Genomic DNA, 129563 nt, shown 5'->3' with positions numbered 1-129563 from the left:
CAGTGTCTGCTGGCCAGGAGCCAGAAAGAGCCCAGGACACTCCCTCTCCCCTGCCCGAACTCCATGCAGGCCCAGGAATGACCAGAAACATTGTCAAAGCCACAGTTGAACTCAGAAGGGAGCTGTACGCAAGTGATGTTCACGTGGAAGAGATGAGAAAGAAGGCACCATTCACAACAGCTGAGTGCACACGTGTGTGTCACGGGTATGTGGGAAACTCTGAAAGCCTGGAGGACAGAGCCCACCTGAGGAAGGGCACATCTGCCTGAGACAGGAGGGCCCAGCCTCACAAAGATGTTGTTTCATCTTGAGCTCAACTAAGTGTCACCAATCACAAGCACCAAAGAATTACTCTATCACTCGGTAAGTCGCTTAGAAGGTTAATATTGAAAAACAAACAGGAACAGCTAAAATTCTGGAGTGCCTGGCCTGTGGTGGTGCAGTGCATAGAGTGTTGACCTGGAATGCTGAAGTCACCAGTTTGAAGCCCTGGGCTTGCCCAGTCAAGTCACATGTAAGAAGCAATCAATGAACAACTAAAGTGAAACAGATATGAGTTGATACTTCTCTCTCTCCTATCCCTCTCTTTCTGTAAAATCAATAAATAAAATCAAAAGAGAAGAAAGGAAAGGAGAAAGGGAGGGAAAGGTGGAGAAAGAGAAAGAAGAGAATCAATGAATGAATTCTGAGTAAAAGAACAGCAATGGAACCATGGGGACCAGATGTGACCAGATTGTTGGGCCACAGCCAGCAGCACTGTGTGGTGCTGATATAGGAATGGACAGGTCGCTGTCCAGAGTCGAGTCGAGTCAAATACACAAGGAGCCAGGTTCAGGAGAGGGGATACCTGCACTCAGTGGGAAGCAGGTGAACACTTGAATGGTGTCAGGACACCTTCTCAGGTTCCCACCCTACAGTGCGTGTCTTCAAGCTGGGTTGAGGTCATGGGACTGTTTTGGTCAAGGACAGGAGCAGAAGTCACATTTGTCACCTCCAGGCTGAGGCAATTAAAAAACCAACAGCCACCTGACCGGTGGTGGCACAGTAGGTAGAGTGTTGACCTGAGATGCTGAGGTCCCAGGTTTGAAACCCCAAGGTCACTGGCTTGAACGTGGGATCATTGACATGATCCCATGGTCACTAGATTGAACCTAAAGGTCACTGGCTTGAGCCCAAAGGTCACTGGCATGAAGCCCAAGGTCGATGGCTTAAAAAAGGGTCATTGGCCCCACTGGTGCCCCCTGGTCAAGGCACCTATGAGAAGCAATCCATGAACTAAAATGACACAATTATGAATTTATGCTTCTCATCTCTCCTTCCTGTCTTTCTCTCTCTAACTTAAAACAAACAATAAGACCCCAACATGCTGAAGACCTCACAACTCAACAATAAAAAGTTAAACAACTGAATTAAATGGGCAGACATTTCTCCAAAGAGGACACACATGGCCAACAGACTCAGTGTCATCAGGGAGATGCCAATCAAATGAGCTAGTATTTCATACCCACCTGGAGGGCCAAAATCAAGAACCAGGTGATAACAGGTGCTGGGGAGGTTATGGACAGAGCCCTCTCGCTCGGCTATTGTGGGGTACGTTGGGCAGACTTCAGAATGATACACAGTGTTCCCATACCCTGAGAATCGAGAGCATGTGTCCACACAAACACCGGCACACACAGGCTCACAGGAGCAGCATTCACAGTAGCCTAAAGGTGGACATAGCCCAACCGTCCTCAGCGGACCTACACAACAGAACACTACTCAGCCACAAAAAGGAATCAAGTGCCAACACGTGTATGAACATGAACAAACCTGGAAACCAGACACAGAGCCCATATATTACGTGGTTCCACTGTATAAAATGTCCTCTGCCCTTCGAGAATGGGCACCTCCTCCTATCCTCCCTGAAGGCATTCTGGGCATGCACATCGCCCTGATGACTGAGCACAGGCATGGCCCATTGGAGGACCCCACACTGCCCAGAGCTCTGGAGACTTGGGAGGGCCATGCAGGGGACACGCTGAGCAGAAAAGGGCTGGCTCCACACTGCAGGCAGGAGGTGAGTGGAGCAGAGAGCAAGCCCCCGCCCTGTAGAGCAGAGCACATTCCATCCCAAAACACCCAGTGGGGAGCCAGGGAAGCCTTGCTCGTCCCAGCTTGAGCTGGTGCTGCCCCTTGCCCTGTGAGAGGGCCCCACCATTTGTCCACTGGCCATACCCCAAATGGGTGGGACCGAGGGAACAGGGCACTCAGTCATAGCCGGATGTGGAAGGGTGGGGGTGCCCAGGGAAGGTGCATCCACGTGGGCCCCTGGGCAGACCTCACCAGGGTAGCAGGGTCAGGACACAGGACTCAAGCACAAAAGGTACAGCCCCAGGCTTGTGCAGAAGAAAATCAAAGATGAGGCAGATGGATGGGAAATCCCCCGTGGGGCTGGGCCAGGCCACACAGGAGAGTCTGAACCATCCACAACATTCTAGCCTGTAGACTGTGACTGGTGGGATCCTGCAGAGAGCTAGGATACTCTTGGCCAGTGGTCTGGAGGCGGCATCCATCCCCCTGGACTTAGGTACCCAAGACTACTCAGCAAGGGCACAGGGCTGTCCCCTGCCCTGGGAGCTGAGGGTCCTCAACACAGTGACCACCAGCTGGTGATGTCTACGCAGAAGAGGATGTGGCACCAGCCTCTGCCTGCTCCCTGGCCCTGTCTACCCTCCCACAGGCCTGATCTCTGCAGCTGGTCTAGGACAGGGGTGATGCTGGGATGGTGACCACACCTGGCCTGCAGTTGTGCAACCTCGGCTTTCTGCTGGAAAACACGGGGCAGCCAGAGCCAGGCTGGTGAGCGTGGCCCTGATGGGGAACATCTGTCAACCACTGGCAGACAGCAGAAACCACGTTCTCTAAGCAGTGAGCTCACAGTGGACACATTCTTGGCAGACTGAGTATGTCACAGGGGCTGAACGCCTCCTTGGTGCCCAGACAGTACCCACCCAGAACCTCCTCTTCGGGCTGCACTCCCTCTCCCCTCTGGCGGTGGCCCTCACCTGGGAAGGGTCCTCAGCTCCTCACCTGGCCCTCCCAACACCTCTGCCTCAGCTCGGCCCGTTCCTGAAGGACCTCCTCACTCCACCCTCCAAGTGTCATCTTCATGTCTGAGTCAAACCACCTTTTCCCCTGGTTTCTCATTCATTCTGGAATCTATCCTGGGGTGGGTACTGGACAATTTACCTTCTGTGTCAACCTTGCACAGGTTGGATCTGCAAACAGAACTACTAACGTGTGCTGACACTTGCTCGTAGCTCACCAGGTGCCAGCTGCTGCTGCAGGCACTTCTCACATTTTCACTTGCTCACCCACACAACTACCCACATTTGACAGACATGGAAACTGAGGCACAGGGAGGCTCAGTCAGCGCTACAGCCATGCAGCTGGCCATGAGCAGAGCTGGGTCTGGAGAGGCCCCTGCCCCCTTCTTTCCTCTCATGCACCAGGCTGTTCCTCCACTGGAATCCGAAGGCTGCTACATCCAATTTGAAAAGTTGGGACTCTGCCCTGGCCCGCTGGCTTAGCGGTAGAGTGTCAGCCGGTGTGTGGAAGTCCTGGATTCAATTTCCGGTCAGAGCACACAGGAGAAGTAACCATCTGCTTTTGCACACACACCCCTCTCTCCTTTCTCCTCTCCTCCTACAGCCATGGCTCAGTTTGAGCAAGTTGGTCCTGGGCACTGTGGATGACTCCATGGCCCCTGCCTCAGGCACTAAAATAGCTCATTTACTGAGCAATGGAGCAGTGGCCTCAGACAGGCAGAGCATTGCCTAGGAGGGGGCTTGCTGTGTGGATCTCAGGAGTCTGTCTCTGCCTCCCTGCCTCTCACTGAAGTAAAAAAAAAAAGTTGGGACTAACAGGAAATGCAGGCACCTATGACCCCAGAGGCTGGTGGAGCCTTAACATGGGCTAGCACGTCCTGTTTTCTTCTTCTCATGCCCATCCTCCCTCTTTCTTGTCAAAGGTTTTATAGTCTAGTTGAGAAGACCGTTGCTCACCACACTTGGTCCCTTCTACAACAATGGTGTCCTATCCGCGCACACAACAAGACTGACAGCCAGCTTGCAATCTGAGTGACAGCACTAAGCTCTCAGGTAGGTCACATGTCCCAAGTAGCCTCGTGTGCCAGATAGCACTTGTGTCCCAGAGAGCTTCAGGCCAGAGGCATAGGCCAGGGCCTGAGGAAGAGCCTCGGTCAGCTGGTCTTGAAGTTGCCCTTCACTCCACAGAAACTAGTCCATACACCTCAGGGTTGAGAGCTCTACCCTGAGGGGAAAGTAGCCCAGTGGGTCCATTCCACTTAGGATGCCTGTCACCAGTGGACACTGGGAGAATGGAAAGGCACCAGAGGTTATCTGAACTGTGTGTCTGCAGCCTCTCTGAAACCCATCCCACGGAGCTGGGTTCTTAGACCAGCTCCAACTCCACAGTGACAGCCTGGGGGGCACTGAGTGTCCCCACAAGGGCACAGTGTGGGACAGTGAGGCTGTGCACAGACTGCCCAGAGGGGCACCAACACCACCGCTGCACAGGCCTCCCCAGCACATGTTCTGATGGCGCTGGGATGAGGGTGGATGGGGGGCTGCAGGGGCTTCCCGGCACAGCCAGCCCCTTTCCTCCTGGGTCTCCAGCCTTGCAGGTACCTTTCCAGGTGCTTTCTGGGCTCTTATGGGGCAAAGATGCTCAGGGGCTGCGGGGACCCCTCACCTCCTCCTCAGCAGCAAGGCCGGAAAGAGGAGCCCTGAGCCAGACTCAGGCCAAGGGTCCCACGCAGGCCCTCCCACAGCTCCCACAAGCGTCCCCTACCCTGCATGTCCACGCCCTTGACGCTTGTTTCTCCCTGTGCAGAGTGTGGGGTGGACCGGGCTCACCAGATGGCCCTCGGCTCCCCCGTCCCCCACATGCTTCAGTGTAGAGATAATCCCTTCCCACATGACCCACAGGCAGCCAAGCAGCTTTGCCGCAAGGGCTGCCCCATCCAAGCTCTGAGTCAGCCGGCAGCCTTGGCAGCCCTCACTGGCCAGCAGGGCTGATGGTGGATCCTGGGATAGGGACCAGGACTGGGGGACTTATGCTTTAATTTTCACACTCCCTTCTTCCCAGTGGATTTTCTCTTGTTCTCCACCATGCTACGTTCTGATAAGCACTAGGGCAGGAGCTAAGTTCCTACAGGAAAAGCATCTTTTGAAGGACATGTGGCAGCTGGAAGCACCAGCTTTGGTAAGAGTGAGCAGAGGGGCACACGCAAGAGGGTGGGCCAGCTCCCAGACAGAGCCAGGGTGAGCCAGCACCCCCAGGAGGACCAGGAAGAGGCCTTCCTTCCCTCTCAGGACCCACTTCTGAGCCTGGAAAGTCTGAGCAGGTGCTGGCGGCCCACAGCCTTGTGGCCGGACGGCCTGGCTCTAGCCTTGCACTGGCCTACTTTGTGCTGGCGCAGTGGAAATGTGGGTCAGCATTTGCTCACTTGGCCCAAGACCAGAGCCAGTGAGAGGAAGCATGCTGAGCTGGGTCTGCCTGGGGGGCCCCAGCTCCACAGGGGCCAACCTACCTCAGTGGAGCCCCTGCCCCAGCCATCACTTCCTGGCTGTTCAGCCAAAGGGTGGGACCCCTCATTCACTCCTTCTGCTGTGACTCCACTGGACACTAGTACCTGGCTTGTCACCAAAGGCAAGCACCATACTCTCCCCAGTCCCGTAAGCTGTACCCAGCTGGGCTGAACTGGAGGGCCCCTCACTCACAGCACTCGGGCCTAGTGCCTTCACCCCACCCAAGTGTCTGCACCCTGAGATGCCTGGGCACCCTGATGCTCCCGACTTCCAGGGGCTCCACTCTTGAAATGCTGTGTGTCTTGACTTCAGGAGGGCGCCCTGGAGTTGTGTCTACTGCCAACTCTGGAAAGCGGAGCCTGGGGTGCACAGAGCTGGACACCTGCAGGTGGTAGGCGCTGTCTGGCTGCCCTTTGTGAAGTGCCCACTTCCCTTCCTTCTAGGAATCCCCACAGGTTGTCTTAAAGCAAAGGAAACAGGTCTTGTTCTAAGGGATTTAAGTAAAGGATCAGCTGTCTGCCAATCACCTAAAAGTGACGGAGGAATGAGGAAGCCCCCAGCACTGTCTCATCTGGCTGGTGAAGCCAGTCGGGCAGGGCCATGGAGCTCACCTCAGAGTCCTGTGTCAGGAGCGAGGGCAGGAGTGTGGGGCATCCAACCTCTGGTGACCAGGCAAGCCCAGTGTCCTCTGGGCAGAACCAGGGGCTGGACTGGGGGGAACTGGAGACAGAGCTCCCTCAAGCAGATCACAAACACCTTATCTCCCATCAATTCTACTGTCTAAACACTTAAAAAAACCTGTTTCTGAAATAATCTCAGACTTACAGAGAAGTTGCAGGAGTGGCAGCGTTGCCCTGTCCCCTGTCTGGCTTCCTCTGATGTTTATGTTTTATCCCCAGCAGTCAAAGCCAGCACATTTACTATCATGCCTGTTGCTACCAGCTGCAGACCTCGTCCAAATTTCAGTGGCCTTCCTGCTTGTGTCCTTCCATTGTGGGACCCCCCCCTCCAGGGCCCCAAGCCACACTGAGGCTCAGTCCCACATGTGCTGTCCAAGGGTACAGCCCCCCCCTCGGGAAGCAGGGCTGAGACGGGGGACACACCTGGTTCAAGCAGGGGTTGGCAGGGCTGCCCTCCACTCCTGTCACTAAGGCACAAGTGTCACCTGTGCTATGGTGACCTGAAAGGTTTATTCTCAGTATCTGGGGTCATGCCGGTGTCCTCTTTATTTAAGAGATTGATGGAGGCCGAGGCTCCCACCCTACAGTTTAGCCAGCATCCACCCCAACACACCCTCTGCCTTCTCAACTCTAGACTCTGAAGCCCCACTGGAAGGGAGCGTGGTGCCTCACGAGGGCTAGAGTGGAGCTGTCCAGGGAAGGAGATAGCCTTCTCTGACTGGGTGCACACTCACAGGCGGCCACATGCTCTGGGGAGAGAGGCCAGGAAATTTTAGCTCCCAACTCACCGGATGTGTGACCTCAAGAAGTTGCGTGGCCTCTCTGGGCCTCCGCCTCTCCTCATTACAGCATAGGATCTGACAGCCAGTCTCTCAAAGAACGTCTGGGCTCTGTCTCACTTCTCATGTCTGCCTTGTACCATGACACTGGTCACGGGCTAATGCACATGAAAGTGCGTGGCTGCGTCCGAGGGAGGGCTGAAGGAGGCGAGGCCGTGAGTGCTGGCAGAGGGCCCACAGGAGCTGCTGTCGTGATCAGAGCCATTGTGGCCCACGCCCTCACAACATGGGCCTGTGCTCTATTCTCACCGCACCCTCACAAAGCCACGAGCGCGCCAGGGTGCACAGGGCACCCAGGCCAGGGAAAAGCTACATTCCTGCTGACAGAAAGAGCATGTTACTTCACAAGAGAAAACACGAACAAGGCCTGGAGTTCCCATCAGCAACCCTGGACAGAGGACAGTGCAGTGTCATCCAGAAGTCACTCAGGAAGAAGGACTCTGCCCCAGGCATCCCAGCCCAGCCCAGCACAGCAGCAGCCGCTGTGAGCACAGAAGAATCCGTGCATGTGTCATCCATATACCCCATGCAAAGGGAATGCCAGAAAGAGACCAGCAAACTGACCATAAATCAGAACAGAGGCTTCACAACTGTTATCAACATGAGACCAGCGGAGAGGAAACGGGACGGACAAGGGGCCTGTGTGCATTAGCACCAGTATGTGCTAATCTGTGCGTTAAATAAGCGCATGACTGAGAGGTAGGTCATGAACATCTATGTGCCAAACAACACAGGTGCTAAACGCAGAAAGCCAAAGTGAAAGGTAAACCAGGACTGATGAAAACAGATGCAGGAACTCTCCCTGGATCACCTCAGAATCAGGCGCCAGGGACTGAAAAAAATAAACGATACAGATGTCGATAATGACCTTCACATTCCTCAGACAGAAACCAGAGTTATTTTCTAGAAGGCCACCATGTTCTGTACTTGGCCAAAAAAAAAGTATATTAATGAATATGACCTTAGTATAAGCCAATAAATTTTAAAATAAATAACAAAACATGTCACATACATAAGCCCAATATTAACAGTCAGAAAAACTAAGGAACACATTCCTACGTAACCCTTAGATAAAAACAGGAAATCAAATCTGAACACGCAAGCCTTCCAGAAAGCCACAAAAATGTAAACACATCTCAGCAGAGAGCCAAGGGCTTAACTGACACAGAACTCAGATGCTCCTGGAAAAAGAGTAACAGTGGGGGCTGTGCGTTCATCTCAGGAAATCAGAGTGAGGACAATAAAACACATTTCAAAAAGAAGAAAAGGGATAATGAAGATAAAACCAGAAATTAAGTGGAAAACAAGTAAAAATGATGCTGTTTTTCCTAAAAACAAATAAAATACACACCCTTTGCCCTGCTGAAGACTGATTAAGAAATGATGGTCTCGCCTGATCAGGCAGTGGCGCAGTGGATAGAGCGTCGGACTGGGATGCAGAGGATCCAGGTTCAAGACCCCAAGGTCGCCAGTTTGAGCGCGGGCTCATCTGGTTTGAGCAAAAGCCCACCAGCCTGAACCCAAGGTCACTGGCTCCAGCAAGAGGTTACTCGGTCTGCTGAAGGCCCACGGTCAAGGCACATATGAGAAAGCAATCAATGAACAACTAAGGTGTTGCAACGTGCAATGGAAACTAATGATTGATGCTTCTCATCTCTCTCCGTTCCTGTCTGTCCCTGTCTATCCCTCTCTCTGACTCACTCCCTGTCTCTGTAAAAAATAAATAAATAAAATTAAAAAAAAAAAAAAAAGAAATGATGGTCTCTACAGTGTGTTTGTAAAGTCATGGTGCACTTTTGACCGGTCACAAGAAAGCAACAAAAGACGATAGAAATGTGAAATCTGCACCAGATAAAAGGAAAACCCTCCCAGTTTCTGTAGGATGATGTGGCAGCATGTGCGCATGCGCAGACGATGACGTAACACCGTATATACAGTGGAGCAGCCCACAGCCATGCCAGTCGAGATGTGGACGGTACAGAGGAAAGTTCAGTGTGTTCTGTGGCTCGCTAAATTCGAATCCGTGACCAAAGTGCAACGTGAATATCGGTGCATTTATAACGAAGCGCCACCACATAGGAATAACATTACTCGGTGGGATAAGCAGTTGAAGGAAATCGGCAGTTTGGTGGAGAAACCCCATTCTGGTAGGCCATCAGTCAGTGACGAGTCTGTAGAGGCTATACGGGATAGCTACCTAAGGAGCCCTAAAAAACCTGTGCGTGAGCCCACATTGAACTGCACTGAATAGGTATGAAACTGGGAGAGTTTTCCTTTTATTTGGTGCAGATTTCACATTTCTATCATCTTTTGTTGCTTTCCTGTGACTGGTCAAAAGTGCACTATGACTTGACGGACACACTGTATTTAGAATCTGCATGTGTTGGAGTTTAGAGACCCACATGTGATTAGGAATGACAAAAACCCAGGGAGAGGAAGGGCTGAGAGACTGCTTCAGTGCCACAATTTGCAAATCTGGTGCAAACAGGTAATTTTCTAGTGAATGTAAATTAGCAAAATAACTTAAAATAAGGGAAAACAGGCCCTGGCCAGTTGGCTAAGTGAATAGAGAGTCAGCCAGCATGAGGACATCCCAGGTTCAATCCCCGGTCAGGGCACAAGGAGAAGCAACCATCTGATTCTCTTTTCCTCCCTCTCCCTGTCCCCTTCTCTCTCTCTTCTCCTCTTGCAGCCAGTGGCTCAGCTGGTCCTAGCATCAGCCTCAGGCGCTGAGGATAGCTCAGTTGATTCAAGCATCAGCCCCAGATGGGGGTTGCCAGGTAGGTCCCAGTCAGGGCACATGCAGGAGTCTATCTCCCCTCCTCTCACTTAAAAAAAAAAAAAAAAAAAAAAAAAAAACCAACCAGGAGAAAACATAAGTAGGCTAATACAAGAAACTGGAAAGGTGATTAAAGATCACCTTTAATCCAACAAACAAAGGAAAGCTCCGGGAACAAGTACAGCCGAGGATGATCTCACCTTAACTTGGAAGAGAAGTTATTCCAGTGTTACTTGAACTTTTCCAAGACAAATAAAAAGATGAAAGATGCTGTAATTCATCTCATGAAGCCAGTATAATCTAATACAAAAACCTGATGTAGTACAAAAACAAAAAAACTATAGACAAATATCACTTATAAAAGAAGATGAGAAAAAAATTTAAGTAAGAGATGAGCAAAGAGAACCCAGGAAGAAGTCCTGTCCATCAGGACTCAGCAAGTCTGCACAGGCTCACGGGTGGCCCAGTGATGGGCTGGCATAATGTCATGAACAATGTCATGAACAATGAGCACAGAAAATTCAGAGAACCAAATCAGTAAGTACTGACAAGAAATGTGACAAAATTCAGCAATCATTATTAATAACACCAATTAAAACAAAAATAAATCAAAGGCTCTGTACACACAGAGGCCAACATCATTCCACACTGAAACACAAAACTGTTCCAAAAACCTGCAGAAGCCATTGGTGGTGCTGGCCGCTGCCATGATTACTCAGAGTTTTCTTGGAGGGTCTAGCAAATGCAGTAAGATAAGAAAATAAAATAAATGATATAAACATTAAGAAAAATAGGTAAAATTACTTGTGCTGATGATGTGACTGTAAACCGAGATAGACTTCCCTTTACCTTAGTCTAAAAAATTAAAAACCAATAAAAATATTTGATACAAGATGACTATACAAAAGCGAGTAATTTTTCACTTCTCTAGCAATAAGCACCAGAAGTACAAGCAGTGGAGACATCTATTCACAGCAGTGACAGAAAAGGTGCTGTGACCAGCAGCCCCAACAATAAGGTGACCAAACAGTTAAAGGCATTCATTGTTCCTGCACCTAATGGCCACTCTGCTCCCACAGCTCAGGGACAGTGCCCTCCAACTCCAGGGGTCCAGAAACCCCACCCAGTGTCCAGCATGCAGGAGGGTGAAGAGCAGAAGGAAGTGGCTCACACTCCATTTGTGTTCTCTTAGGAAAAAGCTTTCTTACTGGGTGAGCTCTCAGTTAAGTCAAATAAAGGCAGCATGCAAGTGGGGTCTTCCCAGAAACCACGAGACATGTCAGAAAATGACAAGTTTCTGAGAATGCTTCTTTGACAGAGTCCCAGCCAGTATTCTATCCATCCAGGGACTGACAGGCTACTGGTTTCACCACAAATGTGGGTTATTAACTGAAGGCTACTGCAGAGCTGGACAGTGGGAATAAGCTTGGATAAATTCAAACACCTCACAGCTGGAGAGGATGTGGAACCACTGAAACTGGATCCCTGAACATGTCGGCAGGAATATAAAGTGTTACAATCACTGTGGAAAACAGTATGGAGTATCCTCAAAAAAATCAAAGTACAACACAGATATCTGCATACTCACCATATTCACAACAGCATTATTCACAATAGACAAAATATGGAAGGTCCTGGCTGGTTAGCTTAGTCAGTCAAGAGCATCATCCCCGGGCTCTGGCTGGTTGGCTCAGTGGTAGAGAATTGGCCCGGCATGTGGGAGTCCCAGGTTCAATTCCCAGTCAGGGCATATAGGAGAAGCGACCATCTGCTTCTCTCCTCCCCTTCTCTCTCTCTCTTTTCTCTCTCTCCCCAGGCACTGAGGATGGTTTCATGGCCTCACCTCAGGTGCTAAAAAATAGTTTGGTTGCTGAGCAATGGAGCAATGGCCCCAGAAGGGCAGAGCATTGCCCCCTTGTGGGCTTGCTAGGTAGATCTTGGTTGGGGTGCATGTGGGAGTCTGTCTCTGCCTCCCCTCCTCTCACTGAAAAAAGGAGAAAGAGAGAGAAAATTAATCCCTGGCCAGATAGCTTGGTTTGTTGGAGTGTTGTCCTAAAACGTGGAGGTTGCTGGCTCAATTTCCTGGTAAGGACACATTACAGGAGCAGCTCAATGTTCCTGTCTCTCTCAAAAAACAAAACAAAACAAAAAAACATTGAAGCCACCCAAGTGTCATGGATAAATGAATAGATAAACAAAATGTGGTCCATCCATATAATGTAATATTATCCAGACTTGGAAAGGAAGGGAATTCTGGCATAGGTTACAACAGTGGTAGTCAACCTGGTCCCTACCACCCACTAGTGGGAGTTTCAGCTTTCATGGTGGGCGGTAGTGGAGCAACCAAAGTATAAATAAAAAGATAGATTTAACTATAGTAAGTTGTTTTATAAAGATTTATTCTGCCAAACTTAGCGAAAATCCGACATAAAGTACTTGGTAAGTAATTATTATTATATGATTTAACTTGCTGTAACTCTGCTTCATAAATTTTATAAAGTAAAGTTACTTCTCTACTTTATAAATCACCATGACTGTGGAACCAGTGGGAGCTTAGAAAATTTTACTACTAACAGAGATACAAAAGTGGGCGGTTGGTATAAAAAGGTTGACTACCCCTGGGTTACAATATAGTGAACCTTGAAGACATTACTCTAAATCTTCAAGTCACAAAGAACAAAGACTGTCATGATTCCAATTACATGAGATCTCTAGCGTGGTCAGATTCATAGAAAGTAGAATAGTGGTTTCCAAGAGCTGGGGAAAGTGGGGGGAGAAGAAGTGTTTAATGGGGACAGCTTCAGTTTTACAAGATGAAGAGTTCTGGGGATGGGTGGTGACGACCATGCAACAACATGAATGTATCTAATACCACTGAGCTGTGCACTCAGACATGGTTAAGATGGTGAAGACAAATAAAAATACAGTGCCTCAGAACTTACTGTTCTGCTCTTAACAATATTCAGCCAATATTCTTTCCTTTTATTTTTCTTCTTCTTTTCCAAGTGAGAGGAGGGGAGATAGAGAGACAGACTCCCACATGCGCCCTAACCAGGATCTACCTGGCAACTCCCCTCTGGGGCTGATGCTCTGCCCATCTTGGGCCATGCTCACAACCCAGCTAATTTTAACGCCTGAGGCAGAAACTCCACCACAGAGCCCTCCTCAGCACCTGGGGCCAATGCACTTGAACCAATTGAACCATAGTTGTGGGAGAACGGGGGGGGGGGGGGGGGAGAGAGAGAGAGAGAGAGAGAGAGAAGGGAGGGGTGGAGAAGCAACTATCTGCTTCTCCAGTGTGCCCTGATCAGGAATCGAACCCAGGACATCTATAGGCCCAGGCTGACCCTCTATCACTGAACCAACCAGCCAGGGCACCAATTTTCTTGATAAAAACCAAAATACACCTCCAAAAACTGTTGCAAGCCTTTGGTTAATATCCATATACAACTAGTCCCGCATCAAGGTTGGTTGGTAAAAGTTGTTTTGTTATAAGGTTGATGAGATGTCTCAGGAACTTCACCTTTGTTTATATCAATTAGCATTGGGGTATAAGTTGTTTTGTTTTATGCCCTTTGGCTTAAGATTGCAGACTTTGAGGACTCACTGTACTGAAAAAGTTAGTTCAACCTTTTTTGTCTCTTTTCTCTTTTATGAAGGACATCATTTTCAAAAGTCCCTACTTGGCCATGTTTGCTGAAGTCCTGGCTTCTCATTTGGATGGAGATGCTGTGGTGAGTGCAAGCGAGCACTAATGTTCCTGAGAGGCTGTTGTACAGAGGCGGACAAATCTGTGCTCATGCCCTGAGAGGCACTCCACCCAGATGTGCGGCTCTGCAGTGTGCCCTGGGCTCCTCGGAAAAGTGGAGCTGGGGGTCACAGCCATGCTTGCCCCAAGGCTTGGGTTCTCTGATCCCCTTCAAGGTCGGAGGGGTCACAGTTACAGAACAATCCTGCAGGCAAGTCCTCCTCCACTGGGCATTTGCTCTGGAGCAAGAGGAGAGGGGCTATGAGGTTTCTTTTCTTAGCACCTCCCTGATCCTGGACTGCAGAGGCTGCAAAGTTCTGCCCAGGGCCCAGGATTCCCGATGGGTAAGGGCTCAGAGAAACCTGAGTTCAGGGGAGCTGAGCTGCAGGGAGGTGGGAAGGTTTCTGGCAGTGGGGGTCAGCAGCAGTGGTAGCTTTGGAAGCTCATCCCAGCCTGCCCCGCCCTAACAGCTCTGTAAGTGGCTCATACCTGAGGTAGACCCCTCTGCTTACACTAGTCGGGCTCCTGGCCATGGCTCCTCTGGCCAAGAGCTCAGGAGGTGAACCCTGAGACCTGTGAGGGAGAACCCAGTAGAAGACTCCTTTGAGTGAGGAAGCCAGGAGTGCCCTGGCCTGGACGGGCACAGGAAAAAGTGCTGAGATGGGCAAAGTGGGTGGGGCCAAGGCTGGGCACGCTCAGCCTGCAGGACTGGGGCAACACTGGGAAACCTGTGTGCAGTCTGTGGTAAGTGTCTGCCAAGTGGGTGAGTGAGCGACAAATGTTTGCCTATGTGATTGGCAGGGTCCCCTTGAGGAGCCAGACAGCAGGCCTGTCTTCCCACTCAAGTCAGGCCTGTGCCACGCCCAGGGAGGGCCCTGAAAGAGCCCTTTTTACACCAGGCCTAGAGGGCCCATCGGCCAGAATCCAAATGGAGAGGTAACCAAGGTCATTCCGGTCCAGCTGGAAGCGGAATACTGCTGGGGGCATCCTGGGCTCTGTGCTCCGTGGCAGGGCTACAGCCAGGGACAGAGGATGACGACACAGAATCTATCTAGTGCTCCCTGTATGCCAGGCCTGTCCTCAGCAACTACAAACTTGGGCTCCTGGAAACCGCACACCCGGGACCAGTCTGAGTAGTCAGGAAGGATCACAGCTGCCAAAGTCCACCATTAGCAAGACCCTTAGGTTAAAGACACCTTTAAAAACTACAATGTCCTTTGAGGTGGGGACACAGTGCTCATCCCATGCTGACACTAGTCGAAGCTATCGCAGGCACTTAGGTCAGGGATCGGGGGATGCCCACTACAGCCATTAGAGTCACAGGGAAGGGGAACAGACAGGGAGAGTAGGGGTGCAGAGTCCTGGCCTGTAGCCACACTCCTGAGCCTTATTCCCCTCAGACTACTTCAGGGGTGACTGAGCACAGAGTGACTTACAGGAAGGGACCCTAGTATCAGTGTCAACAAGTTAATCAGGCAGTCCCTGAATAAGAGTAATAATAATAATTATTATTATAATTATTATTATTTTTAGAGAGAGAGAAGAGTGGGGGAAGGGAGCAGTGGGAAGGACCAACTCGTAGTAGTTACTTCTCCTATGTGCCCTGATCAGGCAAGCCTAGGGTTTCAAACTGGCGACATCAACATTCCAAGTCGATGCTTTATCCACTGTGCCACCACAGGTCAGAAATAACAGAATTCAATCTACGAAATGTATTTTGTCCATCCTCAGTCCTTCCTCCTGAAGCCTTGGGGAGCAAAGCTTTTGTCTACTGAGGTCATTTCTGGTCCCTGCTACTGAGATGCAGAAGGTGCTCAACACTCCTCCTCAGTAGGAGGCAGAATGCAGAATCCTAGTTTGCAGAAGAAGGAGGAGCCTGAGAGAGTGGTCTGTAGCAGAGTCCAGGACTCACAGTGTAAGCCTACTCCCTACTAGCTGGGGTCCCCACTTGAGGACCAGCCCGGCCAAGGGGCCAAATCACCTGTCCTTGGGTTTCTCTTTGTGCCCCTCTCTGATCGTGGCAAATAATCGGGGCCCCTTCCCTGTCCCACTGGGTCCCAAAAACCCCTTTAGGCATGATCTCAAGGAGAGGCTTTCACCACCAAGGGAAGTGTCCCCCTGGCCACCCCCTCCCAGGCCTCCTACCTGGACCAGGCCCCGACCCTGCCTTCAGCCTTTGGTACCCACTGGCAACAGATGCCAGGTGGGGCCCCGCAGAGTTGCAGAGCCCTTCTGCATGGTCTGGAAGGTTGGGAGAGCAGCCTCCTGATGACATGGGCTGCCTCTCAGCTGTCCTGGGCCTTCTGTAAGATGGGGTGAGACCAGAGGCCACCGGCAGCCACTGAACAGTAGGTGAAAACTGGATTGTGCCTGAGCACACCATGAGAGTGGACAAGGTGTCCGAAGCATGTCCCACCTCCATCCTCAAACCCAACGTTGCCATTTCTCCAAGGAGAAGACATAAGAGCTGGAAGATGTCATTTACTGTTTGCTCACGTTCCCTCGAGTGTGTGGGGTTTCCCGGGGCTAGTGGCACAACCCCATGGATCCACCGAGGCCACAAGCACACGGCCCTTTTCCAGCAAGGGCCGTGCAGATGGCAACCAACACGACACACTCGTCCAACTGGCGCAGGAGTCAAAGGAAAGACGGGTATGAACACAAAGCCAGGCCACTTTCCTCGTAAAAGATTTCTTTTTAAAAATGTGGTTGTTTTTATAAAACATTGTGCTATTTCTGTTAACGTGTAGTAGGTTTAATTTTGTTATTTTTAAGTGTTCTGAACGGCTCTGCATAACCCACACAAACAAAAGCTCTTTGGGTTTGAGGGTCCTGAGCTCAAGTCTGAGCCACTGAGTCAGACTGTCTTTGGGCCAAGGACCTGTAGCCTCAATATAGTGCTCATAGCTACTTATTTGAAATCCAGGTGACATCACCTATTTTTGTTTGCATTCTATTCTTGTTGATTCTATTTATTTATTTTTCTTTCTCTGAATATAAGAAACCTTAACATGGCTCCAAAAGTCAGAATGCTGTTTAAGCATAAAACCTCCTGGGCGATTCTGAGAAACAAGACCATCCTCTGTCCTCCCCCCAGCTCCCGGACCTCATGACTTGGGTTTTAGAAACATTTCCTGACAGTGAGCAGTGACAAACTTCAGAATCTGTCAACGTTGTCCTGTGTGTAAAACAGCCTTGACACCCTGGCCCTCAGAGGGAAGTGGGTCGGGGACCTACTGCCCAGAGGGGGTCCAGCAGTCTTTCAGGAGGGTGCTGGGTGGGACGTTTGTGAGCACTGGCCCCGGGGTTCTGACTCCCTCTGGAGGGGCAGCAGCGAAGGCCCTGGCCAGCAGTGTGGCAGCATGGCTCTATGCAGCTCTGATGTAAAGGAGGTGGCTGTGTTTGTAGCAACCAGAGCCCTGAGGCCCCACTTCCCACCCCGGCTCCAACACTCGCACCACCGTAAGGCTGTGGCTGTGGCTGTAACACGCTGGCTTTGGCACCACTTCCAGGGAGACACTAGGAAGGCCTGATGGGAAATCAGAGAGCAGGAGGGAGAGGAGAGGGCGGGGAGGGTGGGAGGGAGGGAAAGACAAAGAAAGGGGTGCGGCGACTGGCAGGCACTCCACCAGGGAGGAGTGACCTCAGCGCTGGAGAAGCCTCTGCTCAGCCTCAGAGCCAGGGCGGCCAGGGCAGCTCCAGGGCACTGAAGTTCCTTTCTCTCCCCCACGTCCTATCATCCGCTCTCTGCTGGCTGCTGTGGAGGGCCTGGGGCCTCATTGGCCAGACGGGTGCCATCCTCAGCATAAATTGGAGCTCTGGGCTCTCCTGCTGGGACCGTCCCAGGCCACAGTCTAGCTGCCTGCCTTCCTGCTGCTCCTGTAGGGTGAGTAACCGTGTATGCCTGTCCCCAACCCCAAGTTGCCCAGGCCTCCTGGTGCTGCCCCTGCCCAGAAACCTGCAGCACCCCAGAGGGAGGCCCAAATTAGCCATGTAGTGCTGGGCACAGCGAACCCAAAGTTTACGCTCCAGATTCCGGGTTCCCTTGGACGGCAGCACCAGAGGTAATTGGGTATGCCGCACCCGGGCACCAGGGCTCTAAACCTGCCAGGCACCCTGGGTTTCTAGAACCAGCAAATCCATTTACAACCTGACTGGCTTCACTTTCTGGAATGGGAGATTAAGCCAAGTCTGAGCCTGGAGGCAGATCAGGGAAGGGATGTTTAGGGGCTGTCATCTAGGTCCCTGTCAGGGCAGGCACACTGCAGGGTGTCTGGGGACCACTGGTGCCAGCATGTGGCGCTTTCCCCCCCTCTTCTAGGTGATGGAAACCCCGACCCTGGCTGCCACCCAGGGCAGGGCCCTCTGGGCTCTACTCCTAGCCACACTTGGCTCTGCAGCCAGCCAGCCACTGGGGGTAGACTCCATGTGTACGGCCCGGCCCCTGGCCAAGTACAGCATCACCTTCATGGGCAAATGGAGCCAGATGGCTTTTCCCAAGCAGTACCCGCTGTTCCGGCCGCCTGCGCAGTGGTCTTCCTTGCTCGGTAAGTTCAGTCCCTGCCACCTGCTTTTGGTGTGTCCACCCAGGAGGGAACAGTCTCCTGACAGCTGCGCCACACTTCACAGTCTGAAGGGCACTCTTATCCAGCTCACTTAAGTGCAAAAAGTATTTGCTGGATGCCAGCTGGTGGTGACCTGGGCTGTGGGGATGTGTTTTGGAGGGAGAATGGCCAGTGTCATGGAGAGGGCCACCGAACGCTGGTCACACCAGCAAGGTGCCCGGGCAGCATAAGGCTACAGGACATCTGCACACAATGGGTGGGAAGGAGGGGTGCATCCACCTGGGACAGCTGCTCATGTGGCGATGGGCCCACAGGGGCAGCGCACAGCTCTGACTACAGCATGTGGCGGGAGAACCAGTATGCCAGCAATGGGCTGAGGGACTTTGCAGAGCGGGGCGAGGCCTGGGCCCTGATGAAGGAGATCGAGGCCGCTGGAGAGAAGCTGCAGAGTGTGCACGAGGTGTTCTCAGCGCCCGCCGTGCCCAGTGGCACCGGGCAGACATCCACGGAGTTCGAGGCCGACGCCAGGCACTCACTTGTGAGTGAAAGATGGTGGAAGGGAGGACAGGGTTATGGGCCATGGTGGCCACCTTGCTGAACACACAACGCCCCCCTCCCAGGTGTCCTTTGTGGTCCGAATCATCCCCAGCCCTGACTGGTTTGTGGGCATCGACAGTGTGGACCTGTGTGACGGGAACCGCTGGAGGGAGCAGGTCACCATGGACCTTTACCCACATGATGCAGGAACAGACAGCGGCTTCACCTTCTCCTCCCCCAACTTTGAGACCATCCCGCAGGACATGGTGACGGAGGTGAGGGGACAACAGAAGAGTTTTACAGCACTGGCCACTTGGGGCAGCTGCCATTGCCCAGCTTTGTCCCTTGTTTGGATGGCAACCTTGTCTGCTGGGTCCCAGTGAGCAGAGGTAGAGCCCTGCCAGGAGGGAGCTGGCTGAGCTACAGGAGGGGTACAGGTGGGGTCCTAGAAGAGGCCAGGCCTTCCTGATCCCTTGCCCAGGCCGTGGGCCAGGTGCCCCAATCAGCCACAAACTCCCAGGGGGTGTCCTACAGTCCCTCTGGACTCAGCTGGCTCCTGCTTGGGCCAGACGCACAGCAGGTGCAGGTGGGCTCCGGGCTCCCAGCCTACGCTGACACTCTTCCCATCCTCCCCCAGATAACATCTACCTCTCCCAGCCACCCAGCGAACTCCTTCTACTACCCACGGCTGAAAGCCCTGCCCCCCATCGCCAGGGTGACCCTGGTGCGGCTCAGGCAGAGCCCCAGGGCCTTCGTTCCACCTGCCATAGACCTGGCAGGCAGGGGCAACGAGATCATGGACAGCCTCTCAGGTAAGTGGTCCCACTCCACTGCCACGTTCCCTGCCTTCCACAGCTGTGTTCCTGGGTCAAGCGCCCAGGCTCGCGGGCGCCGCCACGTCTATCACTGGCACGTGGGGAGCAGAGCACCACTCAGCTTCATGTGTCATATAGGCATATGCTCAGCCTTCTTGCAACAGGCAGCTACCAACCCCAGTCCCTGGACCATCTCTTACCTCTCGCCCCTAGAATAACCCTGAAAGTGTGTGTCCCAAGAGGGACCATCTGTGAAGTGTCAGTAATGACACCCAAGATCTGCCCCTCCGAGAGGCAGTTGCCCACATGTGACCCTACAGGAGGGATGGTTCAGGGACCAGGTCACGTCATTCACCCCAAAGTGCTCCCCTGCAGCAGGTGTAACTTGCAAGTGAGGTCACCTAGTTCTAAACCTGGCCCACCACCTGGCTGCACAAAACCACCAGGGACACCAGAGTATCAGGAGAGGATCAAACCAGGAAGAGTCCACTGGTGCTCAGACAGCCCAGGGCACTGTGCTCTTAGGGTCACACAAACCTGTACCTCTGAGCTTGGTACAAGGCCTCGGCAGTTCTGGGGATTCACAGCATGTGTTACAAGATGACGGGAGTTCTGGGGTTCTGAGAATTCTGTGAGGACAACTAGAGTCCTGGGAGATTTGCTAGTTGGTTGATTCAAACTCTAAACTAAAGATTAAACTCTTGGCCAACATTGTAAGTGAAAGACTTTTACACACTACAGCCCAGGAGAGGTGAAGGAGGTCCCAGCCCCATCACGGGTGTGCCACATGGGTTGTGTCATAGCTGACAAGAAGGACTTCATTAAGTGGACCCCTCTGTTCCCTCCATGGCAAAGGGGACAGTGAGGGGTGTCAGTGGAGGTGGCACTGCCCACCAGGGGTGGGGACCCTGTGTGTCAGGTGCTGGGCGAGCATGGGGGCTGTGCTCCCACCGTGGTCAGCTCCTAAACGTGTCAGCGAGATTGGATTTGCAGCAGGAAGTGGAGGCCTTCAGTGTGCCTCACTGCAGCATGTTTCACACAGGAGGGCTCCCCTCTGTCCCCTGGAAATGTGAACATGGCTAAGAGTCCCCCGGGGACTTCCATCAACACAACGCCAGTGTCGGTCCCCAAAGCCCTGCACAGTGGAAACTTGAGCACAGGATCAGGCTCTTAGCATAGAAATATTAACTCAGGTCATTTTAGTGGTTTCTTAGGAGATGGGTTTGGTAGCATCTGCTTGTAGCTGACTCTGAACTATGCCGAGAAATGCAAGCATTTCATCTCCACTCTGAAATCTGGAGCTGGTCTCACAGGATAAACACACACTGGGGTCTCCCTCAGTCACCAGCTCCTCCTCTGCCCAGCTAATGGGTCTCTTCTGTGCTTGGTCCAGTTCCAGAAACGCCACTCGACTGTGAGGTCTCCCTTTGGTCATCCTGGGGGCTGTGTGGAGGTCCGTGTGGGAAGCTGGGAGCCAAGATCAGGACTCGGTACGTCCGTGTGCAACCCGCCAACCATGGGGCATCCTGCCCTGCGCTGGAAGAGGAGGCGGAGTGCACCCCTGACAACTGTGTGTGAGCTCCACGCCCCTCAGTCCCTTGACCCATGGTTGGCTGGGCCCAGTCTTTGGGTTAGGGCCACACCGTGAGCTGGCCACACCAGCAGCTTCATCACTTCTGAGCTCCACTGCTGACTAACCCCTCTGTAGAGACGTGCCCGTGGGCCAGAGGGGACTCCTTTCTGCCAGTTCTTCCTCACGGCCCCCACGTCTTAGGGTCCACCCTCATGGAGACATACAAGTCTGCACTAAGGCATACCCGGTGTAGGCACCATCATACCGGCCACAGGTATGTGCACAGAGGACACGCACGCAGCTCCACGCCGGGTGCCCCTGCAGGACAGCCACGCACCCCAGGCCCAGGAGCCCCAGCCCCACAGGCTGTCTGTGAAATACCTCGGTCCTGGTGCCCAGGCAGCCACTGGCACAGGAGCCCTGCACCCACACCTGCTCCTCAGAGCAAGACTGCCACCAGGCGCCTGCTGCTCCTGATGCCATGGGAGACAAGGGAGGCAGGCTGGGACACCTCACCTGGCATTGTCACGTACTGATCTGTGCACTTGAATAAAGACGAGGTTTCCTGACATCAGTGGCCGCCGTCTCGCATTCCCTGAACAGGTACTAGGCGAGGGCAGAGTGAGCAGACACAGGGCCACCCACTAGCCCCTGAAGTAGGGTCTTCCCCCAGACTTCACAAAGGAGCATATGGCAACTGTCAGGACAGCATAAAAATGGTGTTCAGACCCACTGCACACACCCAGCACACCTGGCGGATGCTGATAAAAGACAGTATCAGGGAGTACAGAGGATCAGGGATGTGTCCCCGCCCCATGTCATGGAGCACCAAGGGCCTGACCTCAGATGGCCCTGAGGGCTCACTGCTTACCTGCCCTGGCTCTTGTCTGAGGTCAGGGGTTTACTACCTCATGTTACCATCAAGGACCCTCAGGGGCTCCCGAATGAGCCGAGGGCAGGCCAGGCTGTGCTGGGCCCTCAGAAGATGGTAGGGGATGGGGACACTTTCAGACCATTCTTCCTCCTGCACGGACTGCTGCAGAATCAGGTCCCACTGCCCTCACTCCCCTGAAGGACAGGTCCCACTCCTTTACCCATCCGGCAGCAATGTGCCTGGAAAGGGCTCCACACATCCTGTCTCTAGCCTCTGCCCTCCCACTCTGTGCTGTCGAGGACCCAAGGCGCCCCACGTCACTGTGCCAGGGGCAGCGCGCCTTACCCACCTTCCTAGCCCTCTCAGAAACAGGGAGTTCAGCTCCCTCCTCGACATATCAAGTTCCTTTGGCCCACAGGCCCCCACCCCATGCCCCCACTGGCCAGGTGATGCCCCTTCTTCTCCCTGACATGCCTCCCCAAAACATCAACCTCAGACCCCCTCTATCCTCTACTGACACTCACCTCCTTGGCCTCAGCTCTCTCTCCAGAACAGATTTAGGTCCCCATTGGTCACCCTGACCCTAAAGAGGAAGTAGTGAGAGCAGTCGCCTGTGCCCATTTTCCCCAGTGGGCAGCCGGAGGCCTAGTGAGTGCCTTAAGCATGCACTGATGCCTGACGTGCTGTTCAACTTCACAGCAGCCCTCTTCAGTGAGAAAGAGCCCCTGCACTCCAGTGAGACACCACGCTGGGTCTGTCTGCTCACGGAGAACCCTGCCCCTAGAAGCTGGCTTTGCAGGCTCCCAGCGAGTGGCCTTGGGGTCGCTGCACACATGGTGAGAGCCGCAGAGCACAGCCCAGGCACGTGGCAGACACAGCAAATACTTGCCCAATGAGCAAGGAACTCGGCTTTCTTCATCTGTTTTGCAGGAGTTCTAACACTAGGCACTTAAGATATCAGACAAAATGAGAGACCTTTTTTAAAAATAAATAAATAAATAAATGTTTCATGGAGTGCTAGAAAGTAGGATATTTCTCTAAGGCCAAAACAACCAGCAGCCGCTGGGTAAGTGGCAGGTACAATAGGCAGACACCGCCTTGGATGCCCGGCTGACCCGGGTGTCTAAGGCCCTCAACCCATGGGCTCCACCACCAGTGAGGAGCCACCACACAGCTGGCCCTACAAAGGTATGGCCTCTCTTACACTTGGCTCTACAGAGAAGAAAAACCCTGATTGTAAGCCCATGCTTAAATGGGCATGAGATCTGAAAACACCTAGTTAAAAGTTTTATTTGAAAACTCCTGGGCGAGTGACCCCTGAGCACCTGGAAAAAATGAGCCAAGTCCTCCCTGAAGACAACCCCCCACACACTGTGGATTCAGAGCTCAAAGAATTCCCCCTGTAACATGAACTCACAATCAAAACCCACCAACACACGAGGAAACCAGCAGGACACCCCTAAATCAGAGGAAACAGCAGACTACAAAGTCAGACCCACAAAGCCGCAGTTGCTGGGATCATGTACAGGACATGCGTGAGCATGTGACAGTGCTATCCAGCCTGACTGTACCACAGAACCAAGCAGAGAGCAAAGCCACAAATCCAACCTGAACACACAGACCACACACTCTAATAAAACGTCAAAGACCGGCAGGCTGAACTCACAAGACTATGTACTATTTACAAAAAGTGTACAATCCCATAAGAACACTACAAGTCTGGGGACAGGCACTGTGGTGCAGATCCCTGTGGACACCTGGTCCACCTTCCCCTCTTTCCTGGGGCAAGGGCTAGGTGGGGAAGTGGGCAGGAGAGAACTAACAAGTATTAGGGGTCAGAACATTTACTGCTCATGTGAGATACTCCAGACCCCAAGACACATGTTAAACTGCCTTCACAGAAGCCACTTGTGGCTTAGGACACCCACCCTGGTGAGGAATTAGGACCTGCAACCACCCTAGAAGCAATGTTTGTGGTGTTAAGGCACTGAGATTTGAGAGACGATGATGGAAGTAACCTGTAAAAGAATCTCGTGTTAGATACTGCTCAGGCTCTGGAGAAGAGCAAGCAGAAAATACCGGCGGTAGTAAAGACGGTCCTAGTGGTTCTGGTAATGGTCCTGGTGGATGGTGGTGGTGATGATGGTAATGGTGCTGCTAGTGGTGGTGCAGGGTGCTCTTTCAGAAGCTGGCTGGGGACACCCCTGAGCAGAGCTGTGAAGGAAAAGAGGGGGAGGTCTCTATCTGGTGATGAGCATCCCAGGCAGGGAAACAGACAGAAACAAAGGCCCCCCTCTGTGGGTGACAGCCAGAAGGCCTATGTGGCCAGTACAGAGAGGGAGGGCAGGTTGGCAGGAGCCCTGATCAGATGGGGTGTGAGCTTCTGCTCCTAGTGAGGTGAGAAGAAGGGTGGGATGTCATGGCAGGGCTTTGAGTGAGAAATAACAACTCATGAGTGTATAATGTAAAGAGTCATCTGGTCATTTTGAGAGCTGAGTGTAGTGGCAGAGGCCGGAAAAGGAAGCAAATCAGAGGCCAGTGCACTAACACGTAGAAGAGGGAGGCTGGCCCCAGAGATACGAGGAGAGTGGCAGAAGTGAATGAATTCCAGGTTTATGTTGACAGACTGGCATCTAACATGACTCCAGACAAGTCTAGTCAACTCTGTTCACAGTATTCAGTTCAGGAAGATTTTGGCCATCTGGGTCAGCCCAGGGGGTACGAGGGAAGGAGGACAGGTTCACTCCTGAGGCTACTGTGGATTCTGGGGTGCTATCATATACTGAATAGATGAGGGCACTGGGTCACACAAGGCTGTCCCAGCAGCTACACTGAGACCTGCAGGCCTCTCACACAGGCTAGAAACGTGTACAGCACCAGGTTGCAAGGGGCCGCGAGTGTGCCCAGTAGGTGGGAGGACCCAGAGCCAGCATGTAGAGGAGGAGGCAGAAATGATCTGCAGTGCCAAATGCTGGAGGAGGGAGGAGGGGAGCACAGGAATGACCCACTGTGCTCAGCAACACCAAGCATGTGACTGGGGGGCAGGGCTGAGCAGTTGGTGGCATTGGGGGGGAAAAGGCTGGGGCTAAGACACTGAAAAGTGATGGGAGGGGCCTCCTGACAAATGGTGGACTGAACACTCACATCTAACCCCACTTATGCCCAAACTCCACTAAAACTATAGAAAAGGATGTTTAGATGGCATAACCCAGATGACTGCCTTGGGCATTAGGCCTGCCCAGGTGCTCTGAGGGAACATTTTCTCTCCTCACTCATCTGAGGTGCTGCCATTTCCATAAGAGGTAGGGGAGAACTCTTACTTCCTCCTCTCACATTCCAAAAATATTGAACTGGGGCTGCAGCAAAGAGGAGCTGGTGTGAGGCCAAACTGTGTGAGCAACGGGGAAAGGCAGGGCTTCCTGGGGTTTGCTGCTGAGCGTGAGCCAGCAGCAAAGTCCAGGAGACAAGTCTGGTGCTCCCATGCTGCGTGGGCCCTCAGGACAGTAGTGTCCCTTGATACGAGGGAAAGCAGGTGCAGTTCTCTCTGAGGAAGCTTCCCCAGCTCTCAGTGTAGGTCTCAGGCCTCCCACCAATCAAAATCAAGCAATAAGTGCAAAAGTCACCAGTTAAACAAAAAAACAAGTCACTATAATTGATTGAAAGTCAGCAGAAAAAAACAATAGATTCAAAGACCCAAGGTAATAAAATTGTCAGAAAAAGAACATAGAACAGGTACAATAAAAATGGCCCATCAACAGGGATGGTTAGAAATAAACAGATACATTTGGAAAGAAAAGACTGTGTAGAGGGACAGACTTCAGTCAGTAGGTTAAAGAGCTGATCCAGGCACAGCTGGAGGAAGAGTTAGTGATCTGGAAGATGTCACTGAAGATAACACCCAGAATGCCACAGAGAGAGACAAAGAAGAGGAAAACATCAAGAAGATATGGAGGCCCTGGCCGGTTAGCTCAGTGGTAGAGCATTGGTCTGTCATGTGGATGTCCCAGGTTCAATTCCTGGCCAGGGCACACAGGAGAAGCGCCCATCTGCTTCTCCACCCCTCCCCCTCTCCTTTCTCTCTGTCTCTCTCTTCCCCTCCCGCAGCCAAGGCTCCATTGGAGCAAAGTTTGCCCGGGCACTGAGGACAGCTCTGTCTGTGGATTCTGCCTCAGGCGCTAGAATGGCTCCAGTTGCAACAGAGCAACGCCCCAGATGGGCAGAGCATCGCCCCCTGGTGGGCATGCCAGGTGGATCCCGGTCGGGCGCATGCGGGAGTCTGTCTGACTGCCTCCCCATTTCCAACCTCAGAAAAATACCAAAAGAGAAGATATGGAAGATAAAATGAGAAGTGTTAAAATGTTTTTTGGGTTTTTTTGTTTTTTAATATTTTATTTATTGATTTTTAGAGAGAGGAGGGGGGGGAGAAGGGGGAGGAGCAAGAAGCATCAACTCCCATATGTGCCTTGACCAGGCAAGCCCAAGGTTTCGAACCAGCAACCTCAGTGTTCCAGGTCGACGCTTTATCCCACTGTGCCACCACAGGTCAGGCAAAATGTTTTAAATCCAACATTCCAAGGATATAATGGAGATAAAGGGATATATATATAATTTTTTTTTGTATTTTTCTGAAGTGAGAAGCAGGGTGGCAGAGAGACAGATTCTAGCATGCACCTGACCGGGATCCACACAGCATGCCCAACAGGGGGCGATGCTCTGCCCATCTGGGGCGTTGCTCTGTTGCAACTGGAGCCATTCTAGCGCCTGAGGTGGAGGCCATGGAGCCATCCTCAGCACCCAGGGTCAACTTTGCTACAGTGGAGCCTTGGCTGTGGGAAGGGAAGAGAGAGACAGAGAGAAAGGAGAGGGGGAGGGGTGGAGAAGCAAATGGGCGCTTCTCCTGTGTGCCCTGGCTGGGAATCGAACCCAGGACTTCCACACTCCGGGCTAATGCTCTACCACTAAGCTAGCCAGCCAGAGTGAGATAAAGGGATATTTAATTTAAAGAGAAAACAGTGCAAAATTAAAGAACTGGCTAAAATACTAAGGTATCTTCAGAACCAAAAAGCATAATATATCCCAAACAAGACAGGTAAAAGCCACCCATGCCCATGCATATGACATAAAACTGCTGAACACCAACACAATGAAACCTTGAAAGGGCCCAGAGGAAGGAGCACCTATTGGCATGACAGTCATTTCTCAACAGCAGCCAAGGGAGTCAGAAGTCAAATAATACTTTTAACATGTTGAAAGAAACCCAAAGTTGCAAACTCAACACCATCTTTCAAGGATGAAGGTTTTTTACCCATTTTCAGAGTAACAAAAACTGAGTTTAACACCAAGATGACTGCAAAAGAAACTTTTAGAGGTTGTGCCTCAGTACAAAAGTGTCTCCTCTCTGTCCTCTGGAAAAAGTTAAAAGCAAAGGCAGCGCAGTGGGAGAACACCCTTTAAATTTACACCGTGCTTTTACGTCAATGGAGCCAAAAGGAGCAGACGGTGGCGCAGGAAGCACCTGTGTCTACCTGGGCAGCTATCAGAATCTGTCCAATGGGACCGTTTTGGAACTGTGGAGTCTGTGGAAGGCTTGCAACGTCCAAGGAAAGGTTTGGATGGTAAACTGTGGCTGATTTTGGTCAATTTCAGCTCTTGGCACAGAAGCAGTACCTGTCCCTCACTCCAGCCCAGGGGCAGGCCACCGTGCATGTACTCCTGGAGCAGCCTGTGTGCAGCTTTCAGGAACCACAGTGTACAACAGGACCTTCCTCGTCTTCCAAATATCAGGGACCTGTGAGTTGATAACTGATAGGTGTATCTGATCACAGAGATGCAGACAAAGAGAGAATCAGCTGTTGTTGCAAGACCCCCCCTTTCCAGCTGAAGTGACTTGGAAGACATTTAAAAAGCTGGTACCCTTTTCTCTGCCCTTCCACTTAGTTTTTCACTTTTTTCCCCTTTCAGAGCCAAACATCGAGGATAAGGTATTTAAAAACAATTTGCACATACAAGGCAAATTAGAAGTGACTGTGCTGCCCAAGGAACATCTCAGGAAAGACCTGAAAGACCTCAGGTGATTCTCGACACAGAGACCATCTACACCAATGGAACAACACAAAACAGCAAACCCCAGAAAAGGGAGGGAATGTGATTTCCAGAGGTACCACAGCATTAGATCCAAATGTCCAGTGTTCAACAGATAATCACAGGCTACAAAGAAACAGGAAAGTATGGACAACCCAAAAGAAAAGAATAAGCCTGACCAGGTGGTGGCACAGTGGATAGAGTGTCGGACTGGGAAGTGGAGGACCCAGGTTCGAGGCCCCGAGGTCGCCAGCTTGAGTGCGGGCTCATCTGGTTTGAGCAAAGCTCACCGGCTTGGACCCAAGGTCGCTGGCTCGAGCAAGGGGTTACTCAGTCTGCTGAAGGCCCGCGGTCAAGGCACATATGAGAAAGCAATCAATGCAACTAAGGTGTCGCAACAAAAAACTGATGATTGATGCTTCTCATCTCTCTCCGTTCCTGTCTGTCTGTCCCTATCTATCCCTCTCTCTGTCTCTGTAAGAAAAAAAAAGCCAACAAAGCTGTCCCTGAAAAGTATCTAATGGCAGATCTAATAGACAAAGACCTTTTTTAAAGATGCTCAGAGAAACAGTGAAATGTCCAATTTCAATTCCACAGTGCACTTATGTGGTCCCTTAGTTATGTGAAATGTCACCACTGGGTGGAGCTGCATGACGGGCATTTGGGAGCTCTAAACTTTTCTGCAACTCTGTGAATCTATAAATATTTTAAAATAAAAACTTTAATAAAAAAAAAAAATACATTGGATGCCAGAACTGAAAGGATCTAATGGATCACACTGAGTGATTTTAATTCCTTTTTTTATGAGGAAACTGAGACTCAAAGAGTCTTGATCAGGGCGAGGCCTCAGCTAAACTCAGGCTGTCACCACCTCCGATTCCAGTGTGTCCCATCTCAGCAACTTCTTGTTCCTGCAACCACACTTCCACACCTGTTTCTTCTCCCCACACCCATTTTCCACCTCTGCATGCCCCTGCTCTCATTTCTTAACCCCAGGACACAGTCTTCATTCACTTCCTCCCCGCCCCACGTCCTGCTAAGCAGTGGAGACCACCAGAAAATGGCCGTGTGGGTTTGGTTACCCGGCATCAGCTGGGCTTGGCACTCTCTGGTTTCCTCCAGGCCCGCACTGCATTTCATTCCACTAGAACTTCAAAATCCTTTAAAAATAACAGATCAGAAGGCATTCTGATGTCATCATGCTTGGAAATGCCCCAAGGTTCAGATGTCCTGTTCACTGGGACTTGCTGCAACACCTGCTTAAGGGTAGCCACCATATGTCACTTCTCACACAAATCAATTTACAAACGTTTCCACTGAAATACAAGCACTCAAAAAGCAGCATCACTTGCAACTGACCCACTTTAAAGCAAGCACTACCGAAGTGTCTACCGGGAGTGGTGATAGACATGCAAATGCTAATGTTTCTTTTAAGTTTCTATTTTTCACTTGCAACTGCTTTTTATTTCCATGTGGGGGAACGAGAGGAGAAATGCATCATAGAGGACATTCCAAGTGACACTCTGATCACAGGTAGGTGAGATGTGCTCTGTCGAACGTTGAGATCAGGATGCTACGCTGTGGCCTCATGACCACGGCTGTATACATTGTTTAGCAGTCAGTATCATACTGTGGTTTCTCTTGAGAAAGTTTATGAAGTCATGCAAACCCAACATGAAAACAGCCTTTTAGAGTAAACTGCATAATTCATAAACAGGAAACCCAGATGCAACACCGCAGAATCCAGACTTGATTTGTTTTTCCGGTTGTCAGGTTTCCCTCAGTGAAAGATTCTGATGCCATTAATTCTGCTAAGTCTGGTTGAATTCTCCAAAAGTATGTGAGGGCTCTAGATAAGTCCAGTAAAACAGGCAAAACAGCAGACACTAACGTGTCCTCTGACTGTCCGTGTTCCACAGGGTAAGGCACTAAGGGGCCACGCTTTTGCAGGCCTGACACTGGTGCCACGCTGGCTGCCCATGAAACCTGCCCTGTCGTGGGACTCCTGCTCATTCCCACTATCACCCAGTCCCCCACCCGGTGAGCTCCACTGGCCTGCTGAGGAAGAAGCAAGTGCCAGGGTCTCAGAATTGCATAGAAACTCTAGTATGTTCAACACTCAAATCAGAAACAACATCAGGTGCCCTGATTTTCATCCCAAAAGAAAAAAAGAGCAGTATGTATATGCACCTTTTTCTGTCAGTGTTGATTATGGATTCGTATGTCCAGTTCAACTGTGTCAAGTTCTTCTCTGTTTATCTTGGCCGCCACATTGCAAAGTGATATGTTCTATTGCAAAGACTAATAGAACATATCTTGCAGAGCTGAATAATGCACCGCATGTGGAGGTAAAGGAAGAGACTGCAAAGTGAGACAGCTTCATGGGCAGCCAGCGTGGCACCAGTGTCAGGCCTGCAAAAGCATAGCCCCTTAGTGCCTTACCCTGTGGAACACGGACAGTCAGAGGACACGTTAGTGTCTGCTGTTTTGCCTGTTTTACTGGACTTATCTAGAGCCCTCACATACTTTTGGAGAATTCAACCATACTTAGCAGAAGTAGACTGCAAAGAAAACATACAGAGAAGCACTGGGTGGAGTCAGAGCCTCGCTGCTGGCATGGTCACTGTGGGAAGAGGCTGAGTTTGGGACAGTGAGTGTGAATAAGAGCACCCAGATTCAGGTCCCAGGTCTGCCATCTAATAACTCTGTGCCTTGGGCAAGGGACTTAACTTCTCTGCTTCATTTGTAAAACAGGATGAAATAATAACGATGCCTATTTCTTTCTATTGTGATGATGACTGAATTGATATTGGTAGAGCTCATAGGACCCAGCCAGACACACAGAATATACTGTTTGTGTTCCCAGACCCCAACTTTTTCATTGCAGGGATGTTCCAACTCCTGGGTGAATAGCAGGTGGCCATTTTCCCAGTAACCTGTGACTTTTTCAGCCTGCATTTGAAAGGATGGCAAAGAGTAAGAAAAAGGAGTAGTAGTCCTCCCCTGTCTGCTGCCTTGAGGCCCACCAGCTGAATGGACTTGGCCTGGGACAAACACATTGGCAGTGAGCCAGAGAATCACCTGATCCACTAGACGGTCTGAGGCATAAGGCAAATGTGGTGCAACAGTGTTCAGCAGCTGCAAGGACAGGTCTCAGTCTGCCTGGCCTCTCATTCCAAATCAGGAACCTCTTTTAGTCCTTGTCTCTCAGACATTTAGCCTACCCACTTCCTTGTCCTGCTCTGGTCTTCCCTACCTCCACTGGCCCCTCCCCTGCCTTCTCAAGCCTCCACCTCTGTTCTCCCCACTCTGTTGTCTCTGTAGCCATGACCCCGTGCAATTCTTTAGGTTCAGAACTCAGCTTCTAAAGACTACTGTACTTACTGGGACAATATGGAAACAAGTCAGGTCACTTGTTTAAATTTCTCTTTAAAAGAGAATGAGGGGCCTGACCTGTGATGGCGCAGTGGATAAAGCGTCAACCTGGAATGCTGAGGTCACCGGTTCAAAACCCTGGGCTTGCTTGGTCAAGGCACATATGGGAGTTGATGCTTCCTGCTCCTCCCTTCTCTCTCTCTCTCTCCTCTCTCCTGTCTAAAATGAATAAATAAAGTCTTTAAAAGAAAAAAAATCAAAAATTAAAAATAAATAAAAGAGAATGAGGTTTTAAAGTTCCAGAATGTTTAATATGCTAACAGAAAGAAATGGAAAAAGGTAAGAAGGAATGACCAGGACACATGGAAAACAAACAGCAAGACAGCAGCTTAACCCAACTACATTATATTACACTAAAGTGCAAATGGGCAAAGCTCCAATGAAAAGACAAGGATGACTGGATTTAAAAACAAAACAATTACACGCTGTTTCTAAACGAAACACCTTTAATATAGGGAAAGGATTAATGTAAAAGAATGGAAAGACATACACATAAATATGAACTGAAGGAAAGTGAGTATAAAATAGACTTTAAGAAAATCAGTACCCCTGGAGTTAAAGGGGCACAGAAACCAATGATGTGGGGTTTAATAACAGAAAGATGTCTAGACGTGTTTCCTACTTCACTCTTACAAACTTCTTTTAAAGGAATTTGAGCACACAGACCATCAATTAAGTCTCCACTCATTGTTATTTTCCCTGAACTGTAATCATGTCCTAAATCATCAGCCCCTTACTTAGGTGTGCTAAGTAACATAACAGTGTACCCCAAGATACAAGTCTTACACATTCCTTTTAAAAATTCCTTTTATGAAAAAATTTCATTTCATATTTACTGTATGCTCTGTTCACTGTACGTTGCAAGCCCCTAGATCTGAAGCGAGGACCCTGGCCAGTTCACCTGCTTGCAGTGTGGACACACTTCTGACTGCTGTGGGCCAGGAGCACAGCCTACCTGTGCTGCAGGAAATGGCTCTAAGTTCCTCCCTGGTCTCACCCAGCCATCGCAAAACTGCCACTTCCTGTGAAATCTGACTTGATCGTGAACTCACGTGTCAAATATACTTGGTTAGAGAGTGCTGATCCAGAACATGCTCACATTCAATTTTCAGGTCACCACTAAAATGAAAACAGACTTTAAGTTTTTCTAGCATCTGTGGGGACCTGAGACCATGTCTGATATCCCTCATTCAGGAAGAGCACAGCCAGCTACTCATTTCTCTCTTCACAGCTCTGAGGGTCCAATGGTGTCCAACGAAATACACCCATCTAGAAAGTTCCAGAGAGACCTCAGAGCCAGGTATCAAAATCTACCTGAAAGTGTGATTTTGCTCTTTGGGACTAAAAATAGACACAAGGAATTCAAGGACTTAGCTTTCCACCTCCCTCGATGAAGGCAGCTCAGAGCACCACAGGGGAATAGACTTGATTTAGGAATCAACAAGGTGTGCTTTGCAGCTGCCTTTGTTGCCCAATAGCTGGTGACTTTGAGCTGTTTCCTTATCTGTAAGTTAAGGCTACACCTGCCCCAGAGCAACACCTGGCATGGTAGTGACTGGATGCAGGTGATTGCCAATGTTGGTTCCCACCCTCTTGGACTCTGTCTCCAACCTTGTCACTTGACCTTCCAGTGTCAGCCCTAAGCTACTAGCAAAGCAGGTGTGGCTGCAACTCTAGCTAACACTTCCTCCACTACCCAAAGGAAGAAAATGTCCTGAGAAGAAGAGAAAAGGCTGCATTCCCTTCCTGGGACTGAGAAGATGATGACAAAATCAAACCTGTGCACCTGGGAACGCATCAGCCTAGGGTGCCACGGCTAAATGTAGAGTAAGAATCTTGCTTGTGATTGCTTAGAAGCTTCAAAGTCAAACAAATGCTGCATTATTTTTTTTTTAGGTAAGAGGAGGGGAGACAGTGAGGCAGACTCCCACATGCGCCCTGACCAGTATCCACCTGGCAAACCCATCTGGAACTGATGCTCAAGTACAAAGCTATTTTCAGTGCCTGAGGCTGTTGCACTCTGACAGAGCTATCCTCAGTGCCTAGGGCCACGCTCAAACCAATCAAGCCACTGGGAAAAGGGAGAGAAGGGAGAAAAGGGAGAGGTGGGGGGGGAGAAGCAGACAGTCACTTCTGTGTGTCCTGACTGGAAATCGAACCCGGGACATCCATATGCCAAGTCAAAGATCTATCCACTGAGCCACTGGCCAGGGGCAAATTCTGTATTTTTATGGTGTTTCTCTTAGCTCTCTTAGTAATACTGTTCTTTAATAATAGATTCCAGATTGTCTTAAGTGAAAAAAGAGGAGAGAGGTCTTTCAGGCAGAGAGGAGGAGCAGAGAGGGACCTCTGAGGGGCTGTGGTGTAAGTCCCAGCTGATGGCCTGATGACAGCAAGTGATGACACTTGCTAATCTTTGTGACATTTTTTGAAAACCAAGGCTGTTAGTCCCTTATAAAAGGCAAGCACTGCCTGACCAGCGGTGGCACAGTGGATAGAGCATTAACCCAGAACACGGAGGTTCCTCGTTCAAAACCTGAGGTTGGGCTCACCAGCTTGAGCGCAGGGTTGCTGGTTTGAGCAAGGGTTACTAGCTTGGCTTGAGCCCCTGGTCAAGGCGTGTACAAGAAGCAATCAATGAACAACTAAAGTGAAGCAACTACAAGTTAATGCTACTCCCTCTCTCCCTTCCTGTTTCTCTCTCAAATCAATAAAAAATAAAACAAAAAAACAGGCAAGCACTGAGAGAAATGAAAAGTGCCATGGAGCAGCACATCATTAAAGAGAAAATAATTAGAATTCTGAACCAATGAGTTAGCTCCTGGTTGCTCCCTTTTGAAGGTCCCAGATATGACTGCACTTGCCACATACCAAGTTTGCTGTGTTTTTCTTCAGAGCAAAACTTATCAGGAACTAGGAGACAGGAGACGTTAAATAAGTGTTATTATTTATGACTCCCATTCATGTCTTCCCAGAAGACCACGCCACACCTGGGGGTGTCTGAGGTTGGGTGCTCTCTGGAGCAATTCTAAGACAAGGATTCAAGTGCAAGTGATTCATTAAGGAGATGCTCCCAGGAACCAGAGGAAAAGAAGCCAGGAGAGATGAGATTTCAGGCAAAACCCAGACTCAGATTGAGCCCAGGGGCCTCAGGAACAGAAGAAAATAATGCGGATTTGACGACCCAACACTTCTGCTCTGAGTAAGTGCACAAAAGAAGTAAAAGCAAGGACTCAGACACCCGTTCACAGCAGCATCATTCACAACAACCAAAAGGTGGAAGCAACCCAAGAGTCCACCAACAGATAAGTGGATAAACAAAGCATGATGCAATATTATTCAGCCTTAACAAGGAAGGAATTCCACCCTGGCCAGATGGCTCAGAGGAGACCCTAGTAGCTGGGACGTAGACGAAAAGGGGCTAGGCTTTGTTAGTCATCAGGGAAACACGGAGCAAAGCCCACTGAGATGCACACACCAGTGAATGCAAAATGAAAAAAGCAGAAAGCGTCAAGTGTGCAAGCCCACGGGCAACCCTTGCACTCTCAGGCTCTGGACTTCCACTGCATGGCATTTACAGGAGTTGAACACAGACACATCTGTGACCCCAACAAACACATACATTAGCTCACATGCACGAGACTCTTCATAGTGGCACCATTTGTAATGGCTGATAACCAGATCCTGCCCAAAGTCCATCAGGAGACAGATGGAAAATAAAATAGTCACCTATGGAGAGTGAAATAGTAAGCAGCAGACAGGCCTCACAAACACAGGTTGACTGGAGGCCAACACAAGCATGCACATCCTTATGTAAGGTTCAGAGACAGCAATAACCTGTCTTTAGAAGTAGGAATGGAGGTTGCCTTAGGGAGGGGAGAGGTGTTAGTGAGTGGCAGGGCATTTGGGATGCTGACCATGTTTTGACCAGGGTGATCCGGTTGTGATAACTGGCTGAGTTTCACACTGATAAAGCATGTGTGATGTGTGAAGTGTGTATGCACCAGTTGTCTGGTTGACCCCGGTATGACCTGGGCATGGAAAGCAATTGCTTTCACGTATTATGAACCCAGAGTAATCCCTTCTAGAATGCTCAAGGTTCCCTGAGGACCCTTGGTTTTTCCTACAACTGTGAACTTTTTTGAGATTCCAGGTAGGAGGGTAGCAGTGAGGTGCTGTGTGGCTGAGAGGTGGTGCATGTACTTATAGAAAAAAAGTCTGGAAGGATCATACTGAATACAGAGAACTCCAAGAGAGGATTTTTACTTCCTAAAATTCCTACAAGAAATACATTTTATTTTTCTAATATCAACTCAACTGGCTACGGTTCTGGCCTCAGGGACCCACGGTCAGGAGCAGAAAGGACAAGCACAGCAGGGTCACAGAGCAGAGTGCCTGAACAGCCTGTGCGATGGATCCGGGGAGACCAGGAGAGGCACCTATAAGTGACTGGGAGAGGGTGTCTGCACGGCGGTGGCGACTGGCCTGCACACAGTCAGCTCGCAGCCAGTGTCCACTGAATGCACACCCCAGAGGAAGGGTGTCTGGGCACTGAGGCTGGTCTGCAAGCTATGTAGGAGCCACACTGGTTGGAAGCACTCAGAGTCCCCAGGTGGGGGGTGTACTTTGTGGTGAGAGCAAGGCCCTCTGTTAGTGAACTGAGCTAAGTTTTTATCCTGTTCACCCTTTTATTGTCTGGATGGTTCCAGAGAAGTCACTTAGTCCTCAGACAACTCCTCTGCGACAGTGGGGATTACTATACCAGCTTTACAGGATTGGGGGACTCGATGCGAACTGACAGAAAACAATGCATATTGAAAGCCCATAATAATGTCCAAAATCACTTACCAAGTGCTTGTATGGTGCTCACAATGTGCCAAGTTCTGTGGTAAGCAGCTTACAAATACTAATTTATTCTTCATACCCTAACAGATATGCCTTTACCATCCTGGTTTTACCAATGGGGAAACTGAGGCATGCAGTTCAATGTTTTGCTCGAGTGTCTGTTTCTAGCCAGAAACCCATACCATTGTGCCATCATGTGGTGAGAAGCACAACGGAACAGCCTGTCCCTGCTCTGTACATGTGCTGTCACCTGGGCTGTTCCATCCACACCGGAAGGCTGGCTCTCCCAGACTGTGCCCGAGCAGTGCTTCTCTCCTGCCATCTGGTGGTAGCCTAGGGGCATAACACCTGCCCTACGCTCCCTTCCTACTGAGGGGTTCAGGTTAGGGGGCGCACAGGGCTGGGGGATGATGGTGAAGGCAAACAAAAACTACCTCACTCGTTGAGGACTCAGGCAGTGTGCCAAGGACACTGGTGTTTTAACAATGACTCCACTGACATTCATTCAAAACACTTTACTGAACATGTACTGGAGGGCATTTCTACTAATCCCACAAATCCTTATGGAGCCTCTACTATGGAGACAAACACTGCTCTTGGCTTACTGCCAGGCCCCAGCCGCACAAGGAAGAGGATACAGTATGTCCCTTGCACTCCAGAACCTTACAGAGTGCAGGCACAGGATGACAACCAGAACAGCTGGCACCGCTGACAAGAGCCCAGTGTGGGCAAGTCTGAAAGAGTGACAAGAGCCAAGTCCCAAAGAAGTGGGAGGGTGGCCACTCTCAGAGAAGGGACACCCCAACCACTCCCACCAGAGGCAGGCAGACAGGGAGTGAGCATACTTGGTGGTAAGAACCATCTCAGAGGTGGGGCTGGACTGCAGGAAGAGCACAGCAGCAGGAACCAGCTGGAGAATGGGAAAACACAACAGAGGCATCCATGTGGTCATATATTTGGGAAGCCACCAGTCAGCATGGCTATGTGCTTTTCTTCAGGAGATTCAACTGCCTCAGCAAAGGTGCCGACCAGGGTGAGTCAGTGAGAGTGCTCCAAGTATTCCGCTGTTGTTGGGGGATGTTCTACAAATGTCAGGTTGGTCCTGCTAGTCAACAATGCTCCTTGTTCTTCTGTTTCCTTGCAGACACTGTCTAGCATTTCTATCAGTTACTGGGGTCTATTTCTCCTTTCCGTAGTTTTACTTCATGTGCTTTGAATCTCTCTTTAATGCATTTAGGATGATGACATCATCCTAGTGAATTGACCCCTGTATCATTATATAATTATAATTATTACCTTTGTCATTGGTAATTTTCTTTGCTCTTAAATCTTTATCTGATCATTGTAAAGCCACTCAAGCTTTCTTATGACATATGTTAGAATGGTGTGTCTTTTTTGTAATTTTAATTTTAACCTGCCTGTAGCATTACATCCAAAATGACTTTCTTGTAGACCGCATAATATTGGGTCATTAAAAACATTCATCCTACCATCTTTGTCACATTTCTGTGTAGACCAGTTACATGTAATATAATTACTACTTTTTGAGTTTGTTGATTTTAGAAAAAGGAGAGAAACATTGATTTGTTGTTCCATTTATTTATGCATTCATTGTTTGATTCTTTTTTTTTTTTTCTGAAGTTGGAAATGGGGAGGCAGTCAAGACTCCCGCATGAGCCCGACCTGGATCCACCTGGCATGCCCACCAGGGGGCGATGGTCTGCCCATCTGGGGCGTCACTCCGCTGCAACCAGAGCCATTCTAGCACCTGAGGAGGAGGCCATGGAGCCATCCTCAGCGCCCGGGCCAACTTTGCTCCAATAGAGCCTTGGCTGCGAGAGGGGAAGAGAGAGAGAGGAAGGAGAGGGGAGGGGTAGAGAAGCAGATGGGCACTTCTCCTGTGTGCCCTGGCCAGGAATAGAACCCGGGACTCCTGCACGCCAGGCCAACACTCTACCACTGAGCCAACCGGCCAGGGCCTCATTGTTTGATTCTTATATGTGTGCTGATTTGGGATCGTACTCACAACTTTGGTATATCAGGACAACGCTCTAACCAACTGAGCTACCTGACCTAAGTATATGTAATGTAATTATTGATATGCCAGAATTTAGGTCTGATTTTTGTTCCCATTTTCCACTCCTTTTGTTCCTGTGGGCCACTTGAACATTTTGTAATATCGCATTTTGCATCATCTGTAGTATATTTCACTCTGTTTGTATAGTTGTTATTGGTGGTTGCTCTTGGGATTACAATACACATATCTGACTTATCAGTGTAGGAGAATCAATATTTTACCATTTCAAGCAGAATGTAGAACTTCACTATCACGTAAGTCCCTTTGCCCTCCCACCCTTTGCAATGTAGCTGTCTTAAATATTACATCTATATACTTTGAGAATCATCAGATTTTCTTTCTTGCTTTCAACTATCAAACATTTAAAAACTGTCTTTTGAAAAAAAAATCTATTACAGTTTCCCAAGATAGTCACCCTTTTCATTGTTCTCTCCATTCCTTTTTTTTTTTTTTTTTTTTTTTTTTTTTTTTTTTTTTTGGTGGGCCATCATCTTTAATCCTAGCTTGTATCCAGCGGGCAAGAAATACACACAGTGGGCTCCAAAACCCACTCATTCAGTGCTCACAAAGCTACTGACTTATCCGAGTTTCCTAGAATCAAAGGTGTCTTCCTCACCAGACTTATTCACCTCTGTTCCCCATCTCCTTCTCTCTGTACAAACTGGCTTCTCCCTCAGCACTCCACCCGCTTGGCTGCTTCTCCTGGCCTCCTCCACGTGGCCTTTCTCTGCTCTCCTCTCTAATGCTAATCTCAGGAAACGAGCTCTCCATTCTGATATTCCAAGTTTCCTTATCATTTTTTTTTCTGTTTGAAGAACTTTGTTTAGCCATTATTTCAAAGCAGGTATTCTTAGTTTCCCTTGAGCTAAGAATATTTTGCCTTTGTTCTGAAGGATATGCTTGGTGAATATAAATTTGACGATTCTTTCAACACTTGAAAAATGTGCCATTTCTTTCTAACTTCCATATTTCTGATTAGAAATCTACTGTCATTCAAATTGTTCTACCAGTAATGCATTGTTTGCTCTATTTCCACATATATTTTTTGTCTTTAATTTTGAAAAATTTGATCATGGTGTCTCCAGTGAAGGCTTTGGGGAAACTTATCCTGCTTGGTGTTCACTCAGCTTCTTGATTCTGTAGGCTTTTTTCTTTCAACATGTCTGGGAAGTTTTCAGCCATCATTTCTTCCAATGTTTATTCAGTCCTGTATAGGCACATTCACTTTATTGAGCTTTGCTTTTGGTGCTTGGAGATGTTGCATTTTTACAAATTGAAGGTACAACTCTCCATCAGCAAAAAAGGCTACAACTTCCTGAAGGCTCAAATGATATCAGCATTTTTAGCAATAAAGTTTTGGGTTTTTTTGTATTTTTCTGAAGCTGGAAACGGGGAGAGACAGTCAGACAGACTCCTGCATGCGCCCGACCGGGATCCACCCAGCACGCCCACCAGGGGCGACTCTCTACCAGGGGGTGATGCTCTGCCTCTCCAGGGCATCGCTCTGTTGCGACCAGAGCTACTCTAGCGCCTGGGGCAGAGGCCAAGGAGCCATCCCCAGCGCCCGGGCCATCTTTGCTCCAATGGTGCCTTGGCTGCGGGAGGGGAAGAGAGAGACAGAGAGGAAGGAGGGGGGGTGTGGAGAAGCAAATAGGCGCTTCTCCTATGTGCCCTGGCCGGGAATCGAACCCGGGTCCCCCGCACGCCAGGCCGACGCTCTACCACTGAGCCAACCGGCCAGGGCCTAGCAATAAAGTATTTTTAATTAAATTATGCATGCTGTTTTTTAGACATAATGCTATTACACACTTAGACTACAGTATAGTGTACACATAACTTTCACAAGCACTAGAACATCAAAAACTTCACATGACTCACTTTATGGCAATATATGTTTTATTGAAGTGGTCTGGATTGACCTGCAACATCTGAGGCATGATTGTACTCTTCTCTGGGATTTGTAAACTAAAACCTTTGAGTACTGTCCCACAGGTTCATGAAGCTCTTTTTTTTTCAATCTATTTTCTTTCCATTGAATAGATTTGATTATTTCTATTGATCTAATTTCAAGTTCACTGACTCTTTTCTATCCTCTCCACTCTTTTACTGTGTCTATTAAGTTTTCAATTTCAAATATTGTATTTTTCCTGTTCTAATGTGTCCATTTTTTCTTTTATACATTTCTACTCTTTTTTTTTTTTTTTGTATTTTTCTGAAGTTGGAAACGGGGAAGCAGTCAGACTGACTCCCGCATGCGCCCAACCGGGATCCACCCGGCATGCCCACCAGGGGGCAATGCTCTGCCCATCTGGGGTGTCGCTCTGTTGCAACCAGAGCTATTCTAGCGCCTGAGGCAGAGGCCATAGAGCCATCCCCAGCGCTGGAGCCAACTTTGCTCCAATGGAGCCTTGGCTGCAGGAGGAGAAGAGAGAGACAGAGAGGAAGGAAAGGGGGAGGGGTAGAGAAGCAGATGGGTGCTTCTCCTTTGTGCCATTTCTCTTTCGTTGAGACTTCCTATTTTCCCATTCTTTTAAGGGTGTCCCAACTTCTAGTTGATTTACTTTATGATGGCTATTTAAAATTCTTGTCAGATAATTCCAACATCCATGTCAGTGTACTGTTGGTGTTTATTAAATGTCTTTTCTCATTCAAGTTCAGATTTTCCTGATTCTTGGTATGCTGAGTAATTCTGTAATGTATCCTGGGCATTTTGAGTATTATGTATGACTATGAATCCTATTTAATTACTGTTTCAGCAGGCTGTCAACCCATTTCAATTCAGAATACACCCTCATGTTAACTTAGTTTTCTGAGATTTTGCACTGCTGTTCTGGTCTACCCTGCCTGTGTGCTGCATGTTGGCCAACTTGAGACCTGGGCAGTATTCCACACCACAGGGAGAGTCTCAAAGTTTTTGCTATGTTAATTCTGGTTGGTTACATGTACAGGGTGCTCAGAAGTGTGCTGCATAACTTCAGATATAGTCTAAAAGATCCCTTTCTCCAGGTCCCTCCTCTCTGTGATCCTCCCTCAGCTCTCCAGGGTTGAAGACGGGTGCTGCCTCTTTGCTGTCCTTAATGCAGGGCAGGCATCCTGACAGGCTCTACATGTGAAGTGTCCAGTGGAGATGGGTCCAATTTCTTTCTTTTGGAACAGAATAGGTATACTTTGACAGGTTACAATCCACAGGATCACCCTATTCCAGATCCTCTGGCTAGAGAGGTTTCTTCAGTGGACTTTCTCAGTTTTTCCTCTCTCAATTTTGTCGGTTGCACATTGCTCTAGCTCCTAGGTGTAGAAGTATAGGTGTGGAGGAAACAAACTCAATGTACTGCTGAGTCACGCTCTGAGTCACGAGGTCCTTAGCCAGTGAGCTTGTTTCTCTACCTTTCAGAGTCTTCTGACAGTTTCCCAGTGCTTTCAGCTGTAACGAGCAGGAGGAACAGGGTAGAAAGCAATTGCTGTCTTTTCCAGAATCAATGATACTTTTAAAAGAACTTCTTGAAGTAGACCATTCTAAAAAGTATAGAGCATACATTATATATAGTAGCAAAATTCTGAAGGGAAGAGGCTAGGTCTATTCAAAAGATGTTTAAGGCTGCAATCACTCAGCGCAGGCAAGCTTCAAACTGAAGCCTTCTGTCCCAGGAAATGTACTCTCTCAATTGTTCTCCACTCTCTCACTTTCCAAGGCTGTCCCCTGCAGTCAGCACGAGGGTGAAGCTCCCATCTCAGGTCCCTGTGGAGGCTGTCCTCTTGCCTCCCAGGAAGGCAATGTGCACTGGAAGTAGTTCTGGGCTTTGGAGGCAAATAACTTCACTGGTAATTCTGCCTCTACAACTTATTATTACTAGATGATTCTGGGCTGTGACTTTATCTCTGAGACTCAGTTTCCAACTTGTAAAATAGGAATAGTAACACAGAATGCAACACTTTTTACAGCCTCCACCACTAGTACCTGGTCCACGCCACCTAGTTTATGATGATAGCCTTCCACCTTTCCACTCTTCACGCTTCTACATTCTTTTCTCACACAAAAATTTCAAAATGAAAATCACATAATTTCACTCCTTCAACCAACTGCTTCCCCAAATCCTTACAATAGACCAGTAGGCCTTCCGTGGTCGGGCCCCTGCTACACCTTCAACCTTATCTACCATTCTCTCCCTGCTAACCTTCCTCCAGCCACTCTGCTGTTCTTTAAACATCTAGGCATGCTCCTGCACAGAAGGACCTTTCCCAAGGTGGAGACAGCATTGCCTGGTGCTGAGAGAAAAGGCACACACTGCTTGGCTCTGAACCCTGACTCTGCCACATGCTAGGTGTGTGCCCTTGGCAAACTACTTTTTCTATGCTTCAGTTTCATCATGTGTAAAATCATCATAAAAGCAGTATCTACCTACATAATGTTATTAAAATTCAGAAAATATCTGTAAGTTCCTTAGAATCCAAACTGTAGCAGAAGCCTCTGGAAATGGTGAAAGGATCTGACATGAACACACCAAAGCTTCAAGAAGAAATTATGCGGGAAGTGTTCAGGATAAGTCACAGGAGGGAGAAACTGAAGGCAGGGGAACTACTGAGGAGGTGTGGGAGGAGGTCTCAGCCTGACCCTCACAAAGTTACATTCTAGGTAGAAAGTTTTCATAGGCTTATCTTCTTTACAGTCCTCACAGCTGTGACACCTGAGAGGAATACGAACTGTCCCCTCTTCTCTGCCATGAAAACTGAGGCTCAGAGCGGTGAAGTAACTTGTAGAGAAGAGTGAGATGGGACCAGGAGCTCAAATCTTCCTATATATTCCAGTTTCCCAACTCTGCTATGTGACCTAATCACCAAGGTGCAAACTGTTCAATAGTGAGATTTTGTGTGGTGGCACAGTGGATAAAGCGTCGACCTGGAAATGCTGAGGTCGCCAGTTCGAAACCCTGGGCTTGCCTGGTCAAGGCACATATGGGAGTTGATGCTTCCAGCTCCTCCCCCCCTTCTCTCTCTCTGTCTCTCCCTCTCCTCTCTAAAATGAATAAAAAAAAAAGTGAGATTTTGTGATTGGGTACACTGAAATATACAAGTTAATTTATAAGTAAACATATATAACTATTCCTTACACTTATTTTATAAAGTGTCTTATCTTATATTTTTGAAACAGGGTCTTTCAAGATACAGCAATGGGACATGGTCAGACATGATTTCCTTGAATCTGCTCCTGGTTTGGGGCTGTTTGTGACTGTTACAACTTACAGTGAGGAGGTAAAATATTTTTTTATGTTGCGTTATTAAAATTTTTCATTTTCTAAAATTCACATGTCGTGTATCTCACAAACTCTTTAAATCTCTGCATAAGCACTCATTAAGTAGCATTTACTAATGTGTAGACCTCCAAACAAAGACACTGCACAAAGATGGAGAGGGTGCCTGCTCCAGCAAGCCTCGTCTAGCTGATGCCTGCAGAAAGTTTAAAAACCATACAAACTGAGGTTTGCTGGACTTGCTGGGCAGAAAGACCCACAGCCAAGGAGTCCGAATGGTTCTGGCAGGGGCCGCACCTCCTCCCAGCCCCCACACCTAGCATGAGGGTCAGATAGGCCACTTCCCCATCCTGTTCTGGCAGGGGCTTTCTCTAGTACTCAGCAGCCTCCAGGTTGGTCTGGTCTCTCTGGGAATTAGTAAAGGAGTAGGAGAGGCACCATGAGCAAGTGGAAAGCACATGGGTTTTGGAGTCAGCCAAGTTAACCTGTAGACCGTCTTCTACAAGCTGAATCCTGTGCAGGTTCTTTTCCTGCTTTGATTCTCCATTTTCCCATCTGTACAATGAATATAACAGATGTCCACACCTGATCATGCCAGTTCAAGATACTCTGTACTGCTCAGTCCAATAACTCAAATACGGTTGCAAGAACTACTTCCCTGTGGACTTGGAGTTGTTCCGGGATGCGCTCATCGGGTGAGGGTGGTGGTGGCGCATAGCCTTGTAGAACAGGCATCTCCTCTGGTGTGAAGAGGGCACTTGATGTAGACAGGACAATGTTCTTATTCTCCTGAAAACTGGGTGATACATGGGCCTGAGCTCAGGGCAGACATGACACCCCTACTCATGTGGAGACTGGAGCTGGCTTACTGGAGACTCCATTCCACCTAGACTACTTGATTCCTGCCTGTTGTAGCAGTCGTCTCTTGGTGCACCTGGCACTTCCTGACAACAGTTCCACTGGGACCCACTGCCCAACTCCAGTCACTTGCATGCCACCTCCTGTGTTTCTTGTCCAGTGATACCAAAGCCTAGGTCTCCTGTCCTTTTCCAGGAGTCTTTCATAAGCAATCTGTAAATGTCCCCATGGTTTATTAAACCCAGAACCCAAATCTTAGTTGTGCTAAAAACCGTCACAGAGGCCCTGGCCAGTTGGCTCAGTGGTAGAGCGTCGGCCTGGCGTGCAGAAGTCCCAGGTTCGATTCCCGACCAGGGCACACAGGAGAGGTGCCCATCTGCTTCTCCATCCCTCCCCCTCTCCTTCCTCTCTGTCTCTCTCTTCCCCTCCCACAGCGAGGCTCCATTGGAGTAAAGATGGCCCGGGCGCTGGGGATGGCTCCTTGGCCTCTGCCCCAGGCACTAGAGTGGCTCTGGTCGAGGCAGAGCGACGCCCCAGAGGGGCAGAGCATTGCCCCCTGGTGGGCAGAGTGTCGCCCCTGGTGGGCGTGCCAGGTGGATCCCGGTCGGGCGCATGCGGGAGTCTGTCTGACTGTCTCTCCCTGTTTCCAGCTTCAGAAAAATACAAAAAAAAAAAAAACCTGTCACAAAAAAACCTGTTCACTGTTATTAAGATAGAAAAGGTTTGTTCTTCAAAAACACAACTGCCTGAAACAATACCTCCTTCTAGGAGAAATATTTTCATTCATTCTGCAAACATTCAACAAATTTTATCATTGGCTTATTATATGCCCAACCCCCCTCTTGGCCTACGAGAGACAACACTCTCACCCACAAGCCTTATTTTCAGGAAGGCCCTCTGTTTGCAAGATAACAAACAGCTCTACTTTCAGCATTTCTTACAAGCTAAGATCCCCTCTTAAGAGCCCTGTCATTGCCCTGCAAGGACTCTGTTCCTACTTGGGCCAGTGTGTCTGAGGCATGGGTTGCCCCTGATCACGTGTTCATCCCCATGCATGTGTTTGACAGCTCAAGAAAACAAGCCAGTAGGATAGGCAGGGCAGACCAATCAATGATACATATGTACCACACAAACATGCATTTTGTGCTCCATTTTTCATTACCATATTCCATGTCCAATATGCCTAATTCATTTTGTAGAAGAAAACTGTGGTTCTGAAATGTTAAATGACAGACAAGATCTCATTGTCAGTACGTGGCAACACCAAAATTTTAACTCAAGTATGTTTTTTCCCAATACATCAAACTAGTAGGCATTCAAAACGTGTGCTGACTTGACTACCCACTGAAAGTAGACTAGTTTAGTTTCCTTGATAGAAAACTAAAATTCAGAAACTAAATTTAATAGTCACTGAATAGTTTTTCAGAGAAGAGTTGTTATTCGTTTAAAGTTAGAAATCAATTGTATAATCTGACCCTTGAATGAAATCTAATTTAATAAAATTTCCCAATCAACAGCTTGTTAAAGGGAATTAAGTATATGACATGATACTTTAATTTCCTGCAAATCAAAATTTAAAAACTTAAAAAAAGGAAGAATATTTACTAAATTTCTCTATTTGTAATATATACCTGAGTTTCAATGATTTAATAGACTATTTTTTTAGCAGTTTTAGGTTCACAGCAAAATTCGGCAGAAAGTACAGTTTCCACATGCCCTTTGTCCCCAAAAACAGAGTCACCCCCACTATCAGCACTGATGGTGCATCTGTTACAGTTAGTGAACCTACATTGACACATTATCATCACTTGAAGTCCATGGTTTACATCAAAGTTCAGTAATACTGTTGTGCATTCTATGGGTTTCCATTATAGTATCACAGAGTAGTTTCATTCCCCTAAAAACCCTGTGCTTCCACTATTCACCTCTCTCCTCCCTAACCTTTGACAACCACTGATCTTTCCATCGTCTCCATAGTTCTGCCTTTTCCAGAATGTCACATAGCTGAAGTCGGTGTGCAGCCTTCCAGGTTGGCTTCTTTCATTTAGCGACAAGCCCTTAAGTTTCCTCCATGTCTTTTCATGGCTTGATAGCTCATTTCCTTTTAGTGCTGAACAGTATTTCATTGTCTGGATGGACCATCTAGTGAGGGACACCTTGGTTGCTTCTGAATTTTGGCAATTATAAATAAAGTTCCTATAAACATTTATGTGCAGATCTTTTGTGTCGATACAAGTTTCCATCTCAGTTGGGTAAATAAATAGCATATTTGCTGGACTGTAAGTTTAGTTTTGGAAGAAATGGCCAAAGTGTCTTCGGAAGTCACAGTACCATTTTGCATACCCACCAACACTGGATGAGAATTCCTGTTGCTTTACATCCTTGTCAGCACTTGGTGTCAGTGTTTCATATTTCTGCTGTTCTCCCAGGTATTGATATATTGTTTTTAATTTGCAGTTCTCTAATGAGATATGGCAGGAGAATCTCTTCATATGCTTATTTTCCTTCTGTATGTCTTCTTTAATGAGGTGTCTATTCAGATCTTTTGCCCATTTTTAAACTGATTTGTACATTTTCTTATTGTGGTTTTCAGAGTTCTTTGTTTATTTTTGGATAACAGTCTTTTATCGAAGTGTCTTTCACAAATATTTCCTCTCTGTGGCCTGCCTTCTTACCCTCTTGACATTGTATTTTGCAGAGCATAAGTTTTAAATTTTAATAAAGTCCAGTTTCTCATTTTCTTCCTGGATCATGCCTTTGGTGTTGTATGTAAGAAGCCATAACCAAACACAAGGTTATCTAGATTTTCTATGTTATCTTCTAGGAGTTTTATAGTTCTGTGTTGTACATTTATATCCATGAAGCATTTTGAGTTAATTTTTGTAAAAGGGGTAAAAAGGTGTGCTTACATTCATTTCTTTGAAGGTCAAAGTCTACTTGCTTCAGCACCCTTAAAGACAGTTAACAAGGGCTGTCTTTGTAACTGTTGTCTAAACAGGGAGACATATTCCTGGTGTTTTCTATCCTATTGTCTTCTCAGAATCCTCTCTTACTTCAAAACATTTTAAAACCTCTCTTATGATTTATTCCTTGACTAATGTGCTATTATTTAGAAGTGTACTTTCAATAGCTAAGTATTTTGGGATTTTCCAGCTACCTTTCTGTTACTGAGTCCAACTTTAATTCCATTGTGTTCTTAGAGAAGACACTACATTTTTATTATTTTCAATGTGTTAAGGTATACTTTATATCCCAGTGTGGTCCATCTTTATGAATGTTTCATGTGAGGTTGGAAAGAATGAGTAACCTGCTGTTGTAGGATAAAGCAGTCTGTAGATGTCACTTATATACAGTTGGGTGATGGTACCATTGAGTTCAACCGTGTCCTCACAGACCTTCTGTTTGCTGAATCTGTCCATTTTGACAGAGAAGTGTGGGCATTTCCAACCATCATAGTAAAATCTTGTTTCTCCTTGCAGTTTTTTTTTTTTTTACAGGGACAGAGAGACAGAGTCAGAGAGAGGGATAGATAGGGACAGACAGACAGGAAGGAGAGAGATGAGAAGCATCAATCATCAGTTTTTCGTTGTGACACTTTAGTTGTTCATTGATTGCTTTCTCATATGTGCCTTGACCATGGGCCTTCAGCAGACCGAGTAATCCCTTGCTGGAGCCAGCAACCTTGGGTCCAAGCTGGTGAGCTTTTTGCTCAAGCCAAATGAGCCCGTGCTCAAGCTGGCAACCTCGGGGTCTCGAACCTGGGTCCTCAGCATCCCAGTCCGATGCTCTATCCACTGCACCACCGCCTGGTCAGGCACTCCTTGCAGTTTTATCAATTTGTACTAACAAGGTTTGATGTTCTGTAGTAAATACATAGGATTGTTTTATCTCCTTGGAAAATGGACCTCTTCATCACAATACAATGAATGCTCTGTGACTCCATTACCCCTGATGGTTTCCCTTTTTCAGAAGTCAATAAAGCTACTCCAGCTTCCTTCTGACTGTGGTAAGCTTAAAGTTAGCATGCATATTTTTGTCCATCCCTTAACTTGTCATCTGTATGTCTTTATGTTTAAAGTGAGTTTCTTATAGACAATATATAGTTGGGTCTTGTTTGTTTGTTTGTTTTGTTTTTTTCCTTTATTTTTCTGAAGCTGGAAATGGGGAGAGACAGTCAGACAGACTCCCGCATGCGCCCGACCGGGATCCACTGGCACGCCACCAGGGGCGACGCTCTGCCCACCAGGGGGCATCGCTCTGCCACGACCAGAGCCACTCTAGCACCTGGGGCAGAGGCCAAGGAGCCATCCCCAGCGCCCGGGCCATCTTTGCTCCAATGGAGCCTCGGCTGCGGGAGGGGAAGAGAGAGACAGAGAGGAAGGAGGGAGGAGTGGAGAAGCAAATGGGCGCTTCTCCTGTGTGCCCTGGCTGGGAATCGAACCCGGGTCCCCCGCATGCCAGGCCGACGCTCTACCGCTGAGCCAACCATCCAGGGCCTGGGTCTTGTTTTTTGATCCATTCTGACAGTCTATCTTTTAATTAGTGCATTTAGATCACTCATAGTCAAAGCAATTACCAGTGCAGTTGAGTTAACATTTACCATATGTGTCAGTTCTCTAATCACGGCCCTTGTTCTTTGTTCCTGTTACTGTCTTCCCCTCTTTTTCTATCTTTTGTAGTTTGAACCGAAACCTGTGATTCTATTTTATCTCCTTTCTTAGCATATCAGTTATACTTTATTTTTTAAAACATTTTTTGTGGCTGCCCTATTGTTTGCAATATATATTTACAACTAATCCAAGTCCATTTTCAAACAATATTCTACCACTTCATAAGTACAGCAAATGCCTTATAATAACAAAGTACTCCTAATTCTTCCTTCCTATCCCTTGCAGCATTGCTGCCATTCATTTCACTTATGCATAAACTATAATCATCAAGTACACTGTTGCTGTTAATTTGAACAGACTGTTATGTGTTAGGTCAGTAAAGAAAAAGAAAAATTTTAATTTTACCTTCACTTATTACTCCTGATGCTCTTCTGTTCCTTATATAGATCCAAGTTTCTGACCTACATTGTTTTCTTTCTCTCTAAAGAATTTCTTCTAACATTTCTTGCACAGCAGGTCTATCAGTGACAAATTCCCTCAATTTTTGTTTGAGAAAAATCTTTACTTCTCCTTCATTTTTGAAGGAGAATTTTGCAGAATATAGAATTCCATGCTGGTGAGGCTTTTTATCCCTCTTTTTCTTTCAAAACTATTTCATTCCACTCTCTTCTTACTTAATGGTTACTGAGAAGTCAAATGTAATTCTTATTTTTGCTCTTCTACAGCTAAGGGTTTTTTCTTCTGGCTTCTTTCAAGATTTTATCCTTGATATCCACAGTTTTAATATGATATGCTTAGGTGTAGTTCTTTTGGTATTTAACTTGATTGGTGTTCTCTGAGCTTCCTGATTCTATGGCTTGGTGCACAGCATAAATTCGGAGGAAGTTCTTCCTCACTGTTGCTTTAAATATTTCCTCTGTTCCTCTCTCTCTTCTCCTTCTGGTATTCTCTTATGTGCGTGTTACACCTTCTGTAGTAGTCCCATGGTTGTCGAATATCCTGTCTCATTTTTTCAGTCATTTTTCTCTGCTTTTTAGTTTTGGAAGTTTCTGTTGACCTATACTCAAGCTCAGAGATTTTTTTCCTCAGCCATGTCCAGTCTATTAATGAGCTCATCAAAGGCATTCTTTCTTTCTGCAGCAGCATTTTTATCTCTAGCATTTCTTTTTCATTCTTCCTTAGGATTTCTCTCTCTCTGCTTACACTGCCCATCTGTTCTAGTATAGTGTCTACTTTTCCCATTAGAGCCCTTAGCATATTAATCATAGTTTTTCTAAATTCCTGTTCTGATAATTCCAGTATCTTGCATGTCTGAATCTGATTCTGATGCTGGCTCTGTCTCTTCAAACTGTGTCTTCTTGCCTTTTAGTGTGCCTTATAATTGTTGTTGAAAGCTGGATATGATGTACTGGGTCAAAGGAACCCAGTATTGGTTCTCAGAGGTTCTTATGTGTCCTCTGTATCTGCTGGTCATTTCTTCAATTTTGGAAGCAGCTGTTTGTCCTGTTACTTCAATTCTCTAACAGGTCAAAGAAGAAGTGGATTTCTTTCTGTTTAGCTTTTTACTTGTTAGGACAAAGTGACAACTTCTAAGCTCCTTACATGCCAGACTAAAAGTCCTATACCTGTGTTGTTTTTTTTAATTCCTTATAAACTAAACAGAAACTCAAAGTTCCCCAACAAAGATAACCAGTTTGGTGTGTATTCTTTAAAATCCTAATGAAAACATACAGAAATATATATGTGCATGCGTGTTTTTACAAATGATGCTTTTTTAACAACGAAAAAAAGGACTCTATTCTGACTCCTCTACCAGAGGATACGATGGACACTTGCAGTTCAGATATGGGTATAATACTCTCTTTTATTGCTATGTTAATGTTTCTTTATTTGGCTTTGCCTGAATTTAATCAGTCCCCACTAAAAGGTATTAAAGTTATTTCAAAAATGCAATTTTGCTACTACAAATAACATCGCACTGGATATCCTTTTACACATAACTTTGTCTACTTGTGCATTTCTATAGGATAAATTTCTCTAGGTAGAACTGCCAGGTCAGTGGTTCAATATAAACTGCCAAACTGCTCTCCAGAATGGTTGTTCAGCTTGCATTCCCAAAACATTTCTATTTCTCAATAATGTCCTTGGGCACTTTTAACTCTTTGCCAACTTGCTAACAAACAAGGAATATCCTACTATGATTTGTATTTTTTTTATTACTAGCAAGTCTGAGTATTTTTCATGTTTATTGGCCATTTGATTTCTTAAGAATTGCACAATTTTTACTAGATATATAGAGAAGATTTACTTTTAAGAATGGCAACTAGAAGATAATAAACTATGAAAATCCTCAATCCTAGGTATTATTGTCAAAGTTATATGGTCCGCAAGGAACATTCTATTTTACTTCACATTCACCTGGCGAACACATCATTTGCTTAGAATCTAATTCTACGAGGCTTGTGTCATTCGGAGGGAGTAAGCTGGTAAGTACTCCCCTCCCAGTCCCTGTTGATGAACACAGCGTCAACACTATTCAGGCTTGACATCAGTATGCAGAACCATGACACCCAGGCTGGCTAGAAACATTAAAGTCCTGTGCTCAGATCTTAGCGCGACAACCAAGGAGGGAGCTGGAGAGCTTGGAAGGGGTTCAAAGGAGTGCTACAAGTTGATTAAAGGGCTTGAAAAATAAGTGTGAAGAAAGGTTAAAAGAACTGTGATTATTCAGGCTTGAAAACAAGTGAGGGCTAAGGGTGAATAATGGAATTCCAATAAATAAAACACTTCACGGTAGATGGTGATTGGCTATTTCCTAAATGTGCTGAGAATGAACGAGGAGAATTTGTACTTTAGCATCAGAAACTCAGTTGTGTGTAAAGAATTTTCCTGAGAAGAATCAGATTCTCAGCCCCAAACACATCTGCCTAATAAATTTGATGTCCAGGAAGGTGTAAGTACCCTTAGGTCAGTAGATTACCATTTGGTGCATTATTTTACAAAGAAGACTGCTGAGTAAAACAGGGACTAGCGTGGCAGTGAAGGGAAAAGGGAGATGAAGAATGTGGGGGCCGCCTGCTCTTGAAAGGGGAAAGAGGAAGGAGAAAGGAACCAAGGACACGAAGAGGGAAAACGAAGGGAAAAGGGGAACTGTTCTAAAACATACTTCTTCCTTTTCACTGTTTGCACAGCGGATCCACTTAGACATTCACATTGGAGAACATGACCTTCATGCTGCCATTGCTCAAGCCAAGGACAAAGTTAATGAAGTTAGCTTCAAGCTTGAACATCTGATTGAGCAAATTGAGCAAATAGTCAAAGAACAAAACTATCAAAGGGTCAGTCTGCCTGTTCGGCTCATTTTATCTCTTCCTTCCAGGAACGTAATTCTGTAGACCAGGGGTTGGGAACCTATGGCTTGCGAGCCAGATGTGGCTCTTTTGATGGCTGCATCTGGCTCACAGACAAATCTTTAATAAAAAATAATAATAACGATAAAAATATAAAACATTCTCATGTATTACAATCCATTCATTTCCTACAGCTCATGTTCATGGTTGTGGGTGGCTGGAGCCAATCACAGCTGTCCTCTGGGACAACATCAAATTTTTATTGGCTAATGCATAACGTACACAGATCGTTATATGGCTCTCACGGAATTATATTTTAAAATATATGACGTTCATGGCTCTCTCAGCCAAAAAGTTTCCCGACCCCTGCTGTAGACAGTTCCTGAACCAAGGAAAGAATATATTGCCTGTTCCCTTGGTTTTTCTGTCTGAGCGAGACTGTGTGAACACGCAGGGTCTGGGGAAAGGGCAATCCTGTACCCTGTCTGCTGAACCGTGAGCTTCTCTAGGATAGGAGGCAGTGACCCATCCACCTTTAGGGTGTGAGCTTACAGAATCAACAAATCAGTACTCCAAACACAACCCATGTATCTGAAGAGGCTCAGTATGCCCACTTTCTGAATCACAATTTGTCTCCTGTGACATTATGTGTTTTCTGGGCCACAGTACTTAGTGGACTCTGGTCAGACAAGGGCTCAAATACGCTCCACCACTCACTAACCTTGTGTCATCTGTAGGCTTCAGTTTACATAAGATGAGGGCAGGTGTGCTTGACACAGTGCCAACTTAAAGAATTCAAACCATAAAAATCTACCACTATTGGGTAACTTTCATTTTGCTTAATGGTGACAAATGTATAAAATAGTAGATTAAATACCTGATATTTTACAGCAAAATACAAAAGCATCTTACAAGGTTATTCTTTTTTTTTTTTTCCACTGACGAGAGAAAGAATGAGGAATGGAATGAGGGAGGAAGGGAGACAGAAGAGGGAGAGAGAGAGAGAGAGAAACATCAACTCGTTTCACTTAGTTGTTCCATTTAGTTGTGCACTCATTGGTTGCTTCTCGTACGTGCCCTGACCTGATCGGGGTTGAACTTGTCACCTCTGGTGCATAGGGACAATGCTTTGTCCACTAAACCAGTGGTCCCCAACCCCCAGGCCACGGACCGGTACCGGTCCATGGGCTATTTGGTACCAGTCCACAGAGAAAGAATAAATAACTTACATTATTTCCGTTTTATTTATATTTAAGTCTGAACAATGTTTTATTTTTAAAAAATGACCAGATTCCCTCTGTTACATCCATCTAAGACTTACTCTTGACGCTTGTCTCAGTCATGTGATACATTTATCCGTCCCACCCTAAAGGCCAGTCCGTGAAAATATTTTCTGACATTAAACCGGGCCATGGCCCAAAAAAGGTTGGGGACCACTGCACTAAACCACCTGACCAGGGCCACAAGGTTGATTCTTACTCCTTGTCTTTGATGATAACACACTTGGCTTAAAAAATCAGAAATGACACTTAGGTTTAAGATGCTAAGTAGGAAACATTAAATACCATGAATGAATGCATACAGCACCTTTCCTTCAAATTCATGCAGTAAATACTTTAAGAAACTAAACCTGCCTATCTCTCTTCTGTACAGGACCGTGAAGAAAATTTTCGAATGACCAGTGAAGACACAAATAGCAATGTTTTATGGTGGGCTTTAACACAAACATTAATCTTTATCTCAGTTGGAATTTTCCAAATGAAATACCTTAGAGATTTCTTTATAGCCAAGAAGCTTGTTTAAACTATTAATAAAGACAAATAATGACCTGCTAATTTGCATAATGTTTGAGTTAATAAGTTAAAATACATTCATAAATGTATATTACATTACAGCAAGTCCTCAAATAAGGTCGTTTTGTTCCAAGTCATTCTGCTCTAACTGATGAGAAAATAACCATTTCCCCACCAGAACCACTGTCTGGAATCGACACCGTCTCCCTGTGCATCTGTGTATTTATCCCCACATCCCAACGATGGGCACAGATATACTTGTGAGGTGAATGGCATGTCCAGGTTGTCCCAATCTGAGAGTGTGTGGGTGTAAGTGGCCCTGCGATGGAAGGGCATCCTGTCTGGGGTGGGGTCCTGCCTTGTGCCCTCAGCTCACTGGTAACCCTGAACAGGAATACACATGGCCTTACTTGTGTTCATTAACCTTCCCTAGATGTATGCAGAGCTCTTATTTATTTGCTTACAATTACAAGTGTTTTGTATCTTTATTTAGAAGTTTGGTGTTTTTCTGACCAGAAAACACCAGAACTTAACTTGTGTTTATATTGATCAGCCTCGGGTAAAACTGGTTTTGTCATACGTCATGTCACTCAAAGTTTCCAATACCCTGTCAATGACTAATAAGTGAAGATTACTTACACTTTTGTGATTTCAGACATCAGCGGTTGAAGTTAATGTCACAGCATGGTAACCCTGATCAAAGGTTTCTGGCCCTGGCCGGTTGGCTCAGTGGCAGACCATCGGCCTGGCGTGCAGGAGTCCCGGCTTCGATTCCCGGCCAGGGCACACAGGAGAAGCGCCCATCTGCTTCTCCACCCCTCCCCCTCTCCTTCCTCTCTGTATCTCTCTTCCCCTCCGGCAGCCAGGGCTCCATTGGAGCAAAGTTGGCCCGGGTGCTGAGGATAGCTCCATGGCCTCCACCTCAGGCACTAGAGTGGCTCTGGTTGCAACAGAGCGACGCCCCAGATGGACAGAACATCGCCCCTGGTGGGCATGCTGGGTGGATCCTGGTCGGGCACATGTGGGATTTGAATGCCTCCCTGCTTCTCACTTCAGGAAAATACAAAATTTAAAAAAAGTTTTTTGACCTGTGGTGGCGCAGTGGATAAAGCGTCAACCTGAAAACACTGAGGTTGCCGGTTCAAAACCCTGGCTTGCCTGGTCAAGGCACATATGGGAGTTGATGCTTCCTGCTCCTCCCCTTTCTCTCTCTCTCTCTCTTTCTCTCTCTCTCCCCCCCAAAATGAATAAATAAATAAATTTTTTAAAAAAAACACATTTTTTAAGAAAGGGTTTCTAGGCCCTGGCCGGTTGGCTCAGTGGTAGAGCGTCGGCCTGGGTGCGGGGAACCTGGGTTCGATTTCCGGCCAGGGCACATAGGAGAAGCGCCCATTTGCTTCTCCACCTCCCCCCCTCCTTCCTCTCTGTCTCTCTCTTCCCCTCCCACAGCCAGGGCTCCATTGGAGCAAAGATGGCCCGGGCGCTGGGGATGGCTCCTTGGCCTCTGCCCCAGGCGCTAAAATGGCTCTGGTCGCGGCAGAGCGACGCCCCGAAGGGGCAGAGCATCGCCCCCTGGTGGGCGTGCCGGGTGGATCCCGGTCGGGCGCATGCAGGAGTCTGTCTGACTGTCTCTCCCCGTTTCCAGCTTCAGAAAAATACAAAAAAAAAAAAAAAAAGAAGAAAGAAAAAAAAAGAAAAGAAAGGGTTTCTATGACAGTGAGGCTCCTGAGTTTGGCAGGATAAGCACGTCATTAGTTCTTATTTCAAATTTGGTATCAGTCCGCACTGTCCAGGGGAAATAAAGTGTCAGCCACACAAGCAAAACTTAAGTTTTCTGGTTGCCACATAAAAAGGCTTTAAAAAGCAATAGAACCAACCCTCGTCACATATATTTAACCCAAAACATCCAAAAAAGTACCACTTTAGCATGTAATCAGCACAGAATTGCTACTGCAGGGTTTTTCTTGACATAAGGTGTTGGGAACATGAGTTTGTTTTTGTTTTTTTTTTCATTTTTCTGAAGCTGGAAACAGGGAGAGACAGTCAGACAGACTCCCGCATGCGCCCGACCGGGATCCACCCAGCACGCCCACCAGGGGCAACGCTCTGCCCACCAGGGGGCGATGCTCTGCCCATCCTGGGCGTCGCCATGTTGCGACCAGAGCCACTCTAGCGCCTGAGGCAGAGGCCACAGAGCCATCCCCAGCGCCCGGGCCATCTTTGCTCCAATGGAGCCTTGGTTGCGGGAGGGGAAGAGAGAGACAGAGGAAAGCGCGGCGGAGGGGTGGAGAAGCAAATGGGCGCTTCTCCTGTGTGCCCTGGCCGGGAATCGAACCCGGGTCCTCCGCACGCTAGGCCGACGCTCTACCGCTGAGCCAACCGGCCAGGGCGGGAACATGAGTATTTTACACGGAACATACACCTCAGCTTGAACCAGCCACATTCGAGGGCCACTGCCACATATTGGGGACCAGTGCCACATTTCGGGGGGTCACTACCACATTTCTGGGGCCATCGCCACATTTCGGGGGACCACTGCCACATTTCAGCGCCACCGCCAATCACAGGGCCACACGCGGTCACAGAGTCACGCGGACCCGCTCCCCGACGTCCGGGAGGCACAGCTCGGAGGACAGTGCCCCGAAGCCTCCTCTGAGACCTGCTCCCCAGGGGCATAGCGGCGGCTCCCTGGTCCCCCGGTCCCCTGGCCCAGTCCGGTCCCTCCGGCCCCCCGTGTCCCCCCGCCTGTCAGCCAGGCCCCGAGTGCCCTCTCCCGGCACCCAGTGACCAGTGACGACGGACGGACGAACAGAGGCCGGCGGGCCGGTCTGCCTCGTGTCCCTGCGGTCGCGGCCTCACCTGACCCGGTGGCCGCCTCCCGGTGTCCTGGACGCTGACACGGGGCTCCTTCGCCAGGGCCTGGACTGCGACCTGCTGCCTCACAGGAGACTCACTGGGCCCGCAGTGACGGAATAAGACCGCCAGGTCCTCCGCTCGTGCTCCTCTCCTCCGACCGGCATGCAAAGCAGCCTGTGGGCGGGAGCGACTCACGCTGCGCGTCTGCCCACCACAACATCCAACCAGCGTTTTGGCGGGAGCGCCCACTCTCTGGTGCGCAGGCGCGGGGCCTGTGCTCAACAGTGTGCGCAGGCGCATAGTTGTCCTCCTGAGGCGCAGGCGCAGAGTCCTGCCCTGGGGCCGACGCCAGGGGCCTGGTCACCGCCTCGCGTGGGCGTGGCGTGGTGCGTGGCGTGGGTGTCGCGGGGACTGTGACAGACGCGAGGCATGGCCAGCTGGGTGTTCTGTAATCGCTGCTTCCAGCCGCCTTGCCGGACGTCGCGCTTCAGCCTGACTAGCTGTGGCCACGTGTACTGCGAGCACTGCCTGAGCAAAGGTGGGCGGGGCAGCGGGGACACTAGGCAGCTGGACTTCGGATGTCTGTGGGGGTCCCGGGAAGCTGGGCGGAGGGGGGAAGGGCGGGCAATCCCCAGGACTGAGAGGAAAGGCAGAGGAACTGGGCTCTGGAATGGGGACAGGCCGGGACACTGAGGCCAGTCCCTCTCGTCTCAGTTCGTGTGAACCCCGTGGAAGAAGAAGGGGACATGCAGGAAGAGTGGGGGGCGCCCCGCAGGGCTGCAGAGCTGGCGCTGTTGAGATCCACTTCTCAGCTGGGTAGTGGCTGTCCTGAGTCTGGCTGTATGGGACCAGGACAAGGGACAGCAACAGCCCAGCCGGGTATGTGCCACATGTGATGCCCCCGGGGGACAAGGGATGCGGGGCTGGGGCGCAGTGAGTGGGCTTGGACTTTGGGCTGCTGGGTGAAGAAGCGAAACTGGTGGGGGAGTGGAGTGGGGCCCGGCCCACAGGCCTGCTGAACCCGAGGGTCCTGAAGACGCCCGTGACGAGCATGTGCAGAGGGATGTTAGCACAGGCACGCGCAGGTGGAACTGGAATTTCAGCGGAGAACGTGGTTAAATAAGTGCTAGAGCAGGGGTCCCCAAACTTTTTACACAGGGGGCCAGTTCACTGTCTCTCAGACCGTTGGAGGGCCGGACTATAAAAAAAAACTATGGACAAATTCCTATGCACACTGCATATATCTTATTTTAAAGTAAAAAAACAAAACGGGAACAAATACAATATTTAAAATAAAGAACAAGTAAATTTAAATCAACAAACTGACCAATATTTCAATGGGAACTATGCTCCTCTCACTGACCACCAATGAAAGAGGTGCCCCTTTCAGAAGTGCGGTGGGGCCGGATAAATGGCCTCAGGGGGCCGCATGTGGCCCGCAGGCCGTAGTTTGGGCCCCCTGTGCTAGAGTCAGTGGATTTGGAGCACAGAGAAGAGAAACACGGGCAGAGCGTTAGCTCCCAGCTAGCAGTTGGGACACAAGCTTTCATTCTTAGGTGCTAGCACTGCCATTCAGGTAGTAGGAGCTCAGTACAGACTTATAAAATATGTATGCAGTGAGTCGATGCACGAGCTGTCCTTGGTGTTGCAGAAGTAAGGCCAAGGGCACAGAAAAAAACTTATTTTATCTGTTGGGTGGAGTGGGAGGAGTTCTTTTCAAATGAAGATGTTTGTATAAAATTGTAAGAAATATCTGGGATTGAAAAGTTTAAGTATTACTGATCTTTATAGTCACTGAGGGCATATTTACAAAACAGGAAAAAAGGATTGTTAGTTGTATAAATCTTCAGCTACATCCATGCCTACAGTGTCATCCACTGTTTGAAGGTGAAAAAAATATAAACGCTATAATTCTGTATGTTTTTTTAAAGAAGTATTATAAAGTCTGTATTTATATGTGTTGAAAAGCATTACTCACAACAATATAACATTTTCTTTTCTTCTATAGGTAAAAAGGATGAATGCTTGATTTGTAAAGTTCCTTGTCATACAGTTTTACTTTCAAGACAGGTATGTTGAAATCTGTAGTATCTGAATATTGCTCACAGTGTTTCCCTTTAAATTTGAGATACCATTTTTAGTCATTTATGGTGTCTAAAATTTCTGTTCATTTTGTTAGGTTAACTAGAAGACTTTACAGGATTTCTGAGTAATCAAAGTATAATTAGGATCTGGTTTCAAATATCTCATACAACCAACTGTAGATTGGCCTGTTTGTAAGTTTTCTGTGCCATGTTTCTGGAAATAAAAATGTGTCGAATAGATTTCTTCAGTACAATACAAGCTCTTGGGTTTGGTTTTTCATAGGGGTCCTACTAATTAAGAGGATTGGAGGAAAGTAGGTTTAAAATTGATTACTGTTGCAGTAGGGCTAAAACAATGCTTTTTGTTCTCTCTATAAAATACATCATTTTGGCCTGACCTGTGGTGGCGCAGTGGATAAAGCGTCGACCTGGAATGCTGAGGTCACCGGTTCAAAACCCTGGGATTACCTGGTCAAGGCACATATGGGAGTTGATGCTTCCTGCTCCTCCCCTAAAAACAAACAAACAAACAAAAAACACATCATTTTGACTTGTTTGATTTAAATTTAGTTACAAATAATTATTCTTTTATACTGAGGCTTCAAGATGTGTATTTGATCTGATGTTTCAATCTGTAAGAATTTTTTTTTCCTGATTACAAATATAAAGCAAAGTTACACATTATGCAGATGATACAGAAGATTATAGTGGAGGATGTGAACTCCTCAGATAACTATTTTGCAAAAACAGCAGCCAGGAGAGGAGCACCTGCTGTGTGTGTGCCACTGTGATTTGTCTTCTTACAAAAATGGTGTTTTTTCAGTTGACATATTCTGGGCACTGCAGATGATTGCGTAGCCTTTCAATATTTCCTACTGATAAACCTTTGGGTTTTTGTTTTGTTTTTCAGATTTTTCACTATTTCAAACAAGCCTACAGTGGACATTTTTTTACCAGTATCTCTGCATACTTAAAAGAATGTTTCCGGGCCCTGGCCGGTTTGCTCAGTGGTAGAGCATCGGCCTGGCGTGCGGGGGACCCGGGTTTGATTCCCGGCCAGGGCACATAGGAGAGGCGCCCATCTGCTTCTCCACCCCCCCTTCCTCTCTGTCTCTCTCTTCCCCTCCCACAGCCAAGGCTCCATTGGAGCAAAGATGGCCCGGGCGCTGGGGATGGCTCCTTGGCCTCTGCCCCAGGCGCTAGAGTGGCTCTGGTCGCGGCAGAGTGACACCCCAGAGGGGCAGAGCATCGCTCCCTGGTGGGCAGAGCATCGCCCCCTGGTGGGCAAAGCATCGCCCCTGTTGGGCGTGCTGGGTGGATCCCGGTCGGGCGCATGCAGGAGTCTCTCTGACTGTTTCTCCCCGTTTCCAGCTTCAGAAAAATACAAAAAAAAAAAAAAATAATAATAATAATGTTTCTGTAGCATAAATTTTTAGAAGGGAAAGCAAGGATACCCTGCGTCCAGGGGGTCTGCTTAAATGTGGGTCATGAGCTCCAGCTTTCCAGGAGTAAAACTCAAGCCCCTCCTGCACATAGCTCTGTAGCCTTGCCTCTGGTGGACACTTCGTCCCCAGGCCAGCAACTCTGACCTGCCACTGCTCCTCTGGAGACAGGCCCTGATCCCTGCCCCAGTTCTTTGTGGCAATGGCTTCTTTGTTTTGATGCCAGCGTGTGCATTTGCATGTGTGTGCACATACGTGAGCGGAGTTTCACAAAACAACACTTATTCTTGCTAAATGCAGTGCCCCTGGCAGCTTCTATTCTGAGTGGTCTTCTTTATTCAAACCAAGTGTCTTGTGACAGGCTTCCCTGGGTCCTGCATGGGAAGCACCCCTCTGGCTCTTACTCTGCCTGCACCCACTTCTTTGGCTCTACAGTGTGGCCACCCCATGTCATACATGTGTTTGTTGATTTGTGTGTCATTACAAAGTATCACACCACCTTATCTGTCAGGTGGTGGGTGACAAGGAAACAGAGCAGTGGTGACAGGAGCTCAGAGGGACCGGGGACAGGCCTCTGGTACAGGTGCTCTGGTTGGTTCTCCCCAGATTTCCAGAAAGGATAGCTGCAGTGAGGGGGTAAAGTCCCACAATGGAGGAGCCAGTGGCTTCTGGACTCCTAGTGGTCAGAGGTTAACACCTGAAAAGTTCTTAAGTGATCAGGGCACACTTCCTCAGGCCCACTTCACCTGGGGCCATGGGGAGCCACAGATAAGAAAGAACCCCCAGCAGTCAGGACCAGGGGCTAGAGACAGGGCAGGGGGGTGTCCCTTGGATGGCAGTAGCCAGCATGCTATCAAGGCAGCCCAGGGTAGGTGCCCCAGGACCCCCGCCTGCAGGGCCCTCATGATTACTGTGTCCTCCCACCTTCCCTCTTGCTACTAGAGGTTGATTCAGTTGTTCTGACCCAGTCCCCTCCCCCTCCCCATTAGACTTTGGTCATGGTGGGGATGGGCTGAGTTCATAAGTTGTAGACCCAATCAGGACCTAAAGAAGAGGACCACTGAGTTCCTGGGCAGTGGTGCTGATGCAGTGAGTGGGGTATTTTGGGTGTTCCACAGTGGGGGTGACTTTTCTGTGTAGGGAAAAGACAAGTGGACACCAGTGACCAGAATGGCAGGCTAGCCTAGCTAGGGGTCTGTCTTCAGCCCTGCCCCCTTTCTTCCTGGGCACATAACCCAGACTCAGTCACCCCACAGGCTTCCCATGAGAAATGTCAGTCGGGGCCCCGCCTCCAAAACAGCCTCCCAGACAGTCTTCACCCTCCCCATCTCCTCTGGCAGCTGGATGCTGAGGAACCCAGCAGAGCCGAGCTGCTGGCCGGAGGCTGGTCCCTGTGGAAGACCCCCTAGCAAGCACGGGCAAGAAAAATGCCCCCCCCCCGTGAAGTCCCTGAGGTTGGGGAGCTGCCACACCAATTAGACCATGTCAGCCTTCCAAGTGAGTTTTGAAATCAAGTTGTCAGTTCCCACACACAAAATCCCGTTGGGATTTTTAGTGGGTTTGCACTTAGTCAATAATGTAGGTAAAACTGACACTCCTGTAATACTGGCTCTTCCCGTCTGTGAACACGGCTCATGCCTCCATTTACTAGGACAGGCCCTGGCCTCTCAGGGATGACTTCCAGTTTCTCTGTGGGGGGTTGCACCTCCCCGTGCTGATGTGAGAAACGCAATTGATTTTTGTCTATGAATGTAAGTCTGGCGACCTTGCTAAATTCACCAGATAACTCTATTGGCTTAGCTGCAGGTTTTTCCAGTCTCTGGACACAGTCACGGTCTCTGAATGTTTGCTGCTGTCCTCATGCGTTTCTCTCTCCTGAGTCGGCCTGGACTCTGGTACAGTGCGAAGTAGAGACAGGGGCGACAACAGGTGGCTTCTGTCTCCCCTGATTTCAGGGTGGATGGCAGCGTTTTCCTGAAGTGCTGTGTGTGCTGTAGGTTTCTCTGCGAAGGCTTTTTATTGTGAACAGCGTTGAATTTTATCCGATGGCTTTTCTGTCACTGTTGGGATTATCAGTTGATTTTCCCACTTTATTTTGTGAGGGTGGTGAATGGCGCTTATTTTTAGAATTCTAAATCCACGCTGGCTCCCAGGAACAGATCTGACCTGGTGTAAGGCAACCTAGCGTGTGTGTTGAGATGAGCTGCATGTTTTGCACCTGTGTCCATGTGCGACCTGGCTCTGGTCCCCTCTCTTCTGTGTCCTTCCCAGGCTTGGGTGAATCGGGTTGGGTGGGCCTCATCAAAACAGGAGGTTCTGCTCATTCTCTCATTTGGGAGACTAGGGCTATTCGTAAAATGTGTGGTAGAATTCACAAGTGACACTATCTGAACCTAGGAGGGTTTTGACAGGAAGGTTTTTAACTAGGGATTTAATTTCTTTTTTTAGAAATTCAGAGTTCCTAATTTTTCTCCGGTCAGCTTAAGTAAGTTGTATTTTTCTAGGACTTGTATACTTCATCTCCACGTGTTTGCAGTTCTCGGTATTTTTAGTGTCGCTGAGATCCGTAATGATGATTGGTTTTCACGTGAAGAGTGGTTATTCTGTCTTCTCTTTCTCCTTGAACAGTCTTGGCATGAGTTTATTGACTTTTGTTAGTATTTTTGAAGAACTAACTTTTGGCTCTGTTTATCTTAAATTGGTTCTCTGTTTTCTGAGTTCTCCTTATCATCTTGTCTTCTTTTTCTTTGGTTTAGTTTGTTCTTTAAGATGGGTGCTTAGCATTGACTTTCTAAGCTTTTCCTCCTGACATGTGCACCACAGGGCCGTAGCTCCCTCTGTGCTCATCCTTGCCTATGCTGTTTTCATCATCTTCACCTCAGAATAACTTCAGATTTCTACTCAATTACTCTGCGACCCATGTGTATATTGATTAATTCAGAAATACCTGGGGCCCTGGCCAGATGGCTTGGTTGGTTGGAGCATTGCCCTGAAGTGCAGAGGTTGCCAGTGTGATCCCCGGTCAGGGCACATACGAAATACTTTGATGTTCCTATATCTCTCTTTCTCCCTTCCTCTCTCACTAAGATCAATAAATAAAAATGCAGAAATAGTTGGAGATTTTGATGATCACTTTTACACACCTTTGTTGAAATATAATACAGAAAAGCGCACAGATTAGAAGTGCGTAAGTCAATGAATTCTTCACGATCTGAACATAGCCAGCACGCAGCTCGCGGCAGCACTGGTGTGTGTGCCCCAGAGATCACAGCTGGTGCTCCTGCCTGTTAGAGCCCTATGTGGCCCAGGTTCTCCCGACAGGGCTGCCCCTCAGAGGCTGGAATTCCACCTTGATTATCTCCTTCCCACCTTGACTCCTAGCGTTACTGTGTCTCCTGTTCTCTCTGTAGGGAAATGAAAACCACACAGATATCACGGCTCCAGACAAAGGAGCCCAGGTTCCCACAGTCCCCTTCCTTCCGCCCTTCGCCTGTTTCCAGGCTCCCTTACCGCCTCGGAGGGTCGCTTTTCACCTCAGGGGAGTTCCTTTTGTCTTGTCCTTGAGTGGGGCCTGTTGGTGACAGTTCTCCAGAGGGCCTCTCTCTGCCTTCATTGTGATGCATATTTTCACTGGGCTTTAATTCTTTATTGAAAATGAATGCTGTCTATGGCTTGGATAACATCACTCCCTGTTTGCTTGGTTTTTCACAGTTTGGCTTCCCGGGTAGTACCCTGCTGAGCTTCAGGGAGATTCGACAATCTATCCAGGGACTTGGTCATTAGAGTGGCAGCTCTTGGCCTCTGCCCCACACACCCAATCCATCAGGTCTCTGTCTAATGGGGGGGGGGTCTTTGTCCAGTCAAGGTATCCAGTGAAGTCACTGCCATCTCTGTCCACTCAAGGTCTCTGTCCATGGAGAGTAGTCCACGCTGTCTGTGACTGGCAGTGGTCAGGTCCAGGAACCTGCTGTCCGTACGCCCCACGTGGCGTCTCTCTCAGGTCTAGAGAGAATTCTGCACCTCTCAGAGCAGGGTTTCCTTTGAGCTTAGCTTTTACTGTGGACTTCTTTAACCTTCAGTGAGAGCCCTTCCCAGCAGGCCTGGGTCTCACCTGACAGATAAGGGCGTGTGGCCCAGAGGGCTCTGCCAGCCACCGGGCATGCTGCCCTTCTATCCTTGGAGGCGGTGGCACTGCCCTCACCCACAGCCCCGGGCAGCCAGGAGGCAGATGCCCCAGTACCTTTTGGAGATGGTCAGAGAAGCGCTGGACCCTGCAGTGCATTCTGGATCTTCAGTCTGCTTTCGCCCTCTTGGCCGTGAGCGTGTGTCAGAGGCAGCAAGTGGGGACAATCACTTTCTTTCTCTTCCAGACGGAAGCAAGTATCCAGGAACTCTTCCTGGGCATAGACAGTCTGTGCAAGAAGTACTCCAGAGAGACCTCCCAGGTGAGTGTGGAAGTGGCGCTTTCTTCGTGGAGTCGTGCCGTGTGCTCGTCAGCTCTGGGAGCCAGTTTTAGGTTAATTCAGGGTCAGTGGTCTCTCACCCTGGAGAGCAGACCCCAGGGGCTCTGGAGTGGGGGAGGCGGTACCTTCTGCCCTTGCACTGTGTTCACTGTAAGGACACTGTCAGTGCCTCTCTGCTGTCCCTGTCCTGTTGCTGCTGAGATGAGGTGTCATTTGGTCAGGACGCCTGGCTGACCCTCACAAGCGGAGTACAGATTTTAGACTGTTGGGTTTGGACAGGGCCCTTGGTCATTGGGCTGCAGTGTTTGACGCCAGCAGACTCCGCTACCCCAGCCTCTGAGATTGTGGATCCATGCCTTCCCTAGCTCTACCACGTGTCTGACCTCCTGTATATCCCTGGACAGCCTGCGGTCCACCAGACTGTTTAGGGAGCTGCCCAGGAGAGGAACCCTTCCTCCACCCGCCCATCCTACCTTCTCCTCCTGCTGATGGTGCTGCCCCTGCTGGTGATGCCTCCCACCTGTCCCTCCCCAGTGAGGCTAAGCGGCAGGCCGAGGTCAGCACTGTTCACCCAGCCGTTCTCAGCAGCCATCTTGAAGACCGTGGTCAGCGAGTCCCCTCCTCTGGGAGGCTGCTCTCTGGCTCAGTGCCCACAATGTCATGGCTGTCCCCCGTCATCCTGCAGGCTCCCCAGGGGTACGCACGGATGCCCCAGGACACAGAGTCAGCATAAGGCAAGAGCCAGCCAGGGATGTGGGTCGACTTCATTGCCACATTCGCGGTGGGTCCCTCTCGCAGGCCAGGTCCCCCAGGGCCCAGAAACTACACGTGTTCCTGAACTGGGAGGTCTTTCCCCACAACACCCAGAACCCCAGGCAGCCCCACGCCTGAAACATTGTTGCCAAGGACGAGGCATTTCACACAGCCCGCAGAGCCTGGTGTAGCCTCAGAAGGCAGGGTGACAGGGTGACTGTCCTCATCTCAGACCACGTGCCCCATGCAGGGGTGGAAAAGAAGGACGTGGAGGCGGCTAGCTGGTGAGTGACCTCCCTCCGTGCTTTAGGTCACACCACCTCCTCTGTCACAGGCGCCAGGTGGGATTTCCAGAGGTCTCAAGAGATGAGGGGTTGCAGCTCATTTATGTCAACATGGTGGGTGTGTTGTTATTTTAAAATAAAAATATAGCCTGACCAGGCAGTGGCGCAGTGGATAGAGTGTCAGACTGGGATGCAGAGGACCCAGGTTCAAGACCCTGAGGTCGCCAGCCTGAGCGCGGGCTCATCTGGTTTGAGCAAAAGCTCACCAGCTTGGACCCAAGGTCGCTGGCTCGAGCAAGGGGTTACTCGGTCTGCTGAAGGCCCGCGGCCAAGGCACATATGAGAAAGCAATCAATGAACAACTAAGGTGTCGCAATGCTCAACAAAAAACTAATGATTGATGCTTTTCATCTCTCCATTCCTGTCTATCTGTCCTTGTCTATCCCTCTCTCTGGCTCTCTCTGTCCCTGTAAAAAAAATAAAAATATATTAAAATTTTTTCTCAGTATTAATTTCTAGTGGGGTAAACACTGACAGATAAAACCCATGTAAACAAAGCTCACTGGGTTCCTCAGTAACTTTAAGAGCGTAAAGCCGGGCGGAGGCCACATGGTGAGCCTGGGGCCTGCCCTGCATGCAGCCCTGTGTCCATCAACCCTCCGAATCCCTCAGGGGGTGCAGGAGCCAGCGGGCCGGCCAGTGTGAGGGGCTGTTGGTCGCTTTGACCACAGGCCCGTCTTCTGGAGATGGCTACGACCACGGAAGCACTGGAGGCCTGCTGTGGCCGGCCACTCTCCTTTACACAGAGAGGCCTTCTCGTTCCCTCCTGGGGAGACGTCCCTGACGCGAAATAGCAGCTCCGTCCCTGAGTCAGCGCAGTTGGGGCACACTCAGGACCACAGACCAGACCGCGTGCAAGGTGGGCTCACCTGCACGGCAGATGCAGCAGGCAACCCAGACTCGGTCACTGGCTCCCAGAATCCCTCGGTGTCTCTACCCCAGCTGCACCCCGCCCACCCAGTCAGGGCCTGCAGAGCAGTGTCAGGGTGTCCCTGCTTGGTGCCGTGGGGTCAGGAGGCCAGTGTGATCTCGTCGCTATTGCCAAAGGGCCCGCGTGGGGCTTGCCACGTGGGAGGGGACAGTGCCCTCAGTGGGACGTGCTCCCCTGTGTGAGGGCATCGCACAGAGACTGCAGTCCACACGGCACAGGCAGTGCCCCCCATCGGGGCGTGCGGGCAGGCCGGAGCGTGTCTGGGGGAACAAACAGTGTGGCCGTGTGCCACGCCACGGTCAGCAGCCAACTTGTGTTATCTTCTCAGATTTCAGAATTTCAAGAAAAACACAGGAAGAGACTGCTGGCCTTCTACAGAGAAAAGGTAAATCCCATCGCCTTGCCACCTCAAGGTGGCGACCTCGTGACTTCATGTCACACTCGTGACCCGACGCCCCGTCTCAAGGAGGAGGGCTGGTAGGGACATCTGTCCTGCAGACCTTCAGCCCGTTGCCTGGCTCCTGTCAAAATGCCCGCTTCCCTGCCTGACGGACATCCTCCTTCCTCACTTTGTAAACTAAAGGAAGGAAAATAAAGCTTCAGGGAAATAGAGCTCCCTCCTGGGAGCTCCAGCTGACTCAGAGCAAGGCCTCCAGGAGGGACAGGTGACCAGAGAGAGGCGGTGGGAGAGGGTGGAGTGGGCTGTCATGGCCTGGGACCATAGTCCACAAGACACACCCCCTGGGCCCTCCTCCTCACCTGGCTGGGAGTGAGGCAGGGCCTTTAGGGCTGTTTAGATGCTTTTCTATTCAATCATACCATTGTGCTTGTTTTTATTTTTATGTTTTTCTTTTTTTTTTCACTTGTATTTATTGATGTTAGATTTGTTGTTCCACTTGTTTATGCTTTCATTGGTTGTATCTTGTATGTGCCTTGACTGTGTTTGGAACTCCAATCTTGCCACATTGGGATGACACTCTAACCAACTAAACACCTGACCAGAGCATGTTTATTTATAATAAAAGTAGTTTAAAATAAAAAATAAAAAAAACCTTGAAGGTTGTGGAGTAAGTAGGAGAAGCGGCCAGGACTTGAAGCCACGGATCCTGCAGATTCTGCGGCCACCTCCTTGCATATGGAAGCTGCCTGGTGTCCATCCTGTGCCCTGCCACCTCTTGTGTGGGACGTGGCAGGTGGAGAGGTGTCACTGCCCCTTAGGCCTGGCTGGCCTCTTGGTGCCACCTGCCGTCTCCCTCCTAAGGTGCCCCAAGCCAGTCCTGAGGTGGGTCTGCACCAGAGATTGGCCAGGGGACCTGAGTCACTGCCCAGCCCCGGCCCCTGTGGGCAGTGTTCGCAGTGCTGTCCAGCCTGCCATGCCTGACCACAGCCCCGTCTGCCCCCTGGGCCCTCCCATGGAGCCGAGGCAGCTGCCATGTGACTCAGCGCTCTGACACGGGTATTACGAGTTTAGAGGATTCACGTGTCTTCTCTGTGCTGTCACTGGGCACAGTCAGTCTGGTGACTGGAAGTCACTGTGTTGTGTTTAGATCACCAGGCTGGAAGAGTCCCTCAGGAAGTCCGCGCTGCGGGTGGAACAGCTGCAAAGGTGGGTCTTCCTCAGAGCCTAGTGAGGTGTCTGCTCACCACCTCTAAGATCTCCGTCCTAACCGAGGGTAGAAGGAAGCACTTCTGTTTTCCAGCGGCTTCTGTCAGAGCAGAAGTGCGGTGGGGAGTCCAGGGGAAGCAACAGAGACGAAAAAGGAAAAGTGAAGAGCGTGAGTGGTTCCTTGGGGTCCCTGTGACCCCCCCAGATGCAGGGGGACTGGGATCAGAGTCAGCACCCAACGCCTGGAGAGCGAGTGTGCCTCTTCCCCAGCAGCGTAGCAGTCACGGGTGGTGGATGCAGGCCACTGGTCTTTCAGTCTGTGCCTGGTCAGTTAAGGTGGTGCAACCCTGTGCAATGCTGTTGGACACGGCAGTTTCCTGTTGAGTTTTTTTTAACATGCTGAATATTCTGAAATTGCGATGTGGGCGGCTGCATGTTTATTTAAAGGTCACAGAGTCAGTGGCCCACAGGGCTGCTGTCCAGCTGGTTGCATGTGTGGGTGACCCACACAGTGCGTGTAGGCACTGCCCCCCACCCCATGCATTGTGGGGCAGGCTGTAGAAGGAGCTGGGCCTGCTGGTGACACTGTCTACCAGCTGTTGTCATCGCAGGTGCTTTCTGAAGGTACAACCCAGGGTTGTCCCCAAGCCGAAAATGGCTTTAATGTTTCTAAAGGGAACAATAGCACGCAGAGACCTCCCTGCCTGAGCCAGACCATCCCGCCTGCTGTGCGTCTCATGGAGATAGAGACTGTAGTGCACGGGCACTCCCTTCTACTCGCCCCCCTTGGCGTGTCATTTCTCTCTGTGCAGTCCTGTCTCATACTCCTGGAAGTTACAGCCACTGCCTTTTCAGTTGTTGCTTTCTTTGAGTCCCCAGCTACTTTGTCTCCACCGTGAGGCCACAGGCTGGCCACCCTGGTGCCCGTGGGTGTCCTTCAGGCCACAGCCTGGATGCCCACTCTGCTACCACTCCATCGAACTTTATGTCACTGCTCTGCTTAGCACTTCTAGAACATTCCGGCCACTTCTACCGTGTGCTCCCTTGCTTCTGTGCTGCACGGGCAGTTCACTTCCTGCACCTGACCCCTGGGAGTCCACGCCTGTCTGATCACCAGGGCTGTCCCTCGAGGTGGAGCATTTCTGGCCCGGTGGCAGTCATGGCAGAGTCCTCCCACGGATGTGTCCTGTGCACGCCCGGTGTGGCTGTGTTGTCCTGCGTGGGGGTCCCCTCTGCACTCTGCCGGCCGGGCTCCCTTGCCCGTGTCCGCCTGAGCCTGGTCCCTGCAGTGCCAGTGTCTGTGCTGCTGGTTCTCTGTGCCCACGCTGTCTTTGGGGAGACACCCTCCCATGTGTCCAGCTTTATGGCCATTTGGAAGCAGGAGCAAGTGCCCTCCAGAGGAGCTGAGCCCCAGCACTGCCACTGTGGCCAGTCAGCCCCTTGCAGGTCTTCCCTGTGACAGGTGCTCGTCCGCAGGCCAGACAGTGAGTGTGGGCGGGGCCGTGCGGCCAGTGAGGGACCGAGGAGCACGGGGCTGGGCAGGGCGTTTGGCTCAGTCCTGCCGTTCTAGTTGGAAGTAAGTTTTTATGGGTTATTTAGTACCTGTTTCCCTCTATTTAGCATGAGGTCATCCCAGCACACAACTCTGGGCCTGATGAGAAGTCCGGTTTCAAGTAAGTGAGGCCACGCCCATGAGGGGACGGGCCTGAGGGTGGGGCGTGGGCCTCTCTCACACTGTGCTGCTTCATCACAGCTCCCTCAGCCACGCCCAGCAGAAGGCTGCGCCTGCCCCTCAGCTCCCCCGCCTCTGAAAGGTGCGTGTGTCCGCAGAGCTGGCCTGGGAGTTGGTGGCGGTCCCTGGGCAGCATTCACAGGTGGCACCAGTCCTTCTTTGACACCCTGCTTCTCTCCTGCCATCCCTTCACCCCCCAGATTCTTTTTTTTTTTTTTACAGGGACAGAGAGAGAGTCAGATAGAGGGATAGATAGGGACAGACAGACAGGAACGGAGAGAGATGAGAAGCATCAATCATCAGTTTTTCGTTGCGACACCTTAGTTGTTCATTGATTGCTTTCTCATATGTGCCTTGACCATGGGCCTTCAGCAGACTGAGTAACCCCTTGCTCGAGCCAGTGACCTTGGGTCCATGCTAGTGAGCTTTTCTTTTTTGCTCAAGCCAGATGAGCCCACGCTCAAGCTGGCAACCCCGGAGTCTCGAACCTGGGTCTTCCGCATCCCAGTCCAACACTCTATCCACTGCGCCACCGCCTGGTCAGGCCAAATCCCCAGATTTTGATGCTCAGCGATACCTCGCTCAGGCCCACCTGAGCTTGTGCCTCCCCCCCCCCCCCCCCGCGCAAATTCTTGCTCATCAGTTGGGGTGTGGTGCAGGCTGGCCAGTCATAGCTCTGTCCCCATGGCCTAGTGGCTGCTTTGAGATTGGTCATGTGACTCAGGCTGGACTCTCTTCTGTGACCCAGATGGCCAGGGCGGCTTAGAAACAAGTCTGCATGGGACAGAGAAACATGGGGACCATGCTAGAGGCCCCACTTAAGACCATTCCCTCCCTGGCTGCTGGTCCCTAAAGAGTATTCCTCCTTCACCTGTTTTTTCTTGAAATACTGGGGCTTGGGTCCACACCCAGCACAGAAAGTCCTGATGGCATCCTGGTGTGCTATCCTGGTCCCGGTCCCTGTGTCTTGCTGGCAGCCAGGAAGTGATTAAATAATTGATTCCCTCTACTCCCTTCCTCCCTCTCTTCATGTCTCCTCCCCTCCCTGCCTCTCTTCCTCTCTCCCTTCATCTCCTTCCTTTATGCCCTTCCACCCTGTAGGAAGCCCAAGTGATGTTTCCTTATCAGCCTTTGAGCCAATAAATGAAGAAGCTAATGTTTATTGAGCACTAACTGTGCACAGTGGGTGGGCCAGGCAGCAAGTGCTAATGAAAGCGAGTGAGTTGTTGCCACTCCAGGCAGTCACACAGGACTTGGAGAAGCCCCAGACGGCACCCAGAGGAGGACTACTGTGCAAGAAGGGCGCCAGGGCCGGCGCCCGGGCGTGGCCCTTCTTCCCGGGCTCAGCCAGGGTCTCCGAGTTCTGGGTGGGGTGTGTTTGGTCTTACAGACAGTGGGCAGCCAGTGAAGAGTTTAAGAGGAAGATGGCAGTGACAGGGTCCAGGTCTTGAGCCTGGCAGCCCATGAGTGCGGGGAAGAGGTAGACGAGTGTCCCGGGCACTTCATGCCTATGTGTCAGTTCAGTCTCAGGCCCAGTGAGTGTGTCCTGCTGTCTGTTTGCAGAGTGGAGCCCATGGATGTTGACCTCACGCCCTCCCCCATGAGAAGGGTGAGTCGTCTGTTCCCCCGTGTTGCGTGTTTCCCGGATGGTCCGTGCCTCATGCTTCTCAGCACCAACAGACATGGCCGTTCATTCCTGGCTGTGGCTGCCACAGGAGGCAGGGCTGTGCTGGCCACACTGGCGTGGGGACATGTGGCTGAGCCCGTGGCCGGACATCTGCAGGCCCATAGGAGTGAGGCCAGAGTGGGCTGTGGAAATGAAGGGGTGGCGGCCAGAAAGGGCACCTGGCTTCACATCGGGCGGCTCTCGTGTGTCCACACCCCGCCGAGGTCCCACGCACACTCAGCAGAGGTGTCCAGCGGCGGAGCTGCCTCTGTCGCTCGCTGCTCCCGTCCCGGGGGTGGGGGCTGCCTGGCAACGCTGGCATGTGCCCAGCTGGGGCGGGGCCTGGCCACTGGGCCCCTGCAACTGGCAGCACCATGCCTGGTCATCAATACCTGGATTTCCAGGTGACAGTTTTGCACCAAAAGTGAGGATTTACTCAGGATTTTTAAAATTCTGACGTCAGCCAAGAAGTTTGTTTTTTCTCAGAAGCGCCTAGTGAGTCCCTCATCCACTCACTGCTGTGGGTGCCAGGGAGCCCAGTGGGGCGCAGGGGGACACCCATCTCATGGGCTGTGTCCCAGGCAGACCTGGGGCAGACAGACAGGCGTGTCAGGCTGACGAGGGGCTATGTTCTCAGTGCTCAGGAGGCTCTCACTCTCCTGAGCGGCACTTTGCAACGTTACCCCGTTTTCTTTTTCCATTCTTAGCCTGAGCTAGTGGCTGGCCCGCCCAGAATCTCCCTGATTAGTCCACCTCAGGGCGGACGCATGGGTAAGTCGGTCCCTATAACATGACCCCTAAAGGAATGTCTATCACGTCCATCAGGATGTGCCCAAGGGTCATCCTAAACTCAGCACTCACTGTCCTCGCTCACAGCGGCTCTGAGCACCCTGCCTCTGCGCAGGTGACACGGCGGCGGTCGCATCCGCTCCTCGGAGCCTGTGCACCTGGTGTCACGGGCGACAGGTTCCCGCGCTCCAGATAATGAAATGACCTTAGATGTCAGATGTTTCTGATCGAATGTCTCAGAGGAAAATCTTTCTAAAATGCATCAAGTGGCATTGTTTTCCTGAGCGGAAATCACAGCCAGGGCTCAGTGTCCCATGGGGCAGGGGCAGTACTTGAGCCACCGTTTCTATGGGGCTGGGGCACTGAGGGTGACCCCTCCGTCATGCCCCGAGTCTCGAGAGGTTCTTGGATGGCTTTCTGCCTCCCCACCAGCAGCATGGACTTACTGCTCTGGAGCAGACCCTGCATGCTCATGGCCCAGTCCAAACCCATGGAGTCCCCAACCGACAGAGCCCAGGCAAGCGGGCCCTCCGAGCACTGCCCTTGTGGCCCCACAGTTGTTGACCTTTCGAGGCCTCGGGTTCCTCATCTCCGTTGACCACAGTCACCCCACAAATCCCTGTGGAGCACGAATGAGACGCTGCTTCCTGGACCCTGGACCCCTGAGCACGTGAGAGTCTGCCTGAGCGCCAGGCGACCCAGGGTCTGCTCAGTCAGGCTGGGAGGCCAGCCGGCCAGGAGACAGGCCGCACAAGGAGAGAAGGCTATGTTCACAAAGTCCTGGAGACAAGCCTCGGTCACACGGGGCCAGAGGAGGGGCACCGGTGAGGCCGGGGCAGGCTCTCACAGGAAGGAAAGGTGAGACGGTGGGAACCTGCTGGCCAGGTTTGGCCCTGGCTGGTTTACATGGTGCTAGCTAGCAGTGTCGGGTGCAGGGGCTGTCCCCAGGGGTCAGCGCAGCCTCGAGAATTAGGGCAGAGAGTGACACCAGACAGAAGGGGTGGGTGGCCCAGAGAACCGGCTTCAGGCAGGCTGGTCCTCACAGGCAAACCACTGAGACATGTGACGTAGCCTGCCCTGCAAGGGGCAGTTTGTCCAGGGCTAGCAAGGCCCCAAGTTGTCAAACTCTGAGAAAATACAAAAAAATTAAAACCAGATTGTCGCAACCCGCTGAGACGGTTTGCATCGCTGGTTCTCAGCTGTTCTGCATAGTCTGTGGGTCACCAGCAGCAAGTGTCCTCCCACGGTCCACACAGCCCAGGGCTACTTAGCACTGTGCAGCCTCAGGAAAGGCACTCTCCCTCTCTGATCCAGGGAGCCAAACCTAGCTGTTGTCTTCTCTTCTTACTCTGCCTTTCTTCTGTTAAAACTCCCCAATATGTGGATTTAAAGGAATTCAGGTATTTAAAAAAAGCAGTCTTTTCAAATTTGCCGTCTGGTGTCACTAAAGCAGGCATCCCCAAACTATGGCCCATGCGGCCCCCTGAGGCCATTTATCTGGCCCCCCACCGCACTTTCAGAAGGGGCACCTCTTTCATTGGTGGTCAGTGAGAGGAGCACTGTATGTGGTGGCCCTCCAACAGTCTGAGGGACAGTGAACTGGCCCTCTGTGTAAAAAGTTTGGGGACCCTTGCACTAAAGCATAGAACAGACTGTTTGCATACAAAAGAAGTTTCTTATAAACCCAGAAATGCCGAGGGTTTGGGTAGAGGTGACACCTTAGCTCCTCTGTGGGCCCCACTGCCCCCACCTTCTCCTCAGAGCTGAGAGCGTCTGGACTCAGAGTGTAGGGAAGCGTGAGGGTCTCCAGGCATGTATTGAACGCCCTCTGTACACCGGGAGGTCCCTCCCTAGCCAACCACGGGCAGTGGAGGAAGAGGCCACGGCCAGAGCTTGAGTGTCAGCCTGAAACCCCGTCGGACTGAGCAGCCCTGTCCCGGTGTTGACATCAGGCTGCTTGCTTGCTGGGGGGTTGCATGCGCTCAGTGCACAGTGGGTAAGAACTGGGTGTGAGACTGTGTGCTCCTGCCTTGTGGATGGCAGAGCACAGGGTGTGCAGGGACCTGCACAGTGGGGACATGGGTGGGGACAGCAGAGCCTGGCAGTCGCCACAGGTGTGCGTCCTCTCCTCTTCCCTAAGCAGGTAAGCAGCAACGCATTTACACTTTTGTCCCGCCCCCAGGCAGCGTGTCCCGCCAGGGCTCTCAGCAGCTCAGCCTGACGCCGCGTCAAGCCGGCCTGCCACAGGCTCTCAGGTAGGGTCCCGGGCAGCTCCCCACAGACGTCTGAAGTGGGAAGTGAGAAGCAAACCCCTGCTCATCAGCTCACGAGCAGTAATGCTCTTAGCGTCTCAGTGTGTTGCTTTTCAACCTGTCTTCACGTGTTCTGAGATTGTATCGTGTAGTCTGCTTTATGTTTTGCTTTTTTGAAGCTAAACTGTAACTGTGGCCATTGCCCTGTTAGTAGAAACTCCTTGTCGTGGCTGCAGCAGTTCATCGCAGGGACAGAGCAGGGTCCACAAGCCGTTCTGTGCAGAGTTGCAGGCGGCCAGGGAGCCAATGGGAAGGTCTGTGTCCCCCTAAAGCTACTTACAAAAGCAGGGGGGATGGCTTGGCCTGTGGGGTGCCATTTGCCAACCCCTGAACAGACTAGAATCCACTGGCCTGTGCCCATCGTCTTAGACATGGGCCCATTTCTCTGCTACCCACACAAGCACAACTGGACGTCTGTACCAGGCTCTTTGAGAGCCAAAGGGCAGGCCTCCGTGCCCCTCTCACCGCACCTAAGCCCCTTACTGGCTTCCGATGCCGAAGGCCATGTCCACACTTGGCCACCTGGCACCATCCAGCTGGTGGCCTCCGGCATCACCCCGTGCCACACCCACGACACTGACCCTCGATGCACAAGGCCAACCCCACCACTGCCTGACCACAGCCTGCTCCGTGACAAGACTGATGGCCTTCCTCACCCCTCCCCCACGCCTGGGAGACCCGGCCATCCTGGTCGGTGCCCACTGATTGTAGCTCCTGACTTTTGTTGGCATCAGCACAGAGGACAGGACAGTGGGAGGACCTGCGGAGAGCAGGCTCTGGGCCCTGGTGATGGCAAGCCCTGCGCATGGTCCTCAGAGAAGGCCCCGTGAGAGACTGCTGGCGGGCGCTGCATGTGCCCTGCCCCCCGGGAACCGTCAGCCCGAGCACAGCGTGGGGACATGCTTTTAAATCAACACATGGTCTTTAAAACTAAAAAATAACCTCTGTTTGAATTATGTTGCCGGTCATTTGAAGTGCTGGTGATTTTGTTGGTTGGATTTACTCCTAGGCTCTCACCTCTGCAGATCCCCTGCTGGGGGTCATCCCAGAGCCTGGGCCCCCAGGCAGCAGGCAGAGCAGGAGGAGGGGGCCTGCCCAACCTCGCCAGCTCCCTGGCTCCCGCACCCAGGCCGCCCATCAGCATCTCGGGGCTGCTGCAGAGGCAGCAGTTAGGCAAGTGCCCGCGGCTTCCCTGGAAAGTGCGTGTGTGAGCACATGGTGCCGTGTGTGTGCAGAGGCAGCAGTTAGGCAAGTGCCCGCGGCTTCCCTGGAAAGTGCGTGTGTGAGCACATGGTGCCGTGTGTGTGCAGAGGCAGCAGTTAGGCAAGTGCCCGCGGCTTCCCTGGAAAGTGCGTGTGTGAGCACACGGTGCCGTGTGTGTGCAGAGGCAGCAGTTAGGCAAGTGCCCGCGGCTTCCCTGGAAAGTGCGTGTGTGAGCACACGGCGACGTGTGTGTGGCGCATGACAGGATTTGGAATGTTTTTGAGAGTTGTGTTTCTGAGCTTTCCTTTAGAGCCTCCAGACTCAGTGGTGTTCACACGGGTGTCACTCTGCTTGTGACTATGTTTCCGCAGAGTCTGCCAGCCTCAGGGGAGTCACACTCGAGAGGTGACCCATTGCTGCTGTGTCCGCCCTGCGCTCTGCAGCCAGCCCCCTCGCGGGCCACCGGAGGCAGCAGACGGGTTGTGTGCCTCTTCTCAATGCTCTGATTCAGCAGTGCAGTTGAATAAAGTGGTTTTCTGATTATCTGGGGTGGCGTGCCTGTGACATGCTTGAAACCCTGATTCCTGAGACTCTCCTGACCCTGTGGATGTTGGAGTTCAGTGAGCATCATCTGTCCAGAGGTGTTGTGACCCCAGCTCTTGGGGGGGGAGATCTGCAGTCCCTGAGCCTGTGACAGAGTCCTGCCCACAGACCCACACGCAGGCGTGGCCAGTGGCTCAGGTCAGCTCCTGTGCCCTGCTGACCTGTCGTCTCTGCCAGTTCTGTTGTGCACTGCTTGTGACTCACGTGTGACACTGTGTTCCAAGGACTGTCTCCAGAGGTGGATTTTGTCCCGTGTTCTCCCCTGCTGGGCAGGTGACATGCTCACTCACGGCTGGGAGGGCATTGCACCCCCTCTCCCCCCACTGGCCAGAACCACACCGGGTTAAAAAAGAGGCTGTGGGGTTAATTATAACCCATTATGACACAGTTACTGAAACATGTCAAAAGGAGGGGGTGTTACATCACCTGGGTCGGGCAGTCACAGGCAGGAAGGAAGCTGAGAGCAGGCTGCACTTGATGCTTGCGATACACAGCCCGGATGAGCCCCTCGGGCTGCAGGAGACCCTGTTCACGGCACGTGGACAGCTACCCCGATGGTCAGTGGACAGATGCGTGTGAAGTCCATTGTTCAGAAACTTCTCAGTGGGTGCATGTGTTCTAAGTTGATTCCAGCCCCAGAAATGTTGAAATGTTGTAAATGCCCAGCGGTGTGTGCTGTGTGCGTACACACGCGCTCCTTGCGAAGTGCCACAGCCAGCCTTCCGTTGGGCAGACCCATGCTCACTGGGAGATGAGGGGCCACGAAGGGACGAGGTGGGGACCACTCTGCTCCTCCCTGGGGGCGTCTCTGACAGCTGCCAGGAAGCCGCCTCTCTCCCCTCCAACTGCTGCACTTCCTACAGGTGGAGGCTCGGTGTCTGGTCGGGGGCCGAGCCTCAGTCCATCATTTTAAAACCTCACTGTTTCTTCCATCACCTCACCTGCTTTTTAGGCACGAACGTTGATGCCACATGTTTATGTTCTTTCTTTATGTCATTTTTTCACAACCGAGCTGCATTGGGCCAGTGCGAGCCAGGTGGGTGTGGAACCGAGACCGGGCAGCACGTGTAGCCACTGCCCTTCCAGCTCTGCTGATTGGCAACTTCTGCTCTTCTGCTTCTCCTTTTCATTAATTTTCACTGGAAAAGCAAAATTAAATAAAATATCCAAACCCCAGCGTGGGCCCTGCTGTACACGTGGTGACAACACCAGGTGTCTGTGCAGGACCCATCTCCGGTGTGAGAGCCCAAAGTCAGCCCAGGAACAGCAGCTCGGGGCCCGGGCGGGGAACTCCCAGGAGCACGGGCTGCAGGCAGACCCGCTGGTGTGGGCCACAGAGGGAGGCCGGGCTACAGCTGCCCGCTGTCTTGTGCTGGGAGGTGGGTGAGGGCCTTCTTGCCGGCACGGGGGTCCACAGGCATGTGGCTGCTCCAGCAGCTGGGCTCCATGCCCGCTGTCCCACCCTTGTCCTGCTCCGTGGCAAGTGGCCTAGAGGCGGCCATGTGCCAGGGCCACACGGGAGTGTGAGGACCAGAGAGAGAGCCAGACCTGGATGTCCATGGCAGCCTCTCCCTGGTAGTCTCAGGAGCTCAGTTCCTCATCTGCAACCTTCCTGTCCCCCTGTCTCACATGAGAACTGTGGCAGGCGTCTGGACCCAGCTGCAGTCCAGCTGCTACACTGACCTCCAGAGGCCACCCTCTGGGACCTGTGAGTTTTCTTGCAGCCTCTGTGCAGTGGTGAGTCAGGCGAGGGGGTCAGAGTTCAGCTCCAGGGTCGGCCCACCCCCTCACCTGCCAGCATAGGTGAGGTCCCTCACCCAGGGACACAGGAGGCCCCGGTCGTGTCACCGCCACATGAAGTTGCCAGCAGAGTGGGACTTGGTGCAGACAACCGTCTGCCTCCAAGTTCCCCGCATGCCTTATGTTAAATCTCCCAGAAACGTCCAGAGCGTAAGCATTTTCATTGTGGTTCCTCTTTGCTAAGCGACTGAGTTTTGAGGAAAAAAATCCTTGAGATGAAGGCAAGTGTGTATAGCCAGCAGATGTCACAGTCGCACACAGCCCTATAGGGAACGTCCTGGAGGAGTGACATCCTCTGGGTGCCGTGGTAACGTCCTGGAGGAGTGACATCCTCTGGGTGCCGTGGTAGCACCACACTCTGCAGAAAACAGTGGCGTTCTCCTTCAAATGGGCAGCACTTTGTTCCTTCTGCGTGTTCGCTGTGATTCGCGCTGCTGTTGATGTTTGGAAAGCGGCAGAGTGGAGCTTTAAGCGCAGCTGGTGACAGCCGCAGCACACCCGGGTCCCATCCTTGTGGGTCACAGGCAGGTCTCACACCGGGTCCTGCAGGACCTCCGCGTGGTTCCACTGCGGGGCGCCAGAGGGCGCTGGACCGGGCCGCGGGCGGGTGGACTCGGCAGTGGAAGCAGACGGCGGCAGGGAACCAGGGCGCTGAGCCCGGGACACGCCTGACTTCACGGTGCCGCCCCCGCGAATGGAGATGTCAACACAGACCGGGACGCGTCTGTGTCCCTGCCGTTTACAACGGGTGTGGGCGTCCCCCGCGGGGCGTCTGAATACTCTCTGTGGATCGGAGCAGGTCGACTCGCAGCCGCAGGGGCAGCACTCGGCCGTTGAGAGGTCCCCACGGAGCCCCACGACCAGTCAGTCCCGAGCTGTGCCCTGGTCTGTGCAGCAGACCCCCAAGTGCGGAAGGTGGGTGAGGCGGCGGCTCAGTCCTGGTCTGTTATACCCAAGGTCCGTCAGAGGCGCCCACGGGTGTGTCCCACACCTAACCCGTGTAACAAACACACTGCCCTCTCCGGCTGCCATGGAACCCTTCACGGTGTATCTTCTGTCCTAGTTCTTATTTTGTTTCTCGTCTTGTTCTAATTACAAGGTGAGACCCGTTCATTCAAGCCTGAGACTGAGCGAGTGGGAGGCCTTCCACCGGCGCTGGCGCCACAGGAGCCTGGAGATGATCCGGCTCACGGGGCCCCTCCCGCCCCCCCCCAGGTCCTCCCTCTCCCCGTGGCCCCGCCCAGGACCCCGCCCAGGCCGGCGCCATCTCCTCGGGCAGCTCAGCCCCTTCCAGACCGGGTCTCAGACCCTGCTTTGGTGTCAGGTCACTCTGGGTTTTAATAAGAACAGGACCACAGGCAGGTTCTCTAGTTGCCAGCTCCGTTCTGAGTTTGTCCCGCGGCTCCTGTGGGCTGAGTGGGGAGTGAGCAAAGTCATACCTAACACCCCACTGTCCTCAGTGAGCCTATCGCCGCACACACGCCCCCAGTACCTACAATGGACAGGGCTCAGGAAGGACACCAGGGAGGCACAGCCACCAAGAGCACCCTAAAGCCAGCCCTGACCCAGGGGACCAGGGGCTGGGGGAGGGGGTGATGATTCCTTCAGGGAAGGGAGCCACGGAAGCAGATCCCAGGGGGCAGAGCCACGGGGGCAGATCCCAGGCAGACAGCGCCGGGAGGGGGCTCGCCTGGAAGGCAAGAAGATTTGTGGGTTCTGGATGATTCCTGGATGACAGAGTTTCAGGGCTGACACCGGACAGGGCTGGGGGAGTGGGACTGGGAGGTCAGGTCAGAGGCACACACAGCAGGTAGGTCTGGGCTCTGCAGCCCCCGCTGCTGACCTGCCAGCTCAGGACGCCTGGTGCTCCTGCGGCCCCCTGCCCTTGGTCCCCTGACCGTCTGGGACCCCCTCCAGAGGCACACAGCCCACGCACACAGCCGCCTGGAGAGCACAAAGGTCCTTTCACACCCTCGGCTGTGATGCGAAGGGAGGCTTTGAATGAGGGTTCTTTCAGACTCGGAGGAAATTCCTAAAATTCTTAGTTGGTAATTCTGAGTCTCTGCACACCAATTCCGTGTCCTGCTTAAGGGCCGTGCAGCCAGCGCTCTGGTGATGGGTAGGGGGCGCACGCCCCTCTCAGACCCCAATCCAGAAGTCTGGCGGGTAAGGGACGGTGCCCAGCAGATTGGGCCCTGCAGCCTGAAAGCTCCCATTCCTCCCACGGGAGCTCAGCAGACATCCACAGCCTGGTTCCTGTACTCGAGGTCCCTGCCACCATCTGTACAAGACGGTGCCCCAAACGCAAGACAGCCACCACAGCACAGGTGCTCTGCGCACAGAAACCGCATTCGTCCCGTGAGGGGCATGTGACCGGCACACAGGAGCAGTGCCCCCCCACCCCCAGCCCATTACCAGACACCAAGGATCTGCTCAGTGTCCACCTGTCGGCCCCTTGTCTTCACGTCCCGTTAGAAGGAACCTCCACTTCCAGGAAAGTCACAGAGCAAGTGGAGGCGGAGAGCCCTGCGTGCCTCACAGTGGACAGCCGGCCCGTTTGCTTTACCACGGGGACTGAACGTGCACACGCACACCATGGGCTTGCACATGTATGCACACACATTCACCCGCATGCTTGCCCACATTCTCTCCTGAACGAGGACCATGGACGTCGGTCTATGTTTCAAGTGTGTGGTTCTCATCCTGGCTTCCTCTGACATCTCCTTGTGGCCAGTGGCCTGTCACCATTGTTGTGGGGCCTGGCTGCGTCCTCAGAGGATGAGTGTGGGCGGTGAGTGGGGTCTCACATGCCCAATGGGAAGACCATAGAGCCCAGCCTCTCGGAGGGGTGTTTCCCTGTGGAAGAGAATACCTCAGACACAGGAGCACATGGTGGGGGAGGCGGAGGGGGGGAATTCCATGAGCGTGTTAAGACCTTTGGAGACCTCAAAAATCCATTTGCAGGAACTGTTTTTTTCTCCCGTTGTAGAAACACGGTGATGTGGCCTCAACCCATACTTGCCAAACCCGGCTGCATCACTGGGTGACTCGAGCCCCTGCAGAGGGTTAGCTGACTCAGGAGGGTGACAGTGACATGAGTCATCATGATGCCAATGCCTGCGGAAGAGTCCAAACATCAGACTGACGGTGTTCGCGTTGGTGAGGGCTGAGGGTGGCTCTGGTCGGGGAAACTGAGGCCCAAAGCCACGCCGAGTCCCTGCCTGCATGCTGAGGGTGGAGCCCCCTCCCTTCAGCCTGTCCTCCCAGGAGAGCCTCCCCACTGCCCTGTGTCCAGATGTGGCGTGGGATGTGGCAGGCTCTCCTAGCCCCTCAGGACAGCCATGCACACTCATATGACTGGGCCTGCGTGACGCTTCTGTGCAAGCACCCAGCTGGCACCTTCCCTGGCCGAATTCAGCACCTTCAGGACCCTCCAGACGAACTCCCTCACCAGGCCCCCGGACGCTTGTCTCGGTTCTGACTTGGGGTCCCAGGCTGGGGAGGGGGGTTGGTGAGAGCCTGGTGGGCATGAGCAGGACCCCCAGGGAGAGGACTCTCCTGAGTCCACAGAGACTGTGGGTGACCCCAGCCTGGCGTCTCCCCCGAGGCAGGCAGAGATGCCGTCTGCCCCCTTTCAGACCTTCCGGCACATTCCGGCCCCTTCACTTCATCTCGCTTTCACTGCTTCTGGTTTCTGCGTTTTTAAACCTTAGACCTAAATTTGGCAGGAAGAACGGTTTGCTTCAGGTCTTTCCTGAGCCAAGACCCCTGGTGAATAATTTGGGAGCCGGCGGAGCGCTGAGCAGAGTGTCCTTGGGTTTGGGTTTATTTTCTCTGCAGGGTCCAGCTTGGAGTCTGGCCTGCGGTTGTCGGCAGGCAGCGCAGACAGGCTCTGAGGTCCACGGAGCATCGCCCCGGCGGGGGCCTGCCCCCCTGTAAGAACCTCAGAAGTGCTGTCCTGGTGCACAACCCAGGGCTGGGGTCACCGTCCGGCCCCTTGGGCGGTCCCCTACCCTCGGGAGGAAGGATAGGTGGGAGTCATTGTGGCTTCTAGAATTCTCCACAAGCTCACCCTTCATGGGAAAATTCAACACGACCCAAAGGAAGACACGCCCCCCCCCCCCAGAACTGAAGGACAGCCCACTTGGCCTTCTGGAACCGTCTCTAGCTCCTGCCGTGAGAAGCCTCCACGAGGAGCCCAGGTCCCGGAGTTGCGCCCTGAGCTGGGATGAGGTGGGGGCCAGGGAGCAGACTTGGAACCACGAGCCTCTCCATCCTGCACGAGACAGCCAACTTCCAAGTGTGAAGATCTTGAATCCGGTCCTTGGAAACGTTTCCAGATGTTTTTGGCGTCAAAAAGAGCCTTCCGTGAACCTGGAAACACAGCCGGGGCGGGCGGGGGTCCCGTTTGCCCAGTGGGCACTTTTGTCATCTAGCATGTCAGCCGCGCCGCACCAGGAATGTTTGCTACCTTCCAAAGAAAACAGGCTGGCCAGGGGCGCCTGACGTGGGGACCCCGGGATCAGGCCAGAGGGCTTCTGTCCCCCTTGGCCCCACCCCAGGGACCCCAGGGCCCGCCGGAGCTGGCCCACAGGGGTCCGGCCTCCCATCCTGCCCCACTCCCCGGCCAACAGGCAGAGGAGGCCCAGGACCTCGACCCCTTGTCCGTGGCCTGACCCTGAGCATGGGGAAGGCAAGGAACTCACTCAGACTCATGCTGTGTGCAGGCTCACGCATACACGGACGTGTGCGCACTTGGGACATGTGCATACCACACGCACACATGCGTGCTTACCTATCCCCTCCACACACAGCCTCGACCCCTGATAATAACAGATTTGAGAAGCCCCTGCCACCCTGTCACCCTAAGACCTGGACAACCTGGGTTCGCCCCTGGGTCCCCCTTCCCGCGTCCGGCTGTGCTGAGTGTACGATGTGCACTCAGGACTTGGAGCAGCAATAGAGGCGGGGGCTGCAATGGGCTGGGCTCCCCAGTCTCGGGGTTTGGGTGCAGCCACTGTGGCTTGTAGGGAATGTGGGGAACTGGGAAGCCTGCCTGCTACTTGTCGGGGGGATGACCGCTGGGGACAGAGGACCCCTTCCGTGACAGCTTCCTGATACCTCCCCCCCCCCCCCCCCCCCCCGGCACGGCAGCCTCGGTTTCCCCGCCTCCCTCCGCTCAGCCTGCCGCTCCAGCTGGGCCGGCGCCCGTGTTCAACAGAAGCGACCACTTCACTTAGCAAGCGCTCCTCAGGAAACTGGGTATATTTGCAATTTTTTAAAAGCTCAGCCAACATTCAACACGGTGCCGTTTTTCCAGTGGAAACTGTAACGCGAGCCCAGAAGCGTTCTCACTCGCCGCACAGACACCCCGACGCCCTCCACAACTGAGCGGCGCCGGGCTCAGGGGCTGCGCCAGGCCAGCTCCACACGCCGCCAGCGGGGTGCCGGCCACGGTGCCTGCCCTCCCCCGCACAGGCCGGGAACCCTCCGCCCCCAAGCGCCCCGGCCCCGACCCGGGAACAGGGATGGCTGCGGACCTCGGGGCGGGAAGGCGAGGCCGGGTGCTGGCTGGACCCAGCTGGGTCACCAGGGCCAGGAGGAGGCTCTATCCCCTCCCACAGCTTTGGCTCAATCTCCAAGTGGTGCCTGGACCCAGCCTTCAGCCAGACCAGGCCTGTTACTCAAGGCCCCAGCTGGCCAGCTGGGGGCACGAGAGGCCTGGCCATAGGCACTTTGGCTTCAGCTGGCCAGGTCAGTCTGCTGTCCAGGCCTCTTGGGAAGCCCAGTGGCTGGGCAGATGCCTGGTCCTTCAAGGGCACTCTCAAGGTCATGACCTCTGGACCACTGGGCATCCGAGCTGAGAAAGCCCAAGTGGCTGTTGTCACACTGCTTTCCTGGGGGCCACAGGCTGGGCTGTGACCCTCCCACGGTGTGTGTGGTGGGGAGAGGACCCTAAGCTGCCTGGGTTGGGCTCACCTGCAACTACTTGTCCTCTGGGGGGAACCACCGTCCCTACCTTGCTTCGGCTTAAGTAACATAAACACAGGAGAACATTTAAGGACTTTGCAGTTCAGAGCTTCGAGAGGCGGGGCCCACATGCTTTGCAGGTGTTGGGGGTGGGGAGTGAAGCAGATGAACAGTGGTCCCCAGAAACCTTGCGGGTGGCCCCAGGCAGACTCAGCAAGGTTCCCTGGAACTCCCGGGGGCCTGAGATCCTTCCCGTTCTCTGTGGGCCACTCACTCACTTAGGAACCTGAGAGCCAAGGAAAGGGTGGAGCCCCAGCCTGAAGTCCCTGACACCCCCTGGGGCTGTTTATCCTCACCCGCCTGGGTGCGAGTCCCAGACCCCTGATGCACACATGTCCTGAAGAACAGACCCCTCGCCCCCATGGGCTAGGCTCACCTGAGCATCCTGGGCTGGCTGGTCCCTTGGGTGTCTGGTGCTGAAAGGAGCCAGCAAGCAAGGACCAGTCGCAGCCACAGTGACCGCTTCTCCGGGTTCCTTCAGGCCCTGCCACCCCCATGTCCCTGAAGGACAGGAGCCATCTGCTCCATGCAGTGAGATGGGTGACCCCTCAGATGCCTCACCTGAATTGAGGGTCCTGCTGGACCCAGAAACACCCTCTGGGAGGGACGCAGGCAGCTTCGGTGGTGGCGAGAGCCCGTCTCACCCCTCCCCACGAGCGGCCGGGGCCACACGCCAGCACACAGAGGCCTGTGACCCCTCGTGATGGAGGGACTGCCGCCGCCCACCATCCTGGTGGCTCTAGGGTACACGACTCTTCTCGGATTGTTTTCCATCCTGTCTGTGAACCTTTACCGCCCTGCATGGCCCGTTCCCGCCAGAGAGAGAGGGGCGTGCCCGTGGGGTGTTGGGGAGCAGAACAAGGCAGGCTGTGGGACCCTCGGGGTGGATGGCGGCTCCCCTGACATGTGACACGTGGTCCTTTATTCCTGGCCCTGCGACCAGGTATCAGGAGGGGCATGGATGCGGAAGATGGGAGTTACGGCCCTGGGCCTGCATTCTAGTGGCCAGCTGGACCTGACTCGGACGCCTCGTGGGCAAGCCCAGGTTCGGGGGCAAAGGCAGGATGGGTTACCTGGGAGCTCGAAGGCCACAGGAAGTCAGCCCCACCCGGGGGCTTGTTGCCACTGCCTCAGCTGCTGTTTGTAGAGCCCACCGGCATCCTCATCCTCGCAGCCTCCTGTGGGAACACAGGGGACCAGAGGCAGCAGGAGGCCAGGGCCCCCCGTCAGGGGCCCCTCAGCCAAGAAATGGTCCAGAGGTTTGCTGTGGCCCGAGGCCTGCGCTGGGGGGAGCCGGGAACCCTTCCCTCCGGGCCAGCTCCCTGTGGCCAGCAGAGGCTGATGAGGAGTCCAGCAGGCCCAGCAGTTGAATCCAGGACAAGGCCAGGTGGGCCAGGAACACCCCAACACTAAAGGTGGGGCCCCTCGTGGGTGTGGGAGGTATGCCGTTTGAGCCTGGCCTGCCCAGGCCAAGACTCCGGCCTTCCCAGCAGCTGGCAGCACCGCCGAGGCCTCAGGCTGTTTGTGTGGGTCCGTGCGGCCCCTGGTGAGTGATGGTTGGCACAGTCATTACAGAAACTCACATGTCTTTACATGTGCAGGGGCCAGGATCCCGGGCCTCCAAGGTCCCCTTCTTGTCCTGTGGAGTTGGCTGGGGTCTGGCATCCAGTGGAGGGACATGCAGGCCGCTCACTGACCCCACCTCCCCTCCCTGGGACAGGCACCCAGAGGCCCCACACTGGCCAGGGCCCACTTGCCTGAGCCTGGACCTCAGAGATGTGGTAACAGCCCCAACCCCGCCCTGGGACCGGCCTTCCTGCCTCCAGAGCCTTCGCACTGACGGTGGGGCTTCAGGGCCCGGGCCAAGCCACGGGTCCAGCACGCAGACCTCGGTTCAGAGGGTGGCCCTGCCCGGCTCTCCTCCCCGGCCTCCAGGTGGGCGTCGGTCCCCAGGCAGCACCTGCTGAGGCTGCGGGGAGGGTACCTGTCTACAGGGGGTAGAGTCCACCCTCCCTGGGGAGGTCAGGATCAGGGAGCAGCAAAGGGGCTTCTGGGGCCACCCCTCAGGAGGCAAGGCTGAGATTCACTGAGACGGAGACAGCGCTGAGCGGGCCTGCCTGGGAGACCCCAGCAGGGAATCTGTGGGGCAGCCTCATTAACAAGGTCCCGGGGTCCTCAGTCCCATGGAGAGGGCTGTGGGGTGAAGGGGACAGAGGAGTCTCAAGCCCCATACAGCCACAAACACCCACACACACACACACACACGCACATGTATGAACACACGTGCATGTACCCACGGGTGAACACAAGCACTCACAGGCACACACTCCCATCAATGGTCCCAGGTTGCCTGAGACAGGATGTGGGAGAGGGATCAGGCACCCCAAGACAGGACTCACCAGGCCCTGGGTCCCTTTTCCATGGGTGAGGGGACAAACGTGTCTGCCCCAAGGATGGGGGGTGGGGCAACCCCCTTCAGTCATGTCTGTGGGGCTCTGGGGAAGCAAGGAGCACGGTGGGGCGTGGGCCAGGCGCCCACCACCTACCCTCAGTCTGGGGCCCGGGGGAGGGGAGAGGAGGAGGAAGGTGTGGCCAGAGGCCACGGGCAGGGGGCCTCCTCGGAGAGGAGCCAGGTCTTTCCAGGACCTGCCCTTGGCCTGCTCAGGGTGGCCCTCCGCGGTCACCCAAGCAGGAGGGGCTTGGGCTGGGCTAGGCTGGAGGAGATGGAGGGAGTTGGACACCTGGGCGGTGGCCACAGGCTTCCAGGTCCCAGCCACAGGGACCCGCCACCCACGTCTCTCGGATGCCCTGATGAGGTTTCTGGGCCGGGACTCGGGTGGGCAGCCTGCCCCTCCCAGGAGCCAGCCCCTCCGGCTCCTCCGCTGGGCTGGGCCCTGGCGTCCACCAGGCCCTGGCGGCGAGGTCTGCGGGCGGGTGAGGTCTGCTGGCTGGTGCTCCCCCCCATTTCCTCTTGGCCCGCAGGCTCCCGGCGGCCTCGGGAACAAAGGGTGGATTGTGCCCCGCTCTGGGCCCGCTCCCCGCCCAGAGCTGCCCCCGCCGGGCCCCAGTGGGCAATGTTTGTGTTTGCAGCCAAGCAAGGCTCCTCTGGCCAACCTGTGAGGGCTCTGTGAGCCGCAGCCGCGGGCACCAGCCGCTGGCCTGGGAGCCCGGGAGCCCGTCTTGACCGAGCTGCTCTGTCTTCCTCAGCAGCCTCCCAGCACCCAGAGGCAGGGCCTGCCCGACACCTTCCCCTCTGCAGACACTTCCCGTCGCCAGCCTGCACCCCCCCTTGTGTTCTGTGACTTTCTGTCCACCCTGCTGGACTAGAAGCAAAGACTCCTCTGCTGTCTGTCCGTCTAGCCTCCGTGGTCACCAAGCCTCTGGGGTGCCCCATGCTCAGGGTCATATTTGCAGGGAGCCCAAGGGGGACAGGATTCCTGGTTCCCAAGAGAGCAGGATGGAGGGAGAGGGGCCACAGCACCCTGTACTGCCCGGCACCACAACCCCAGCATTCTGGGTCCAACAATCCCTTCTCCCACCAAGCATTTAATGAGCGCCACTGTGTACAGGTGTGGGTGCCAGAACCCCACCCTCCTAAGACCATGGTTGAGGAGCATTTGGCAGAGGACAGACACCCCAAGGCAAACACCATCCTGTTTTTATTTTTATTTTTATTTTTTTCTGTGTTTTTCTGAAGCCGGAAACGGGGAGAGACAGTCAGACAGACTCCCGCATGCGCCCGACCGGGATCCACCCGGCATGCCCACCAGGGGGCGATGCTCTGCCCCTCCGGGGCGTCGCTCTGCCGCGACCAGAGCCACTCCAGCGCCTGGGGCAGAGGCCAAGGAGCCATCCCCAGCGCCCGGGCCATCTTTGCTCCAATGGAGCCTCACTGCGGGAGGGGAAGAGAGAGACAGAGAGGAAGGAGAGGGGGAGGGGTGGAGAAGCAGATGGGCGCTTCTCCTGTGTGCCCTGGCCGGGAATCGAACCCGGGACCCCTGCACGCCAGGCCGATGCTCCACCGCTGAGCCAACCGGCCAGGGCCACCATCCTGTTTCCCAGTGGGTCCAGGGTCGTGTGGCTGCAGCCCCCCACACCCAACACGACAGCTAGAGCAGGTCCTCACTTGGACACTCTGACAGAGACAAGGGCATGCTCCAAGGCCTCCCCCAGAGCAGCCAGGCCAGCGGGCAGCTCAGAGCAGGCCCTGGTGACATCAGCCCCTCAACCAAGGAAGCTGGGAGGTGCTAGGCTCCGGGCAGGCGGGGTGGGCACTGTCCCCACAGCTCCCACAGGCAAAGGCTCAACCAGGCGGAGCCCCGAGTGGGGGTCCCAGCACAACCCCGGCGTACCCCACCCCAGGAAGGGGCCTCGCTGCCTGCCCCTCCCCCACCCACACTGTCAAAGGCGCTTTGTGGCGGCCAAGTGAGCGTGCGATTGTCTTGGAGGGGCTCCAGGAGTGAGCCGTGGAGGGTGGCTTTGGGGAAAAAATAATAGAGGAAAGAGCTGTGAAAGAAGAAGGAATTTGCCTCTACGGAGCCCAGTGCTACCCTTCCCTGGGTCTAGGTCCCAGCTGAGGTCCTAGACGGACCCGGGGCCACTCAGTGCCATCTGGGGCCAGGTCCGGGCTTACCTTTTATCCGTGCATTCACCACGGGCCCTCTCTTCCATGCCGCAGATGAGGAGACTAAGGGTCAGAGTGGCTGGGTGGCCGTGGGGCCCCCGTGGACGCAGCTGTGAGCACCAGGGGTGGAAGATGTTGCCAAGGCTGCAGAGAACAGGGTGCAGGTAGAGGTCAGGGTCCTCTTCCCTGCCACCCAGGGCCAAGAGACCCAGAGTGGTGACCCAGGACCGCCCCCTTCCCGCCCACACATCAGAGGCGCACTGTGGGCATTGAGTGCCGCTCTCTCTGCGTGCCAGGTGAAGGGCCACATGAGCAGTCCCCGAGGGAGCTGGCAATGATGCCCATCTCTCAGAGGAGGCTCGGGGCGGGTGTGGGGGGGGCAGGGGCGGCAGGGGCGGCAGGGGCTGTGTGCGACCCTGATCTCCTTGCCACTTGCTCACTGGTCCTGCCTCCAGCTGGGTGGCCTCCAGGTCGTGGAGGTATAAACCCACCCCAAATCAAGTCCCCAGGGCGTGGCCAAGGGGAAGTCCTGGCCAGGGAGTGGGCAGCTCCAGGCTGCCTGGGCCGGGGGCTTCCTGCAACCGCTGCTGAGATGACGCTGGGGCAGCGTCCCAGGGGAGACTCATCATGGGGACGACCTTTTCCCAGTACCAGCAGGGATCCGGGTGGGTCCCGCTGTCCTCACTCCTCACCGGGAGCTCGCCTCCTTCCCGCCACAGCCCGCCCGCCGAAGCCCGCCTGCACTGCCTCCTGTCGGGGTGGATGCAGCTTCCCAGCAAGAACCTGGCTGCTGCCGGCCTCCTCCATCCATCTGGCCCCTGCTGCCCTGGCCTCTCTGTGGGGATCCCCAAGGGCAGTGGGAGCCTCCTGGGATGCTTGGCCTGTCTCTTCCCCTCTCTCCCAGGTTATCCTCTGCAAGAATCTTTCCGAGGTCCAGGAAGTTGTTTGGGAAGAAGGGCAGAACAGCTCAGTCTTCCCAGGGACTCACACGTACCCCCTTCAACTGCCGCCTGGCCCAGCTCCTCAAGGGCCAGCCAGAGCCTCCACCCCTACCCGTGGCACCCACCCCTCCTGCTAGCTGTTGGCAGCTGCCCCACCTGCCAGCCCAGGGCCAGATGCCCACTGACTGCAGCAGGAGTGAGGGTGTGGCACGCAGCCCCCTGGTGGGGGGAAACTCAGGCCCCCCCACTGCCCTCAGCTGGAGCTACTGCAGACCCTCCATCAGTCCCTCAACTGTGCCCTGGTCTCAGGTGTGTGTCTCAGCGCAGCTACCACGAGGAGTGGACATCTGGCCCCAATCTGAGGTCACCTCCCTTCAGTTTCCCACCCACCCTGCAAGCCAGCATGTGTGCCCCCTCCCCAGAGCTTACATGCTAGTGAGGTCCCTCAGGGCCGTACTTTGTGGTGGGAAGATGTAGCTCAGTGCAGCCTCTAGGGGGTGGCCCCGTCCCCCTCTGGCCCAGGACAGAGGACTGTGCCAGGCGCTGGGGGAGCAAGCCTCCGGGCATCAGGCACGGCCCAGGGAAACCTGGACAGCTGAGTGAGGGCAGTGTGCATGCTCATGAACCCTGCTGCGGGGCTGCAGCCTAGGACACCTCGGGCCACTGTGCTGGCCACTGGGCCTGACCCTCACACACTGCCTTCTCACCCCAGACAGACGCCAATGTCAGGGCTCCCTAAAGAAACCAGTCGGCACCCCAAGAAGCAGATGTGTGCTGAGGGGCCCCTGACCCAGGCATCTCCCCGCCCCAAGCTGATGCTGAATTTGTGCTGGCAGAGGCCCCACCCAGGCTGGCTAGCTGTTTCCATACTGCATGTCGGTGATGCCAGGGTCTGGGCCAGGACACCGCCCAGCAGAGGCACATGCAGGGGTAGGCTCCTGAGCCCACCAGACAGGACCCCAGATGGCACATAGCATTGGGTTTGGAAGGCCAGAACAAGCCTTCGGAATTGGCTGACGCGGGGCTCCCCTGGGGCGGCCCCATAGCTGGTATCCATCCACAGGAGAGACCCCCAGGTGGGAAGCAGATCCTCCCCCAGGTCTGGGACCTGCACAAGGCCCTACCTCAGGCCACAGAAACGTGTGGGTCTGAGTTGAGTCAGACCCTCCCTTGCACAGACAGTGGCAGTCCAGGGATTGGGGCAGGGGATGGGAGAGGCTGGGGACACAGCAGCCATCAGGGCCCTAGGACTCAAGATGAGGACTGACCAGGGCTCAGCAGGTAGGGGGCACCTGGGGGGGTATTGGATGGGGGCAAATAGGGAGAATATTATGGACCTTCAGTGGGCTCCGGCAGGAGGAGCTGAGCGGTCAGTGCTGGAGGACAGAGTGGCCGACGGGATCAGCCCCAGGCCGGGCAGTGGCCTGGCCAAGCCTGGGGACAGGATGCCTGAGGGACTGTGCCCGGGCAGCTGGGGAAGGGGCTGGCAGAGAGGGCGTGGCACAGGGTCCAGCCCAGACGGAAAGCCTGACTTCAGAACCAAGCCCCACCGGCTGCGGCCATGCTGCTTCTACTGGCCCTGCGCTCAGGGGGCAGCGCGGCCTGGGACCCAGAAAGCCTCCCTTTGCTTCCAGGGGCCAAGCCACTCGGCCGGCCCTCCTGGGGTCCTGTCTGCCCACCGAGCCTTCGCATTCCAGGACATCTGCCCTGCGGGGTCACAAGGGGTCCTGGCCCCAGCATCAATCAGTGCCCCCTCTACAGCCTGGAGCAGCAACAACACCCCTCGGACAACCATTTCTCTCCTTAGAGACAGTGCCCTTAAAATAAACCCCAAACCCCAGATCCTCGTGTTCCTTGGGAACCCAGGACCTGGGACCCCGTGTCACTGAGCCCCAAATCCCTAAGGAGAGCCACTGACCCCCAGCTTCCCCCACCCCATCCCTGTGTTCCCCCAGCCTGTCCTGTGAAGGCCCCGAGCCTAACCAAGCCTGGGCACCAGCTGTGTGGGCCAGGCACAGGACACAGAAGGGGTCCCCAGCAGCCAGGCCCACCCTGCCCTCTGAGTGAAGCGCAGCCGCGGGGGTCTCTGCCCACCGGATGCGGCAGGTTCCATGGAATGCCCTAGAATCCTGGGCCACCAGAGGCTTCTCATGCCAGAGGCTGGTGCCAGGAATGGGGCTATGTATGGCTGCTCCCCCAGACCCCACACAGGAAGTCCCTGTCTCTGTACCTCACCTTTAGCACCCCCGCCCCACAGGCCCAAATGTCCTTGTGTCCTGGTTCTGCTCAAGGTCATCTGGGGCACCTATCGTTCCGTCCCTATCACAGGCCCCCGCCCTTGTGAACCGCACGCAGCACCCCCCAGGGGTTCTTGACCCTGTGCCCCGGGCCCCAAATCAAGTCTGTGTCCACCAAGTGTCCCATGTTCCTGTCCCCTTTCCTATGTCCCACATCCTGCACTCCTGTCCCAGGTCCCTTGGCCTGGCCCCAGGACCAGGCTCTGATCTCCTGCCAGGCCCTCCCAACACACGACTCGTCGGGGGGCAGGGTTGGCCCACGTGCCCCTCATCCTTGGCCTCTGGTCGCACTGCCCCGTCCCTGGCATCAGCCTCAGCTCTCCCCCCTGCAGGACAGCTGCTGGATGGCTTGCCGACACCCCTTTGAAGCCCGGAGGGCCGGGTGGCAGCAGGGGGCAGTCACACCCGAGGGTGTCAGAGCCCGGGCCACCCTTTCAAGTTTGCCAGACTTCAAGGGGACCGGCTTACCGTGCCCAGAACGGATCAGAGGAAAGATAGCTAGCTGGCTCAGCACCTGAGGCTGTGCCCTCCCAGCACCCCATCCACCCAGCACCCTGCACCTACCAGGGACAACAGGAGTCTCCCAGAATGGCTCAGCCTGGCTCGGTCCGGTTGGGGGTGGTCATGCTGAGGACACGGCTATTTGCCCCCCCACACCAGACCGGGAGACCCCAGGGCAGGGCCTAGACCTCACCCCACCCCCAGAAAACCCTGCAGAGCTGGGGGCAGCGGCATCTGTGTTCCTGTGAGTGAATCTCATGGAACTGGCAGCTGCCCACTGGCCTTTCTGTCTGTGGCCAAGGGCACTTTGGGGCCTGGCCTCAGTGTCAGTCTGCTAGGAAAACCGCAACGGGCAGCGGAGCCCAGGATGCAGCCCCACAGAGCCCGCAAGAGGAGCAGCTCAGCCACAGTGCCCGTCCCTGCTGTGACTGGGCTCCTCCTTGTGCCTGGACCCTGCCCACCAAGCTCCCCATGACCCCACCCACAACCCCAGGCCCTTTGCCTGCACCCCCGGAACCTGGACATTGCACATCCTTCTCTGCTCAGCCTGGGAGTCCTCAGGGGGTCAAGATGCCCAGAAAGACAGAGGTGTGGGGTGTTACAGGGGTCAAGGTCAGCCAGCAAGCTGGTCAACACACATCTGTTCAAGGCAGACTTGGCATCCGCCTGGGGGCACCCCTTCCCGCACTGTTCCCTCCTATCCCCACCCTATGGGTGTGCACGGAAGTGAGATTCCATCCTGGGAGTGTGGGTGCAGGGCGGGGCACCTCTGCCACGCTGGGGGGACAGGAGCCATGTGAAATCCCCTGGCGGTCGTGGTCACACGGAGCTGGATAGAGCCCAGGGACAGGAGCGGAGCGGGAGAGGGCACAGCTGGGGACTAGGCTGAGGGGAGCAAGGAAAAGCTGACCCCTACTAGGCAGCTTCTGAGGACCACGGAGAGACAGCAGGCAGCCCAGGACGGGCGTGGGGGTGGGACTCTGGCTCTGAGCTCCAGGGTGGGGTCTGCGGGTAGGGGGTGTGGTCGTCGAGGTGGCAGAACAGCCTTATGAGGACAGGATGAGTTGGTCTGGTCCCCTGAACAGCCCAGTACCCCAACATGTCCACAGAGACCATCTTTCTCCAGGATCCCTGAAAAGGTTCCGGCGGGCGGGTGGGGAGCCCAGGGCCACTGGTCTCAGTGAGGACTCAGACCCGGGCCCTGCCAGGCCCGCCTTGCCCATGAGAGACTTCCTCAGGGCTGATGAGGAACAGCCCCTGGTGGACAGCACTGAACACCAGGCCAAGGATGCAGGTTCGAGTCCGGGGTCTCAGTCTCTTCAGGAGAGTCTGGGGCTGTACTCTGCCCAGTGCCTGCTCCTCAATAGTTCCTGACCCAAAGGCGGCCAGATGGCCCACCTCCCAAGGTCTCCCCACTACCGAGAATCACCCCTCTTTCCACACCCCTCCCACCTTAGACTAACCCAACCAGCCTCACCCAATACCAGCTGTCTGTGCAACGCCTGTGGGCCCCCTGCAGCCCCTGCGGCCTGCCCTGCAGCGGGGTTGCCCAGCGGAGCTAGGACCCGTCTGCCACAGCACTTAGCATAGGTGGTATTAATACCTGGGGCCAGGACGACCCAAGTGGGGCCTCCCTCAGGGCCAGCCTTTGTCTCTTTGGGTACAGGAATGGGGTCCACTCTGGGGAGGCTGGAGGATTGGAAGATGTTGCAAAGGACAAGGGACCCCACCCTGCAAAGCATGGAAGCCCCAATGGTGGAGGGTCGAGGGACTGGAGGCCCAGCCCTGGGAGACCGGGGAGAGGAAGGGCCGCCCCAGTGTGAGCAGGCTCAGGGAGTGGGGCCTTGGCCCTGACCTTGGGGGGCCCAGAAGCGCCTGAGACAGACCTTGGACCTTGTTTCGAGAAGCAATGAAAACCAGCGCTGGCCCAGGCAGTGCCCTGGACACCTGCAAGGCCTTGCCCTTTCCGCCAGACACTGAGGCCTCGAGGATGCAATGTGCCTCACACTAGTGGCTTTGCTGACATCACACAGGTTATCTTAGTGCCTTTTCCTAAGAGGTCCCTTCAGCACCTCCGGGCCACAGGAAGCCCCACCATGGAGTGCTGGCCCCACCAGTTGGGGCCTCAGTCTCCCTATCTGAAGAGCGACACCGTTCTTGCAAGCCCCGGGGTGGTGGCTAGCCTCTTCAGGTGTCCTGCAGGTGGGAGGCACCTGGATGGAGGTGACAGTGTAGCCCTAGCCTTCCAAGGCCACCCACCTGAACCCCAGAATGTGGGATGGGAGGCACTGAGGGCCACAGGGCTGCGCCAGTAGAGAGGGGCATTTCCTGGGCCGGCCGTGCCGGGATGGCAGCTAGCCAGGGAGGCGTGCAGGTGCGTGACGCGGTGCTTCTGTTCAGGGGACTGACAAGGAGCCCTGGGACCCGGGTCTCCAGCCAAGCTGCAGGGCCAGCAATAGGACTCTGAGAGTCTTCCTTGTTCCTGGTCTGGAGGCCATGACGTAAGCCCACATGCTGGCTCATGGGCATGTACACACACGCGTACAGGTGCAGGCCATAAATGAGTGCACACACCTGTACACACACAGGTCCACACCTGTACAGACACGGCCTATACATATTATGAACACACAGACAGAAACACTAGTTTAGAGGAAAAGGATGCATATTTTCTTGTTTAACAAAATAAATTAAATATACGAAGCTTCAGCTCAAACTCTATATAAAATTACAGAGGTCTGGGGCCACTGCGGGCAGTGGGATGATGGGTGCCTGGCCCCGAGGTGGACATTCGGCATGGCCACAAGGCCGGGTCTCTGCGGCCCAGCCCTCCCTTCATCATTAATATTATTATCTTAATTTCTTAAATATAAATATCAAGGCCCCCTTCTCTCTGGCACTGGGAGGCAGGGTGTGGCCCAAGTCACTCCCAGCTGGGCTCCAGCCTCTCAGGACAAGGCCTGGGAATGCTATGCCCGACCCCGAGCCCAGGGTATTGGTGGACTCCTGGTTACCCAGGACAGGTGGCGGCAAAAATAGCCACCCACCTGCCGAGGCCTGGGCAAGGGGACAGGCGGGCAGGCATAGGACAGGGATGGGGAGTTTTTGGTTTGCTAAGCCAGGGTGCCTCTCAGATCTCCTGCCAGGCCCCCATGAAATCCTCCTCACAGGCCAAGGGCTTCCCTCATCCAGGGGGCCCAGCACTACACACACACTGCAAGTTACAAACACAGGCCTGAGTGTGGGTCTGACTGTCCACAGCACGTCAGCGTGTACCTGTGTGAGTGTGGAGGTATGTCAGGCGTGGACGTGCGTCCAGCAGTGCGTGTGCCTCGCACAGGGTGCCCAGGCTGCCGGCTGCGCCCCTCCCATGTGGGCACCTCCCTCCTCCACAGCCCTCGACTCCCAGCCTGCCTGCGAGGCCTGGCCTCCGGCTGGCCACCCCTGGTGCCCGGAGCCCCGAGAGTGGCACCACTAACACTGGTAGTGGATGTGCTGGTGCTGGTGGACCTTACCCTCCACGTGCGAGTGCGTGTGTGAGTGCGTGTGCGTGTGCACATCCGTGTAGAGTTTTGGGTAAAGCTTGGGGCCAGCAGCTGAGCCCGGGCCCAGCAGGTGCTGGGGGGCCGGCGCTCCCAGTTCCTCACATAGCCCCACCCCTGCCGTGGTGCCCAGGGCGGGTGACACAGGCAGGTCTTTGTCCCCGCCACGGTCCCGGGTGGTCGCCGGTGTGCGGTGTACAGGCACAGGGGGCGTGGGCACGGGTGCGCACGGCTTCTTCTTGGCCTGGCAGAGCCACAGGAGCACGGTGCCCAGGATGAAGACAGCGCCGGCTGGGATGCCAATGACCACGGGCCACGGCAGGCTCGTGGTTGAGGATGAGGGCGCCATGGGAGGCCCTGGAGGCTTGGGATCTGCAGGAGAGAATAAGGAAAAAGGACGTGAAGGGTCAGGAGTGTCTGCAGGAGGCTGACAAGGCGGGGGCGGAGGCCGGGGTGGGGCTGGGGCGGGCACCTGGCAGCACGGTGAGGAAGGCGCTGCGGAAGCTGTAGCCCATGGTGTTGGCGCCCAGGCAGATGTACATGCCTGCGTCGTCCTGACGGGCGCGGGTGATGAGCAGCTTGTTGAGGTAGGAGCCGTCGGGCCGCGACCACACGTCCCCCGTGGGCAGCACCACGAACTTCTGGCCGCCCACGTCGATGGTGGAGTTGTAGCGGCCCTCTGCGCCATACTCCACGCGCTTCAGCCACTGGATCACGGGCTTCACGTCGCTGCGCACCTTGCACTGGAAGGAGGTCGTGCCCCCGAAGTCCACCGTGGTGTTCACAGGGTGCGTGCCCGTGAGGACGGGCTTGGAGCGCGTCCGCTCTGTGGGGAACACAGTGTGTGGGCACGTCCCCGCCCCCCCCCGGGTCCCTCCCCCCCCCCCGCCCCCCCCCCCCCCCCCGGCCGGGCACTCACGGATCACGTCCACCTTGTAGGTGGCGTTGATGGCGCCTGCGCGGTTGGACACTCGGCACGTGTACTTGCCGCTGTCCTCGGGCCGCAGGTTCTTTAGGCTGAGCGTCCACTTCTTCCTGTGCTCACTGGCCTCGGGGCGTGTCAAGGCCTGGTCGTCCTTCATCCACATGATGTCTGGCCGTGGGTGCCCGCTGGCCACGCACTTGAGACGCACAGAGCTGCCCACGGGCCGCGCAATCACCCGGCGCCTCATCTTGGAGGGTTGCGTGAAGCGGGGCCGAGCTGCGGGGCGGGCGGCACAGCGGTCAGGGGGCAGGGGGCAGGGGGCGGAGGGGGCCCAGCCGCACCCGAGGCGGACAGCGCCGTCGCCCGTGCTCACCCCACTGCTGGCTGGCTGGGTCTTCCTGGCCCCCGGAGGAGCCCTCCTGCCCTGGACTCTCCCTGGCTGGGCTGGTGTCCTCTGCGGAGGGGAGGGGGCGTGAGATGACCCCCTGCTGCCCCCCACCCACACCCGGGCTGGTTCTCAGGCCCCGTGTCTGGCCCAGCTGGGAAAGCTCCAGAAAGGCGAGGGGAGGCCATCGGGTGCACACCCACATCTCAGAGTCCCAGAGACAGCTGGGCAGAGGACACCCAGCCCACTCCCAGGGTGCAGGTGACCCCAACAGGCGCGGGGACCTGAGAGCTGGCCCCCCACCCCGGCTCCGGGGGGTCTGCAGGCCGGGGGGAGGGGCGGGCCTGGTGGCAGCTGCAGTAACCCTAGCCCACATCAAGGGGCCGAGGGCTGGGTGAAGTGACATGGCCGGCATACCGCCCCGCCATCCTCCCCTCTGAAAGGGCAGTGGGGGGGCACCCACAGTGTTCCCATTCCATAGCCCAGAGAAGGCCCCCGGCAGGGGTGGAGCTTGCTGAGGAATGCCCCCTCCCAGGACAGCCGTGCCTCCATCCAGCCCAGGACCAAGGCCAGACTGTCTCAGGTCCCCACCCCGGGACCCAGCGCGGGGCAGCACGGCTCAGTCTCCTCCTTCACGAGGGAGGCCGGTGTGCCCCGAGGGACCCGCCTTGGGGAGACCCTTCCCCAGAGACCCACCCTGGGAGCACACGGAGGAGGTGCCCGCCCGGTACCAGCAAGTGCAGGGTGTGTCGCTGGGGACGCCGCCCAGTCCCCAAGCCCAGGCCCCACAAGCAGAAGAGAACAGAAGGTCCTTGGCTTCCCCGGGGCGGCCCCTCTGAACTCCGAAACCTGAGACTCAAAGTCACCGCCGACACCACGGCAGCCGGCCTGCCCAGCATGCCCATCAGTGGGACCACCACCCTGGGCCCCAATACCCACTCCTGCTGCCCCTGGCTTCAGGTCAGCAGGACCTCTGGAGAAGGAGGGTCCCTGAGGTGTAGGCCTGAGGAGAAGACCCAGGCTGGGGGTGGTGACAGAGTTCAGGCCCCTGTGCCGGGCTCAGAAGAGGTCACTGGATGTCCCAGTGGCAGTGGGTCCAGCTCAGGCGGGTGGGGGCGGGTGGGGCCGACAGGGAGGGTCGACTCGGGCACGAGCCCCTGCCCGCCCGCCACTGACCCATCACGATGAGGGTGTAGTTGACGCTGAGGCTGCCGAAGCCGTTGGTGGCCTTGCACACGTAGGCACCAGCGTCCTCCCTCTCCACCTCCTTCACCCGCAGCCCCTGGGGCAGCACGCGGAACCGGCTCCAGCCGCCGTGGATGGTGCGGCCGTCCTTGGTCCACATGGTCAGCGGTGGTGGGTCCCCCTCCACGGGGCACTGCAGCCGAACGGTGCGGCCCAGCCGGGCCACCTGCCGCGGGACCACCTTGTCGGCCATCCTCGGGGGGCCTGCAGGCGGGGCAGAGGCCTCAGTCAGGGAGGTGGTGGCAGGGGTGTCGGGAGCCCGGGGAAGGCCTGTCCCTGAGGGGGTTCCCCATGGAGGACTCCACCCCGAAAACCCCGCCCAGCACCAGGAGCGAGGGCCTGAAGCACGGGGCCTCCTCCCAGACCACTGGGCCCCTTGCTGTGTGCCAGGCCTACGTCTGCCGACACAGCTGCCGTGCCACCGCACAGAAGCAGGAACCACACGCGGCCGGAGCAGCGCACCGGGGCACGTGTGCACGACAGAGCGGACGTGGCCACGCGTCTGCGTGCGCACGGCAGAGCGGACGTGGCCACGCGTCTGTGTGTGCACGTACACATGAGTCGTGTGGCACCCACATGGTATCCCCGTGTCTGGTGGCCTCTGTCTGTGTGCGTGGACCCCGCCTGGGTGTGCCTGACCAAGGGCCCCGCTGTTCCCAGGTACACCTGCAACATGTCCTTAATCCAAGGCCCTTGGGCCACAGGGCAAGGGAGTGGGCACACTGACCCCAGGTGCAGGGTTCCTGTCCGGCTGGCAGTGCACGCCCACTGCCCACTGCCCACTGCCCACCCAGGGAGAAAGAAGTCAGGCTGAGGGAAGCCATGAGCCCCTCATGAACAGGAGGAAATCCACTCCCATCCCCACCAGCCTGGGTCCAGCCACAGGGCCTCTGGAGTCAAGTGTAGAAACAGTGGGGTGTCCAGGCCTGGAGGGCACTGAGCAACTGGCTGGCTGGGAAGGGTGCTGCAGGTGTCAGGAAGGCCTGGGCTCATCTCCTGATCAGTGGCAGGCACCTGCCTGTGCCTGTGGCCCCGAGCCTGGGGCGCTCTGCAGCTCCTGGGCCATGACGACCACAGGGTTCTCACGTGCGGTCTCCTGGCCCACTGTGCCGACCCAAAGAGGCCGCCATGAGCACCCAGTGGCCGGCACCTGGGGCCCTGCCCAACCCCCCCGTGCTGTGGCCATTCCAGGCCAGGGGTGCCAGCATCCCAGTGTCCTGGCTCCACAGGAGGTGCCAGAAGGTGGCGGCTGCTCCCAGATACTATTGAATGGGGCCTGAAGGCGGCATGTGTTTTTAATCACCAGCCAGTATTTCTTCAACATGCAATTACCAGCTGGTTACGTTGGGGCCTTTGCAACCGGGGCCCCACATGCTTCTGTGGGTGCGTCAGAACTCAAGCAGCAGCTTCTCACTCATCACTGCCCACCTCCCAGGGACCCTCCCAGAGCACTGAGCCCCGCGCCACTTCTGTCTGAGGGTGCCGAGTGGGCTGACATGACAGCCCAGGGTTCAGGGTTGCTGGGTTCCCGGTGGGGAGGGGCTCCTCCCAGCCCCGCCTGCTCCCTCCCTCTGCTCGACACACTCCACTCCATCAAGCCCACCCTGCCAACAGGCAAGCCCACGCCCCATCCTGCCTAACTCCTAGACAGCGCACCGTGGCCCCAGGCCCCTGGAGCTCCCCCAGCCCTCTCCTCACCAGCTCCCAGCCCCCCCCCATTCCCTGGAAGGGACAAGAAGAGCAGAGGTGACAGGGGTCTGAGACCCCCCCCTTCCCAATTACTCCACTGCCTGCAGGGCCCGAGCGGGAGGGGCTGCAGGGTCCACAGACAAGGCTCCAGTCTCATTCCCAGGCCGATCAGCCGCCACCTGTCACTGCCTGAAATTCCACCATTCACAGGGGCCTCCGGCTACAGGACAAAGAACCCCCCCCCCCCCCAGCCAGCACGGTGCCCTGGGCCTCCAGGACTGCCACCTGGGCACACACAGAGACATGCAACTGCTCAGAAGACACAGGGAAGGACAGTGCCCTGCCTGAGAGGCCATGTCCTCCATGTTGGGGCTCTGCCCACCCTAACACTGCCTGAGGGGCACAACGAGGGGCTGGTCAACACCCTCACCCCTCATAAGAGCCTGCTCAGTGGCAGAGAAAGGGCTGACCCGCCCACGCTGCAGGTCACCTCCAGCCCCGCCCCGCACAGGAGAGCGTGAGCAGTGGGGGTGTCCGCTGGGCAGCAGCAGCTGGGGGGGGTGCCCCTCATCACCGCGTCCCTGCAGAGGGACAGAGCCAAGTGGCCGCCAGACGACCGGAAGTGTGGCCCCAGAGTGGCCGTGTGGAGCGGTGCTGTGGGACAGGCAGGCTGGAGCCAGCCTTATCCTAAAGCAAACAGCCCCTTCCCCCGCCCCGTGGCCAGCCCAGCCTGCCCCACGCTGGACCCAAGGCCAGGCCAGGCCCTGGGCTACCCCCACACCCGCCTCCTCAGAGGCCCTGGCAGGCTCAGCAGAGGAAAGCCCCCCCACCCCCAGATTCCTGGGAATTCTGGCCGTCAGCATGACTGCTGCAGCTCTGTATTTAGCCTGGGAAACAGAAGTCCCTATTGTGCTACCTGGGCAGGGTGTCCAACCCACTCAGTCACAGGGAAACTGAGGCAGCGGCTGAGGCCCAAGGGCCCCTGGAGGGTGTGTGGAGGAGTGCTGGGGGGGGGGAGGAGGCTTGACCCCCTCCCAGGTCTCCCCCCCATCCACCCTCGCCTCCCTCCCTGTGAGCTCCTCCTCTAGGAAGCCCTCAACCCTGCACACACCCTAAACCACAGCCCTAGGAAGTTCCTGGCACGGGCAGGACACGATGGCCACATGGAGGAGGCTCAGACATGGGGATCGGTGAGGCTGGGTCAGGGTCTCACCACGTGGTGAGGGCTGAACACTGAGGTGGGGACAGGGAGGGAGTCACTGCCCCCTTTTCCTCCCTGTTTTCCCCCTCCCCCGGCTGTGAAAACAAGGCCAGGAACAGGGGTGCCAGGAAGGGCCAGCATGCAGCCACCTAGAGGTCCCACACCCATTCTACACAGCCAGGCTTCCCAGCTGCCCACCCGAGCTCAGGTAACCCACACAGACGCTGTCCCCCAGACACGGACGCTGTCCCCCAGACATGGAGGCTGCCCCTACACATACAGGATGTCCTCACACAAAAGGCTTTGCCCCAGACGGATCCTCTGTCCACAGGTGCTGCCCCCAGACCCATGCGGTCCCCCCGAATGCATACTCTTCCCCCAGACAGTCCCCAAGGTGCGCACACACATCCCAACAGTGGATGCAGACCAAACCCCACCGAGGGACACAACCCGCCTCTGAGCACGCAAGACCCCCCCCAGGCCTGCCCCCCACCCCCTACCTGGCCAGGTTTAGTAAAACGAAGTCCCTCTGTAACCAGTGGGGCCCGGGAGGGCAGAGGGGCTCAGGGCACTGGGAGGCACGGAGGGGAGAGAGGGTGGGCACGCCCCGTGCAGCCTCCACAGGCCCCGGCTCAGTACCACAGCCCTCACCACCCCAGGGCCTCCGCACTGGCTACCCAGCTGCGACCTTCCTGACCCCTCCCCTCCAGCTCCCACACTCCTTTAGCGGGGTGGCCTGTCCACAGTCTGTCAGGAGCCCAGCCTTGGCCTCTCCCCACCGGTCAAGGCGGACTATGGGCCTCGATCTGCTGGCCCTGAGCTTCCCTCAGGAGAGGCTGGACCAGGCACTGCCCTGCTCCCGGCCCAGCAGGGGCGGCAGATGCACTGGCTGTTTCAGGGCTCACCCCACACCCGCCCCCGGTCGGTGACACCCACTCCCAGCGGCCGCAGACACAGGTGGGAGGGTGTGCAGGGACCACCTGGCCAGCTACTCAGTGCTGGCCTGGTCACCAGCGAAACCTGTAAAGCCCCAGAAGTTTTTGGCCTGGGAGAAATCCTCTGGCCAGGGTGCACAGGCACCAGGCTACTCATGCAGGGACTGGCCACGGGGTGAAGATGGCACTCAGAGCCACTGTCCTGCTGGGCCCAGCACTCCTGAAGCAGCTACGTGGCCTAGGGACGGCATGAGGGGCCTGGTCAGAGGGCAGGGAGGGGAAGCAGGCCCAGCCTGGACACCCTGCACCAGGTGGAGCAGGTGGACACTTTCTGGGAGGGTGGGGGACCCTGTCCTCACCCCACGGTGAGAGGGCATCCAGCACAGGGCTGATTTGGAGAGGCCCACACATGGTGGCCCCCGGGCCGACACCCTCCTCTCCATGTAGGTGAGACCTGGAGGGGACAGGCACAGCCCCAGGATGGGGCACAGGTGACCACCATGACGGCCTGAGGGCCGGGGACGGTCAGGCACGTGCATGCAGGTGCACACTGGACACAGGCTCCCCGTCTCCAGCCAGCCCAGGGCGGCCCCCGGGGGCTGGACCCACAGGACCCGTGGGGGCTGGACCCACAGGACCCGTGGGGGCTGGACCCACAGGACCCGTGGTGGAACTGGTAGGACCCACAGGACAGGTGGGTGCCCCAGAAGCCAGGCCATTCTGGGCACAGCTCAGGGACAGCCTGACCCACAGATTGAGCACGCTGGCTGGAGTGCCTGCTCCCCCCTTGCTTCCCAGCAGGGCACCAGGTGAGCAGACAGGTCTCTTCCCTTCCCTGGAAGTCCTCAGATGGACCGTAAGCAGAACCCTGGCCGTGGGAATCCTCCTCCCTGCCATCTCAGGGGGTACAGAATGTCATCCTGGCAGTTCCACTGCCCTAGGGGAACCCCACATAAACTGCCAACAGCTGATTGGCAGCACCCAGACTCACTGCCACAGTACCCACCCCAGGGGCTCCGCGGGACATCCAGCAGCCCCCTCCCCACGTACAGATCTTGCCAGGTACACTGGACTCCAAGCTGTCCCCTCTACCCTGCAGCTCACAGACAGTACTCACGTAGAACTCAAGTCCCCATCACAGCTTCCCCAGAGGGGCCCGACCCTACCCCAACTGTCAAGGAACCCAGAGGGTTCCATCGGAGTGCCCTCGAATGCCAGCACCGGACCCTGACCACCTGAGTACCCATGTTGCCTTGGAGTGTGACCAGGACATTTCCTGAGCTAAAACCCCAGGGCCAGAGGTCAGGCTTCAGGCAGAATGGATGCTCTGTGTGCTGTTGAGGGCTCACACACTGGACAGCCCAACCCATCCAGTGGCCTGGGCACCAGGTCCCTCCAGGTCACACACACCGGCTCCTGCACCACAGGGGGCACCACAGGGTCCTCAAGGACCGGCCTGAGGCTGGGCCAACCAGCCCTCAAGAACACAGCAGGTCACACTGTGCTCCAGAGCAATGGGACAGTCCCCACAGCCCCCACAGGCTGCAGCGGCAGCACGGAGGCCCTCTGGCACTGGGTGAGGAGCACCCTCTCTGTGGGTGGCTCTGCTGGGCTCGACAGTGCAGGAGCCAGAGGGGCCACCACACCAGGAGGGAGGCACAGCACCCTCCTCCGGCCTCTGCCACAGGCCCGGTAGTCACTCCCCAGACCCTCAACTGCACTCGGCTTATGTAAATCTCTCAGAAATAAACTCGCCAGGCAGGAAGAAAAGCAATTGTTTCCTGCCAGGATGGGACGCCTGGGGTTTCGGCCGCCCTGGGGCTGGAGCACCCTCCCTGCCGCAGGCAGCGGCCTCCCTACGGGACAGCTCCTGGAAGCCTTGCGGGAGCTGGTTCTCCCCTCGGGGGTGGTCTATGTGGGTGAGGGTGTGCAGGAACCAGCCTACCTGCCTCAGGCCCTGCCCCCAACCACCCAGTGAGGGCAGGGCACACAGACTCCCCACTGGGGATGGTAGAAAAGCCCCCCAGCACACCCCCAGCACTCCCTCCCTAAACTCCGCAGCCAGCCGGCCTCTCAGCCCAGCCCTGGCCTGTCCCCAGACACAGCCCCCATCCAGCTACACCAATGCACCCATATGCCCAGGACGTCGACCCTGGCCAGGGTGAGCTGCCCCTCTGCCCAGAGACCCCTCCCTGGAAGCCTTTCTTCTTCTGAAGCCCATACCTCCCCCTCTCCACCTATTTCCCTCCCCCAGCCGGCCTAGATGGCTGCCCCAGGCTACCGCTGCCTCCCCTACCCCCATAGCCCAGGATAGGGCCCAGACAGCAACCAAACAGGACACCACGGGGCTTAACGGGGAGCACCCAGTAGTCAGCACTAGGAGGAGCAGATGCCAGCACTGGAGATGTACGTACCCACGGGGTCTGGGTACAGCGGCCTAAGCACCCTTTCCCTCCACCGAGGCACAGAAATGAGCCAACGGAGACCAACGAGGGTGTCCCATGGTGGGGGGGCCGGAAGCAAGTGCTCTGGCCTGTGGGGTCACAGCTCGCCTCCCCCTGATGGTCAGCAGTGCCCGGGCTTGGCCCTGGGCAAACCGCAGCCTGGGACTGCTGCTGGGGGGAAAACCAACATTTCCCCGGTCAGAGTCCTGGCGCCTGGCGGGAGCCGGAGGCCCATTGATTCCCGCACAATGGAGAAGGAGCCTGTGTTTCCAGGCCCAGCCAAAGGCGACTTTGTTCACAGCTCCCTCCGCCCCCAAGAGAGGACAGTGATTTATTCTCCCTTCCAGGAGTGGGGCCCGAGTACAGGAGGCGAGTACAGGAGGCGGCTGGCCCGCACCCCACCTGGCAGTGCCTGGGCCTGGCTCCCGCATGTACACCTCAGCCCTGCCGCACTCGGACCAGCCGCTGCCCAGTGGAGCCTGTGGGGGTAGGGGGGCAGGAAGGAGGCCCCTCGCAGCCTGGCCAGAGGCCCTGGTCCTCCGATGTTCACACACGCGCCACCACAGGGATCCTGACAGCCACACATCTTCCTGCTGAATCACACCAGGCAGACCGCCCTCCCCATGGGGCTGGGGCGCCCGCGTGCCAGCCAGCAAACAGCCTCCCGGGATCACTATTCTGTTCACCCAGACGAGCAAGTTGTCTGGGTTCACAGGACTGGGGGCGACCTGCAGGAGTGGCCACTCAGGGACCTTTCCCAGTACACCATCCTTGGAAAAAGAGTCCAAACGTGGCACTTCTTAGAAAACCCCTGAAACAACTTCTTCCAAAGTTATTTGTGAAAAGTATTTCGTGCTGAACCTCTCAAGCGTCCACTGTGAGAAATAAAAAGGAAATAGAGAAAGCCAAATCCTATCTTTTCTCAAATTTAGGGGGAAAAAAAAAACAGTTTAAGACAAACCCACCAAGATTGTGAAACTTTGGGAAAAGGGGAACTTTAAAAACATGATCTGACTCTAGAGATGTACTGATTCCAGAAGTTGTGACACCGCAGAGAAAATGGCTTTCGAAAAACGCAAACAAACACTCTCGGCGCTGGTTTGCCGGCTGAAAGGTCCAACCGGCCAGCTCACCCGGGAAGTGGGAAGCGCCTGATGTCCAGGCCGGGAGGAAAAGCCAGCACGATTCAGGAAGAGTGCCCCCACCCCCACCCAAAACCACAGAGGCACTGCCCTTGGAGAGCGGCCCCTAGGTCCCCACTGCCTAGAGCCAGGGCTACGGCTGGGGCTGGACACAGGCATAGCCCAAGGCCGAGGCCAAGGGGCACAGCGCACCGACTCAGGCCCCGCTGCCCGCTGCCCACGGCCATCCCCCACTCCACCTTGGGCTCCAGCCAATGACCAGGCCAGGACAGCAGCCTCCAGAGCCTCCCTAGCTGAGTGGCCAGAGGACAGGCAGGTGCAGGGATGGGGGAGTCCACGCAGATAAAAGAAGAATCAAAGTCTGGGCCTCTGGCTGTCAGGGGCCCCTTGCTGACCATGACCTGAAAGTCCGTAGTACCCAGGACGCTGCCCAGCCCAGACATGGCTGAGAGCCCCCACCCTCAAGCCAGCCGGTCAGTGCCCGGCCGGGGCGGGCGGGCAGGGAGGGAGGGTACTGTGGCATGAGGCCCACCTGGGCCGCCGCCCGCCACCCAACACCCGAATGTAGCCATATAAGGCCACGTTGGGCTCGGTGCGCCCGCTGGGCGGCAGGGGAGGGGTTCGAAGCCTCAGAGGACTGGCGGACAGGGCAGGGACGATCCTGAGTGGTCAATACACCCAAAGGGCTGGCCTGGCCACAGGTCCCGCCTTGCTGAGGGGAGGCCAGCACAGACCATGGCGGGCAAGAATTGGCCAGCACATGTCACTCGTTACCCATCAGCCAAGGATGCCCTCACTTGCTAGGGCTGGGGCCAGGGGCCAGGGTCCTTCAGAAGTCATCCCAGGCCTGGACACTTGGACATCAGGTGTGTGAGCACGCACCCAGGCCCTGGTGTGACACGATGCGAGAGCACCATGTTCAACCCAAAGCAGGTAGTCTTTGAGGTCTGCCTTGAAGCAGCCCCACCACACACACACACACACACACACACAGTGCAGCAATCCCAGGAGCTGGGGACTTCGTACCTGAGGTTGGGCAGGCCGGGACACAGGACTGGGTTGAGTCCCAGATGCCAAGAATGTCCCCATTATCCCCACACTACACCCTGGCCACCATGGGGGTCTCTGCAGATTCCCAGGGGCCTAATTGGATTCACTGTAGCCAAATAGCCCACTCCCCAAGAATCCAAGATGACCAGCAGCCCTCAACTGCAGGTACCCACGTGGATGTGTATGAGTGTGTCCTGTGGGGGAACTGCAACCAGAACCCACCTTGCCAGCAAATGTGGGGCCTCAGGGGTGAGCTGGGAATGCCGTAGGAGTGGGGCGGGGGGACCCTGCAGGTGAGCTAGGGGTGCCTCCACAGTGAGGGAAAACCCTGGGGGTGAGCTGGAAATCCCAATGGGTGCGCTGGGGTGCTCTGTGGATGAGCTAAGAGGACATCACGGGTAAGTTGGGGTGTCCCATGGGTGAGAGGGGACCCCGTGGGTGTGCTGGAGTGCCTGGCGGGAGAGCTAGGGCCTGCGGGTGAGGGGCCGTGAGTGCGGCAGGCAGGGGCGGGGCGCAGGCACGCGCCAGGCGGGCACTGGGGCAGAGTTGAGGGCCGGAGGGAAAGGGGCGGCGCTGGCGGAGGCCGGGGCGCTGGGGCGCTGGGCTGGGCGCCAGGACTCACCTCGGGCGGCGGCGGCCGGCGGGAGGGCCCCCAACAGCAGCAGCAGCGGCGGCAGCAGCAGCAACGCGGGGCTCGGCGTCATCTCGGCCTGTCCAGACCTGGAAGTATGGGGTGGGGGTGGGGGGCGGTCACTGGCGCGCGGGGTGGGGGTCGCCACCCTCCGGCCTAGGGCCCCGGGCCCCGGGGGTCGGGTGCGGGCCGGTGCTTCGGGCGAAGGAAGCCGCGGCGGGGAGACCGTGGGTATCAAAGCAGACAAAGGGTTTACACTAATTACCGCCTCCCCGCCGCCCCCTCTCCAAGCACCGTCTGGATTCCTGGCGCTTGTAACTCGGGCCTGCCCGCGGGACACACAACACCGGCGGCCCCGCAGATAATCGCCTGCGCCATTAGCGGACAAATTTGCGCTGGAGGGGGGGGCACGTGGGGTGCCGGGCGGGGGCGGGGCGCACAGGACCCCTGAGCGGGCGGGAGCGGCGGCGGCGCGTGTCAGTGCCCGGCGGCGGCCCCGCGGATCAGGGATCCTGACCCTCCCGGCCTGCGCCCCGGACCCCGGACCCAGACCCTCCCACGCGGCCCCCCAGTCGTCTCCTGGGGCCGCGAGCGCGCGCGGAGGGGCTCACCTCGGCGGGGCTCGCGGGCGGCGGGGCTCAGGGCCGGGCCCGCGGGTAGTGCTGTGCGGTCATCGCCGCCCCGGGCGCCGCACCCCGCCGCCCCGCGCCCCCGGGCCCGGCCTCGGGACGGCGCGGCGCTACCTGAGCGCGGGCGGCTCGGGCCGGGGCCGGGGCCGGGGTCGAAGTCCGGGACGGGGACGGGGCAGGCGGCAAGGTCGCGTCCAGGGGTCGGGGGCCGGCGCCGGGGTCCCGGGGCGGCGGGGCGAGGGGCCCGGGGCGGCGCGCCGCGAGGCGTCCTTCCCTGCGGGGCTTTGTCAACTCTCCCAGAGCGAACGCCGAGCCCGCCGCGCGCCCCGCCCCGGCACAACTTCCCGCCAATCGGAGCGCCACGGCCTGCTCGCCCCGCCCCGCGCCCCGCCCCGCGCCTGAACTTTCCGCCAATCCGCACGTGCGCCCGCCCCTCCCGCCTGGCCCGGGGGCTTAACCCTTGCGGTACGGGAGGCCCGCGGGCGGGGCGGCTCCCTGGGGCGCGGCCCCGCCCCTTTCGGTCCTGTTTCCCACCCCCCCACCCCGGATCCTCCTCCTCCTCCTGGTCAGGTCCCCACACCCGGCCCCCGGCCCCACCCCCACTAGGCTCCGCGCTCCGCCAGGTGCCGTGATACCCACCCCGCACCTGCACCTATCCACAGCCGCATCAGAGGCCCCAACACCAGGGTACCCCCTCCTCCCGCACCCTCAGAGCTGACCTCTGGCCAGCCCCATCTGGCTGCCCAGAAGAGGCAAACTGGATGTCCTCAGGCATTTCTGGGCCTCGGGGTCCGTGACTCATGTTGCTGTTGGGAGCAGAGGGGTGTTCCGAAACCCGGCTCCGGCCCAAAGCGGCTCCCGCAGGTCTCAAGAGATGTGGAGCCCAGGCTTACCTGGTGCCCTTGACCGAGGACAGGTATGTTTCCACCGTCCACTTTCAGGTTTCTGGCCTCCTACCCGCTACCGATAACAGCACAGGGACATTAATAATGACAATAGTAGAGAACAATACACACAGCGCCTTCTTTAATCCTCCTGAGCCGGCAGGTGTCTGTCACCTGGTGCAGAGGAGCAAATGCAGGCACAGAGAAGGCAGGTAGTTTACTCAAGATTTCCTAGCCAGTAAGTGGCACACATCCAGGACTGAAACCGGGGCTGTGGAGTACAAACTCTCCTGCAGTTCTTTCTCCACATTGACCCAACTGCCCTTGCCCTGCTCAGCACCCTGCTCCCACAGGGTGCTCACACTGGCTCCCACACCTTCTCCACTTCCATCCCTCAGCCTCTCACTATCCTCTCTGGCGTGAACTACTGGACCAGCCTCCCCCCTGGCTTCCCCCTCCACTGTCACTTCACTTGAATTGAAAATCATTTTTAAACACAGCCCTGGTTCTGCTGTGGCTTACCAGTGCCCACAACACAAACCCCATGACCTCTGAGGCCCTGGATGGCTAGGTCCTGTCCATCTCTACCCCAACTCTGCCCTAATTACAGTTACCCCCTCCCCCCCCATGTAGCACCATCTCCATCCCCTCTGGGCCTTTGCCCATGATGTTCCTCTGGGAACCCTGCCTGGAACATCCTCTCTCTTAGGAGCCCACTCTTCCAGGAAGCCTTCCAGGGAAGACTGCAACTGGAGAGGCCTTGTAGGCCAGTGTTCTCAGGGCAGAGGAGAGCTCAGTGAGAAGGGACCAGCCCTCCGGGTCTGGGATCCATCAAGGTCAGGCTGCCGACACTTCCTAAGCCAGCGCAAAAAAGCAAGTTTCCAAATCCTTTCTCTGGGCCACTGTGCGTACCTCCTGTGGGTGGGTGGAGATGAGCCCAGCCCACCCCTCTCCCTGCCTGCATGCACTCTGTGTGAGATGCCAGGGCGCAGACCTGGCCCTGCAGGCAGGCAGGGGGAAACTAGGTGCCATGGTCGGGGACCACCTGAGGAGCGCAAGGCTGGCACTGGGGACATCACAGCTGCTCTGGGACAAATGGCTTGTCGATGGAGTGGTCCCAGGCTGGTGCAAAGGCTGCCCCTGGGTTCGAGGACAGGTTTGTGAGGAGACACCACAGAACCATGAAGAGCTCCAAGGGCAAAAGTGTGGAAAGGTGGCTCTAAAGCAGGAGGAGGTCAGAACAGGAAGTGGGAGGAAGGCCAGGGTGGGGGACCAGGCGGGCAGTGGGGAGGGGTCACAGCAGGTGAGCAGGCTCAGGTGGGGATGACAGTCCAGGCAGATGGGGAGAGGCCTGGCCCATACGGTGGGTGTGAGCGCCAAGGACACATCCTGGGTTCGGCACCACAGGGCTGCGGGCGCCACGGCTCGGACCCGACTCCCTGCGCGTGGACGCGCTGCCCTCTGGCGGAGGCACGGGGCATGGCGGCTACCCTTTCCCAGCGGCTCCACCTCCCTGGCGGCTTACCAGCCCAGACCGCACGGGTCTCCACCGCGCTGTCCATGACAACGCGCCAGGCCCGCGTGAGCGCCCAGCCGAGGCCGCTTCCTGCGGGAAGTCCTCCGACCAGCGGGCTCTCACTGTCCCTTCGTGATAGCTGTCCCAGAATACAAATCCTGCCCCTTTAAAACTGAGACTCGGGGCAATTAGCTAACCTCTGGGTCTTAGTCCCCACATCTGCAATCCGATCCCAAAGAGTATCATGAAGATTGCCAGAGTTTTTCTGCCTCCCACCTGCCCAGAACAGGTGAGCCCCAAGCAGTATTAATTTGCTGGTCATATGGTCATCATTCAAGCATAACAATCTGTGCCAGGCTCCATGGCGGGCTGGAGATGTGGGTTCAGCGAGGTGGACGTGATCCTAGTCCTCCTAGTAGCTGGCGTCTTTAGTGGCAGGTGTGGGTCCTGTTGAGAATCACACCAAAGAGTGGACAGTGCTTGGCAGGGAATTGAAACTGGCTGATGTACAGGCTTCTGCTTCTGCTCCTGATGAAGTAACAGGGGCTGGATTTATACTTACTCTCACTTAAAACAGAAAAAAAAAAGTAGAGATAAGTACATGTGAAAAATAACCCAAAACACCGGACATTGTGGAAAAAAAGGACAGTGATCCTTGAGAGATAGAAGGCAAAGAAAGGGGGACCTATGATTGCCCCTGTCCCCTACTGGAATGGGGCTCCATGCAGGGAACAGGGACCCAGACAGAGCCCACATGTCTTGCTCAGGTAATGGAGGGGGGGTCCTTATAGGGACAGGGTGGCTGGAATGAACTCACAGGGCAAAATCTTGGAGAGGAGAGAACAGCACAGAGAGAGATCCGCAGAGGGCCATCCACAGCGCTTCAGTGGAGAACAGGTGGGTGCAAGAGTGAGAAGGAAGCGCCTACAGCTGGGGTAGTTACCCCCCCATGGGTGAGAGCCCCCATGGGACACTAATGGGGCGTGTCCTTAGCCAGGGTTGAAAACCTCATGATCAGAGGAGCATGGGTTAGAATAGAGAGAAGGTCTTGCTGACTAAATGTGGCTCTGGTGCTGCTGCCCACCAAAGCTTAGAGACAAGACTCAGAAGTATATCACACATCTCCCAAATAACTGCCTCCCAGAAGCAAATGCAAGAAATGTATAGGAACACAACATGATCCAGTACAAAATGATAAGGCAGAATACAAAATGTCTAACATCTATGCCAAAGTGATTAGGCATGAAAAGAAGCCACAAAGTATAGCCCATGCTGGGGGGAGGGGACGGGCGGGACAGGATGAATAAAAACTAACCCAGAAACGACAAAGATGATGGAATTAGCAGACGGGAATGTCACACACACTCACGGGGACTCTATGCACATGTGAGATGCTGGAAGAAATACTGAGTACATCAGGGAGACATGGAAAAACATTTCCGCCTCAAATTGAATTCTAGAGGTAAAAGTTATAGTGTCTGAGATAAATAATACATTGACTGGGAATAAAGAATATTGGAAAAGAAAAGGTTAGTGAGCCCGAAGACACTGCAGAAGGTATGCAGATAAAACAGAGAGAACGACAGGAAGAAAGCTGAGTGCAGCCTCAGGCAGCTGCAGGGCGGCATCGGATGGTGGAGCAAATGGAGTTGAGGCCCCAGGAAAGGAGGCAGAGATGGAAAATAAAAACTATTTTAAGGAAAAAAAATGGCCAGAATTTTCCTAAATGTAATGAAAAAGCCATAAACCCACTGTTTCCAAAAGCTCAACAAAACTTAAACACAAAGAAACATAAAGAAAACTACACTCAGGCATATGCGTCACTCTCAAAATGCTGAAAAACAGTAATAGTAAAACAGTAAACAGAATAGCTCAAAAGCATCCCAAGGGAAAAAGAAAAATTTTGTACACAGGAATGAAGAAAAAGTTTTGTTGATGTCTTGTCAAATGAACACAATGCAGGCCGAGCAACATCTTTAAAATACTGGGGGGAGGGGAGGGAAGCCCTGTAAACCTGTATTCTTTACCAGCAAAAAGATCATTTAAGACCCTGGCTGGTGGCTCAGTGGATAAACCATCAGCCCAGTGTATGGAAGTCCCAGGTTTGATTCCTGGTCAGGGCACACAGGAGAAACAACCATTTACTTCTCTCCTCCTTCCTCTCCCCCTTATCTCCCTCTTCTCTTCCCACAGCTAGTGGCTCGATTGGTTCAAGCATGGCCCCAGGCACTGAGGATGGCTTGGTTGGTCCCAGCAGGCCAGCCTCAGGCACTAAAAATAGCTTGGTACTCAGGGATTGGCTCCAGACAGGTTGCCCTGTGGATCCTGGTTGGGGTGCATGTGGGAGTCTGCCTCACTATCTTCCCTTCTCTTACCTAAAAGTAAAAAAATAAAATAAGTTAAGATCATTTGTAAACAAAGGTGAAATAAGAACATTTTAAGACATAATAAGGTGGAAGAATAAGTCAGCGGCAAATATACACTAGTGCTAAGGGCTAACATATGTTCTCTGAGCGGAAGGAAGATGGTACCAAGTGGAAGCCCGAAGCCATATGGAGAAATGACTAGCACCAGAAATGATAACTACATGAGTACCTATAAAAATGTTTTTCTTGCTCTTGTCCGATAGGTAGGTTGGTTGGGGCATCGTCTCGAAACACGGAGGTTGCTGGTTCAAACCCTGGTCAGGGCACATATGGGACCAGATTGATGTTTTTATCTTCTTCTCACTCTCTACTTTCCTCTCTCTAAAATCAATAAAATAACTATTTTTTAAAAAATTTAAATGTTTTTCTTGTTATTTCAATTTCTTTAAAAGATGATCAACTGTTCAAATTTTTAAAAAAAATCAGTGTTCTGTGGAGTTTTTAAAAATTGACTTTTAGAGAGAGAAACACTGATTTGTTATTCCATTTATTTATTCATTCACTCATTGATTCTTGTATGTGCTTGACCAGGGATTGAACCCACAACCTTGGCATATCGGTACAATTCTCCAATCAACTGAGCTATCTGGCCAGGGCTGTACTGTAAGGTTTATAGCATATGAAAAAGTGAAATGTGTGACAGAGAGCACAAGGGTTGGAGGGGAATGTGAACACAGTGTTATAAGGTTCTTTACTGTATACAAGGTGGTAGGGTATCACTTCACAACAGACATTGACAAGTTAAAAGTGCACAGTATTGGCAGCTCTCTCTATGAAGCTCGTCTGTGCCTTCCCCCACCCCTTCCCCTAGGTGTGTTTTTCTTTTCTCTTCCTTTCTCCTAAGTTCCAAGAGCTCTTCTTTTGCCTCTTTGACTTTCTAAATAAACTTTTGCTTGTATTTGAAAAAAAAAAAGTACAGTATTAAATCCCAAAGCAAACACTAAAATAACATAACAAAGTATTACAGCTAATAAGGCAACCAATGAGACAAATGGAATAATTTAAAAAATAATAATAATAATCTAGGCCCTGGCCGGTTGGCTCAGCGGTAGAGCGTCAGCCCAGCATGTGGAAGTCCCCAGTTTGATTCCTGGTCAGGGCACACAGTAGAGGTGCCCATCTGCTTCGTCACCCTTCCCCCTCTCCTTCCTCTCTGTCTCTCTTTTCACCTCCTGCAGCCAAGGCTCCATTGGAGCAAAGTTGGTCCAGGCGCTGAGGATGGCTCCATGGCGTCCACCTCAGGCGCTAGAAAGGCTCCAGCCGCAATGGGGCAATGGCCCAGATGGGCAGAGCATTGCCCCCTGGTGGGCATGCCCGGTGGATCACGGTTGGGCGCATACGTGAGTCTGTTTCTGTCTCCCAGTCCTCTCACTAAATTAAAAAACAAAACAAAACAAACAAAAAACTGCGGAGTGCCCTTAACGTGGTACTTAGAACTCAATAGCACTGAACGCCTATATTAGAGAAGACAGATCTCAAGTCAGTGACCTCAGCTTCCACCAAAAGAAACAAGAAAAAATTAAGAACAGACAAAACCGCCTGATCTGTGGTGGCGCAGTGGATAAAGCATCAACCTGGAAACACTGAGGTTGCCGGTTCAAAACCCTGGGCTTGCCTGGTCAAGGCACATATGGGAGTTGATGCTTCCTGCTCCTCCCCCCTTCTCTCTCTCTCTCCCCTCTATATAATGGATAAATAAAATCTTAAAAAATAAAAATAAAAAAAAAAAAAAGAACAGACAAAACCCAAAGGAAGCAAAAGGAGGAAGATAGTAAAGATCACATCAGAAATCAGTGAAATAAGAAAGACAATAAAGAAAATTAGTGACACCAAAAGCTGGTCCTTTGAGATCAATAAAATTGATAAAAATTTCTTACAGATGTATCTAGGAGGAGAAAGACAGAAGACCCAAATTATTGATGTTCAGAATGATAGAGGTGACATCCCTACAGATGCTATCTATGCACATGAAAAGAATAACAGCAAATAGGATGAATAACTTGGTGCCAATCAATGTGACACTAGGTAAGTTGGACAAATTCATTGAAAAACAAAAGCTACCAAGGCTCAGCCTAGAAGAAATAGATAACCTGAGGATACTATTAAATAATATAAATTTTTTAGTTAAAAAGCCTTACCCCAAAGAAAACACCAGGCCCAGAAGGTTTCCTGAGAAATTCTTCAAAATATTTGAAGAGAAAGTAAAACCCCTGGAGAGAAGGGAAACCTCTCAACTCACTTCACAAAGACAGCACAACCCCACGGCCAAAGTCAGAATAGCGTCTACCGTTTTTAACTTTAATTAGATCCAGCAATATAAAAAAAAAGGATAATACATCATAACCAGGTGGAGTTTATTAACCCCAGGGGTGCAAAACTGGTTTAACATTTGAGTTTCAATCAATGTGAGTGACTGTATTAACAGAGAAAAACCACACGACTATCTTAATACATGCAGAGAAAGCACTGGGCAAAATCCAGCACCCATCCCTGACTTCTTTTTTTTTTTTGCATTTTTTCGAAGCTGGAAACAGGGAGGCAGTCAGACAGACTCCTGCATGCGCCCAACCGGGATCCACCCGGCACGCCCACCAGGGGGCGATGCTCTGCCCATCTGGGGCGTCGCTCTGTTGCGACCAGAGCCATTCTAGCGCCTGAGGCAGAGGCCACGGGGCCATCCCCAGCGCCCGGGCCATCTTTGTTCCAATGGAGCCTCTGCTGTGGGAGGGGAAGAGAGAGACAGAGAGAAAGGAGAGGGGGAGGGGTGGAGAAGCAGATGGGCGCGTCTCCTGTGTGCCCTGGCCGGAAATCGAACCCGGGACTCCTGCATGCCAGGCCGACGCTCTACCACTGAGCCAACCGGCCAGGGCCTCTTGACCTGCATTTCAACCTCAGAATTTCACCGGGTCTTTTCCCTCATCAGAGCGCAAGCCTCTCGTTCCTGGGCTCCACCGTTAGGAAGAACCAAGACCCACTTACTCTTGGTCACAGACGTGTAGGGCTGAGTGGCCCCACGCCCACCCCTGTGAGGGGTGAGCTCAGAAGAACAGCTCCTTCTGATGATTAGCTGTTCCCACAGGGCTCACCTGGTATGGGCCTGTGACACTGGCCTTGCTTCATGATCGCCTATCACAAAATGTGGCCAGAGCTCTGGGCCCGACCACTGGGCAGGGCAACCGGTTAAGCAGGTCTTTGCCAGCTCCAGGGCTGACCAGCACTCTTGCTGAGATTGGGCCCACCCCCTGCAGATACCTGCCCAAGGCAAGCGTAGGACACTTGCTGGGCCAGGCCGTCCTGACTAGGACTGGTGGGTGGACAAGCCTCCCCAGTGGAGAAGCTGGACCTGCAGCTGTCATTGACCCAGGGTGTTGTTTTCTGTTGGGTCTCTCTGTGGCTCTGCCCAAGGCAGTGGTTGGGATGGGAGCTGGGGGCAGTGCTGGCGTCCACAGCACCCTCCTGCACGGTGCCTATGACGACGTCACCTGGAGGGGCCACTGTTGTACAAGCTGGAACCGGGGCCCCAGGAAAGGGGGATCTGCCAGGCATAGAGGGCAGGAAATGGGGCTTTGCCCTCCTCAGGCTGCTGAGCAGGGGTGTCCACAGGCTGCCTCAGCCTCAGCAGGGAGAAGGCCCCTGCCCCATGCCAACCCGGTGAGACCCCTCAACCAGGAGGCTGCAGGAGCCATTTCTGACCTGGTGCTGGGCAGTTGTCCTCCTGTGTGGTAACATCTCGGTGGATGGTAGAAGCACATGAACCCCAGCAGCTGTACCCAGGGCCTCTCGCAGCCTGGAAAGGGTATGCACACAAGGGGCTTCATCGTGCCAGAGGCCGGACTCCAGCCACATCTTACACTGCCCAAGCTGACCCAGTGCACCTCTGGGCTGTGGGCCACCACCATGCCAGGACAGCCCTTCTCCTCTGCATATGGGGCACCTGACTCTTCCGCCTGTGGCCTCCGCTGGGTTTGCTCCGTGCACACCCTGGAAGTCAGGGCAGGAGGTTAGAGTGTCAGGCTTGTGGGGCAACAACCTCCCTTCCTCTATCACATCTGGGAGGGGTGATGCCCGCCCTACTGCCCCAGGCCTTGGGAGGCTCCCTGACCCCCCCTGTGACTAGTCCCTGCACTGAAAGTCCTACTGGAGTGTGGGGCTCTGACCGTGGGCCATCAGGACGAGAGGTGGCCCCAGGACACAGACCCTGCACAAGGGTTCTGGCACTGGGTAACCTTGCCCGGTGGGAAATGGCGTCCTGATTACTCAAATAACCCTGCAGCTGGCAGAGGGTAGGTGGAAGGCAGAGGCTGGTGGCTATGGCAACAGCCGTGCTTGTGAAGTCTGAGCATCCCTCCTTCTCCCTTGAAAGGGAAGGGGTGAAACTGAGAGCTTGGGCTACATAAGGGAGGTGTCTCCGTGCTTCAGCCAACAGAGGGCTGGACCTGGCCGAGACCCTTGTTGGCTGAGGAGTAACGATTTGCAAGACCTGGGAGGGACAGACTCCCTGAGACCCAGCAGGATATGGGAGCAGATGGGCAAGAGACCCTCACCAAGAGACCCCTGCCTGTCATGTCTGCACCTGGGCCGTTTCTCTGCCTCCAGAACCAGAAGGAGATTGGATCTCATCATGGCCTTGGTGGCACCCCCGCCTTGCTGGGGGGTCTGGCAGGAGCCTGGGCGGCAGGGCAGTGACCTTAATCACTGCACACACAGCACAGGTGTGGGTGCAGCCACCGAGACCGTGTCTGCCGTGCCAGCCGGAGCCCCTGGGCGTGGAGCTCAAGGTCAGCAGACTGGGTGCTGGCTTCACCCCAGCCAGCAGCCGTGTCCCAGTGAGTGCTCCTGGGGACAGCAGGAGCACCAGGCCGAGTCCAGCCTATGTCTTTTTTTAAAATTAATTTTAATGGGTGACATTGATAAATCAGGGTACATATGTTCAGAGAAAACATTTCCAGGTTATTTTAACATTTGATTATGTTGCATTCCCATCACCCAAAGTCAAATTGTCTTCTGTCACATTCTAACTGGTTTTCTTTGTGCTCTTCCCCTCCCCCAACCCCCTCCCTCTCCTCTCCCCCACCTTGTAACCCCCACACTCTTGTCCATGTCTCTGAGTTTCATTTTTATGTCCCACCTATGTATGGAATCATATAGTTCTTAGTTTTTTCTGATTTACTTATTTCGCTCACTATAACATTATCAAGGTCCATCCATGTTGTAAATGATCCGATGTCATCATTCCATAGTATATATGTACCAAAGTTTTTTAATCCACTCGTCCACTGACGGACACTTGGGCTGTTTCCAGATCTTCGTTATTGTGAACAATGCTGCCATAAACATGGGGCTGCATTTCTCCTTCTGAAACAGTCCAGCCTATGTCTTAACAAGACCCAGGTGACCCCCACACATAGCGTCTCTGAGGCAATGGACACTCAGGGGCCCTTGTTTCACACGAGATGACCGACTGTGTGCCAGGTCCCGGGGAACGAGGCAGAGGAGAGTTTCCCAAGCTCTGCGGGAAGGAGGAGCTGACTGGGGCTGCTCTGCAGCCCTGACGCTCGTCACTGTGGCTTGGGGGCCTGTGTCCAGTCACCAGACCTAAGCTGGTTCATGGACCCAGAGCTCATGATGAGGGAGGGCAGATCCTAAACAGAGCCCACACTGTAGTCGCTGGCATTTCCCCAAGTGTGGCAGGGCCACCTGGGGCCATCTGTAGGTGACTGGCTGCAGTGAGGGAAATACGGACTTCCTGGGGTTACTGTATACTGACTCTAAACTGGACAGCCGTCATCGCTGTCACATGGGGCAACGGTCACACCTAACCCACGGTGGCATCCCAGCATTGGCCCCAAGCTGTGGGGGGAGGCTATGAGGGAAATCCCCAGTCCTGCTCCTCCACGTCCTGGCCCCCACCTTCCCCTCCACGGGGAAGCTGCAGAGAGTATTAGTTCCCACATCAGAAACACGGGAAAGGCAGGGGGGTTCCTTCCTTCTGTGTTCTCTGTATAACTTGACCCGTTAGTGCTGAATGACAGGTGACCACAAGGTAGCCCGTGGTGACACCAGTCATGACTGAGGTCTGGGTGCAGTGTCTTTACTGGAGAAAATCATGGCCATGACACCTGACACGCAGGTGACCTGCAAATGCTTTCTCTTCTGTCCTTTGCAAGGAAGGAATCGGAAAGCACTCTGCCACCGCATAAGAGGGACACGTCAGCACACTTTCACCGTCTGCCTTGATGGCACCAACTCTCCTGCTGTCTTAACATGATCCAGAGAGCTTGGTCTCCTCGATGCCACCATGGTAACTGGACTGGGCGGGCGAGGGATGACCGCATGCTCACACCCTGAAGGCAGGAGCCTCCGGGGAAGTGTCAGGCATCCCAGACTGTCCGAAGTGCTGCCACATCCTATTGAAAGTGAGACAAGCCCTGGCCAGGTAGCTCAGTTGGTTAGAGCATTGTTCAAATACCAAGGTTGCAGGTTTGATTCTCGGTCGGGTCACAGACAAGAATCAACCAATGATGGCATGAGTAGGTGGAACAAGGTCAATGTTTCTCTCTTTTTCTCTTTCTCTGTTTCTATTTCTCTCCCTTCCTCCCCCCTCCCTAAAAATCAATTTAAAAAATAAATAATAAAAAAATAAAATGAGATTACATCGCTGTACCTTACACCGCCGGCTTCTGAGAGGCACAGTGCTCGGTGGGGTTGTAAGTTTGGGGGACTGCAGGTACTCTACTTGGTGCTCTAACCCCAGACGGGGGTTGCCAGGTGGATCCAGGTCAGGGTGCATGCAGGAGTCTATTTCCCCTCCTCTCACTTAAAAGAAAATAAACTCTCAGGCTTGCAGCTAAGCTCTGGGAACCGTCTGACCCGGTTTACCGCATGGCTGAGTGACCCAAACATCCAGTGAGAGCCGAGTGCACACAGCATTCTGTCCTAAAATGAGTCATGTGTTGGACAGACTTCAGCTCTGCTGAAGTGCCTGCCTCCCTCGCCCTCCCCTGGGCTGTTGAACTCCCTGTCAGCTGCAGGAGGCAGAAGGTCAGAGTGCAAACGGGGCTTATGGGCAACGTGAACATTACATCCGCGTCTCAGTGGGCAGAACCAAGGTGACAAATCTGGCCCAAGTCTGGCTCAACAATGGGCAGCACCAAGAGGCTGACCAGTTGGCAAGATGCAGAATGTGCAAGATGGGGACACTTGAGGACACGGGAGTCGGGGGGGGGGCAGGCACAGTGAGGGTGCTGCGTCCCATCGCCTCCGTGGACCTGAGGAGCAGTCCCTATGTGTGGGACACTCTCATAACCAGAGCCCAAGTGCCAGGGGGCTGTGGCAGCAGGGACAGAGGCTGTGCATGAGCCAATCACGCCATCTTTCCTAGGTCTTGGCACAGTTCCAAGCCTAATCCCAAACCAGCAAAGGCCAAAGCTAACCCGTCAGTGTGGTCAGAGGATGAGGACGCACCAGCAGCCTGGTGGCCCCCTGACGACACGGAAGCCACAACCGCAGTGCAGATGGTGACTTACAGCCTGGAGACAGAGGGCTGGAGTGCAGATGACCCCCTTGGAGCCACAGTGACCTCCACAGGAGGTGGTCCATCCTATGACAGGGGTCAGCTCACCGCTCAGAGGCAGCCTTGAACGTGTGATGTTGTTTTGCCAAAAGCCAGAGTACGCAGGGCCAGGAAGGAGGGGAAGGGGAGTGGCCACCCACCACACCCCTCACTGCCTTGTGGGATATCTGCTCAGCACATTTTCAGGTCCCGTTGTCCAAGGAAGGGTTCCGTCCATCAGAGGACCCAGTCCCCTCCCAGTGAGCGGGAAGCTGAGATGACCCGGCCCACCAAGGGTCCTCTCCCCACAGAACCAACAGGTGAATGAGAGGCTCTACTTTACTGCTGGGGTGATAGAACCGGACACCAAACAGGTCAGGGCCTGTGGGCTGAACTGTGTCCCCTAAAGTTCAAATGTTGAAACTCTAACCCCCAGCACCTCAGAAGTCATCGTATTTCGATATGGGACCTTTGAAGAGTTGATGACAATGAGGTCATGAGGGTAGGCCCGACTCCCATGTGACTGGGGGCCTTCTAAGCAGATGTCAGCTTATGGACATGCACGGGAAGAAGGCCCTGTCTGCAAGCCCAAGAGAGCGGCTTCAGAAGGACCATGTCTGCCCAGACCTTGTTCTCGGACTTCCAGCCTCCAGCACTGCGAGAAGGTAAATTTCTGTTGTTTGAGCCGCCTAGACTGTGGTATTTTGTTCTGTCTGCCCAAACTAAGACAGGGCTTTGTGGTGGGCGCAGAAAGCCTTGTGTGGTTGCAGTGGTCAGTGGGCCATAGTGTCCCACAAAGACACAGGTCTCCCAAACCCACACAGGGAAAGGGGCATGGGGAGTAGGTGTTGGCTTTGGGGTTCAGATGGACACAGGACAGAATGGACCGCTCCCACCCATGACAAGGCAGTTGGTGGCCCCTGAGCTTTTCACACAGACATTGGGCAGGCAGTATGGGGGAGCCAGAGGGGCAGACTGGGCTTTGTTTTCCGTCTGCCCTTTCAGACCCATTCCCTTCCCCACTCGAGTCCGGGACAGCCCAGAGGAGGTGGAGAGAGGGAGGAGACGGGTTGGACTGCCACACCCTCCACTCCACTCTCGGGGATTCTAGGCCTCTCTGCTCCTGCCCAGGTGAGCCCTCCACACCTTCCTGGGTCTGTACCGGGAAGTGTTTCCTCACTTGTTCTGTCTGCCTGGGGGGCAGTGGGGGTGGGGGGCTGGGGTTCTATACCACCCCTGTGGATGTCCTATCCCCCGTCCACAACTCTACAGATGTCCCCAATTTGGCTGCATCTGAGCACGCCATTTTGTTTCCTTCTGAGCCCAGATATGGAACCAGGATGTCCATGCAGGTGGGCACAGCCTAGTGTTGGCCTTTTCTGCTGCTGGACCAGGCAGCCTGGAGCCCACCCTACCCCCACCTGGCAAGATGCAGGGGGGACAGCCCATCTGGGCCTCAGAAAGTGGATCCCCCTCCGGGCAGAAAGTGGGATGGGAAGGGGGCCTGCTGCCCCCTTGGTGCCACCAGAGACCCCAGCAGGGTGGGGCAGCTGCACCTCGGCCTCCTCCAGCAGCTCAGTCCGCTTCCCACCCAGCACCCACGTGTGAGGGAGGAGGGAGGGAAGCAAGGAAGGCTTGCTCCAGCGTCTGCCCACAGAAGACAACTCCAAGACCAAGGTGTGTAAAGACACTTTACGGGAGACGGTGAGGGGGTGAGAGGGGTGGGTGAATAGAGCTGACCACCGACAGACAGCTGATGACGATACAGCCAGTTGGTCAGCACAGGCTCAGAGTCACTGGATATCAGTGGCCCTCACCGGGCAGGGGCCTCCAGATACTGCACAGGTTTTGAGAAGGGGCCTGGCCGGGCCCAGTAGTCCACTGCTCGAACCCGGTAGGAGCCAGAGACAACAGCCGTGTCTGGAGACACAAAGGCAAATGCGTGTTCTTGAGCTCACCCCAAATTCCTACAGGCTCCCGACTTCAGGCTTCCCGTGGCCCCATAACCCACCCCACAGCGAGTTGTTGGCAGACACACCTGGGCTGAACACAAAGAGGTTAAAAGTCGATGGCTTCCTGCTGATGGGAGTGTACACCTGACCATCTGGGGAGAACTGGATCTCAAATGTCCACAGGCACCTGGAGAGCATCAACCAGGAGGACCAGGGCTGAGGTCCAGGTGGTTAGGCCCCGCGGGGCCTTCCCAGAGCCCCACCCTCTCCAGCCCCCTTCCTGGCTCCTCCCGGGGGCCCTGGGCACTCTTCCTGCAAACATGACAGGCCACATTGAGGGGAGGGGGCTGGAGCCCAACTGTCACCTGCAATGTCCCTTGTAGATGCCCCCACTCTGTATCAGGCAGGGGTGATGTCATGAGCTATCTGTGTGTACAGTGGGGGCAGGCGTGTGAGGGGAAAACTGCGTGAACTTCAGGGTGGTGAGGATGGAAGTGCGGTTGAAGGCCACAGTGGAGTGACCAGAAGCACTGTGACCCAGGGGAGCTGGGAGCAAGCACGTGGGTGAGGAAGAATGGGCGCGTGCAGGACAGGGACAGGGGTACAGAAGCGACCACACTCACGCACTTTGAGCCCATTCGCTCATCGGACCAGACCAAAAGCAGCTGCCCGCGAGTCAGGGGCAGAGCGCGGAGCCGGGTCACCTGGGAAGAGGGAGGCACCGTGACTGGTGGGCGAGTGGGCGGGGAGAGCCGGGGCGGACTGGGAAGGACTACCACTTGCCTGGCCCGGCGGCTCCTCCGGGCGCGCGCACACGTGCACCAGCAGCAATGAGGGCAGCGGGAGCTCTGGGCGCAATGTCAGACGGCCTCCGGCAGGGAAGGGGCGCGGCGCGGTGGCCACCGGGTCCTGGGAACAGGGGCGGGTACTCAGGGCACTGGAATCTGGGAGCAGCCCCGCCCCTCACCTCACCCGGCCTGCGGACCTCGGCTGCACGCATGCGCCGGAACTGCTCTGGCGAGGGGAAGACTGGCCGGCCTAGGCGCTGCCACTCGCCGTGGGGGCTGCAGAGCCGGTTGTCCAGGTACAACGTAACATACACGAGCCCTGCGGAGCTGGACACTGGAGCCGCGCCTCTCGGGTCCGCCTCCTCCAGACCCCGCCCCGCCACCCACACACCCTGGGGACAAATCCCTCGACACCCCCCCCCCCGCCCTGGAACCCCTTGCTCACCGGGGCCCAGGGGCACCCCGTGCAGGTGCAGGGTCAAGGGGACACTGCGGTTGGCGTGAGCGCGGGTGTCATCGCTGGCGTAGATCAGAACCGTGGTGCGCCAGGCATCCGCGGGGCCAACTGGGCGGTGGGCGCTGGCCAGGACGCCCACAGTGTGGTTGGTGTCCAGCACCACTCCAGCCTGTGACACCTCGGCCCAGAGCTGCTCGCCGTCTGCGGGGCTGGGGCGGTGGTCACCACACGGAGGTTGCCACCCCTCTCTCCACCCAGGGCCTGGCCTCCCACCATTTGCTCCCCTCCACTGGGGTCTCCCACCAGGAGGGCCCTGTCACACCACATCTCTCGGGCTCCCCTGCCTCCTCAGGGCCTGGAATAACAGTCCTCGCAAGGAGGCCTGCGCCCAGGATGTGTTCTGCGGCCCCCTGTGCTTCCAGCTCCGAAGCGACGTGGAGGCAGACCCGAGGCTCACCCAGCAGGGCCAGCAGTCCCATGGCGGTGAGCACAGGCTTGCGCAGCAGCTGCACATGGGGCGGGCGGGTGTTGTTGACCTGGAAGCGAGCGGTGAGCGTGCGCTGGGAGAAGGGGTGTGGGTGGTAACTCAGGAACGCGTTGTCGTTGCTCAGCAGCGCGTAGCGGACCCGGTAGCTGCTGTTGGCCACCATCAGGCTCTGGTGCTGCGCGATGATCTGTGGGCACCGACAGCTGGGACCTCAGCCTCCTGCCTCCACCTCCCCTTGCGAGGGCCGGGGTGGGGATAGACCGCTCTGGGCAGGTGATTCTGGGGGCGAGCCCACCTTCACGACCATGGCAGCATAGGTCACCTCAGCCCTCCAAGGCTGCGGCAGGGACCAGCCCACCAGGGGGTCCGCCTCATCGTTGTAAATGGGGGTGTCGGCGAACTTGGGGAACAGCTGTTGTATCTGCTGAATGACTATCTTCTCCTGCTCCAGGATGTGGATGGAACTGCCCGAGCCCTGTGGTCAGCAGCTCAACGTCAGCACCCTCCGCATGACCAGTGTCCACCCTTAAGACCACCCTGAACCACTCCCGAGGGCCAGTAGAAGGGCCGGTGGAGCCCGGGGCCATACCTTCTTGTGGAGGGCGATGTAGTCCAGCCGCACGCCCACCTCCCCCGTGAAGAAGTTGGTGCCGTTGTGACAGTGCCCCAGGAGGCCCCAGCACAGCGGTGAGTGTGGTGGTGGGTGGAAGGAGTCCCCAGGGCCGCCCAGGCGCAGAACCGGGTTGGCTGCCTGCAGCCCCTCAGAGCAGGCGTCATAGTAGTTGAAGAAGCCTAGCAGAGGGACCAGCAGTCCACAGACCCACAGACGCGTGCTTCCCTCCACCCCGCAGGACCCGGGAGGCCCCGCCCCTCTGCCCCGCAGGACCCAGGAGGCCCCGCCCCTCCGCCCCGCAGGACCCGGGAGGCCCCGCCCCCCAGCCCCTCAGCCCCCAGGAGGCCCCGCCCACCTTGCATAGTCATGGACACGTTGTCAAAGTCTTGGTTGTCCGGTTCATTCCACGTTTCGAAGTTCCACTTGGAAACGTGCGCCAGTCCATACCTGTCTGCAGAGTGGGGTCGCGGGTGGTGTCCTCCCCTGGGGCGCGGGAATGCCCGTCCCAACTCCCAGGCAGAGGCGCCCATGGTTGGGGGTTCGGATGTGGGCCCTGTCTGATTCTTGTGATCCTGCCCCCCATCGTGAGCAGGCTGAGGTGATGCCGAGGGCAGCTAGCCCAGGAGCCCGCCCCCATACCTTCAGCCCTGCCCCATCTCACCCACCGATGTATCTCCTGGCCAGGAGGGAGACCAGGTCCTTCCACTCAAACACCTGCTGCTTGTCTTCAAAGTCGGTGAAGTGTCCAGAGGGGCTGCCCATCAGCTCAAAGCCTGCAACACAGGAGGGGGGCCGTTCTGCTGCCAACCCACCCACATAATCCCCATGTCCCCCCAGGCCTAAGCCCTACCCACTAGCCCCAAGGCCGATCCTGGGTGAGCAACCAGTGAGGACCCAGAGGGGCCAGGTCACAGAGAGAGGGCACCTGGTGGGCAGAGGTTGGGGCTAGCCACTCACCAGGAAGGAGCTGGTTTTCCATGAGAAGGTCCAGGTACCCATCCAGGTGAGTGAAGTTGTAGCTCAGGCCCTGACCAGCCAACCTTCTGTAGAATACAAGGTGTCAGGGTGGAAACAGGCAGCCCTGGGCTGGAACCGTGGCCACATTCAAGCAGGTAGAGAATCTACAAAGTGCCACAAGAATTCAGACCCAGACTCATAAGCCTCTCCCCTTGGAAAACATCAGCCGTGGAATCATATCATTCACAACCTGGTATGAACTGGTGGCTATCCTGGAACTCACACCCTAAAGCTGTCGGGGGCTCAGAGGTGGGGTAGGCAGGCAGGTCTTCTGGAAAGGTACAACAGGATGGGGGAGGGGAGAACAGGCATCCTGCAGACAGCTGATTTCGAGTAGGAGCTGTGGACAAGAGCCTGACGGGACCTGCTTCTCTGTGCCCCCTGGAGGCCAGAGCCCCTGTCCCCACTCCTACACTTCAAGAGGCAATATAGACAAAAAAGGCAGAAGACAGCCTCCTCACCCTGCACTCATCCCAGACTGGGGCCCAGTTCCCTCAGGGCTCATGTTCTGAAAGGGAACGAGCACCATCAGGCAACTGCTGAGAAGAGGATGTGACAAGGAGCAAAGGGTCAGGAAGGAAGGACCTTTCCAAAGTAACAGCCAGAACCTCCAAGTAGTGGGACAAGCCAGTAACAAGAGGGCCTGGGGGGGAGGGAGGTACAGACGAGACAGCATGTGTAGAGGTCCTGAGGCAGACATGAACTCATGGTAACTGAATGACAAAAAGGCAGCTAGTAGCCTGACCAGGCAGTGGTGCAGTGGGTAGAGCATCGGACTGGGATGCCGAGGACCCAGGTTCGAGACCCCGAGGTTGCCAGCTTGAGTGTGGGCTCATCTGGTTTAAGCAAAAAGCTCACCAGCTTGGACCCAAGGTCACTGGCTCAAGCAAGGGGTTACTCGATCTTCTGAAGGCCCACGGTCAAGGCATATATGAGAAAGCAATCAATAAACAACTAAGGTGTTGCAATGTGCAACGAAAAACTAATGATTGATGCTTCTCATCTCTCCGTTCCTGTCTGTCTGTCCCTGTCTGTCCCTCTTTCTAACTCTCTCTCTGTCTCTGTAAATAAATAAATAATGATTAAAAGAAAAGGCAGCCAGTAGACCTGGGGCAGAACGAGGGTGTGAGTGTGAGGTGAGGTCACACCAGCCCTGCAACCACAGTGAAGAGGGATCCTGACTCAGGGAGAAATGAAAGCCCTATCAGAGACTCAATGACTTCTTGGGTTTGCTTGTTTTTAAGGCTTATTTTTTACAACAGTTTTAGGTTTACAGCAAAGTTGAGAAGGCAGTACAGAGATTTTTCTGCCCCCACCTGTGCCCAGCCTGCATACCTGCACAGACTCCCCATCAATCAACATCCCCACCAGAGGAATATTTGTGAAAGTCCATGAAACGACATTGACACATCATTATCACCCAAAGTCCATAGTGTGCAATCGGGTCAATCTTGGTGGTGTGCATGCTGTGGGTTTGGAAAGATGTATCCTGACATGTATAGTGTCATACAGAGTAGTTTCAGTGCCCTAAAATCCTCACCTGTTCATCCTTTCCTCCACCCCAAGCTCCTGACAAGCACATCTTTTTACTGTCCTCATGGTCTTGCTTTTGCCATGTTTTGAAAGGATCCCAGTGGTGGCTAATTGGAGCCAGAAGAGGTCCCCCAGGGGAAGGTGTGGTGTCCAGACAAGGATGGGCTGAGTGGATGGGTTGATGAGGTAGAGGGGATAGCATCTGTTTGTTGATAGATTCAGATGAGCTGTAAGGGGGGGGGGGGGCGGAGGTCCAGCACAGCCTTTGGATTTCACCCTAGCAGCTTGGCAGGTAGGGGTGCAGGCGGCAGAGGCAGAAAGGAATAAGCCAGCAGTAAGACAGTAAGATAGGTCTCAGATTTGCTGATGTGAAGGTGGACGTCCAACGGTGGACCTGGTGTTGGGAGGAAGCTGGTGGTCCTTGGGCAGGCCCCAGCAAGACATGGGGCAGGTAAGCAGCAGCTGGCCCAGGTTGAGTGTCACCTTGTGAGGAGCACAGGCATGTGGGTTGGCAGAAGGTCTAGGGCTTCCCTTTGAGGACATGCCTGGTGTACTCACAACTCTGAGGGACAAAGGCAGGAGGAAAAGGCAAGATGGTCTGCAATGTGGCAACCAGGTTTGTCCTGCATGTGGGTCAGTGGAGGAGGGGTAGAGAGGAGTCACCATGGATCATGCTCTAAGCAGCTTGGTCTATCTCCATTCCAAGCCACAGCCTGGACAATGCAGCTGTCTCCCAAATACAGCAAAGCTCTGGACAGGTCAACACTGCTCTTCCAGGTCCTTCTCTCCCCCACCCCCACCATACCCTGTCAAGGCAGAGCCTTGACCTGGCCTTCAAAGTCCACCCACTACACAAAGCAGCCTCCTGCTCCTCCCAACCGCTGGCCCTTGCTGGCCCCTCTGTACAGGGACCCAGAAGGACAGGAATGTACATAGTGAGGATCCACCCCACCCCTCTCTCCCTTCCCATCCAAAGGTCACAACCTGTAGCAAAGAAATAAAACTTAACATGGGTAAAAATTAAATGCTTGCAGCAGACGGTTCCAAAGTCCCACAGGTGGGGGTAGATACAACAGATGCAAGTGGTGACCAAGTACAAAGTAAAGGCACAGAAGGTTCTCCAGATCCCTATGCACGGGCCCACAGCACCCGGGGAATGGCAAGCCTCTGTAAATACTGGCCCTTGCTCCGTCCTGGGCCAGAGGGCACTACCCGTGGAGCCCCAGTGGCACTGGTGTCCG

The 129563-nt window shown here is 54.2% G+C and overlaps 6 protein-coding genes and 1 non-coding gene across 15 annotated transcripts in view; 5 read left to right on the top strand and 2 right to left on the bottom strand.

The window, feature by feature from the left end:
- The first annotated feature begins 17253 nt into the window (after positions 1–17253).
- On the top strand, positions 17254–21701 carry SPON2 (spondin 2). The gene is made up of 6 exons (XM_066385881.1): positions 17254–17526; positions 17962–18187; positions 18520–18743; positions 18826–19017; positions 19380–19554; positions 20951–21701. The coding sequence occupies exons 2-6, from the start codon at positions 17965–17967 to the stop codon at positions 21133–21135; spliced, it is 999 nt and encodes a 332-aa protein (XP_066241978.1). The 5' UTR covers positions 17254–17526; positions 17962–17964; the 3' UTR covers positions 21136–21701.
- A 4255-nt stretch (positions 21702–25956) lies between these two features.
- Positions 25957–26032, top strand: TRNAD-GUC (transfer RNA aspartic acid (anticodon GUC)). The gene has a single exon. It is a non-coding gene; the product is annotated as a tRNA-Asp (tRNA).
- A 3376-nt stretch (positions 26033–29408) lies between these two features.
- On the top strand, positions 29409–54344 carry LOC136405707 (transmembrane emp24 domain-containing protein 11). The gene is made up of 5 exons (XM_066385182.1): positions 29409–29618; positions 43592–43692; positions 51520–51645; positions 52351–52497; positions 54163–54344. Exons 1-5 carry the CDS (start codon positions 29495–29497, stop codon positions 54310–54312), a joined length of 648 nt encoding a protein of 215 aa, XP_066241279.1. The 5' UTR covers positions 29409–29494; the 3' UTR covers positions 54313–54344.
- Positions 54345–57587: 3243 nt separating this feature from the next.
- RNF212 (ring finger protein 212) lies at positions 57588–80869 on the top strand. The gene is made up of 15 exons (XM_066385188.1): positions 57588–57696; positions 59167–59228; positions 65055–65129; positions 67504–67560; positions 68723–68781; positions 70402–70454; positions 70535–70595; positions 72077–72122; positions 72887–72950; positions 75151–75223; positions 76290–76487; positions 78311–78465; positions 78666–78823; positions 79686–79801; positions 80737–80869. The coding sequence occupies exons 1-15, from the start codon at positions 57588–57590 to the stop codon at positions 80867–80869; spliced, it is 1419 nt and encodes a 472-aa protein (XP_066241285.1).
- Positions 80870–95926: 15057 nt separating this feature from the next.
- Positions 95927–109354, bottom strand: FGFRL1 (fibroblast growth factor receptor like 1). Of its 3 annotated transcripts, none has more exons than XM_066385505.1 (7): positions 109080–109354; positions 108460–108557; positions 99308–99580; positions 98120–98200; positions 97741–98022; positions 97294–97647; positions 95927–97193 (listed from the first exon to the last, which is right to left on the bottom strand). In XM_066385505.1, exons 2-7 carry the CDS (start codon positions 108539–108541, stop codon positions 96754–96756), a joined length of 1512 nt encoding a protein of 503 aa, XP_066241602.1. In that variant the 5' UTR covers positions 108542–108557; positions 109080–109354; the 3' UTR covers positions 95927–96753. The 3 variants fall into 3 exon arrangements, with proteins under 3 accessions (XP_066241602.1, XP_066241603.1, XP_066241604.1); XM_066385506.1 differs by having other exon boundaries at positions 109212–109323; XM_066385507.1 differs by lacking the exons at positions 108460–108557; positions 109080–109354 and adding an exon at positions 107027–107194.
- A 13789-nt stretch (positions 109355–123143) lies between these two features.
- The window catches only part of IDUA (alpha-L-iduronidase), a 17919-nt gene continuing 11499 nt past the window's right edge, over positions 123144–129563 (bottom strand). The window contains exons 2-13 of one of the 3 annotated variants that reach the window (XM_066387518.1): positions 126730–126893; positions 126438–126545; positions 126128–126223; positions 125749–125951; positions 125455–125634; positions 125130–125346; positions 124661–124873; positions 124413–124534; positions 124211–124336; positions 124055–124131; positions 123514–123614; positions 123144–123395 (exon numbers count right to left, since the gene is read on the bottom strand). In XM_066387518.1, coding sequence (XP_066243615.1) covers positions 123289–123395; positions 123514–123614; positions 124055–124131; positions 124211–124336; positions 124413–124534; positions 124661–124873; positions 125130–125346; positions 125455–125634; positions 125749–125951; positions 126128–126223; positions 126438–126545; positions 126730–126751 — 1572 coding nt within the window. In that variant the 5' untranslated portion in view covers positions 126752–126893 and the 3' untranslated portion in view covers positions 123144–123288. The remainder of the gene's footprint in view (positions 123396–123513; positions 123615–124054; positions 124132–124210; positions 124337–124412; positions 124535–124660; positions 124874–125129; positions 125347–125454; positions 125635–125748; positions 125952–126127; positions 126224–126437; positions 126546–126729; positions 126894–129563) is intronic. The other 2 variants (XM_066387517.1, XM_066387516.1) reach the window with 2 other exon arrangements.
- SLC26A1 (solute carrier family 26 member 1) overlaps positions 129367–129563 on the top strand; it is a 10492-nt gene continuing 10295 nt past the window's right edge. For 3 of the 5 annotated variants that reach the window (XR_010751754.1, XR_010751756.1, XR_010751755.1), the window contains exon 1: positions 129367–129563. This exon is cut by the window's right edge and continues 501 nt beyond it. The gene's annotated coding sequence lies outside the window, so the exon portion shown is untranslated. The other 2 variants (XM_066387514.1, XM_066387512.1) reach the window with 1 other exon arrangement.

The sequence above is a fragment of the Saccopteryx leptura genome, chromosome 5 (genome assembly GCF_036850995.1).
Source record: "Saccopteryx leptura isolate mSacLep1 chromosome 5, mSacLep1_pri_phased_curated, whole genome shotgun sequence".
Classification (NCBI taxonomy): Eukaryota; Metazoa; Chordata; class Mammalia; order Chiroptera; family Emballonuridae; genus Saccopteryx; species Saccopteryx leptura.
Note: the sequence above shows the minus strand (reverse complement) of the source record. Positions and strands in the feature narration are given on the sequence as shown.

What these genes read in the sequence shown, in the direction of transcription:
- SPON2 (XM_066385881.1), top strand. Translation starts at nt 17,965, where the DNA reads ATGGAAACCCCGACCCTGGCTGCCACCCAGGGCAGGGCCCTCTGGGCT. An exon ending in GCAGTGGTCTTCCTTGCTCG is followed by an intron (nt 18,188 to 18,519) that starts GTAAGTTCAGTC and finishes ATGGGCCCACAG; the next exon opens with GGGCAGCGCACAGCTCTGAC. An exon ending in GATCATGGACAGCCTCTCAG is followed by an intron (nt 19,555 to 20,950) that starts GTAAGTGGTCCC and finishes TGCTTGGTCCAG; the next exon opens with TTCCAGAAACGCCACTCGAC.
- LOC136405707 (XM_066385182.1), top strand. Translation starts at nt 29,495, where the DNA reads ATGCAAATGCTAATGTTTCTTTTAAGTTTCTATTTTTCACTTGCAACT. An exon ending in AAGTGACACTCTGATCACAG is followed by an intron (nt 29,619 to 43,591) that starts GTAGGTGAGATG and finishes TTTTTGAAACAG; the next exon opens with GGTCTTTCAAGATACAGCAA. An exon ending in CATTCGGAGGGAGTAAGCTG is followed by an intron (nt 51,646 to 52,350) that starts GTAAGTACTCCC and finishes CTGTTTGCACAG; the next exon opens with CGGATCCACTTAGACATTCA.
- RNF212 (XM_066385188.1), top strand. Translation starts at nt 57,588, where the DNA reads ATGGCCAGCTGGGTGTTCTGTAATCGCTGCTTCCAGCCGCCTTGCCGG. An exon ending in CAGTTTTACTTTCAAGACAG is followed by an intron (nt 59,229 to 65,054) that starts GTATGTTGAAAT and finishes TTTCTCTTCCAG; the next exon opens with ACGGAAGCAAGTATCCAGGA. An exon ending in TGGCCTTCTACAGAGAAAAG is followed by an intron (nt 67,561 to 68,722) that starts GTAAATCCCATC and finishes TGTTGTGTTTAG; the next exon opens with ATCACCAGGCTGGAAGAGTC.
- FGFRL1 (XM_066385505.1), bottom strand. Translation starts at nt 108,541, where the DNA reads ATGACGCCGAGCCCCGCGTTGCTGCTGCTGCCGCCGCTGCTGCTGCTG. An exon ending in CTACACCCTCATCGTGATGG is followed by an intron (nt 98,201 to 99,307) that starts GTCAGTGGCGGG and finishes TCCCCTCCGCAG; the next exon opens with AGGACACCAGCCCAGCCAGG. An exon ending in CCCAGCCAGCCAGCAGTGGG is followed by an intron (nt 98,023 to 98,119) that starts GTGAGCACGGGC and finishes CCCGCCCCGCAG; the next exon opens with CTCGGCCCCGCTTCACGCAA.